Source organism: Zootoca vivipara, chromosome 1 (genome assembly GCF_963506605.1).
Source record: "Zootoca vivipara chromosome 1, rZooViv1.1, whole genome shotgun sequence".
NCBI classification, from domain to species: Eukaryota; Metazoa; Chordata; class Lepidosauria; order Squamata; family Lacertidae; genus Zootoca; species Zootoca vivipara.
Window position 1 is genome coordinate 108,559,506 of NC_083276.1, and position 133,446 is coordinate 108,692,951.

At 44.0% G+C, this 133,446-nt stretch overlaps 1 protein-coding gene across 11 annotated transcripts; it reads right to left on the reverse strand.

Annotated features, from left to right (window-relative positions):
* Nucleotides 1-6,862: 6,862 nt before the first annotated feature.
* Nucleotides 6,863-69,038, reverse strand: LOC118093501 (sodium channel protein type 3 subunit alpha). Of its 11 annotated transcripts, none has more exons than XM_060280258.1 (26): nt 68,697-69,038; nt 66,432-66,550; nt 64,659-64,748; nt 61,383-61,511; nt 60,523-60,614; nt 59,198-59,383; nt 58,099-58,189; nt 55,338-55,479; nt 54,899-55,108; nt 51,729-52,001; nt 45,718-46,068; nt 45,043-45,175; nt 42,704-42,942; nt 36,910-37,083; nt 35,784-36,140; nt 34,658-35,143; nt 21,312-21,432; nt 20,163-20,317; nt 19,670-19,843; nt 17,187-17,309; nt 13,139-13,420; nt 12,497-12,550; nt 11,999-12,136; nt 10,756-10,860; nt 9,404-9,674; nt 6,863-8,055 (listed from the first exon to the last, which is right to left on the reverse strand). In XM_060280258.1, the coding sequence occupies exons 1-26, from the start codon at nt 68,961-68,963 to the stop codon at nt 6,863-6,865; spliced, it is 5,955 nt and encodes a 1,984-aa protein (XP_060136241.1). In that variant the 5' UTR covers nt 68,964-69,038. The 11 variants fall into 11 exon arrangements, with proteins under 11 accessions (XP_060136241.1, XP_060136232.1, XP_034988704.2 ...); XM_060280249.1 differs by having other exon boundaries at nt 45,694-46,130; nt 51,767-52,001; nt 54,902-55,108; nt 58,099-58,162; nt 59,120-59,383; XM_035132813.2 differs by having other exon boundaries at nt 11,999-12,132; nt 12,493-12,550; nt 45,865-46,068; ... (1 more) ...; nt 58,099-58,162; nt 59,120-59,383.
* Nucleotides 69,039-133,446: the final 64,408 nt, after the last annotated feature.

Genomic DNA, 133,446 nt, shown 5'->3' on the forward strand with positions numbered 1-133,446 from the left:
TCTCTCCGTTTAATATTTCTTCCCCCTTCAGGTCACATGTTGGAGGCAAAATGTATCAGGATCAAAAAGCATGCTCTGAGGAACAGCAAAACAAAGGCATTCTATTCCAGCTTGCCGCCTCCATTGCAGGGACGTGCAGGTGGTGATGCCTCGTCACCATGACGACACGCATCCCACAGGGAGGGCTCTCCTAGGATCATACAGAGATCCCGAGGCTGGGATTGGGGTGGAGGGGAGAGCGAACGAGCAGTTGTGTACAGAAACCGGAGAGATTGCAGCCTGGGGGTTTAGATTCCTCCTTCCCCCTCTTTTATTGAAGCACCTTCTTCGCACATGAACAGAAGAAAGAAGACAAGCTGCAGTTCATTATTCTGGATTCAGGTATTGTTTCTGATAGTATATATACCAGCAATTATAATGGCTCCAACCAGAACAAATGGTCACTTGGAATTCTCAATGCTAATTGTAGACAGAGTAGCTGGAAAGGAAAGTTGGGGTGAAGATTAATTCCGCAACATTTCCTTTGGAGGGTCAGTCTTGCCATTATCAGTGGCAATCCATAGGAACATAGGAAGCTGCCTTATACTGACTCCGGCCATTAGTCTATCTAGCTCTGGGTGGTCTGCACCAGCAATGGGGAAACTTTGCCCTCCAGATGCTGTTGAACTCCAACTCCCATCAGCCTCAACTATTGGCCAGACTGGCTGGGGATGGTGGGAGACTAAGGAGGAGGAAGCTGACAGGCAGGGCCACTTCCTGGACTGGCAGTATGTAAAGCAAGCAGGCTGGGGGCAGACTGAGGTTTGGTGGGGCAGTTCCACATTTGCAGCCAGTGTGGTCCAACCTCTCCTGCTGTTCATCAACCACTTTCCTACAGTTTTTAGTGCATTTCATGTTACTTTCCTAGCTGCAAAAGGTTTTTTTATATAAAAAAGTGGATTTGTTGAGGCAGACCCCTTAATATGCTGTACTTGCACTGGGTGCCATTTCCAGTATGATCTCGAATCCCTCCTGCAAAGTTCTGACAGTCTCGAGGTGACCCATCATTTGTCAATCAGGTTCAAGAGTGAAATCTTTCCTCTGTTGCTGCTTGTTTCCATGGAGTTCCTTTCTGACTCTACCCAAGCAGACAGAGACATGTTCTGATTCCTGAGAGCGAGTAGCAAAGCCCAGCAAGCCGACAGCCACTATGTACAGGGATCCGCCCCAGAAAAAAAAGTCATCAAGCAGGAAGTTTTGGGTGGCTGCATTAGGGTCTCGATGCCACCTTTAGGATTTCTTTTTGGAAGAAAAGCTTCACACACAGCCCTTGGCATCATATCCTGGTGTATCTCTCTGCCTTTTGAGTCCAGGCAGGATCCTAGTTTTCTGTACACATATTATTCACTACATTGATGACCAAGCACCTATGACAACAGAGCCAGATGCAACTGTTTTTGTGAGGATCCAAGTCAAGCCAAGACTCCCCCCCCATCTTGTTTTAAGATGTGGGGGGAATGATTCAGATGTGGACCATGGCTGAGTTTAACCCCTGCTATGCTCCTGATGGAAATTCTCTGCCCTGCAAGCTATGTTTGCCATTCCAGGTATCCCAAAATGCATTTGCAGTCATACATCAGTTTAATTACGCTTCGGTTTGAGTACTTTCAGTTTTAAGTACTCCGTGGACCCGTCTGGAACGGATTAATCCACTTTCCATTACTTTTAATGGGAAAGTTCGCTTCAGGTTAAGTACGCTTCGGGTTAAGTACGGACTTCCAGAACCAATTACACTCATACTTCGGGTTAAGTACGCTTCAGGTTGAGTACTCCACGGACCTGTCTGGAACGGATTAATCCACTTTCCATTACTTTCAATGGGAAAGTTCGCTTCAGGTTAAGTACGCTTCAGTTTAAGTACTCCGCGGACCACCTGGAACGGATTAATCCACTTTCCATTACTTTCAATGGGAAAGTTCGCTTCAGGTTAAGTACGCTTCGGGTTAAGTACGGACTTCCAGAACCAATTACACTCATACTTCGGGTTAGGTACGCTTCAGGTTGAGTACTCCGTGGACCTGTCTGGAACAGATTAATCCGCTTTCCATTACTTTCAATGGGAAAGTTCGTTTCTGGTTAAGTACACTTCAGGTTAAGTACAGACTTCCGGAACTAATTGTGTACTTAAACCGAGGTACCACTGTACTTGCCTTCTGTGCAGAAAACCCAAAATCAATACCTCCCTAAGTTACTTGTAGTTGGACAACGAAATAACACACTGGATATACATTAAAGAAACACTCATTAACCTCGTCTCTGAAAACCATGCATAGCTAAACCAGCTATGAACCGAACCCTGTTCTCTGCAATCCACGACACTCCCCGACTGGGCCAACCACTGTTAGAAATGAAAAGCAGCTGGAACTCAGAACACTGATGTCATGGGGAAACACCATGTGATCTCAGAAGCATGTTTTACTTTTAAAGGTATATCCTACTTTCCCCACTGTGGCAACCTGCAAGGCACCTTGCAAGCATGAAATAAAAAACCACACCTACACACAGCATCTAATTCTGGCCGGCTCACTGTAGGTTAGTGGTATATGCCAATGCTAGAGCAAAAGGAAACGTGGGAAAGATAGAAGCAAGAGGCAGAGATGGAGTTTGCACTTCATAGTGTGGGTCCTACATGAGAGATTGATGACACTTTAATTATCAGCTTCTCTTGAGGTCCAATATCTGAAGAGGGCTAAGACCAATGCTGTTGCCTCTGATGTTCTCCTGTGCAAAATCCACATGACCCTTGTAGTCCTATGGGTTTTTCCTAATGAGGGCAGTTCATGTTGATGGTTCCTCCTTTTATCTGCGCAACATCCCAGTGTAGTACATGAAATTGAGAGAAAGTGACTGGCCTTTGTGGCCACACCAGGACTTCAAACTAATCTCAACACACTAACCCAGGAATGGGGAATCTCTGTCCCTCTAGATCAGGCATCCCCAAACTGCGGCCCTCCAGATGTTTTGGCCTAAAACTCCCATGATCCCTAGCTAGCAGGACCAGTGGTCGGGGAAGATGGGAATTGTAGTCCAAAACACCTGGAGGGCCGAAGTTTGGGGATGCCTGCTCTAGATGTTGCTGGACTACAACTCACACCATCCCTGATAACTGACCACACTGGCTGGGGCTAATGGGAGTTGTTGTCCAACAACATCTTGAGGTACACCCTTGCTCTAAATGCTGTACCATGACTCATTCCAGTTCAGTTCGTATTTCGGTTCTGTCCTTGCTATGGGTACAATACCAGGTCTAGCGAATGGGGTTGCTTCTTTTACATTACCTTCCAGAATGTATCTTATGCCCAGTATTTAACACTATATATTAATGACTGTGTGAGATATATCTATATATCTCACAGTCATTTATTTTTCCTAGCTTGTGCAAAAGCTATAAAACGTAAAGGTTAATAGAATCAGAATATAAATATTCAGCTTGCATGAATGACAACAAAATTTGCAAGCCCAGTTGTAGAATATTTGCTCAGTTTCTTTAAGGACCAAAGTAAGTAGGAGTAGAGTGGGATATGTCCTCTATGCATCTAAAGAAAAAATGGGAGCTGAGAAGCTGGGCTAATAAGTTGGCTCTGCTGAGACCAACCCTTTCAGAATTCGCCTCCTTCAACTGTCTCCTGATTGAGCTGCAGAAGACGGAGAGAATGGGAGCAGGGTCAACCAATCCTTAGTTCCTCCACCCTGTTTTTGGCAAATTCCCCTTCCCCTTTCACCACAGCTCATCCTATCCTTTAAGATAGATTTCTAAAGTGGTTTTTAAGGGAAGAAGGGGCAGGAAAGGTACCTTCCACCAGCCTCGTAGGGCTTCTCTGAATCAAATGTTGTTCAAATTAGAAATAGCAACTTTGGCTGACTCCTTTTTTTTCGTTCCTTACCCCTGTGCGGGTGCATAAGAAACTTAAAATGACATTTTTTAGACTAAGAAATTACTTAAGTGCTGAGTGTGTGGCATGCCCGCCTGCCTGCTATAAATTGTTCATGATATGTCTTCTCGAATATGCATCAACCCTAAGTCCTTCAGCCAAGATGCATGTGATTGCTTTCTCTCTGGAGAGATGCTAATAGCCTTCAGTTTGGCCTGCTTAGTTTACTGCAGTATAATATTACCTTTTTATTCTGCCCAGGATTCAGATTCCAGGGTATTTTTCCTTATCAGGAAGAAGGAACCATTTGATTTCATGCGATCAAGAGCACTAACACCGCATCTGAGCGGCATTATAGATTTTGGTTGCGAGGCGATTTTTGCAGGAATAGATCTGACGCGTCAGAATGTGCTCGCTCCATCCCCCACTCAAAAGTGACGTTAACTGGCAAACGTCAAAAATAATGATTTTCAATTGGATCCAGAATAAAAGGAGATAACGAGGAGCACTGGTTGAAGCTCTACTAAAAAACAACAACGAAAAAACAAAAATGTACTGGCTTATTGCCTGCTCCAGCAAGCAACTGGTGCCACTTAATAGTGCTGGGTGCCAGGATTGAAAGCAGGATTAGAAGCAGGAGCCTTGCAGTGGTGCAAGGTTCACACCTCAGTGCCTTGCTCTCTGAACCTCTTGGGCTTGCTGATCAGAAGGTCGGCAGTTCGATGGGGCTCTGTCCCAGCTCCTGCCAACCTAGTTTGAAAGCACACCAAGTGCAAGTAGATAAATAGGTACCACTGCAGAGGGAAAGTAAACGACATTTCCGATGAGAACCGCAACCTCATAGTTGACTGGACTTAACCATCCATGAGTCCTTTATCTTTACCTTTTTCTATCTGCACAAAGCAGGGACTCTGTATTAGAAAACATCTGCCTAGCTGGTATAACAGGGGAAGGACCCTAATTCAGAGGTACACGCTTTGCATACAAAGTGGACCCGATTCAATCACTTTTATCTCCAACAATCATCTGACTCAGTACAAAGCAGAATGAAGTGGGCTCTGCCCATCATTCCCTCAAGCACTGATGATTATGTAGCCAAAACAGCACCCAAATGCTTCACCGGAATGAGTTACAAAGCAGAGCAAACAACAAAGCCTCCATCATTTTATTTCATTTTTATTTTCGTATTGTGGAGGTCTCAACTGAAAGATACAATGAATGTAAAGTAAACAAAATGACTGTGGAAAAGAAAATTACACGAATCTGAACTTAATCTTATGTACATTATGCTGCCATTTTTTTATACATTATTTATATATGCTAACTGGATAAACAGCTTGCAGAATTCTCAATACTGTCTTGGCCTACACTTTATTGTAGCCTGTTGAAATGTTAGAAGGCTGAGAGGAAAAAAACGGAGAAAAGCTCATTGATAACTGCCAACTATTGCTCAGTGATAGGAAGAAATGAGGCGATTTCATTCACTTCACTACTTCCTCTAGAAAATGAAAGTGGATCATGGAAGGAGCAAGGTGCAGTCGTAACAAAGGCAATATTCACATGTACCAGTGCCCTCCCAGTTATCTGTAATGGTACAGAATATAAGATATCATCTGCCGAGAGCTTGCAAGCTAGACCTGCTGTGGCACATGTTTGCAGAAATACACTGTGGCCAAACCATTTGCTTGTATGCTCAAATATGTACAACTATAAAATGAGTATTTACATCACAGAGTTAAACTGGTGTTTGTTTTTTGTCTTTGTTTCTAGGATTTAGGCATGAACTATACTGAGAGCAGAGGACTATACAGTACTTTTAAGACAAAGTAATACTTTTAAGACCCTATCCTTTTTTCTTTTTTCTTTGCCCATTTCCGGGCCTATTTTTGCACTACTTTGTTCCCGAAACCATTTGACCAGTCAACAGGCACCTCTGGCATGGGACGCTTTTGTCGGTTCCCTATTCCTGCTGCACAGGTGCTCGGTACTGGGAATTAACCTGTGACGGAAATGATTGTTCCATGCAGAGGCGATCTCACCTTGGGCAAAGGGCTGGATTTAGAGAAATACCTAGGACTAAGATGGTGTGTATGTGTGTGGTGTGTGCTCGGAATGAGTGATCAGCATAAGAACAATCCATTTGGGGATTTCTTTTTTTTTTAATCAACTGCAGGCACAAGAGGATTTGCCTGATCGGTCAACAGAAGGTGTAAAATTGCTTTCTTAAAAAACATCAGAGCCAACCTTGAAATACAGAAGTGGTTAAAAACTCTGCCTGGTGACGTCACGTCGGTTCCATGCAGGATCTGTTAAGCGCAGCATGCCTCCATGCAGTTTGTTTCTCTGTCTGCATGTGACAGAGAATCAGAGAGACACATGGTCCTTTTAACCCCACCCCTTCCCTCCCTCCGCAACAGAAAACCCGTTTTACAAAAATAGTCACATATAATAGTAAACACCCTGTGAATGTTTTTTTGTTTTTAATGATAAACCCACCTACACTGTGTGTGTGTGTGTGTGTGTGTGTGTGTGTGTGTGTGTAAAAATATGGCAAATGTGGCAGTTGAAATACACACAGTGAAAACACTTACCGATCAAGTGTCTTGCAGTATATTAAACACATAGGCTATAGCGTTGTGCATCTCTTGCAGCAGCCATAATGTCTGTTTCTGTCTGTCTCTCTTCCACCCTGCCGGCTGTGAGTGAGTACAGCAGGCTCCTACCCTGTTTTTACAGAGTTAGTTTGGTGACGAGGGATCACTGTCTTGTTATAGGCACTGACCTTTAGAGAGATTTATATACATATATAGATATATCTATGCAATATATTTATAAAGTATAAACTGACAGGTTTGGCATAAATCTCCCAAGGGAGTCTCGCTGACAGGATACGTACCCTTTCAAAGGCTGTAAACAAATTTGCACACAAACAGGAACGTAAAAAGTTTGCTTCACTTTTTGCTAGCCCTGGCATCTTTACTTTTGTAGTCTCTGTCCGTTTTGCCCTTTTCATATTTCTGTTTGCCTGGCTTCGTAACACTATCGTAGGAAGGCGGGGATGTAGTGGAGGAGCTTTCCTCTGTTTTCTCCAGAATCGAGTTCCTGTTAAATTTATCAGGAATCATGTCTTTGATGGGAAGGGCAATGCCATCTTTGCACTTGTCTTTATTATACATAGAGGTCACTTTTTTCACTTTTTGTTTTAAGAGGAAATGCCTGAAAGCCCGCTGGATGATCGTAGCAGACACTTCCTCTTGCTTTCGTTTCAGGGTGGTTGTAATTGGCTCATAGGACACTTTCGAAGGGTTGGCTGCCATGAACCGATCTTCCATTTGCACTCTGAGCAAATCCATTTCTTCGCTTTCTCCCAAAACACGCTTTGTAAAGGCAAACAAGATGTCAAGGCAGTGAATTCGGTCACCGCTTACCATGGGTAGATCCATCGCGATAAGCTGAATGTGGTTTGGTTTTGCAATGAGAAGAGGTGGCTCCAGAGAAGCTGCAAAATCAAAGAGTTTGCAGTACTCTATAAACTGGGTTGCATCCGGATCGAACTTTTCCCAAACCTCATAGAACATCTCAAAGTCATCCTCGCTCAAAGGCTCAGCACTTTCTTCTGTAGCAACACTGAAGTTCTCCAAAATCACAGCAATATACATGTTCACTACAACTAAAAATGATATGATAATGTAACTAACAAAGAAGAAGATCCCAACGGAGGGATTGCCACAGTCTCCTTTGACTGAACTTCCTGGGTGGTCTATCTCAGGGTCACAGTCTGGTGGCCCACTGTTGAGAATGGGAGCTAGCAACCCATCCCAGCCAGCAGAGGTGGTGATTTGGAAAAGGCAGAGCATGCTGTTGCCAAAAGTTTCAAAGTTGAACATGTCATCAATGCCCACTTCTCTCTTCACGTAGGCAAAGTTGGACATTCCAAATATAGCATAGATGAACATGACCAGGAAAAGGAGGAGGCCGATGTTGAACAAGGCAGGGAGAGACATCATCAAGGCAAAAAGCAGAGTGCGGATCCCTTTAGCACCCTTGATGAGACGCAGGATGCGACCTATTCTGGCAAGTCGGATCACTCGGAACAAGGTGGGCGACACAAAGTATTTTTCAATGATTTCTGCTAGGAACATACCTGCAAAGAAAAATATTTAATGCAACACAAGTTTCATAACCAGATGTTTCATATTGTGTAGGGGCATGAATTGGACATTGTACTCAAGATTCATGCTATGAGCTGGTTTGCATGTTGTACTGAACCATAGTTTGTTTTAAACTATAGTTTATATCCTTCTCACTCCCTGCACATCTTCAGACACAAACCCATGTGGGTGCTCTGCACAACACAACACAAACCATAGTATGGCTTGTTGTGTCATGCAGACCGTGACTGTGGTAAGACAGAAATAAGCCAAGGTTTGTCCTTGACATTTTTAACTTACCAATCATGTTTTATTTATTTAAAAAACGAAACCACTCCGGGGGTTTGCATGACGTGACAAGCTATACTATGGTTTATTTCTGCTGTGTGTGACACCCATGGAGGGGGAGGTTATGTAAGGAGTGGGAGACATTTTCACAATTAAGCATGGTTTAAAACCAACTATGAAAGAAATCTAAAGCAAAGTGAGTTCTTTTCTAGGATGCCTTGAATGTGATCATATTAGTTAGGGAAAGAGAACACAGCATGGATGTCAACATGTGAATGTAATTTAATATGTCCCAGTTGTGCTCATACTGTAAATATTAATGTCTTGCTTAGTGCAGATACATAAGACAGAGGTATACGAAGAATAACCACAGGGAAGTAGGTTATCTTGTAAAACGTCTTGAAAACGTGTGTTGTTTTTAATTATAATGTGAGAATTGTGGGACAACTATGTGGATGTAATTTAATATACATGAAGCTTAATGAAAAAACACACAAATATTCTATTTTGTCATTTGTTAATCTTCAGTTATCATAAGCACATTTTACAACTGTTAATTTGATAGCATAACAAAACTAGTAAGAAATCTAACAGAAATTAATTAAGAAATTAGTTAAAAAACATTCCAAAATGGTTTTGCTAACTTTAGAGTGCTAGTCAGACTGTGGTTAGGACATATGATGAAGCAAAGTTGTGGGTTTTTTTAAAGGATCTACATACATGATAACTTTTGTCTACAAACATCACTTATACCTTCACAGATACCTTCATGAAATATTATACATGTGTAGGGGAAAGCGTTCATCATACGGTCATATGTAACCAGCATATATGTACAGGTTTATTTTCTGCTTGTAAGCACAACAGGATGCCACAGGCAATCATGCCTTCCCATTGCTTTTACATCGTGCAACAGACAGGTGTCCATTCATCATGCACAATTATGTGGGTGTGATATAAGCACTTCTCCAGTTTGAGAAAGGGGGGGGGGAGGGACCACATTCTGTGAAAAGCTCCTCAGGCTGCACCTCCATGGAAAGAAACGGTTCTTACCTACAATGGAGAGAATGACAACTACGAAATCAAAGATGTTCCATCCGATGGTGAAGTAATAATGACGGAGTGAAATCAGTTTGAGTACACATTCTCCAGTGAAAAGCACAATGAACACTAGATTAATCCTAGATAAAATGGTTTCCATTTCTTTACTTTGGTCATCTGTTTCCACCATCATGGTGACCATGTTAAGGCAGATAAGAATCATGATGCTGATGTCAAAGGCTTGTTTCGTTACAAAATCAAAGACCATGCCTTGGAATTTGTTCTGTTAAAAATAAAAACAGAAAATGTGAACAATGTGAAAATAACTCTCTTTACAAATACATCTATATCTATCTATCTATCTATCTATCTATCTATCTATCTATCTATCTATTTATCTATCTATCTTGCCCTCTTCCTTTGAAGGATCAGGCTATTAAATCTGCTTCCTAGCACCTTAGCTTTTTGAGAAGTAATTGCTAGAGCTCTTCCTTCTTTGAACATTGTTGGAAGGCAACCAGAAAAGCAATCAACAACCTAAATTTCATCTGAGCTGCCCTAAGAGTCAGGCATGTGGTGAACCAAAATATTAAGGGCACTGCTACCTAAAGTTCCGTATATTTAAACTGGCCAACATAAAATACAGTAATTTCACCCTATATTATTTGAAAACGTAAGGGGTGGGGGAAAATGATTAGGGTATAATTGAGAATGAAAGCAGAGAGCAGGTAGCAAATTGTTGCCACTGCATCTACATTGTGGAAGCTCTTTCATCTGCCATACAAGAAGCATCACCTTTTGGTTACTTCAGAGAGTTTGTGAAGACATATTTTTTGGCTCAGGCTTTCCCTGACCCATAAGATGGGATCTGGTTATTTCTGAATCCCTCTTTTCACCTGTGCCTATTGTTGTTGTTATTACTATTATTTCTTCCAATCTTTCATCATAAGGTCCTAGGGCAGGTTACAACAATTTACAATATTAATACCATTGCTCAGTTGGTGACAGACAGCATGGGGCTGATAACACCAAGGTTGCAAGTTTGACCCCCCCTATGGGACAGCTGCATAGTCCTGCATTGCAGAGGGTTGGACTAGATGATCCTTGGGCAGCCCTTCTAACTCTATAATTCTATGAGTCTAAATATTAAAACAGCCTAAAACAAACCAGTCAAAAAAAAAAGCTGTAAACAAACTTCTCAGGTATCAAAGCCCAGGGTAAAGAAGTTTAGTTTTATTTTTTCATGTTATTTTTGCGTACTGCTTAGATTTTTTTTATTTAAAAAAGTATATTAAATGGCTTAGATAGACTTTCTACAGACAATGCTGAATCTTCAAACATATGAAGTAGAAAGAAATCCTTACCCCTGGTCTAGGTATAGGTTTTTGTGGCTTTTTAGACCCTAATTTCTTCATGGCATTATAATATTTCTTCTGTTCTTCCGTCATAAAGATGTCCTGGCCTCCAAAGTAAAGAAATGAAACGAAAACAAATCATGTTACAAACCACATCTGCAGATTAACTTATGCTCTGATTAACTGAGCGCATTTTAAAACACCACGTAAGTTCCAGCCTATACTAGAGGACAATGAGAGCCTTCATGGGCCACTGCACACCATAGGGCTCATAGCACACCATATTTGATAGCCTACCAGGCTATTTCATGGGCCTAGTTCAAAGTGCTGGTTTCAGCCTTTATGGTCCTAATTGATCAGGAAATCATGAACGTCAACGCGACCCACAAGTACGCATCCACTTAAAAGAACAGCAGGCGTCATTCTCCCTAACACCTTGCTATCCGAGGTATCATGAGCAGGTAGTCAGTATGGGTCCTGGACCAGATTTGTGCAAGAAGCCTATTTGCTTCCATTGTTGCTGTCTTTTCGACACACTGTAAATTATGCTTTTTCTTAGCATAATCAAGGGGTGGGTAGGACTTTCAAGAAGATTAATTATGCATTCACTTTGACTCTTTTCTGGCTTTGCTGCTGTGTTGTAATGTTTTTAGCGTTTTCAATGTTTCATTTAGACTTGATTGCTGTCTAGGGGTCTTTATAAAGACAGAAAAGCGGAATATATATCCCCCCCCCCAAACCCCCAAAGTTATACATTACAGGTTAATACTCTCAGGGTCTTGAAGTGATTTCATACTTTTTTATTTGATATTTTTACTTCAAGTTCATCCGTGGTGGAGCAGAAATAAATGTCAGCTTCTAAAGCAAGCATTTTAAATAAATAAAAAACTGTCTACTCTTTTAACGTTCTAAGACGATTACTTCACACCAGGCAGGACTTAGGTTTGGTGATTTAAAAAAAACCACACCAAATATTCATAGCACAGTGGTACCTTGATTTTTGAACGTCTCAGAAGTTGAACGTTTTGGTTTTCGAATGCTGAAAACCCAGAAGTAAATGCTTCAGTTTTCGAACACGCCTTGGAAGTTGAACATGTCACGCAGCTTCCGCTGAGTGCAAGATCCGGAGGCCTAGCTGTTGGCTATTGAGTCCTCGGTTTTTGAACGTTTTCGGAATTCGAATGGCCTTCCACGGTATTACGTTCAAAAACCGAGGTTTCCGGAGCATAGAGAAAACCCCTTAAATACTTATCTTCTTTTTTTGTTGATTGAAGTTATCTATGATGACACCAATGAAAAGGTTTAAAGTAAAAAATGACCCAAAGATGATGAAGATAACAAAATAAAGATACATGTAGAGGTTGTCCTCATAATACGGCTGATCTTCTACCTACAATCCAACAAGAAATTGCAGGATCTCAACATAGACACACGAAGCAGAAAACAACCACCCATTTCCTTCAAAGCACAGCAATTCAATGAAAAGAAGAAGAAAAAACAGGCTAGCATGTATATCTATCTGTATTATAAACAATGAGCCCAAAATCTGAGTGTTGTTTTTTTTTAAAAAAAGTTCCTTAGTTCAGCAGACCTATGGGCTAGTCATCTGTACGTCACAGAAAAATCATCAGTATTTTGACTGCAGGGATTGCCAAGCGGATTCCCACGAATTACCAACTGAAGGTAACGTACAAGAATGTACTCAAGAATTAGTGCTTACATGTATGATGGAATGTATACTGATACTTACATCTCTTGAATCAACAGCTGCATACATAATATCCATCCATCCTTTAAAAGTAGCCTGCAGATAAAATGCAAACATTAAGCACAGTTGAAACAAAAAATTAAAAAAAATCCTTCCAGTAGCACCTTAGAGACCAACTAAGTTTGTCATTGGTATGAGCTTTCGTGTGCATGCACACTTCTTCATCTGAAGAAGTATCTGAAGAAGTGTGCATGCACATGAAAGCTCATACCAATGACAAACTTAGTTGGTCTCTAAGGTGCTACTGGAATGAATTTTTATTTTTATTTTTTATTTTGACTACGTCAGACCAACACGGCTACCTACCTGCAATTAAGCACAGTTGTAAACATACAAACATGTATGCAGGGAATATTGATGTCTAAATTTGGCAGAGGAGTTGTATCAACACCTCCTGTGGAGCAATGGGTCAGCGCGTCTGGCTGTTAACCAGAAGGTTATTGGTTCGAGCCCACCCAAGGATGGCTGTGGGCAGAATTCCTGCATTGCAGGGGGTTGGACTAGATGACCCTCGGGATCCCCTTTCCAAATCTAGAATTCTATGATTCTCAGAACCTCTGAACCTGATCCTATGCACTGGTATTTTACGCAGGGAGTATAGAGTAGGAAAACTAAACTACTTACAACTTGAAGCAGAGCGAGGTAACCAGCTCCAACATTGTCAAAATTTACTTTCACATTTTTCCACCGGGCAGGCTGATTGTTGTTGATGAGCTCCTCACACTGAGTTTTATTGTCAACCTCGCTAATATTAAACATTTCGCCTGTCGTGGTGTTAACACAGTGGTAGAACTTGCCAGCAAACAGGTTTACGCCCATGATGCTGAAGATCAGCCAGAATATGAGGCAAACCAAGAGCACATTCATGATGGAAGGGATCGCGCCAATCAGAGCATTGACAACCACCTATCATGAAAATTGGACAAAAAAGAAAAGAAAAAGAAATCCCGATTGATCTTTTACAGCTGAAGAATATAGCTTCCAAATTTCTATTCGCGTCTTTACAATTCCGACACTTAGGCTGTTTTAAATACATATACACATATATGTGGGAGGGGGTTGATGCACGTTAACAGAAAATCCCATTTTTAAATGGTACAGTGCCAAAAAAACCCACAACCCAAGACAAAGAAGCAGGAACTAAACTCTACAGGGAAAGCAAGTAAGTGCAAAAAGTAAAATAAAACCTGATAGTGGCAAGATGGAATCGTAACATTTGTGTGCACTAGGCGGGGAAAGAGAGAGAGAAAAAAGTTAAATACCAAGAATATAAATCAAAGACTGATAACTGTGCAACAAACTAGGCCTTCAAACAGAGAATGGCTGAGATGCTGAAGCAAACAAAAGCCATGAAGCAACTGCCTGGGTTTTAAGATGTCTTGTAAAGCAACAAGACTTTCTCCATTAAGCATTCAGTCTTCAACCCTAATTCTTTAATAAGCCTTTTTAAATTTGCAAGGCTTTGTGGAAGGAGAAATGCATATTCCTGTTAAATATAGCCAAATAAATCCAAGACTAATTTATGAAATAGCTACACTTCTCTTTAGGAAAACTATGTGCACTGATTTGACTTCGCTCTAAAATGAAGATATGACTTTTGAAGCAGCCTGAGTTTTTGTTGGCAAATGGTGCACATTTCACTGGATGTTAATATTAAGTGCGGAATCCAGTTCATGCCCTTGTGTTCACAGGAGGTATTTTGATTCAGCAGAGGTGTCTGCTAACAGAAGAGAAGAGGGGGCAATTTTTTATTTTTGCATATTCCCCCTCACCACTGCAGTCCCCAGTGCCCCTCCTCCAAATTAGCTCCAAATTATTTTATTATAATCAGATTAAAGGTAAAGGGGCCCCTGACCCTCAGGTCCAGTCGTGTCCGACTCTGGGGTTGCGGCGCTCATCTCGCTCTATAGGCCGAGGGAGCCGGCGTTTGTCCACAGACAGCTTCCGGGTCATGTGGCCAGCATGACAAAGCTGCTTCTGGCAAACCAGAGCAGCGCACGGAAACACTGTTTACCTTCCCGCTGGAGCGGTCCCTATTTATCTACTTGCACTTTGATGTGCTTCCGAACTGCTAGTTGGGCAGGAGCTGGGACCGAGCAACGGGAGCTCACCCCATTGCAGGGATTCAAACCGCCGACCTTCTAATCAGCAAGCCCTAATCAGATTACCGCCTGGTAAATATAATCTAATGCCCACCACTCTTCCTTCTTCACCCTGGAAAATCTTCTCTGTTCTAATATTCTCTCTAACGTATGTGGCTACCCCTCTTTTCTTTCTCTTATCTAGGGAGGTATACACCTCACCTAGTTTTTTTATTTCTTAGGACCCTTTCATGTTTTCTCCAGAGTTTGGGGGACACCCCCCCCCCGGTTGGAAAGTGCAGAGGGAATTTGCAAAAACCACCTTCTCTTCCTTTTCCATTAGTGGACGCTGAATCAAAAACCCTTCCGTGAACACAAACATGTTTTGCATTAAACTAGATATCAAGATGTTTTGCATAAAACCCGGGGGAATGTAACGGCTTATTGCAAGATAGGTAAACCCTACATGGCATGCATGGATTGTCTCAGGGACATGTCCACCTTGCAGATCCACAATTTTGTTTGGCCTCTTCACTTGCTGAGGTCTTTGCAACCCTTCTGCACCCTTCCATCATCTTGAAACCTACAGGCACTGAACAAACCTCCCTATCCCACCCCCAACCCCCAAATCAAAAACCTAAATTATTTACTGGAAGGCAGATATCAATGTGAGCATCAGAGAGGTCAAATAATTTGCTGGACCAAACCAGAAGCCTCATATAAACATCCTAAAAGATGGCTGGGGAACCTGTAGCTCTCTAGAGGTCATTGGACTCCAACTCCTCTCAGCCATGGCTGATATAGCCAATATCTGGATAACAATATCTGGAGGGTGGAGCTTCCAAATCCCTGCCCTATAGATAGCCGTCCTTATGACTTTAAAGTAAAAGACATCACACACACTTTTCCCCAGGTGATGCAAATACTTTCTGGTATACAGTACTGCTAATGAGGACTTCTTGCCCCTTAGCCTCACACTTGAGCTCTCTTTCACTGCCTTGTTTAGTATGCCTTTTTAGTACACCATGGTAGATTTTTATTCATTTATCTATTTCATACAATTTATACACTGCTTGATCATAAAAACAAACAAACCTCAAAGCGGTTGACAAAAAAGAGAAAGCGGTAAAATCAAGAAAAATTCACAACCATACTCTAAAACCATACAAAAGTTAAAATACTAAAACAGATTAAAATTGCCTCAACTTTCTAAGCATCTGGGTTGGCTTGTCTAAACAAGAATGTTTTTAGCAGGTACCCCAAAAGGGTATTATTATAGGGAGTTCCTACCACAAGTGCAGGCACTGACACACTAAACAATCTAACAAATGTGGAACAGGTATTATATGTCACCTGCAGTAGTGGCAATTCCGATCCATTTAATTTTGCCTTTGGAAAGAAATATTGGATTCTAGGGATTATGCCGCTCTTAAAAGATTTTCTTCTCCCCGTTTGGCCTACAAGTTTGTGTGGAAATTTTGTGGGAGCCTGAAGGCTGGAATCCAGAGCAGCATCTAATTATCTCTTGTGTCAAATTCCAATAAGCAGAATTCATTCCTGTTATTGGATTCCATGACAGAACAATCTGGAATTTTGAGACCCTGAAAACTAAATTTGTGCCCTTATCATTTATGTGATTTGCACTCCCTCCGTCTTCAGGTTTAGGTACTTGGTATGGTGACCTTTATACACTGGAATATTGTGTTGTTAAAAAAGGTTTTTTATTTGAGTATAGATTCCTGACCACAAATTCACTAGGTTAAACTATTAAACCACGAACACACTCACCTGTATTCTGCTGCTGAAGTGACAGCAGTTAAGCCGTCTTCTACCGTTTTCAAGTGATGCTCAGATTGAAAACATGCAACTTTTATTTAATGCTGTGTAGCTTTGTCAGGAATGCATACAGGGCTGTGTGTATGTGGGAGTGCAGGTTATTATGCCTGGTGGGAACATTTATAACTCTTCTGCCTGCAAAAGTATCATTGAAAGTATGTGGGCAATGTTTGTTGAAAGCGCAGAAGCCAGGCATGTGGCTAAACAAGCTTTTTTTTGGGGGGGGGGGGCAGGATTGCAGCTGCTTCAGTTCAATCCTTTCGCCCTCCCATGACTCATAAGACTATGCAACATGGTAAAAATTGCCAAACAGACTATGTAACAGAGAAATATAAATGCACAATTTCTCAGTCTTTGTAACCCAATGATGATCCAAAATCCAGATTTCCTTGCTGCAAACTTTGGACTGCCTGACCTCAATATTTTAGTCCAGGAGCTGCAAAGTACACATAGCCCTGTACACTCACACACAAATCTGAGCATTCTGGAGTGTCCTAACACAACCAATGCAATCCTGAAATAACTTTTAAGCAACATACATGCAAGGGACCGAGATGTAAATGCTTGGCTGAGAAGGAAACCTCCCCAAAGACTGTAGAACTGATAAACTTTTAGAAACGCTGGTGACTGTGGCATGCAAAAAAGAAATATATATATAGTGCAACATTTCAACATGGATTTGTCATTCTTTATTCTGCGTGGATAGTCACGTTTCATGCACATATTATTTCTGGGTCATTTCATGGCTATCTCACCCTCATTCCTTCAAATCGTGACAGGGCTCTTAAAGGCCTCAAAGCTCTTAGTGTTCGAAGTGATTTAATGGCACCCAGTTCAGAATAGCCCAGAGCATTGGCTACTAAACTAACCAATGAAACCTGCAGGTGAGGGGGGGGGAAAGGTAAAACACGTTAGTGCGTTTCCTTATAATACAGACATAGAGAACAAGGTAATAATAATAATAATAATAATAATAATAATAATAATAATAATAATAATAATTTATTTATACCCCGCCCATCTGACTGGGTTTCCCCAGCCACTCTGGGCGGCTTCCAGCAAAATATTAAAATACAACAATTCATCAAATATTAAAAGCATTCCTAAACAGGGCTGCATTCAGATGTCGTCTAAAACCACAGAACCAGGATTCACTTGACCTGAGGCCCATAACTTGTCCTCAAGCTGAGGCTCAGTGTTATCCACATGACTGGCAGCAGCTCGTTAGGATTTCAGACAGGAGCCCTACCTGGAGATGCTAGGAATTGAATCTGGGACCTTCTGCATGCCAGACATGTGCTCTGCCACTAACTACAGTCTTCCCCTATTGCAAAACAGCCGTAACATGAAGGTCAGGGCCAGGCCTAGGTGTCCTGACTGCTGCCTTCAGGGTCGCTAGTAGCTGCTGCTCCCTGTCAGTTCCAGTGTATCTCCTGAGCGGGGAAGAGAGTGCAAAGAGCTTGCAAAAGGAAGTGCAACCCTGTTGTATAGTTTCCATTTCGGAAATTCTTTTCCTCCTGAAAAAGTTGCCAGAGGAGTCTGAGAGGGACAGAGGCTGAGTTGTGTGCTAATTTGGGGGGCCTTGCCATGATCCTCTTTACCCATCTCATTTCATCTGTGAAACAAAGTCCTTGAGCTCCCGCTGTAAAAGGAGTTGACTGGGCAAAGTGGTGTTGTAAAAGCAAGACACATTTCCCCACATGGGCCTAACCCTATTGTGAAACGTCTTAAGATCAGATAAGAACATGGCGGCATGTTCAATGGAGAGAAAGCAAAGTATGAGGGAAAGAATTACTCCAAACCTTTCTAAATCATGCTGGGAGGAATCTGCCGATTTAATCATACACCCCTTCAAACTGTGGATGTGTTCTTGGCTATTGTAAATTACTTATTCTTTTGTTTTACACTTTCTTGCTTGCTTCCACCCCTCTCTCAAGCAATGAGATAAATCAGAATAAGAAAAGAAGGAAGGAATGCGGTTCGGGAGATATAAGGCACTGAAAGGTGAGATTAATATGTGTTATTTTAGCCTACTTTCATTAGGCACACTGACATAACAAGTGTCAGGAAGTTGAAAGTACAGCAAGAGAATAGGGGAGCTAACCTACTATTCTTTCCCTTTGCACAGAGGGGGAAAAGGAAGTGAGCATTAGTTTCCACTCTGCTCAGGATAAATCAGGATGAAAGTTAACTCCCCACTGCTCAATCCCTATGATTTCATTGCAGGTATCAAAGAGTAGCTCCAAGCGTAGTTTTCACAACTAAAAAATAAGACTTAATCATTCTACGTTGCTCAAGGAAGCAGCTGTCCGTCCATCTGTCCTCCCCCCAAATAATCAAATATTAACAGCACTGTACTGTTCTTTACCACATATATATTTTCATATATTAGATCTTGAGTCTATATTAGATCTTGAGCCTGCAGGCATGGTCTATTTCCTTTTTCACTTTTGTACAAATAATATTTTTTTTTAATGACTGTTACTGTGTTACAAGACATTTGCGTTCCATGGTGGGTGATTTTTCTTCATGTCAGCACAATTTCTTTTTTGAACATTCTGTGAGGTAAAAATCTTCCCACTTCACATGCCCAGAGCAGTTTTCCATCTTCTTAAACTGGTGGTTTGTTGTTTCTTTTATGGTGATGCAATTAAACTTTAGATGAATTGGTGACTATGTGGCACTTGAATTGGAAAAATCAGGCAAGGGCACCACTGATGGTTCACCTGTATTTGGTTTGCTAACATGGATACATATGGGCCACTCTTCACGTTATACTGAATAATCATGATTGGAACACAGATTCATGAAGGACCCAACTCTCAGGTCAACTTTCCGGTACAGTGGTACCTTGACTTACGAACGACTCAACAACCGAATTTTTCGACTTACAAATGGGGCAAATGGCTGCACGCTTACGAATTTCTCGACATCCGAACGGAAACCGCGGTGGTTTTAGATAGGGTTTTTTCGACTTACAAATTTTTAGATGGGGTTGCTTCGACTTACAATTTTTTCCGTTTCCAATGCATTCCTATGGGAAATCGCATTTCCAATGGAACTTTTCGACTTATGAATTTTTCGACCTACGAAGATGCCTTCGGAACGGATTAAATTCGTAAGTCGAGGCACCATTGTATTACTATTCTTGATGTTATGGTAATGTTTTTAAGCTTGGGATCTAAATAATGAGGAGACTGCACAGGAACAAAGCAAACCATGGGTTTCAAGTACTTACATCAACAATGAGGAAATCCAGCCAGCACCAGGCATTGGTGAAATACATCTGAAAGCCATAGGCCACCCACTTCAGAAGCATTTCCAGAATGAAGATGTATGTGAAGACCTTGTCAGCATACTCCAGCATGGTCTTGATAGTCTTGCGCTGTTCAATATATATGTCTTCAAAGGCCTGGGGCAGAAAGGAAGGTGGAATCATTGCTTTATCGTTCACAGAGGTAAGCCTTATTTTTTTAAAATACAGGTGTAAAATTTCATTTCTGCTTCATGTTCTACTGCTAACATATTACCAAACAATTAGCAAGAGAGCAGGAATTCTTGTTCTTTTTTTAAATCACCTATCCTACAATAAGCTATCTGTGCATCATGATTATTTACCAAACATTTCCAAACCTGAAAGTAACTGTACTAGCCACCATACATTCTATAATGTCCACTGTAAAATCTGAGAAAATAGCAGGTGTTTATTTTTTTAAAAATTTTTTGCTCACCAGAGCACCACTGCTGAGGAGAATCATAAAAACAATGAACGTCTCAAACCAGTTGTGTTCAACTATGCTGTAGCAGGTTTTCCTAAAATTCCACCAGATTTTTCCTCGGCCATCTTCTATACTCACTTTGCAACATGGGAACTTCTTGATGCAGCCTGTTTACAAGGATATTAAACTGTTAAATTTTGGAATAAATGTTTATGGTTATCTTTATTTCAGAATTTTAAAGAAACCAGCCTTTCCTCCACAGAGTCAAGGACTGTATATATGGAGTCCCCCCCCCATTTTATCCTTATAATAACCTTGTGAGGAAAGAGGATAGTTGCTGTTTTAACACCTTAATGTTAAAAGGCACATCCTAGGGGTGCCATTTTTCAGAAAGCAGACACCCTGAAAATTGCTAAGCTGCAATTGTTCAATTGACTTGTCTAAGATCCTTTGAAATCCTGGTAATGTCCGGGAAATTCGAGATGTACGGCAGCTATACCACATCCAAAATCCATTAACCACATCCAGAAGTACTGATGTGTACCGACAGTAATACTCTCCTTAGGATCCCTTTATAGGGATACCCAGTGTTTTTTTGGGGGGGGGGGATGCAAATATGTACAACCCCTCCCCACCGTTCAAGACTAGGGATTTTAGTCCAATGCCTTATCCACCCAAGTTGTGACACTTGCTATGAGGCAAACAAACCCCCCCCCTCAAGACCAACAAATTTGGCTGGAGGCAAAATTCCTTCCTGGCCCCAAATACCTATGCCAAGCAAAAACTTCTGTAGCAAGGAACCAACCAAACACTGTATGATGAATATGCTCTGAATAAAGGGAGGGAGGGAGGGAGGGAGGGAGATCTGAAATCAACAGCAGTGAAGGTCTAGAAGGTGGCCCTAAATTTATGCCCCGGATGTGGAACTGAATGAAGACCCTGCAGAGTCTATGCCCATTTCTGCCCCCACTATGTCAGCCTCCTGAGCCAACCCGTGATCGGTCAATTTCACTGGTGGGCTAAATTCAAAATCCCACCTTGTATTCCGCCAGCTGCTGGAAGCAGAGAAAGAGTTTTGGAAATGGCAGCAAACTGTGCCACAGCAAAACTGCAGTCCGCAGTTCAGGTGAGAAAAATTTGTCAAACACAACTCCCTGTTACCTTCTGTAAAACAGGCTTCAGGTTCAAGAGCCTCTTCAGGTTCAATCTCTGCCTGTTCGCCCTCTCCAGGCGGGGCAATATCAACTGTGCTGCCTTCTGATGAGCTGGTTGCATTTAACTTCTGAAAATAAAATCCCACAGAAAAAAAAGGTTTTTTTCCCTCCCTGCAACTTTATGCCACACTCAAAAGGAGATAGCGAAGTATGACAGCACTCTTCCGAATTTATATTGGCAGTGCATAGCAGATGAAGCAACAAATTCTTATCTATGTCAACTTGGAAGGAAGCCCCATTGAGTTCAATGGGTTTACTCCATTCTCGGTAACTTGGGTATAGGATTGCAGCCTAAGTTTGCTTGTTTTGTTTTTAATGCAAATAAAAGCATGCTATTCAAACTGTGTTTCCCTTTTCTCACAATAAGCCTGAGTATTTCCTTATGTTGTTGAAAAGCAACTGTGTATAGGAATTCCCAGCTCTACCTCTCTTTCAAATCAGAGCCAGTGAAGGCGGTGAAGGTCCTGTGTGAGTGCCTGGAGGCGGTTGGAGGATGGATGGCGGCTAACAGATTGAGGTTGAATCCTGACAAGACAGAAGTACTGTTTGTGGGGGACAGGAGGCGGGCAGGTGTGGAGGACTTCCTGGTCCTGAATGGGGTAACTGTGCCCCTGAAGGACCAGGTGTGCAGCCTGGGAGTCATTCTGGACTCACAGCTGTCCATGGAGGCGTAGGTTAATTCTGTGTCCAGGGCAACTGTCTATCAGCTCCATCTGGTACGCAGGCTGAGACCCTACCTGCCTGCAGACTGTCTCGTCAGAGTGGTGCATGCTCTGGTTATCTCCTGCTTGGACTACTGCAATGCGCTCTACGTGGGGCTACCTTTGAAGGTGACCCGGAAACTACAACTAATCCAGAATGCGGCAGCTAGACTGGTGACTGGGAGCGGCCGCCGAGACCACATAACACTGGTCTTGAAAGATCTACATTGGCTCTCAGTACATTTCCGAGCACAGTTCAAAGTGTTGGTGCTGACTTTTAAAGCCCTAAATGGCCTCGGTCCAGTATACCTGAAGGAGCGTCTCCACCCCCATCATTCTGCCTGGACACTGAGGTCCACTACCAAGGGCCTTCTGGCGGTTCCCTCGTTGCGAGAAGCCAAGTTGCAGGGAACCAGGCAGAGGGCCTTCTCGATGGTGGCGCCCACCCTGTAGAATGCCCTCCCATCAGATGTCAAAGAAAAAAACAGCTACCAGATTTTTAGAAGACATCTGAAGGAAGCCCTGTTTAGGGAGGCTTTTAATGTTTAATAGATTATTTTATTTCATTTTTCTGTTGTAAGCCGCCCAGAGTGGCTGGGAAAACCCAGCCAGATGGGCGGGGTATAAATTTATTATTATTATTATTATTATTATTATTATTATTATTATTATTATTATTCCAAAATAAGTGGGGCTGGATAACTATTTGCAAACTCCTTCATTGTATTATATTAAATTTAGGTGTGTTTGTTGTTAATTCCTCACCCACTCACTCAAGAAAAACTGGACCACTAAAGAGAGAAATGATAGAAAATAGCCTGTTGTCCAAAATGTCTTTACTAATTTCAGAAGAAGAGTAAACTAGCAAATTAATGTTAAAATAACCCTGCTATTTACTGTAGGACTCCATTTATTATTATTATTATTATTATTATTATTATTATTATTATTATTATTATTATTATCCAGCTATTTTTAAAATAGGCTGCTACTTTGCCATAATAATTTTGGAAACCCAGCCTGAATTGGATTCTCATGCCTGCTTGTCAGAATTCAATCCACACAAAAATCTAGCTGAGTTATGTCAGTGTGCTGGTGTGAGTTACCACAACATATGGATATTACTGGTATGTGCATCTATGTGTGTGTGTGAATTTGCATTTTAATGTAGATCCAGGTGCCCCACGCTGCCACATTGCCATCTGCCCAGAAACAGCGCCATTTAAGGATGAACACAAGGTTCCTGGCCACCACTAAACAGGTGAGGCAGCTACTACCAGCCGTCAAGCATGAGGAAAGCTTTCCCCCACTATTGAGTGTCTGCCTGGCTTTTTGTGGCATGCTGTCTCTCATTGAATGAGGAACCCAATGGAGGGACCCCTGTTCTAGGCAGCCAGACTGAACCAAAATGTATAAAATACCAAATTACATTTTACAACTTTGGATAGAAAATTATACTGCACATGGAGACTTCGCCCATATAAACTTTGTAAGTAGATGGGCACTTGACAGGTTTTGCAGTGCAGTGGCCGTGAGTTTAGCACATTATTTATATTATAATAAATCTTTATTGCGGTCCAAAGACCCATAGAACAATTCCAGAACAAAATACAGTTAAGACAGCCAACCACGAAAGAGAGAGAAACCTAGGGGGTCATTTTGTTTTGTCTTGAGCTTGATTATCTTTGTTTCTTTTGACTTCCAAAAGAGACTTTGCCACGGCCAGTGTAATATCATTAGACCTGTCATCCAAAAGATATTTAATATGGGAGGCTTCAGATTCTCCTGGGAGATTTGCCAGTAGGGCTTTGATCAGTTGGTCCCTTGCTTGCTTATTTATATTGTATCCAACAGGAAAGTTGTATTAGGCAGTTGTTTATAAATTCCCATGCTGCTGTTTCCCCCTTTGGGGAGAGGGGACTCTCTGTGCATGCTCAGAGGCATTCAGTTCAAAGCGCCATTAACTGAGTACAAAATTGGCAACTGTATGGTTACGCTATCCTGGCAAAGGAACATCTTTCACTAGATCAGCATCTGATGGAGAACTTGTGAATTTGTCCTATATTTACCGGTATGCATCCTCATGTGTTATATTTGGAATAGCTTTTTAAATGTTAACATTAGCATGTTCTGAAATAGTTTCATTAGAAATTCATGCATTATGAAATATTATATAAAAAGCAAAAATAATTACCAATAATAATAGCAAACTGTTCACACACAGTTTACACAGTTTGCACTAATGCTAGAAATCTTGACCTATATTTTTAGCAAATTAAATGAAGGTTGATCTAAGTTTGTTAAAGCAATTTGTTTGGCAATAGCACTGACATGTCAAAGGGAGGATTATGCATATATATTTCTGTTTCATATGAAAATACAAAAAGGAATTCTTTGAGCTGGAAACCTATGTGACCACATAAAGTAATTATTCATGCCCTCTTTGTAGTTGCTAATTACATGAATGGCATCATGTCTAACTTGGCCCTGATGGTGCAATTCCTTAAGTGGTGGTGAAGAGTGTGTAATTTTACTAATTTTGTGCTGTGTAGAAGCTGACTAAAACTGAGCTTTTACAGAATTACATCACTTGAGAATTTGAGCATGACATTTTTTTTATTAACCTGGTTGCATTTGCCGTTAGGCAAATTAAAAAACCAGGAAGAATTTTCCAATAGTTAGCTTGCCGAAACAAATTAAGTTTAAAATATGAGAATAAATATGAGAACCAAGATGATAGATTAAGTAGTAAAATCAACCATGCCTTTATACAAGTAAATAACCCACTCAGTCACTGGGTTTGAATGTTTAGGCTGCAGTCCTATTCAGACATTACACAAATGAGGAGGGGTGAGCAGAATTGCACATGGACAACTCATTCAGTATAAAGTCTGAACTAATGTGAGTAACAATATGTTTGTCAGAAAGTAAAATTCAGTGTTTGGTTACTTTCGTATTAGAACATTTCCAGCTACTTACTTTAACCGGGGGATGAAGAAACTGGGATTTGGGCTTTCACAACTGCCCATTGCAGAATTTTGCTTATGTCTGCAATCAAACTCAAATGCCATTGTTTTAAATTTGCAATGGCATATATGCCTAATGATATATATATTTGTATATCCCATAAACTGATTTCTCAGTTGGCATTACAGCAACACAATCTTTACCATGTGTCGTTTGTAAAATATATATAATGTGAATATACTTTACTTTATTCACTTTTTAAATTCAACATGATCATCCCCCAGCTGCTTGTGCTTCCTTCCTCTCCTTCCCCAGTTGGATAGGACTTAATAGCCAAACACAGCAGGAACAGCAGTTATTTCCTAACATATAAAACAAAACATACCTTGACTGTAAGAATGCTGATCCTACTTTAAGCAAGAAAGGAAGTTTTAAGAGCTCCTTTTGAATTAAGTCGCATTTCTTAACTAACACATATTTTTAAAGGCTCATTCCATCCTGTCAGTACAACTTCAAAGGCTACCTCAAAGAAAAATTAGGTCCAGTCGTGAATGACTCTGGGGTTGTGGTGCTCATTCGCTTTACAGGCCGAGGGAGCCGGTGTTTGTCCGCAGACAGCTTCCGGATCATGTGGTCAGCATGACTAAGCCGCTTCTGGCGAACCAGAGCAGCACACGGAAATGCCGTTTACCTTCCCGCCAGAGTGGTACCTATTTATCTACTAGCACTTTGATGTGCTTTCGAACTGCTAGGTGGGCAGGAGCTGGGACCGAACAATGGGAGCTCACCCCATCGCAGGGATTCGAATCGCCGACCTTCTGATCAGCAAGCCCTAGGCTCAGTGGTTTAGACCACAGCGCCACCTGCGTCCCTTCTTCAGCACATAGTGAAGAGGATTTGTGTTTCATTTAGTTGGGTAAATTGAAAGCAAAATGCCTCCCAACTTGAACAGCTATATATTAAACAAATCCATGTGTTATTTATCTGATATTACACAATTTAAATTAATCAAAATTGAAACCATTAACTTAGTGCAAAATCTGCAACCACCCAAACTGGTTTAGATGTAACACGATACCATGGTCACTGCTTCATGAATGAGCTATGGTGAATCTTGGGCTCATGCACTCCCCACTCCCTCCTCCTGTTCCTTTGCACCTGAAAGATCAGAAGCCTTTGCTTCTAGTTTTAAACAAACCACAGCTCCCTATGGCATCCATTAAAACTGTGGTGAGAACAAACCTTGATTTCAGTTTCTGTGTTGTTCTGAAAACACAGATGGAACAAACTATGGTTCCCTGAACTTGGATGTCACAGGGAACTGTGGTTAGTTCAACACTGAAAATTCCTGATAAGAAAGGTGAGAATTGTCAGATGGGAAGTTCACAAGCCTGAGGCATGCCACGACTCATCCGTAAAGTGGGGAATAATGATTCCTTGTTATCTATGAACCGGGTCAATGTGAGCATTATTTTTTTTACTGGCTACAGTGCATCCTTAAACGACAGAATCAGGCCCAAGTTTAAACATCTCTAATGATTCTAACAAATTATACCATTCATGCTACATTTAAAAGAATTAAAATCCTGACACCGTAATTTAAATTTAAAAGAACAAAATGAAATAGAAGTTGGCAGCAACAGGTATCTCTCCTCTGATGAGTATTCTTATTCAAACAAGCAAACTAGGAAAAACATCCTCATATAACTTATACCCGGGATGGGGATCCTGTGGCTTTCTAGATGTTGTTGAACTCCCAAAAGCTTCAGCCAGCATGTCCGATCATCAGGTGCATTGGGAGTTTGGGCAGCATTTGTTATGGGCACAGCTTCCCCATCCCTGACTTACACAAATACTTTTGCATATTTTTTAAAAAACGAACCATTCGACAAGATATTATCAGGCCATTTTCCATTAGAGACCTCTCAAAGCTCACCGCTGTGCACTACTAGGGAGGGAACATCATATTACCCGCAAGGAACACACTAGAAAGCATTTGTTGATGATGCAGCATTCCCAAGGCCTGAATCAGCAAAACAACATGCTTGACTAGAGCAGAAGCCTGTGCAATACTAGTGAAACTGCACCAAGAAAAGCAGAAACCCACCTTCTTCTTCTTTTAAAAAAACGATGTTATGGAAATAATAATAATAGGAATCATAAAACATTGGGTAGTACGCAGCAGTTATCATCTAAATAGGAGTACGGGGTAGGTAGCAATAGGACAACCAGTTTAGCAGCCTCTTTTGGATCTGAGCACAGCTCTTGATTTTTTTTTGCCCACAAAAGAATAATCAACACAAGCTTTGCCCAACAGCATGTTAGTGGGGCCCATTTCCATTGTTAAAAGCATTCACTTAAAACCTGGTCTTGCTCTCATTTGCTTTTTGCTGGACACTGTTTCAATGGGAGCAGGAGCAGGCCATCATACAAATGTTAAAAGCTTTACAAACCATTTCATGATTCAGGTGACAGTAAAATAAACAAAGGGATTCAGCCATTATAAATTATCAGGAATAAGTCAGCTTGAGATATGGTTTGAGCATTCTAAATTGCCCTGAGACTTGACAAACTCTCAGATAAATCATTATCAATTTCTTTTACAATTCAGTCACATTCTGGTTTTTTTTTGTTGTTTTTTTAAAAAAAGGTTTTAGTTGCGTTGAGAGTAAGACAAAAATAAAAATGTTTCTCACCCCTTCAACCAAAGCCTCTTCCTGAACTGAAGCCTGGCAATATTTGTGTTTTATATTCCAAGAAAGCAGTCCTCAACAATTTGCTTAAAATTATTTCTTAATGTCTTTCTTAAGTTTACCAATAGCGCACTGATCAGGGTGGCCAGTTGTTGCATTGCCAAAAGATAGGATTTGTATAACTAAAAAAAGGAAAGTAAATCAATTTGCAAAAAATAATAATAATGGGTCTGACTCCCCCAAGAAAGCTCAACAACTTTGGTTAATCCAAAGGGTAGATCACTGCCAGTGTTATTATAGTGGGAGTAGATCGCAGTCTCCTGGAAGTTGGACATCCCTGGTCTAGGACAGGCATCCCCAAACTTCGTCCCTCCAGATGTTTTGGACTACAATTCCCATCTTCCCCTACCACTGGTCCTGTTAGCTAGGGATCATGGGAGTTGTAGGCCAAAACATCTGGAGGGCCGCAGTTTGGGGATGCCTGGTCTAGGAGAACGCATTGCATGAACTGGACCATTATGTAATGTGTTTCTCTACCTCTGATCCACATTAATGGTGGGCAGGAGGGAATTCACTCCCACAGTAAAAGATATGGCCAGATAATGGGGAACGTTGCTGTGGGGGATGCAGATCCCTGTAGCAGATGTAGTCTGTTTTGGACAGCAAACCACACAGAAAGGCATTCTGTGTGGTACCGCCTCCTAGCCCAGGAGTCTCATCAATATTTTTTTGCTTTTATTTGACCTGCCTGTTAGTGAACAGCAAAATGTCAATAATAGAATTAGTCACTTTATTTTGACTTTAATTTTTTTAAAAAATTGGCTATTACCTACTTTTGAGGATCAGAGAAGATTAAAACCTGAACAAACCAAGTTGTTTTTAAGAGTTCTAACTCATTTGTGAATAAGTGTGAAAGCTCAGTGGCTAGTACAAACTCCGCAATATTATAAGATCTTGTGATTTCATTATTTCCACAGCTTTCAGCATCTTATTGTTAAAGGCTAGTATGCACCCAACCATCTCTTCACTTGCTGCTTGCCTGGCAGCTGCCACTGAAACCTTCTGAATTGGAACAGCAATCATCACTCAGACTGCAGAAGTATCACTCTTTTTTTTTTTTGCTAAAACATCAACAAATGTTTGCTTTAAAAAAATTAAAGCAAATGTTCTGGGAATTTTGAAAGCATAAAATTGACTATAGAGCATTTTCTGAAGAACGAATATGAATTATTGGTTTGAATTTGGCATTTATTCTGTTTTACCACTATTAATATCCATGTGTCAAAATCAAATAATTGATCAGAAAACATGTACCCCTTTGGGTTTGTTTCTTTGTTTTAAATGCATTGTTTGATGAAGAGATTTATTATTATTATTATTATTATTATTATTATTATTATTTAAAAAATAAACAACAATAAGGGTACAATCCTGTAATCCCCGGGAGGTATCCCAGCAACCGTAGGATACAGAAGACGTCCCTCTCCAATGGCAGAGAGGAAGCAGGTTTGCCCTGGAACCTTCCTTGTGGTATCCATGGAAACCTCCACAACCCCCCCCCTTCTGCTATTAATGCTCCAGCACAGATAGGGAGAGAAAATGGGTGGCTCAGGGCAGAGCCCAATACCACCTCTGACATGGGAGGGAAAATATGTCAGCCTGGGAGCTGGCATATTTATTTCCCTTCCAACCTCTCCACCTACTGCCTTGCTTGGTGCTAGATTGAGAGTGCTTTGGCTGTTCTTCCAACCATAGATTCTCCCTCCCCTATACAATTGCTCTGCCCATAACTACTTTTTTGCCTATAGTCTGTACCGAATCATAATATATATATATGAAAATCCTCAAACAAATTCTAGAGGAATTGTATTAGGTTTAGAGAACCTTGAAGGACAATACCTTGAAAGAACAGTTCAAGAAAGATGTGTATGTATATATATAGATAGAACAGAGAAACCCAGGAAGCAATTAAAATAGGAAATTATATTCATTTAACGTGTTGTCGTCCCCTTCTGAAGAAGACAGTATTAAATATGTGCCACATTTATAAGGGCTGAATCAAAAAGGGTTGTTTTTATTGTTTTTAAAAACTATGCATGCTCCCTTTTTCCCCCTTGGCCTTTGGAGAGTTCAACATTCTTGTCAGTTCATGATCCATCTTACAAAACCTATAGGTCATGCAGTAGCTATTGAACGGGCTTGATAATCAAATACATCTAGAAAAGTCATTAGCAGAATCAAAATGTATGTTGGGGTTGCCAATCTTGCCTGACCATGCTGTGATGTGTGAGTCACAGGACTCAGCAGAGAGCAGCTGTGCATGTCTAGACCGTCTTGCAATGGGCAGGGAAGGAAACATAGCTCGGTAGCATGCAGGCCAGTCAATATTCACCAGAAAGTGTGATTATGTATGTATAACTTGCTTAGGTAACCTGTGCAAGAGTGGCGGTACGTTGAATCTACCTGGTTAAAAAGGACCAGAGCTGCATTCTTGATTGCTCCTGCTTGGTTTTACCCCTGTGAGAAGTAAGAATGGCAGGCAATGAAGTTCATGATATAGTATCTCCAGTCTTTTGCTCTTTGGAGGCTAGCATTCAGACATGGCTTTAGTACATTTTCAGGAAGGAACAAAAAAGAGAGAAAGAGATCTAAAGATATAATTATCAAACTTGCAAAAAAAAGGTATATACAGATAACTGGCTGGTTGCAGAATTCAGTTTACATCCTTAAGAACCTTCTACATCAGGGCCAGGGAACCTGCAGCCTTCTAGATATTGTCAGGATCTAACTCCCATCATCGCCACCCAGCATGGCCAATGGTCAAGAATGGTGGGAGTTGTAGTCTAACAACAAGTGTCAGACCACAGATTCTCCACATGGTCTATCAGAGTAACAAGGATCACTATGAAGAAGGATTAGCAATAACAGCTACTTTATTTTGTTTCATGTGCTGGTGATGTAACGCCTACAGTTGTTAAACTATGTTAAGAGATCAGGAGAAGATCCTGGGATTATGTACCCCTCCTTCCTTCCTTCTGAAGCATGAGTCTGGACCCGCATTCAGCAGCTGGCATTGTAGGGATCAGTCGGAAGAACAGGACCACTGAACCAACTGCGGGCACTGGGCCTTCTTTCCCCCCACTTAAATTCACTCTTCCTCCCCAGGCAAGCCAGCTATGGCAAGGGAAAGTGCTGGTGTCAGGAGACTGAGTTTGAGAGCTCCTCCCCAAAGTTGACTGGAGCCAGCCCTTTGTGAACTTAAAGCTCAATATACACATGAGCGTTCAGAAGCAAGTCTCTCTGAGTTAAATTGGAATTTACTGCAAATAAGCACGCACAGGAACACAACTATTTAAGTGAAGTTCTTCATTCTAATGTGATAGGCAACTTGTTTTTTTGGGGGGGAGTGGGAGACATCCTAGATTTCTATTACTTTGTTAAAGCAAGAACCACGATGCCCTTGTTCTGGAACATTTTGATCTGGCAAAACACCTTCTTCTGCAATGTGATCTCCCCTTTGTTAGGATTCCTATTTTAATCCAGAAATATATTAAGTGTCACTTGTTAAAAAATGGTCTGTCCATCAAGTGGTCTCTTGCACTACAGCCTAAATTAATGTATTATTTAGCACAAAGAGAAAAGGCTTATTCTCTTCTCCTTTCTGGTTTCTTAACCATTCTGCATTTTACACTGTAGTCAATAGCTTGCAGAAGGATCTGATGAACCAAAGACAGAAAAAAGATAGAAATGGCAAGAAGTTTGTTGTAACTGAGACCTCTACTGTTCCTTTTTTGAGGGAAGGGCTGTTGTTTCAGAATTTTTCTGCAAGGATGTCCTGGAGCTTCTCAGTTCGACAGGCTTCCCTTTGATCTTAATTATGAAAATTCCAGGGGAGGGGCCCGAGGAGTGAACGTGTGAAACTAAATGTGTCTCTTTCTATTGTATGAATCTTGGAAGTTATGCTCCTCCACAACCCTCAAAGTCCTGAGCCACACAACTGAAAAGAATAAAGCTACAGTTGCTTCTATTAAGGAGAAACACTTCCATTAGTTTTGGACACAGTTACGCTCCAATTTAAGATAAATAAAATTGCAAATTGCTAATTAAACATCAGTTTGAAAATAAATAAAACAAGCTACACAGGTATTCTCAGCCAGGTATTAGGAAACAAATATCCTTTAAAAAAATCAAAATCAAAACTACTAATAACAGATGTGTCATTGGGTAAGAAAATGAACCCAACTCTCAACCAATCAGTGAATTCATTTAACTATAGTACTTCAAGACCAGAACACTGAAGACCTAATGATGAGAAAAAGAATGATGGAGAGAATAGCCTAGAGGAAGAAATTGGGGGTGCACCTCTTATAAATGTTACATAACTTGTTAAGAAACCGCTACAAGAAATTATTGAGAACAGGAGAGAGAGAGAGAGAGAGCGCTGTAAGAGTAAATTATACAGCATACAAATGCACAAAAAGCATTTTTGACTTTGAAACTTAAAGGATAATCTTATTTTTTAAAAAAATGTCCAGTGCTTTCAGAACACACGATATAGAATTGCTGGTGAAAGTTTTAGCAACATTTAGTTGCTATTTGCACAACTGGCCATAAGAATTCCCCATTTTGGTGAGATTTTGTTGATTTTTTATTTACGTTATTTGCAAGTTTGATGCAAACCAATGCCTTAAAAGGAGACTTGGACCACATAGGCATTCGAACAGAGGAGTGTCCTCTGACAACGTTTCAAATAGAGGGCTGCCCCCTATAAAGTAGGATGTAGGCTTCATTTGGTTAGGCTTCATTTATGTTTTCTATTTAGCAATACCACACACTGAGATTCTTATCCCATTAGATAGCACTTTATGATAATGTTAGCAGATCATTTCTTTAGCCATTCTGACTCATGTTGGAATCAAATAAAAATTTTGATGTCAAGATGACCCACTGAATACAGCCAGCTCTAAAAAAATACCTGTCAATAATTATGCGTGTCACCAAACCACCAAGAATTTAATCAGTCAGTAGAAAAAACTACAGGTCCTGCATATAATAAGAATCAAGTCTATGGAAGCAAGAGATTGGGACGAAAAGAGATACTGATGTCTAAAATAGGAAATGCCATACTTTAAAGCTTTTCCCAATGAAAACCATACATTTCCAAGGCAAGATCACCTCAGAACCAAAATAGATATCCAGACTTTGTTTTTCTTGAATTTATGCCATTTTATTCCCTTCCATAAAATGTTTTGTTTGATTATATATCTTTTCTGGAGTACTCATAAAGGTAAAGGTAAAGGGACCCCTGACCATTAGGTCTAGTCGTGACCGACTCTGGGGTTGCGGCACTCATCTTGTGTTATTGGCCGAGGGAGCCGGCGTACAGCTTCCAGGTCATGTGGCCAGCATGAGAAAGCCGCTTCTGGCGAACCAGAGCAGCACACAGAAACGCCGTTTACCTTCCCGCTGTAGCGGTACCTATTTATCTACTTGCACATTGAGGTGCTTTCGAACTGCAAGGTTGGCAGGAGCTGGAACCGAGCAACGGGAGCTCACCCCGTCGTGGGGATTCAAACTGCTGACCTTCTGATCAGCAAGTCCTAGGCTCTGTGGTTTAACCCACAGCGCCACCCACAGTGTCACTCATATCAGTGACTAAATAATACTCAAGAACTTGAATACTTGCTGTTTCAGTAACACTCTATCAAATAAAATACTTCAAGGATTATTCAGCACAGCTGCAATCCAAAGTGCTTAGATGTACTTCATGGGAAGCACCTTGAAACGCCCCCAAGGTTAAGGGCCCCCAGAATGGCACTTCATTAGGTGTGAAGGGCGGCTACTCAAAACTAGCTCTCTCTCTCACCCACACATATTCATATGTGTGGATCAGACACTTTCTGTTTGCACATGGAAGGGTTTGGATCCTGGCCAGCCCATTCCTGTAGGCCTCTGCCTAGTGCGGTTTTCACCTTTTTTCACCTAGTGCGGTTTTCACCTTTTCTTTTAGGCTTCAGTGATAGTCTAACCAGTCATTTCCCATTAGCACGGATATGAGGGGAAGCAGGGCAGAGCTGGGGGTTTTTTTACATCTAAGTTCACGGTCTCTCCCCCCCCTCCCACTTTCATTCAGCTATTTAAATACCAACTTCCAGGGGAATGCTCTAAGGAACTTGAGGTGTGTGGCAAGGGGGCACCATTGATTCCAACTCCTCTACACCCTTTTTCCATTGGATGCTGCTGCTTAGTAAAAGTTAGGGAGCACTCTTCATGCAAGAGCACTTCTACCATTCAACCTGATGTTCTGTTGCTACTGCATAGCAGAGCATGAAAGGTGAGTTGCAAGACTCTCATGTGCTAGAGAACATGGGAACATAGGAACTTGTCTTATGCTGGCTATATTTCCATCTAGCTCAGCACTGTTGACACCAGGAATAAGTCCGCCAGGATTAAGCCAGCTCATAGGTTTGATGCAACCTTTAGGGTCTCCCCATTCAGCCCCCAGCCTTGCCCTTTCCCCCGATAAAGCTGGGGGGGGGGGAATCACCTCCTATTGGCTCTAGTAGGAGTCTATCCCCCCCCCCAAGTTTTTAAATGATCTGTGAGGGAATTTTCAGGGTGGGCTCATAGCTGAGAAGGGACACTGACAGTCCCCTCCTCATGCACCACGACCCCCACACATTCAAAATTTCACAACATGGGAGAAATGTCACCATTATAAACCAAACACACACTTACAATAAGAAAGGAACTAATAAGCAGTAAGAAGGTTGCTATGAAGCAAAAACTGCCTAATCTTGCAGCACTGCTACATGTGCAGAGACATAAATATGACAATGCCAATAAAATACATTAAAATTATATTTTTCATCAGTTTTCAGCTTCATTTCACATGTGCTTTTGTATATATACGTGTGTATATAAAATCCTACCTCTTTGCCTTCTTCAATTTCAGATTCGCTGCTAAATTCCTCTGTATTTATATTTTCAAAATCCGACTCTCCAACTGCCATTGGTACAGTCACGGTAAGGCCTGGATTATTTATGAACGACATATAATCATTTTCATCAATAATGTATTTTTCCACACTGCTGCCCGTGCCCACACCACTTGTGGTTCCATTCCCATCTCTCAGGTAGTTAACATCTCTAGTTATTTCAACCATCATATGGTTGGAAATGTACATGTCTTTCTTGTTGCTTAGTTCTTCGAGCGCTTTGATATCCTCCATAGCTTTCTGCCTCCTAACAACGCCTTTTTCGACAACCTCTCGTAATTTTTTCTTTACATAATCTACTCCCTTCTGAATTCTTGCCACGGCAATCTGAAGATTGTTGATTTCGTTATCGTCATCAGTAGCAGCGAGGTTATCTGAACTAAAGGAGCTCAGAAGCAAGGCCAGAAAGAGGTTCAGTACCTAAAAGGTGGGGGAAAGAACAAAACCAAATAGGGTTTCTATTGTACAGAAAAAGAATATCAACAAAGGAGGAGGAGGAGGAGGAGGAGGAGGAGGAGGAGGAGGAGGAGGAGGAGGAGGAGGAGGAGGAGGAGGAGGAAGGAGACACACACAGTGGGCCAATCAATACACCGCTTTGTTTTAAAATGCAAGTTTCTCAGCCTATATCCTAGGTGCAGCTGCATTTTTTCTAAAACATAATGTGCACAGATAGAGAAGCACTTCTGTTCTGACACATAGTTTCTCCTCTGTTTTTCTCATGGCAAACTAGAATACCATATTTTCCTTCTGTGACCAACTTTTTCTTCTAAGAAAACTAGCCTTGTAAAACCATTCATGTTAATACCAGGCATCCCCAAACTTCGGCCCTCCAGATGTTTTGGACTACAATTCCCATCTTCCCCGACCACTGGTCCTGCTAGCTAGGGATCATGGGAGTTGTAGGCCAAAACATCTGGAGGGCCGCAGTTTGGGGATGCCTGTTAATACTATGCAAAGTTTAATAAGGACCCAGAGTCAAACTCTGGCCTAGTGATTTTTTTTCTACAAAACAGCAGTTATAGGGCATCCTAATACTTTTCAAAAAGCCTGATTTACATACCACGAGGTTTCCAATCACCATGACCAGCATGAACACAATGAGGCACATGGTTTGACCTGCAACTTCCATACAGTCCCACATGGTTTCTATCCATTCTCCACAAAGGACTCGGAACACGATCAAGAAAGAGTGGAAAAAGTCATTCATGTGCCAGCGCGGAAGCTCACAGTCTTCTGCAATCTTGCACACACATTCCTTGTAGCTTTTGCCAAACAGCTGCATGCCCACCACGGCAAAAATGAAGACAATGATGGCCAGAACCAAAGTCAGGTTTCCCAAAGCTCCCACAGAGTTGCCGATAATTTTGATCAGCATATTTAGCGTCGGCCAGGATTTTGCCAATTTGAATACCCGGAGCTGGAAAACAAGAACAATATGGCGTTATCGTTACTACTCAAAATTCTTCTCCATGTGTTTTGTATTTTAGCTTCAGAAATGAAAACATAATACATTTGGTCGAAATTTAGAGAGAGAAGGAGGAACAAACTGCTTACAGTGGTACCTCGACTTACGAACGACTCGACAACCAAATTTTTCGACTTACAAATGGGGGTAATGGGCAGTTTTAGATAGGGATTTTTCGACTTACGAATTTTTAGATAGGGTTGCTTCGACTTACGAATTTTTCCGTTTCCAATGCATTCCTATGGGAAATCGCGTTTCCAATGGCGTTTTTCGACTTACGAATTTTTTGACTTACAAAGGTGCCTTCGGAACGGATTGAATTCGTAAGTCGAGGCTTATATACATTTAGTGGAATTTAGGAAATGAATGTGAAACAGGCCACATACTGAGCACTTATAACATCATTCACATATTTTTTTTCCATTGCAATTAGCATTTCTACAGTAGCCATCAGTTCACATTTGGTATTACGTGTCAAATCCTTTTGGAATGACATTTGTTCTATAGACTAGATTAAAGCATAAATTCAAGGAACATGGTGGAGTTACTAATCAGTTAACAAATTTCACAAGCGATACTAATTAAATTCAAAGCAGTAAAAAAAGTTTGATCTCGATTTCTTTCAAATACGCCGAAGCCAATACAGTATGCAGTTGTTGCATTCTGCCTATAAATACTGGAAAGTATGTGGAAACGTGTGTTGTACTGTTTGCACATTTACCAGTCTGAAGGATCTCAGGACTGACAACCCTTCCACGTTTGCAAGACCCAGCTCCATCAAACTCAGGCTGACAATGATGCCATCAAAAATGTTCCAGCCTTCTTGGAAATAGTAATAAGGATCCATGGCTATTATCTTGAGGACCATTTCTGCTGTGAAGATGCCAGTGAAGACCTAAGCGCAAGTATAATGAATTAGTTTACACTTCATTTGAGTTCTTTTAAATTAAGCTTGCCCAATTGCATGCTAAGTTTACATACCAAAACAAATTATTTGAAACGAAGTATAATGGATTCCTAAGGGGCTCACCACTTTAAAATGGTTGAGTTTAGGGTGGTGTTTCATTGCGCCATCCTGTGGAATGAATGCTAGAACAGCATTAGGATAGCAATCTCTATATATTATTCACATCCTGCTGCATTTCATATTCTGGAATGCTGTGATAGTAAAAATAGGGTGGCAGGTATTTTCAGGTAACATAGCAGAAAAATGCTCTTATCTTCGATATCCCTAACATTTGGGTCATTTTTAATACTTTTGCTTGAACTTTTCATTTCTGCGGAGACATTCTCCTGTCACTTCTGAAGCCCATTCAATTAACGTTTTTCTGTTAAAAACGAAACACTTAATTTTAATACGATTAATTTTAAATTATGTAGAAATAATCAAGGAATTTCATCGTAATTTCCTTTGGCTGAAAAGGAGAAGAAGGAAAAGGCTCATAATCAATTGCCAAGCTACAAAGCAGGCCACCAAATACTAGTAAATTAACTTCCTTTGGATGGAAACCAACAAAATGAGGTTAAGAGATTAAGAGAGTAAAAGACTTGAGGTTTTTAAACGAGTACCAGCAGGGAGGACCTTATGAACCAGCACTCGTCCCTAATTAAAGTTAATACAGTATGAAGACTGCTTCGGATGGGAGTACCCTGCAGTGTGTACCTGTTTCCCACATATGTTTTAAAACAAGTGATCGGGAACACAAATATTTTATTGTTACCACAAACTCCAGCTTGCTAAGAGTGCTAAGAATTGTAGGTGTGTGAGAGTTCCCGGGGTTCTTGGAGGAAGCAATGTGTGGATGTGATCAGTGTTTCTGTGCAAGTGCCTCTGGAATATGAACCTAGCAATTCTGTGACACTCACACGAGGTCCACTGGCCTTTGGGAACCAGCCCTAAATTAACTGGAAAAATAGGTGGATTGCAAGGTTAAAGTCACACCTCACATGCTGAAGTAAATGGTCTGAGTACTGTAGTCTGTTTCGATTTTCTGCACCGCTCACTTGCGCCTGCACTCTAAGATATCCACAACGGGGATTTAAGAATACTTTTGATGGCCCCCCTGGAACACCTTATGTGTAAACTGACTTGAAACTGCCTTGAAGCTGATAAATCAATTGTAATAAAGATAACAGAAAAGGGTGGAACATAATACAGTATGCATAGATGGCATAGAATCATAGAGTTGGAAGAGACCACAAGGGCCATCCAGTCCAACCCCCTGCCAAGCAGGAAACACCATCAAAGCATTCTTGACATATGCCTGTCAAGCCTCTGATTAAAGACCTCCAAAGAAGGAGACTCCACCACACTTCTTGGTAGCAAATTCCACTGCCGAACAGCTCTTACTGTCCGGAAGTTCTTCCTAATGTTTAGGTGGAGTCTTCTTTCTCGTAGTTTGAATCCATTGCTCCGTGTCCGCTTCTCTAGAGCAGCAGAAAACAACCTTTCTCCCTCCTCTATATGACATCCTTTTATATATTTGAACATGGCTATCATATCACCCCTTAACCTTCTCTTCTCCAGGCTAAACATACCCAGCTCCCTAAGCCGTTTCTCATAAGGCATCATTTCCAGGCCTTTGACCATTTTTGTTGCCCTCTTCTGGACATGATCTAATTATATCTGGCACTTAGGGCACCAGCCAAATGTGCTGTTCTTATGCATTCAGCACCTCTAAATCAGTAGGTCATTCGCTGGAACTTGAACAGTGTTACGAATAGAATATTTCTTCTATTTGGATTCATATTTCATATTAAAAGCTGATATAGTTTCATGTTCTAGTAAAATGAAAGGCCCATAAAGGTATAATTTCTGTCTGGGGACGTGAGGACATCAATGGGGACTTTTAGGTCAGGCACTGATATATTAGAATTAATTTGGATTAGCAGAATGCTACTGTTAAATATTCCACCACCACCACCACCACACTACTAAAGTGGCAACATTATTATGATGGGGTTTTTCTTTTCTTTTTTTAAAGCACTTTTTGAAATATTAGGTTCCTAAGTAATTTGTTTTACTGAACAAAGGTAATGAGATGGCAATGTGATCTTAAAACTTTTCAGCGTTACAGACAATTCTGCGCTGGAACAATGGCGGCACGACTAAATCAGCTTGTGAAAAAATTATATAGGCTAAGCCTAAGTGTTGCTCCACAAATGATCTCTGCAAAGCAGCTTAGATTACATGGGCTAAGATTCTGTAATATTGTCAAATAACATGCGTAATCGCATTTTCATTAATGAGAGCCTAAAGAAGCGGAGGTAATAGGGGTGGGATGCAAAGAGTCATCTGTTTAAGAGCTTTGCATAGTCATTTCCCACTAGTCTTCCCATTGGTTTTCCTAAGGAGACCCACACCTGTGGAATTAGGATGGTGATTATTCTTTTTAACAAACACAGTGCAATCAAACTTTAAAAAGCACTTAACACTTTGGTTAACAGCAGTGAATTTTAGGGCATTAGCAACTAGTTTCCTTTATTGTGCATAGCTTCATTTTCAAGTGAAAGGCAGTGACAAGTTTGAAGTAGATATTTCTAGTTACCGACAAGCACGGCTTTTTTTTGCAGCCGAAACTCACCGGAACTCTCAGGTGGGCAGCATTATAGGAGAACAAGGGAGCTGTTCATGGTGAGTTTGGGCACCTCTTTTTTTCAGAAAAGTAGCACTGCCCACAAGCATTTCCTTTATCTGGTGGGACAGGAGTGGTGTGTCTAGTGGGGCGAAACCACGGCAATAGTGCCCCTCCCCCAGTACTTTGTTTCTAGGCAAAAAGGTGCCAGAACACACCTCCCTCAGAAGACCCAGCTCAAAGGCAATCTTTTTGAGCTGGGGGGATGCACCCTCTTGCCAGCCAGAAGCTTGTTGAGGCTGCTCAGCTGAGGCAAGGGGGAGCTCCTCCCTCAGCAGGGTGGGGCTTTGCTCAGCTGAGGCAAGGAGGGGCTTCCACGCTTCAGTTGAGCTGCTTAACGAGCTCCTCCCTCAGCAGCATGGGGCCTTGCTCAGCTGAGGCAGGGAGGGGCTTCTTAACGAGCTCCTCCCTCAGCAGCATGGGGCTTTGTTCAGCTGAGGCATGGAGGGGCTTCCACGCTTCAGTTGAGCTGCTTAACGAGCTCCTCCCTCAGCAGCATGGGGCCTTGCTCAGCTGAGGCAGGGAGGGGCTTCTTAACGAGCTCCTCCCACAGCAGCATGGGGCTTTGTTCAGCTGAGGCATGGAGGGGCTTCCACGCTTCAGTTGAGCTGCTTAACGAGCTCCTCCCTCAGCAGCGTGGGGCCTTGCTCATCAGAGGCAGGGAGGGGCTTCTTAACGAGCTCCTCCCTCAGCAGCGTGGGGCCTTGCTCAGCTGAGGCATGGAAGGGCTTCCACGCTTCAGTTGAGCTGCTTAACGAGCTCCTCCCTCAGCAGCGTGGGGCCTTGCTCATCAGAGGTAGGGAGGGGCTTCTTAACGAGCTCCTCCCTCAGCAGTGTGGAATCTTGCTCAGCTGAGGCATGGAAGGGCTTCCACGCTTCAGTTGAGCTGCCTAACGAGCTCCTCCATCAGCAGGGTGGGGCCTTGCTCAGCTGAGGCAGGGAGGGGCTTCTTAACAAGCTCCTCCCTCAGCAGCATGGGGCCTTGCTCAGCCGAGGCATGGAGGGGCTTCCACGCTTCAGTTGAGCTGCTTAACGAGCTCCTCCCTCAGCAGCGTGGGGCCTTGCTCATCAGAGGCAGGGAGGGGCTTCTTAACGAGCTCCTCCCTCAGCAGCGTGGGGCCTTGCTCAGCTGAGGCATGGAAGGGCTTCCACGCTTCAGTTGAGCTGCTTAACGAGCTCCTCCCTCAGCAGCATGGGGCCTTGCTCAGCTGAGGCAGGGAGGGGCTTCTTAACGAGCTCCTCCCTCAGCAGCATGGGGCTTTGTTCAGCTGAGGCATGGAGGGGCTTCCACGCTTCAGTTGAGCTGCTTAACGAGCTCCTCCCTCAGCAGCATGGGGCCTTGCTCAGCTGAGGCAGGGAGGGGCTTCTTAACGAGCTCCTCCCACAGCAGCATGGGGCTTTGTTCAGCTGAGGCATGGAGGGGCTTCCACGCTTCAGTTGAGCTGCTTAACGAGCTCCTCCCTCAGCAGCATGGGGCCTTGCTCAGCTGAGGCAGGGAGGGGCTTCTTAACGAGCTCCTCCCACAGCAGCATGGGGCTTTGTTCAGCTGAGGCATGGAGGGGCTTCCACGCTTCAGTTGAGCTGCTTAACGAGCTCCTCCCTCAGCAGCGTGGGGCCTTGCTCATCAGAGGCAGGGAGGGGCTTCTTAACGAGCTCCTCCCTCAGCAGCGTGGGGCCTTGCTCAGCTGAGGCATGGAAGGGCTTCCACGCTTCAGTGGAGCTGCTTAACGAGCTCCTCCCTCAGCAGCGTGGGGCCTTGCTCATCAGAGGTAGGGAGGGGCTTCTTAACGAGCTCCTCCCTCAGCAGTGTGGAATCTTGCTCAGCTGAGGCATGGAAGGGCTTCCACGCTTCAGTTGAGCTGCCTAACGAGCTCCTCCATCAGCAGGGTGGGGCCTTGCTCAGCTGAGGCAGGGAGGGGCTTCTTAACAAGCTCCTCCCTCAGCAGCATGGGGCCTTGCTCAGCCGAGGCATGGAGGGGCTTCCACGCTTCAGTTGAGCTGCTTAACGAGCTCCTCCCTCAGCAGCGTGGGGCCTTGCTCATCAGAGGCAGGGAGGGGCTTCTTAACGAGCTCCTCCCTCAGCAGCGTGGGGCCTTGCTCAGCTGAGGCATGGAAGGGCTTCCACGCTTCAGTTGAGCTGCTTAACGAGCTCCTCCCTCAGCAGCGTGGGGCCTTGCTCATCAGAGGTAGGGAGGGGCTTCTTAATGAGCTCCTCCCTCAGCAGTGTGGAATCTTGCTCAGCTGAGGCATGGAGGGGCTTCCACGCTTCAGTTGAGCTGCCTAACGAGCTGGAAGAGCATGGGGGCTTCCTCAGTTGAGGCGTGGCTTTCCCACATGCCAGCTGTTAGCTAGGAGGCTGAAGGGCCTCAGCAAAGCCCCGCTGCATCTCTGGCTCGTGAGGAGACCCTCTCTGGAGTACATAGAGAATGTCCTGTTTGGGCTCCGGAGTGGGTCTCCTCATGAGGTGCAGTGGGACTTTGCTGAGAGGGGCAAAGTCCCCACTTTCGGGGCCACCTGAGGGGTTCATCAAGAGAGCCTGAAAATCTAGCCCTTTCCTCCAGGGGATTAAACCTGATAGTCGTGGAGCAGGACTTTTTCAGCAGGTTTGCTAAATAACTTTCATCAGAGAAACCCAGTGTTCCTCATCATTGATCTTATTTTAGATGCCACTGAAAAATCTCCCCTGTTACTCAGAAAATTTCTTCAAGATGGTGCTGCATTTCTGGTTTCTGTGCATCTGGATGCTGGTACATTCTACTGCTTTTTACTCAGCTTCTCTTTTTAATTGAGTTACATTTCAAAAATTCTTGTATACCGCATTGTACATTGCCTTAAAGATTCCTATTATAAGATCATGTGAATAAATAATTGTTCACGTACCAGGTTTCCAACATAAAGGACATGGTTGAAATAGGGAGTCATGGGATAATGCTCCATAGCCATGAACAGCGTATTCAAAACAATGCAGATGGTGATAGCAAGGTCAACAAATGGATCCATCACTATCAAATTCATGATGTGCTTCACTTTTAGCCAAGGAGGCCAGCAATCCCAGATCAAGAATGTGTTTGCAAATCTATACCAGCATGGCGGACACTTCTGTCTGGATTCTTCAAGTTCTGGAGAAAGATTTTATAGGCAAGATATTGGTTAAAAACATAAAAAATAAATCACCTTTCTGCAATGAACAGCCAGAACTATACATTACATAGGTATATGTAAAATAAAAAAATTCCTTCAGTAGCACCTTAAAGACCAACTAAGTTTTTGTTTTGGTATGAGCTTTCGTGTGCATGCACACTTCTTCAGTGTATCTGAAGAAGTGTGCATGCACACGAAAGCTCATACCAATACAAAAACTTAGTTGGTCTTTAAGGTGCTACTGAAGGAATTTTTTTTATTTTACTTCGACCCAGACCAACACGGCTACCTACCTGTAACCATAGGTATATGTAGAGGAATAGGTATATGTAGAGGAATAAGTCTATGTAGATACTTTTAAAAAGTCAAAACTACATATATAAACATGAAGACTCTCTTCATAGTTGCATGTGTTTATTATGACTATCATTATTTATTCATTTATTAAATGCTTTGGTGCCATTTTCAAACATAAGTCACACCCACACCACACCATTTAAAGCATGTGGCTTTTTCCTAGGGCTTTTTTTCAGCTGCAACTCACCAAATCTCAGTTCCGGCACCTCTCAGGTGGGCGCCATTGCCATTCTAAGAGAATGAGGGAGGTGAGTTCCAGCACCTCTTTTTCTAGAAAAATAGCACTGCTCTCTTTTCGCCCTCCACCCCCCACCCTACCCCAAATCCTGGGAACGGTAGGTTAACCCATTGCAGAGTTATGATTTCCAGCACCTTAAACAAACTCCAGTTGCCAGGATTATTTGGCGTAAGCAATGTGTTTTAATGTATGGCACGGATGTGCTTCATGCAGAACGGCATACTGCAGTATTTGTTTTGACAGGTTTTATAAGTGAAGACAGTTGGGCTGGGCCAAATTTCACCTGGCCATTTGCTCCTTATGCCAGGTTAATTACAGTGTACTTTGCTTCCGATGTAAACAGGTAAAAAATCAACACGATCAAGATAGAAAGGCAAGATAGACAACATTGTGCACAAGGCTGGCCCAGCAAAACAGAAAATACTGCCTTGGCTGCCTGCTCCATGCCCACCCACCACTGCTGCAGCCGCCGCAGAGGAGGCAGTGGCAGCAGGCATGCATGAAGGAGGAGGAGGAGGAGGAGGAGAAGGGCAGCAGCAAAGGGGGAGGCCAAGTGCACAGGAGGAGGAGGAGGAGGCACCATAGCAAGCAGGATCTGCCGCCTGAGACAATTGGCTCACCTTGCCATATAGGTGAGCTGGCCCTGATTGTGCACTCTATTCTATATTCCCCTCTATACAATTCACCTAGGAATAGATTCCTCTTTTCATTTCAGAGTTTTCTAGAAGGTCAAGCCGATTAATACAAAATTAGATGGTTGCTGGCTGATGTTAGCAAGTTTGTTAGCTAAAAATGAAAATGTTGTTGTTGTCGTTTGGTCGTGTTCGACTCTTCATGACGCCGACTCTTCGTGAGAATGTTACAGGATACTTAATTTTTTAAAAAAAACAACTATCAATGATTTATCATTTTAAGTTTTGATTATTTATAATTCCAAAACTTGATGCTTTTACTTACCCTTGTATTGTGGTTGTTTTGTGAATTACATTGTAATGGGTGTTGCCCACAAACAATAAAGATCTGACTGGCATGTACACAAGGCTGCAATTGTCTTCCCTTGGTTTGCCCACCAATGCCATTTTGAGGCATTAGCACTTACAGGTAGATGAGGCACTAGTTTTGGTACAAACTAATTGCTTCTCATGCCACCAAGAACAGGAAGATTCCTTTCTTCTTTGGTGCATCAGAAATACCAGTTACCCAGGAAGGCCAGGCATGCCATCATTAGAGAGGATGCAAAAATCACCTGAAAACCATTTTAACAGCTGCCTGAGAGGGAGGTGGAAATAAAATTAGGGAATTTTACAAGGGCTGGACCAACTTGATTCACTCTAAGCAATGGAAATGCTCAATGAACACCTAAAGGTTCAGCATTTAACAATGCTTACTTTCCACTGTAATAGAAGTGGCCCTCTTTTAAGAGTGTGATTTCAGTAGAATACATGGCCAAACATATTCCTGCCCCCCCCCCCCAACCCAGTACCTTCCATGGTGTTTGTGAGTATACTGGCTATACTCATGGCTCTTTGTCTTGCTGCAGATTCTTCCATCAACTCCATTGAAATCTGGTAAGAGCTCAATCTTCTTTTTCTTATTTCTGTTTCGGTGGTGGTACCCTGAAAATACAATTGTGGTCAATATAATTCCAGGAACTCAAGCCATACGCTATATGCAGTAAATGTGACCCCCAACATATATGATCACACAAAGATCTGAGGTTTTTTGGTGGTGTCTGATCAATACGCATAACTTCGCATGTGCTTTAGTGGTGGTGGTAGCAATCTGGGAAAACCAGAGGCAGTGTACACAAACATCAAAGTGTAAGGCAGGGATGGGGAAACCTGGTTCACATTCCATTGTGGGCTACCACCTGACGGCACATGCAATGAATGCAATTTTTGCCTTTGCCCCAGTAGGCTACTTTCTAAATACACCCCTCTCTATCTCCAAACAAGCATGATTAAGAGTTCATGGGCACATTCAAGGCAGGAAAGAAACTCGGGGGGGGGGAATGAATCAGTGGTAGGTGTGGCCTGGAGAGAGTTCTGAGGGCCAGACAGAGTTGTTCATTCAGCCCCTGAGCTCAAGGTCTCCCACCGGGGGTCTAAGACATAAGAAACATGCCAGATGCGACAGAGTGGAATAGGAAGCTTCTCACCTCTAGCAGAAGCTGCCCAGTAGGTGAAATGAGCCCAGGAGGTCCTCCCACCAAGGAAACAACGCCATTGCAATCCACGGTGCTGTGCATCTTCCCGTTCGCCGGAATCGTTGGCACCATCTTTGATGACAGGCTCGTCTGGCTGGTATTGCTGTTGCGGCGTTCGCTGTTGTGTCTGTTTGGGACGAAGAGAGAGTCCCTTCTGCTCTCGTTGTCCTCAAGGGTGCTGTGCTCATCATCGGCAAAGTCGTTTTCCGATCCTATGTCCTTTGCTCGGCCTCTGAAGCTGAAAATGCTTGTTCTGCTGTTGCGCCTCGGAGAAAACAAGGAGCCGCGAAGGCTCAACAAAGACTGTAAGAGGGATTGGGGGAGGGGAAGAGGGGAACCAAGAACACAGTTTGTATTCGGAACCACTCGTGGGTTGTTGTTGTTTTAATTGCTGTTGACTAATAATAATAATAATAATAATAATAATATTTATTATCCTTATCACCTTATGTACTCAAGTAAATAGTGCTTTGGTCCAACCATGCAAGTTTAATCAATTAAAACTATGAGATGTGATACCAGAATTGTGGCTACAAGTCTCAGGATACTCAACTTGACTTATTTTTCCATAGACCCATATCTCCCCTGGTCTTGGGGAGGATGCTAGCTCAGGCAGGTAGGAGAGCTTTGCCTGCAGAAGTTTTAATCCCTGGAACCTTAATAGTGGGGTAGGAGAGCTGGGGGGGGGAATCACACCTGGCAACCAATGTACCCTCTTTGGTTTCAGAAATTTCATGGGTAAAGGTAAAGATAAAGGGACCCCTGACCATTAGGTCCAGTCGTGACCGACTGGGGTTGCGGCGCTCATCTTGCTTTATTGGCTGAGGGAGCCGGAGTACAGCTTCCAGGTCATGTGGCCAGCATGACAAAGCCGCTTCTGGCGAACCAGAGCAGCACACAGAAAAGCTGTTTACCCTCCCGCTGTAGCGGTACCTATTTATCTACTTGCACTTTGAGGTGCTTTCGAACTGCTAGGTGGGCAGGAGCTGGGACCGAGCAACGGGAGCTCACCCCATCGTGGGGATTCGAACCGCCGACCTTCTGATCGGCAAGCCCTAGGCTCTGTGGTTTAACCCACACTGCCACCCGTGTCCAAAATGAGTCCAAAAAGCCTGGCACACGAATTTTCACTGCCCTCTGGCAGCTATGACGAGGCTTAGTTTGTTCAGAATTGAGTATACACTTTCAGAGTTCACACTAAATATATTAGTGTTCATAGATGGGCCATAGATGGACCAATGACTCAGTATAAGGGGACTTCTGTGTTCCTATTTAAGTTTTAGCACCCATTTACACAGCCCAGGCTTACTTGTTCTTCTCTAACCCATTATGCAAGGCAACATTGTTAGGCAAAATCCCCTCAACCATTTAATTAAACATAGCCATGACCCACCCTGCATTTTCCTCAAGGGGGATCTTTCACACACTAGTAGATGCTTCCGAAGGCAAAAGGAAGCATATTAAGTAGGCGGCTGTTGCTTACTGCTTTGGGGGAAGCCCAATGGCTAAATCCATTTAACTAGAGATCTATTAATCCACCATTTATTAATCATACTGTCTCATCAATTAATGCTTTCAAGCAACATCCAGGAGCCACAAGAGACCTGAAGATGGTAACTTTGCCACTGAGAGAAGGGGGGGGGATCCATTTTTGCTGGCCACGCTTTTATTTAATTGCACAACAAGAAACTCCTTAATGGAATCTTTTACTCCCTCTCTGCATATTTCATTAGCAGTACTCATGAATAAATAAAGTCATCACTAGTACTGGGATGGGGGGGGGAGAGACAATCCTTCTGTTAATATTTATTACTCCTGCTTCTGAATATGCTTTCTGATCTGTTGTTGTTGTTGTTGTTGTTTAGTCGTTTAGTCGTGTCCGACTCTTCGTGACCCCATGGACCATAGCACGCCAGGCACTCCTGTCTTGCACTGCCTCCCGCAGTTTCGTCAAACTCATGTTTGTAGCTTCGAGAACACTGTCCAACCATCTTGTCCTCTGTCGTCCCCTTCTCCTAGTGCCCTCAATCTTTCCCAACATCAGGGTCTTTTCCAAGGATTCTTCTCTTCTCATGAGGTGGCCAAAGTATTGGAGCCTCAGCTTCACGATCTGTCCTTCCAGGGAGCACTCAGGGCTGATTTCCTTAAGAATGGATAGGTTTGATCTTCTTGCAGTCCATGGGACTCTCAAGAGTCTCCTCCAGCACCATAATTCAAAAGCATCAATTCTTCGGCGATCAGCCTTCTTTATGGTCCAGCTCTCACTTCCATACATCACTACTGGGAAAACCATAGCTTGAACTATACGGACCTTTGTCGGAAAGGTGATGTCTCTGCTTTTTAAGATGCTGTCTAGGTTTGTCATTGCTTTTCTCCCAAGAAGCAGGCGTCTTTTAATTTCGTGACTGCTGTCACCATCTGCAGTGATCAAGGAGCCCAAGAAAGTAAAATCTCTCACTGCCTCCATTTCTTCCCCTTCTATTTGCCAGGAGGTGATGGGACCAGTGGCCATGATCTTGGTTTTTTTGATGTTGAGCTTCAGACCATATTTTGCGCTCTCCTCTTTCACCCTCATTAAAAGGTTCTTTAATTCCTCCTCGCTTTCTGCCATCAAGGTTGTGTCATCTGCATATCTGAGGTTGTTGATATTTCTTCCGGCAATCTTAATTCCGGCTTGGGATTCATCTAGTCCAGCCTTTCGCATGATGAATTCTGCATATAAGTTAAATAAGCAGGGAGACAATATACAACCTTGTCGTACTCCTTTCCCAATTTTGAACCAATCAGTTGTTCCATATCCAGTTCTAACTGTAGCTTCTTGTCCCACATAGAGATTTCTCAGGAGACAGATGAGGTGATCAGGCACTCCCATTTCTTTAAGAACTTGCCATAGTTTGCTGTGGTCGACACAGTCAAAGGCTTTTGCATAGTCAATGAAGCAGAAGTAGACGTTTTTCTGGAACTCTCTAGCTTTCTCCATAATCCAGCGCATGTTTGCTATTTGGTCTCTGGTTCCTCTGCCCTTTCGAAATCCAGCTTGCACTTCTGGGAGTTCTCGATCCACATACTGCCTAAGCCTGCCTTGTAGAATTTTAAGCATAACCTTGCTAGCGTGTGAAATGAGCGCAATTGTGCGGTAGTTGGAGCATTCTTTGGCACTGCCCTTCTTTGGAATTGGGATGTAGACTGATCTTCTCCAATCCTCTGGCCATTGCTGAGTTTTCCAAACTTGCTGGCATATTGGGTGTAGCACCTTAACAGCATCATCTTTTAAAATTTTAAATAGTTCAGCTGGAATATCATCACTTCCACTGGCCTTGTTATTAGCAGTGCTTTCTAAGGCCCATTTGACTTCACTCTCCAAGATGTCTGGCTCAAGGTCAGCAACCACACTACCTGGGGTGTACGAGACCTCCATATCTTTCTGGTATAATTCCTCTGTGTATTCTTGCCACCTCTTCTTGATGTCTTCTGCTTCTGTTAGGTCCTTACCACTTTTGTCCTTGATTATGGTAATCTTTGTACGAAATGTTCCTTTCATATCTCCAATTTTCTTGAACAGATCTCTGGTTTTCCCCATTCTATTGTTTTCCTCTATTTCTTTGCATTGCTCATTTAAGAAGACCCTCGTCTCTCCTTGCTGTTTTTTGGAAATCTGCATTCAGTTTCCTGTATCTTTCCCTATCTCCCTTGCATTTTGCTTGCCTCCTCTCCTCCGCTATTTGTAAGGCCTCGTTGGACAGCCATTTTGCTTTCTTGCATTTCCTTTTCCTTGGGATGGTTTTCGTTGCTGCCTCCTGTATAATGTTACGAGCCTCCATCCATAGTTCTTCAGGCACTCTGTCCACCAAATCTAAATCCTTAAACCTGTTCCTCACTTCCAATGTGTATTCATAAGGGATTTGATTCAGATTGTATCTTACTGGCCCTGTGGTTTTTCCTACTTTCTTCAGTTTAAGCTGGAATTTTGCTATAAGAAGCTGATGATCTGAGTTACAGTCAGCTCCAGGTCTTGTTTTTGCTGACTGTATAGAGCTTCTCCATCTTTGGCTGCAGAGAATATAATCAATCTGATTTCGATGCTGCCCATTTGGTGATATCCATGTGTAGAGTCGTCTCTTGTGTTGTTGAAAGAGAGTGTTTGTGATGACCAGCTTGTTCTCTTGACAGAACTCTATTAGCCTTTGCCCTGCTTCATTTTGAACTCCAAGGCCAAACTTGCCAGTTGTTCCTTTTATCTCTTGATTCCCTACTTTAGCATTCCAATCCCCTGTAATGAGAAGAACATCCTTCTTTGGTGTCATTTCTAGAAGTTGTTGTAGGTCTTCATAGAATTGGTCAATTTCACTTTCTTCAGCACCGGTAGTTGGTGCATAAACTTGGATTACTGTGATGTTAAAAGGTCTGCCTTGGATTTGTATCGAGATCATTCTGTCATTTTTGAGATTGCATCCCATTACAGCTTTTGCCACTCTTTTGTTGACTATGAGGGCCACTCCATTTCTTCTACAGGATTCTTGCCCACAGTAGTAGATATGATAGTCACCCGAACTGAATTCGCCCATTCCCTTCCATTTTAGTTCACTGATGCCCAGGATGTCGATATTTATTCTTGTCATCTCATTTTTGACCACATCCAGCTTACCTCCACTCATGGTTCTTACATTCCAGGTTCCTATGCAATATTTTTCTTTGCAGCATCGGACTTTCCTTTCGCTTCCAGGCATATCCGCAACTGAGCGTCCTTTCGGCTTTGGCCCAGCCGCTTCATCAGCTCTGAATCTACTTGTACTTGTCCTCCGCTCTTCCTCAGTAGCATGTTGGACGCCTTCCGACCTGAGGGGCTCATCTTCCAGCGTCATAACTTTTATATGCCTGTTGTCTTTGTCCATGGAGTTTTCTTGGCAGGGATACTGGAGTGGCTTGCCAGTTCCTTCTCCAGGTGGATCACGTTTAGTCAAAACTCTCCACTATGACCTGTCCATCTTGGGTGGCCCTGCATGGCATAGCTCATAGCTTCTCTGAGTTATTCAAGCCCCTTCGCCACGACAAGGCATTGATCCATGAAGGGGCTTTCTGATCTAGTTACTTTAAACTTCCAGTAATCCCTGGACTAGTCTGATTGATTTTCCTATTGGTTCTAAAGATACTCTGAAATACATGGTTTGAAATTCCTGGCTTAGCAACTTTTATTTTAAACCACCATTATCTGCGTTACAACATTTCACATGTAAATTTCACATGGTGGTTAAGATGGAGATAAACCCTTTTATGGTATTTTGTTCTGCATATGTTTTTAACATGTTTTATTTTATTTTTGCTATTTGATCTTTTTTTTTTTACTGTAAATTGCTTCAGGACTTCGGTAGTGGCAAGTTTTAGAAATAAATGTATAACACCTACACCTAAGTCTTAGGATCATGTAGCCCCCCACTCCCTGTTCCCCCAACAATACATTCAGTACTGGAATGAAAGGTAGGACTCCCACAATGGGGTCACTTTGGTGGGGAGGGGGCAGCCTTTTGCCTCCACCTGCTATTTGTCCTCAAATGTAAATATTCACTTATATGGGAGAAAGTAAAAGGATGCACTCAGGGACACTGTCGAGGTGAGGATGAAATATCCTCCTCTGCCCTTGTTGATCCCCAGTACCTGCAGGCTTTGCCCTCTTCTCAACTATGACCCAGATTGCATGCTTTTCAGCTTGTTCCATAGAATTCAGTGGGAGACATCACAAAACAAAGCCAGTCTTTATTTGCATGCCTTGACTTGGACACAAAAAAATAAAGAAATAGTCCTAATGGATTTTCTATAAGACCCTAATTATGGAGCATAGCAGGCTTCTTGTGGAAGAGAGTTGCGCAGTTGTGGGGCCACCATGAAAAGGGCTCTGTCCTATTCCTTATGACATGGGATATAAATGAAAGAATTTGCTTCAGAATTACATAGCCTGCATACTTTACCTGGTGAGTTGAAGTCCTTTTTTCATAGGACAGGCGACCTCCCCTTCGGATACTGTCTTCCGATTCAGATTTAGGAAACTGTTCGGCTTCTGCCCTATCTTCTTCTTCCGAAAGTTCCTTCTGCCTTTTTTTCCTGCGCCTGTTCCTTCTTTCTTTAGCACTCTTGGAGCTTAATTTAGATGCCTCTGAAGAACTTTCCAAGAGCTCCCCCAATCCACCCACGCCACTGAAATCTCTTGATGCCATTGATGCTGCTGCCACAGCTGCTGTTGTCTGTTGTGTTACAGTGTCAGGTAATTAGCATTAGTTGGATTACCACATTAAATCATAACCTTAGAGAGATTCATTATTGCTTCCAAGGGTACACAGTCACAAAGCAATTACGTGCAAATGTCAATAATTAGTGCCTCTCTATTTGGAATAAAATAATGCTTGCTTTCTTCTTTTAAGGTAATGAAGTTCTCTGAAAATACAGCACAGTTGTCCCTGTAGTTTTTTAATAAGTTAGCCACCAATGGTATGTTGCCTCTGCTTAGAACCTGTCCCAATCTTCTCTCCTTCACAGCTACTTCCATCAACCCATGTTTCTGTAACACACCAGCCAATTCCATCCTACTATTTAAGAGTTGGTAGTGAAATATCTTAAAGGCCAGTGGATCATTAGTTATTTGCTTCTCTGGAGTTTTTCACTTCTAGGCGTCCTATCCCATTGACGAGTCACATTCATTGGTAAGGAGAGTTTCCACCCCCATCGTTCAGCCTGGGCACGGAGGTCCAGCTCCGAGGGCCTTCTGGCGGTTCCCTCCCTATGAGATGTGGGGTTACAGGGAACCAGGCAGAGGCGCCTGCCCTGTGGAACGCTCTCCCATCAGGTGTCAAGGAAATAAACGACTATCTGAATTTTAGAAGACATCTGTTTAACGAAGTTTTTAATAAAAAAATTTCCTTCAGTAGCACCTTAAAGACCAACTAAGTTTTTATTTTGGTATGAGCTTTCGTGTGCATGCACACTTCTTCAGATACACTTGAAACAGAAGAGCCAGACCCTTATGTATATACAGAGGGTGGTGGGGGTGGGTGGGAATGGGTGATGGGCTGATAGGAGTGGTAAACCTGTTGATGGCTGTTAACGACTGCTGATGACTGCAATTGGTCTTGCGGGGGAAAAGCAAGGGCTGAGGCGCTAAAGGAAGCTTGATCATGCATAATGAGATAAGAATCCTATGTCTTTGTTCATCCCAGGTGGCTCCATGGTTTTAAGCGCCCCTGCCTGTCCTCTCCAGCTGCCCTGCTTCTAGGGGGCAGCTGCCCCCCCTGCCCCATGCTGGGTACGCCCATGATTCCCACCCACCCCCGAAAGCTCATACCAAAATAAAAACTTAGTTGGTCTTTAAGGTGCTACTGAAGGAATTTTTTTATTTTGCTTCGACTCAGACCAACACAGCTACCTACCTGTAACTGGAAGTTTTTAATGTTTGATATTTTATTGTGTTTTTAATATTCAATTGCGAGCCACCCAGAGTGGCTGGAGAGGCCCGGCCAGATGGGCAGGGTATAAGTAATAATTAATTAATTAATATGTGAAGTGGTTTCAGGAGTTACACTGCAGGCTACCAAGACCCTCCTGTGCACTGTTCACACTAGCTCATGCCTGCAGGCCCTGTCTTCAGCTGCTGCACGTACAGCAGTCCCATACTGCCCTTCACAAAAGTGCAGGAACATGAGAAAAGTCCCTGAATGGCTGACTGGGAACTGAGACCACACCAGGGTTCCCTATCACACATAAAGCTGTGCCCACATAAAGCCCCATTCATGGCTTCGGTCAACCACACAGAGGTTAGGGGCGGGACTAGCATATGTGCAGAAGTCAGGGGTGGGCCTACTTAAGTACTGTCCCACTCTCCTTCCTTGTGCTTAGCGACCACATGGATATGCAATAAAAATACACCTCAGCTGAAAATGGAGGGAAGGCAAGGGGTGGATAAGCTCCAGCCACACTATGCAGGCTTCCTCATTCTAGGGCAATCATCCCCTGGAATGATGGAATACCTTTGTTTAACGCAACACAAGTTGAGTCTAAATCTAAGTACATAAACACCCGCTAAACATTTATTTATTTATTTATTTAGCATCAAGTGTTTAACGGTAGCAGATTCGCTGTTTTGTGATACAGTGGTACCTCGGGTTACAGACGCTTCAGGTTACAGACTCCACTAACCCAGAAATAGTACCTCAGGTTAAGAACTTTGCTTCAGGATGAGAACAGAAATCGTGCAGCGGTGGCGGGGCGGCAGTGGGAGGCCCCATTAGCTAAAGTGGTACCTTTAAGAACAGTTTCAGGTTAAGAAGAGACCTCCAGAACGAATTAAGTTCTTAACCCGAGGTACCACTGTATTTAGGTAAAGGTAAAGGGACCCCTGACCATCAGGTCCAGTCGTGTCCGACTCTGGGGTTGTGGCGCTCATCTCGCTCTATAGGCCGAGGGAGCCGGCGTTTGTCCGCAGACAGCTTCCGGGTCATGTGGCCAGCATGACAAAGCTGCTTCTGGGAAACCAGAGAAGCACACGGAAACGCCGTTTACCTTCCCGCCGGAGCAGTCCCTATTTATCTACTTGCACTTTGATGTGCTTTCAAACTGCTAGGTGGGCAGGAGCTGGGACTGAGCGACGGGAGCTCACCCCGTTGCAGGGATTCGAACCACCGACCTTCTGGCCAGCAAGCCCTAGACTCTGTGGTTTAACCCACAGCGCCACCTGGGTCAAATGCCAGCTGCAGATTTGGAGGAACATTGCCCCAATTCCCCAACCCCAACCATTCTGCCTGGCTTCTGCAGTCACCCACTTCTTCTCTGTTGGCTATCCAGAGGGAAATGGCTGGGAAGTCAACTAGCTTCTCTGGCTCCTCAGTCCTATCACTCACACTTGGCGAAGAGAGAGAGAGAGAGAGAGAGAGAGAGAGAGAGAGAGAGAGAGAGAGAGAGAGAGAGAGAGAGACCAAGCATACAGGCTAGTAAGTGGCAACAAGAAGGAGGACATCAGAAGGTCCAGAGAGCTCTGGGTGTCAGTGAGGGCCTTGGCAGGTGCTGCCCAAGAAAAATCCGATAAGATACAAGTTTATGTCAGTGCATTATAGCAAGTGCATTATAAGCAGTGCATTTTCCAGAAGAAAGCTACCTGGGCTTCTTCCTGTTGCTTTTTCAGCTGCTCCAGCATCTGCTGGAACTCGGCCTCCTTCTGCTCGGCTTCTTCCATGGTAGCTTGGTTCTGCTCTTCGTAGGCCATGGCAACAACAGCCAGGATCAGGTTGATCAGGTAGAAAGAGCCGAGGAAAATCACCAGGACAAAAAAGATCATGTATGTTTTGCCAGCAGCTCTTAAGGTCTAGTGTGGGGAGAAACAACAAGGTCTCACCGGTTAGGTTTTCTGCCGATGATACTGCCTTGCCTATTCATCAACCGCAAATTGTAATGACACCCCGAATATGCATAAATTATAACTAATTGCTTCAGGTTTTGTGTCAGGTTTTTTGAAAAGTCACACACAGTCAGCAAGAAAGAAAGCCTCCGCTTTATTATCATACATACTAAGCTTGCCTCGTGATGGTTCTCACCAGTTGGTAAAGGTTTTCCCAGTAGTCCTGAGTCATCAGCCGAAAGAGCGACAAGAAGGCCCAGCTGAAGGTATCAAAACTTGTGTAGCCATAGTTGGGGTTTCGACCAGCTTTTACACACATATATCCTTCTGGACATTGGCTATGAAAAAAAGAAAACATAGTGAAACACAACACAATATTTCTTTTGCTTCCATTGTGTGGTATTTTTGAGGCCACATTTCCCCCCCTAAATTGAATGGTTTCTTTTCCTAGTTGTTCTTCAGAATTAAGAGGTTGGATCCAGACCAAGTTAGGTGCACTTATAGATACAATAAAAATGAATGAAACAAACCTAGTCTTTGCTAACTTAAGTCCATAGATTTCATTTAGGAGCAATGTGTGCCTGGGATTGCAATCCTATTCCTACTTACCTCAGAGTAAGCCCCACCAAACTCACTGGCACTTACTTCTGAGTAGACATGTACAGGGCTGCACTGTAGATCTGCTTATTTCTGAAATGAGGCTTTGCATCTACATATGCCTTGAAAGTATGTTTTATAAGGCAATTTTGGTTGCAAGCCTTAGTTTGCTGTGAATTGCCCCAGGAGTAGCTGAACCACTGACCAAAGTGTCTAATCTTTCAGTTCCAAAGTTATATTGTAGAGTCTACAAGATTCCATTGGGAGCATAGCTGCCAAGTCCGGATCGTAAAGATCCGGTATCGGCAGCGCGCGCATGGCCAGAAGTTGCGTGACGCAACTTCCGGTGGCGCTTCACCCTTCTATGGGCACCAGAAAATGGCGGCGCCAGCGCCGGAAGTCGCTTCCGCGCATGACCGGAAACACATAAAAGCGACTTCCGGCGCCGCCATTTTCTGATGCCCATAGAAGGGCAAACCGCAACCGGAAGTCGCGTCACGCAACTTCCGGTCATGCGCGGAAGCGACTTCCGGCGCCGGCGCCGCCATTTTCTGGTGCCCATAGAAGGGCAAAGTGGCACCAGAAAAATGGCCGCCGGGAAGAAGCAAATTAAAGGGACAATGCCGGGATTTTCCGCCAAACGGGAGACCGCCGGGAAACGGTAAGAAAAAAGGGGTTTTCCTGGCGGATACGGGATACTTGGCAGCTATGATTGGGAGTCTACAAGATTTCATTCAGAAAAAATACATATACAATTGTATTTTTAAAGATAAATCTAACATTAACCTTCAGCCAGACTGGCTCACACATGAGACGAAGGAGTGTACGTCTCAGACTCATCATGCCATTCAATCTGTTAGACTTTTAAGTTGCCACAGGGCACTTGGTCAATTTTTATGCAACAGAAAAAAACACAGATAAGCTTCTGGACTAATAATGAAACATTTATGATTAATTCCAAAGCCAAATGCCCATGGAATAATTTAAATGCAACTCAAATATTTTATCACCTCATTTTATTATTTCTAATTGGCTCAGGCAAACATTTTGCTACAGCAATGACTCAGCACAAAGCTAAAAGGGCTAATTTTTTAGGATTGAAGTTTGGTAGAGGCATGCTTTGCTCCAGAGTCGCTTTTAAGCCTTTCATTTATCTTTACTATCCATATCCTTAATTCTGATTTATAGTCTTAATTCCATGTTACTTATTCATTTGTTACATAAGCGTCTTCACTATGACCATGAGGTATGAACAAATAGCAGTTTTGTTGGGTCATCCAACGACCACTAGACACGGACAAAATTTTGGGAGAGCTTTTTCAAATGGCGAGAGTCTGTAACAGCCGCACATCTGATCTTCTTTAGTGGTTTCAGGGGCGGGGAACAAACAAGGCCTCTCTGTCGAGACTCTCATCTGGGGTCTCTTAAGGCCACACAGCCTCCCTAGAACTCCCTGAATGCTTTTGCCAGGCCCTGAAATCCAATCATGCACCTTGTTTGCCTGAATGGAGGGTAGAGCGAAGAAACTAGCCTTCCGAACAAAGGCAAAATTCACAATCAGTGTTGTGCCCTCTTTTGCCTCTGGCCTCACCCACTACTGGCTCCATAAAGGTTCTGCATAAAGGAAGGTGGCCTCAAAGAGCTTCCCTACCCCCAAGTGAATTAATCAAGGGAGTTAGGTACAAAACCAACCATCTTATGACATTAAAAAGGCAGATCCACGTGCCACGTTGCTTGCTGTACCCAGCGGTTCCCCAAACCAGCTTTTTAGAAGGCAAAGAGGTTGCAAAAGAGAGAAGGCTTAGGCTTAGGCTGGGAAATCCCTATGTCATGCGTAGGGTTGTCAGCTCTAACCCACTGGCTAAATATAGGATCATAAATAGCGACACAGACACACACACTGCCCCAGCCAATGCAGTTTTGCAGAAGGTGACCTCTGGAATCAGAAAGCTGCTCTAGCAATTAAGCCCAGATCGTTTCAAATGAGATAATTGCTGGCATATGCATACTCTTCTCTCTCCCCTAGGAGAAACCAGTGCACCTAATTGCCAAACTGCTTTATTATCTCACTTAAATATTTTTTTTATGGAGATTAAGCCAGTAAATGTATTTCCAATAACCTACCTTGATCCTATATCCTAAACTAGACGCCTTATTTACATTAGGTTATATTCTAGCCTGGTATGGGCACATTCTGGATTCCTAGGACTGCTTGCAAAAGGGTATGTGTGTGAGAGAGATTGCTCACTCATACCAAAGTTCCTAATAGATGCCGGAGTGTTCAGGGACCTCTCAGTCAAGAGGGTTGGTGCTCCCTAGTTTTACTGTAGAGAACTCAACAGATTATTAAAAATTCTTACCCAGCATCAGAGCTGTTGCCACAAAGCAGGGCATCTCTTTGTCCTTCCAAAACATAAAAATGACCTGATTTGGGGAGGAAAGAATAAAGAACTTTATTTTTCAGCCGTTGCTGTTATGAAATACAGATTCATGTAGAATTATAACCAAGTGATTTGGTCCCCATCCTGTCCTTCCATTCGCAGAACAGCTCAAGATCCAGTAGAGGCTCCCGCTGGAGGAAAGGGAGTGGGAGAGGCAATTTTTAGCAACTCCCCTTCCTCCTGGCAGCTCTCAGTGCCACCTCCCCTGCTTTTCTGATGGGTCCCATTGGTGGTCCCCTACAGCAGCCTTTTGGGGAGAGGCAGAGTGGGCTGCAAGGCGAAGGGTTATCGGGGGGGGGAATACCTCTCCCATTCCTACCCATGGGTAGTCTGGATCCCATCAAAGGAAAGAATACACTTCTTAAAAAAAATAATTACACAAAGTTATGCAAATATTTGTTTTGGTGTTTTTTTTTATTAAAAAAAATACCTAAGACTCTCTCTCCAAATCAATAGGGGGCTAAAGGCACCCTATTGATTGAGAGTAAGGATAAGAATTAAATTAAAGAAATATTAGTTGATTACTCACTCCAGAGTTCACTGATTTGAACTGCATAAATTTGTGCATGAATAACAAGAAAAGTTCTGAAGAATAATACTTTTTTAAAATCTTTAGGTGATGGCACATCTTAAAAGATGCATTCCCTCCTGTGCAAGAGAGAATGAGAAATGCCTCCAGTGGTGACATTTGTTGCTTGTGCTTTTTGTAAGTGCATATTAAAACATGACTTGCTGATTTTTTTTAAAAAAAGAAATTTGCTTCCTGTTTAATCGGAGGAGACCATTTTGTCAGCAGATCAAAAGGCTTTTAGCCAGGTGAAATAGCCAGCTGCTTGGACCAAATGTTGCATCCCTAATTTTAATCTTTCAGCTTTTTTTTTAATAACTTGCATAACACACGTCCTATGTAGGTGTATATATTCGTATCAATCATGCTTACTTTCTTCCTCAATGTACTCCTCCCAGTCAAAGGTGCTCTCTGTAGTGTTAACAAATGTACCGTTTTCTCCCACTGTGCTATTATTGAAGTTGATTTCAAAAGTAAAATTTTCCGGTGGCCAAATCAGGCATTTATGCCTCAAGTTCCCCATGAAAAGCTGCAGCCCTATTAAAGCAAATACACTCAGACAAAACACGGTCAGGATCATCACATCCGAGAGCTTCTTCACGGACTGAATTAGGGCCCCCACAATGGTCTTCAGGCCTGCAAATGGGATCGAAAGACGTATTAATATGTATCAAGCATTCTTCTGTCCTATTTAAAATGCCATGCAGAAACAGCGAACAACATCTTGTTTGCGACATGGTAAAGCTTAATGAACAGCACCAGAACTTGTGAAAATGCATGAAGAGCAAAAACTGTTCATGAATGCACTGTGCACATTGCATTAAATGTACACTTATTTTTCCCTTTGCAAAACAAGAAGCTTTCTCATTCATGGAATGCCAACATATAATAATAGCATTCAGTAAAAAACAAAAAAGCAGCAGCAACAACAGCAACAAAGTAAAACCCTATTTTTCCTTCTCTTTAAAAGCATTTTCACCAATCACAATCCATTCTTCGCCCCACCCACTCCCCAAAGGAAAAAAAAGGAGAAGAAAAATAGGTAGGTAATAAGATCCCAGGCTATGTTTACATTGACATTCATTAATATGTTCCCAAGCAAAGTTTATTGAAACAGATAAGTTTTAAAATAAAATAAAATAAAATACCGTAATAAAAGCTTTCAGAGCTTAGTTCAAATTTTGGCCATGCAGCACAATCTTATGCATGTTTACTTGGAAATAAGTTCCACTGATTCGGTGGGGCTGATTCTCTAAGAAGTGTGTTTAAACAGAGTCATAGCTAAGGGATGGAGTCTAGTTAGGTTTTTTGCCCAGGGTGAATTCCCTAGAGGGGTGCCATTGATGCTCTCGGCCTCTGTGTGTGTGTGTACGCAAATGCACATTGGGGGTGTGACCCAGGTGAAATAAAGCCTATTTTTGCTCCTGGTTTAAGACTGCAGTCTTCAGACAATATGTGCTAAGATATATGGCAATACAAGTGCCAGTGTGTTAAAGCTGTTTAGTGTGTAAGAAAAAAAAATTGTCACCTTGCAGCAACAATGGTAAAAAGCAAACCCCAAAACAAAATGTAACGGATAGGCTGTGCATTCTGTAGATGCCTCATGCAATTGTTCGCTAAACTCGAAGGCTGATTTTGCAAATTAAAATAAATGGTAGATCTGAAAAGACAAGGGATCTTCCGATTCCTCACTTTTAGCAACATGGGCAGTGATTGATGAGACTAGTGCTACAAAATAGTGAAAAATCAGCCTCCGTGTTTAACCTAGGTCTCACCTGGTATGACTGATATTGTTTTCAATGCCCGGAGAACTCTGAATGTTCTCAACGCTGAGACATTGCCCAGGTCCACAAACTCTGTCAAATATCTGCAATAGGGGAGTTCACACACAAACACAATGACAGCACACAAAAAACAGTTGGAGATACAAGGGGCCTGATACTTCATCATTCCACTCACTTCTTACCTGGGATTACAGAAATAGTTTTCAAAGCTCTCAATACTCTGAAAGTTCGAAGAGCTGAAACATTGCCTAGGTTTACAAATTCTGTTACATACCTGTAGAATTAAATCACAGTTACTCAGAATTGCAGAGCTCAAGCTAATGACTTGGGGTCTTTCATCAAGACCAACCTGGTGATTTCACCTTTTGCAATATTATACTAAGCATAAGGTTCACATTTACAAACTGACATCTGCAGTTAAGTTTTGACAAAGTAAAACACCTATTTTGGACCTGAAAGGTTGAACCAAAAACTAATTTAATATACTAGCATGTTGTCAAATGATGGTTCCTGGAATGCAGGACATGAAATTAGCATTCCTAAAATTTAAATAAACAAGTAAATAAATATCACTTTTGCTGTTTTGTATACAGTATTGTGAATTGAAAACTTTACTGATAGCAGAATTTGTGCTTACTTCAATACATGCTTCTTGGTATGGTATACATCGGGATGGGCAAATCTGCTGCCCATTGGATGTTCTTGGACTACAACTCCCATTACCCATTGCACATTGGCTACATTGGAGTTGGAGTCCAGCATCAGGAGGCTAACAATTTCCCCAACGCTGGTACAGATTGACACTAATTTCATGCCCTTATAAGCTTTTAACAAATGGCTAAAGCACTTACGCCATCAAAATTACGCTGAAGTCGAGCCAATTCCATGGATCTCGAAGAAAAGTGAAACCTTCTAGACAAAAGCCCCTTGCGAGAATTTTTATAAGTGATTCAAAGGTATAAATTCCAGTGAATGTGTACCTAAAGGCATACAAATAAAGAATTATTGTTGACTTCGTTTTATCCTATGTAATGAGCATCTGATAAAAGCAATAGTTTTAGACACCTTGGATGTACCTGAATAAAAAAGGAAGGGGGCAACCCTAACTGATCTGGTTCAGCAGCTATGGTGCTATATTTGCATCATATTTAAGAAATACAGAAGTCCTTTCAACCACTGAAACAATCAGGGCAACAGCCAAAATTGTGCTACATAGTGTATTCTACCAAACAACTGCTTAATTGTACCCACTAAATAAGGATAATGTCAAATCACCCATTCTAACATGTATGCTGGTAGAGAAATAGATATATGAGTTCTTCCGTTTCCCCTTCCACTCCTAGATTCCTCTGATAAATTTATCTCTGTGTGGGAATAACGATACACTGAAACAACTATGAGTTAATCAAAACAAAATATTTTTCACGCATTGCGAAATCAGTATTCCTGGATGTCCATCCCTATATACTAATAGTGACCTCGTTCTCCAAAGCTCGGATGCTGATGAAGCCAAAACAACACCATCTACCCCAGATACCCCCAACCTGTTGCTCAGGAGTCAGATATAGTTGGTTAGATCCAATGCCTGAGCCAATACCGCTTATCACCTGTAACCAATAAAGTTGTGGCCTGTTTTTTTAGCCCATTAACCTTAATTAATTGTGTCATGTGTCATTATTTCTGCCTGGGGGGGGGGGGGGTCGGGAACTAGCCAGGCAACATGGAATGTTTACTGGGTGCTTTCTTTTTCTTTTTTCTTTTTTTTGAGGGTGGAAGATGAGAAATTAAGGGGAAGTGAAATTGAATGAAGCATCCCACGGGGGAAGCCTGGCTTGCTGGCACTTAAAGAGAAGCCCTCCACTCTGCAGCTTGTTCTTACTTTTTCCACTCGTCAGGTTTCTTATTTAATCCCACTGCTTCTTGGGGAAAGGTTGTTGCTTGGTGGTAAAGTACATGCTTTGCATGCCAAGAGTCCCAAGTTCAATCAAGGTACGGCTGGAATGGACTCCTGCCTGAAACCCTGGAGACTTGCTGTCTGTCACTGTGAACAAATACTGAATTATGCAGATCAATTGGTCCGGCTGAGTATAAGCACCTTCCTACATCCCCATGCGCTGTCATGTTTTCTGCCATCTAGCCTTTGCTCTTCAAGCGGCTTCCATATTCTGCACTGCATTTCCTTCAGCCCCGTTGGAACAATAAGTCTTACATGAGTCAGACTTCCATCTCCATCACCTGACTCCTCCTTACCTATTTCCACTGTTTACTTATCAAACCTCCGTCTTATTCAACTGATGTGGAAAATAAGGCTTCTCTGGGAACCTAGTAAATTGCATTTCTGTACAGGATCAGAGTTCAGCTTGCTAAGAAATAACTGATGGCACGTATGTTCTGCCTTCCTTACATATACAATACTAAGTGGTTTTCATGGTATTCCAGTCAATCTGCTACCCAAAGCATTGACTGATGAGACCCAGAGTTGCTTAGGTTCCGTAAGATGGCTGCCATCGGGTGCCTTCCTGCTGCATCTAACACTTAGTACTGTGTTTTTTAAAATATGATTGGCTAGAAAGATGCAGATAAGCTAATGGATTATAGCTCTGCTAACAGGAAGACTGTGTCATCTCTGAGACAGAGGGCCAATTCAGGTGATACCTTAAAGACCTCTCTGTCCTGCCACATGGAAGGCCGAGTTGAGTGTGCTTCTACTTCCACCATCCCTGCATTGTCATAGGGGGATGGAACTCCGTTATGTCATACACAGGTAAAACCCTATTCAGCCATACCTTAGAAGTCGAACAGAATCTGTTCTGGAAGTCCAATCGACTTCCAAAGCATTCGACTTCCAAAGCGCAGCTTCTGATTGGCTGCAGGAAGCTCCTGCAGCCAATCGGAAGCCGCGGAAGCCCCGTCGGATGTTCGGCTTCCAAAAGAACGTTCGAAAACCAGAACAGTCACTTCTGGGTTTCAATTGTTCGGGAGCCAAAACGTCCGAGTTCCAGGGCATTTACAATTGTAGATGCCGACCACAATCTTGCTGTCATCCCCCACCCCACCCCCCCGCAAAAAAAAAGAGAGAATTTACTGTAGGGTTCTGGCCTGTGCACATAGGTTTTAACAAGCGTACAGCATGATGTTTGTGTCCCATCTCCATGTGAATATGCCAGGGACAAAAGGGATAGCCAGCATGCATACAGCATGCACACAATGTGGCCCAGAGTAGCCCTTAGGGTAAGTGTGGTGACAATTTAAACACACTCCATTTATAGTGCAAGACAATCCCAGGACATGGTTTGAAGGCAAGTGACATAGCATGTGAAGGCATGAGGGTGCGCGGGAAGCAAGTTAGATGCTGTTCAGACCATTAGCAATTGCATGAGCAGCTTTTTAAAGTAAATGGCAGGCATGGTAAGACCTTGGCATGGAGTTGGGGGTTAACCCTGGGGCTTCATCCTGTAGTCCTGACCCAGATCAGGGCCCCTATACTTGCTATTTGCATTTCAGGGGGGGGGAGTTCTCATTCATTCCAAAGTTCTCATTCATTCCCTGTCCACTGCAAGCAGCAGGTGCAGGAGGCCCAGTTAGAAGCACAGCATGGGAAGGGAAGGATTACAGTCCCCTGGGCTCCATGGACGTACCCAGGATCTAAACTAGGGGGCAGGGGCAGGCAAGCCACGGGGCCCGGCCACGCCCCCAGTCACCCAATTAGCTGGCTGGCGATGATGTGGCCGGGATCCCCCCAGGAGGCGTGGTCAACATGCTGGGCTCTCTGCACACATTCCAATGGGCCCCGGACACTCCTGCAGTTTATGTTTAAGAAGCCATTCACAAGATTGCTAATTGTGTGAATCATGCCTTGTCTATTCATCACCTAGATAGAAGACTACTGGGAACACCCTATGTATGCTGTCTTGAGTTCCATGGAAGAAAAACAGGAAATTAATTACAAACAAAAATCACAAAATATGTTTTCATTTAGGATCCTCTTTAAAGCTCTGAAGAAAAAAGGAAATGCACAAACCATCATAGGAATATTATTGGAGACAGCTGGTCAAAATTCACATCTGAATTGACAAAGAATCAAAACATATTAAACATTTATTTATTTTTAAAAGGTATTTACTTACTCTACATTCTTGGTCCATTCTGGAGGGTTGCTCATAGTCATAAATACACAGTTGGTCAAAATAGTGCACATAATTAGCATGCTGAATAATGTAAGATGTGGTCAAGGAATGATGGCCATTAAATCAGAGATCAGGTTATAAAACCACGTTAATGACAGTACCCACTCTAAATAACCTCTTTTTAATAAAAGCAGTGGACACACACAACTTTTCAAGAGTTCCAACGTTTTGCCTGCAGCAGCAAAACAAAGAAAAAGAAAAGGCAGAGATTCGTGTCACTCTTTTAATAAAATAGATTCATGGTAGCATGAGTTTTTTAAGGGAAGAACCTACTTTACCAGATTAATCTTCAGAAATTGCAGAAGTTGCTGCCGGGTCACTGTGGGTGTGTCACTATCAAGAGGTTATGCTCTCCATTTGCTAGCAGGGTATAGGGATGTGTTTGACCCAAGACAGCACAGTATCTATCTGTGACTATATGAACCAGCCATACAACTGTCGCATAAATTACTAAAAACCAGTTAGGTATTTATTTTCTCTTTCTATTTTCCAAATTTGGACATTTTTGTGGACTTTCTACAAGTTTCTGAAGACAGTCAATAACTTTGAAATAACTCTTCCTTCCCTGTTAATGCTTCACTTAGTGGTTTAGCTATCCAGATAAAAGATTTATCACAGATAAAAGATTACTCAAAAAGATATTCAAAGGAAAATGTTGACATTAACACGGGCAAGGATAATGATTTTTCTCTGCTCTGTTCGCTCCAATTGCTTTCTTCGCCTCAAACCTCCAAGTCGCTTCTCATGTGCCACAAAGTGCACGAAGGGGATCCAGTTACTTCTGATATGCTTCTTTTAAAACAGGGGTTGCTAACATCTGGCCCTCCACGTGTCAAGTCCTGGTGGTACAAGCAGTGCTTGTGCCATTTTGGTAACCTGCACATGTAAATCTGGCGAGCGGCATGTTCCCCACCCCTGGTTTAGAACATCAACATTAAGAAGCACTCCCTGAATAAACTGTGAGCAAAGATCTTGGTTCTTGCCGAATCTCCAATATTGTCAAATGGTCATTCTTGACAGGTACTGCTATACAGTGGTGCCTCACTTAACGAATGCCCTGCTTAACGAAATTTCCGCTTAACGAAAGGATTTTTCAAGCGGAGGTTGCCTCGCTAGACGAATTCGTTTTATGAAAAATTCATCTAGCGAATCGCGGTTTCCCATAGGAATGCACTGAAATGCATTCAATTGAAATGCATTCAAATGAAATTCAATTAATGCGTTCCTATGGGCAAATTTTTTTATAAAAAAAATTCAATGCATTCCTATGGGATTCGCTAGACAAATTTTTCGTTATAAGAAAAGACCCGTGGAACGAATTAAATTCGTCTAGCGAGGCACCACTGTAGTTCTAGATACATGCTGAAGTCCATTAACTACAAATGGTATTTTCTGGTCAATAAAGTTTTGAACCTGATCATTCATACTTTTAAAGCTAGTCTGGCAAAACTGTGCCCCTCCAGATATTGATGGACTCCAAATCCCACAATCCCTCCCCTTTGGCAATGTTATGTGGGACTGATAGGAGTCTCAGACCAATGACCTCAGGAGCATAACAGGTACCCCACCCTTGTTCTCAACATGCATGTGCTTTCAACTACCGACAAGGGGCACTGGTTTACAATGTATCTGTAAACAGGACAGCCGTTGTTGTTGTTTTCAAAATAACATTGAAAATACTTCAAATTTAATTCCAAACATTGAAAAGGATATGAATGTACCAGAATTTTAATAGCAATTTTTCTGAGAGGATTGAAAGGGGTTAAAATGTACAAGGCAGATGTGGCACTGAATCGGAAAATTGCCTTCCCTCTATTCAATACTATGAAGGTCTGGAAAACAAACAAAAAAAGAACGTAGGATTAAAAATATATATCATGTATTGTTCACAGATTATTTACTTCCTACAATTTGTTGCTTCGCTGATTTCAATGGAAGATGGAGCTACTTGCTGACTCACCCCTCTGTGCTTTTACAACTGGATTCAAGCCAATGGCCCCTCAAGTTAATAGAATTATTATTATCAACAGCAAGACCGCTTAGAGTCACTATTATTTTTTTGTCAAGGTGACCTAAGTAATCATCCTAAAGGCAGCATCAAATACCAATGATACATATTGTAAGGGGGAGGGCTTATAGAGAACCCCCCCTGTCATCTGAAGCAGTCCGTCTCCCAGCAGTCATGAGAGCGAAGGGTCTGATGGAGGGAGTCAGGGAACGGAGAGGGAGGGCCAGGGCTCTGGCAGCATCCAATAGCCCTGACTCCATAGGCAGGAAGAGAGGGAGGCGGACAGAGAGGACAGGAATGAGTCAGACAGAAGACCCCCCCCCCGACGCCGGAATTGAGGAGGAGGAAAGGGAGGTGCTTCTCAGTTCCGAGGCTTTTATGTTGGTCCAGAACGCGGAGGGGGGCAGTGCAGGAATCTGACTCGAGCGGGTAGATATGGAATCAGTAGTTCGTTACACTGTAAATAATGTGCACCAATAAAAACGTCTGAAAGACAAGCATGTGGAAGGTTGTTACTCAAGAGTAGTCACCTCATCCCTGACACATATGCACACAAAACTACTCTCCTATGAATTGATCATCTTCCTCCCAACCATTTCCCTAAAGTGGACTGAGCAAAGACACAAGAACACATATTCTGGAGTGCGGTGAGGCAATCAACAAACACAAAAATTCAGTATTGACTTGGTGAACTGACTCATAGTTGATCTCTACAAGTGACACAGGCCACAATAATTCAACAGCATCCGTTCAAAACCTTTGCAGGAGGAGGATGAATCACTGGGGCCTTGCACAGTCCCTGCAATCTCAGCTGAGAAAGATTCCATGGCAGGTCCCAGTACCTGCAGACACCAGATGGAGTTGACACCCTGTGCTGTGAAATCTTGGGTGCCAACCCGGAAGTACACCTGTCAGAGGCTGGCTGCTGTTGGGGCTTCAAGGGCTTGAAGCAGTGGAACCTTGTCTCCACAGCTGTAAGAGAGGCACTTTTCCTCCTTGGCATACTACAAAGAGGGAGAGGAACTGGCGAGGAACAACATATATTTGAAAGGGAGATTTACTTACAACACATACTGCCTTGGCATTGGAGATGCAGCAGGAAGCAACGGAGAACTCTTTATGGGAGAAAATTCAGTGGCGAGCCAGGAGAGTACATTCCTTCTAAGAACAGGCAGAGCCGGCCCACTCATGGCATGCGATCAAGCAGCTGCCTCAGGTGGTGGAAATGGAAGAGGCAGCACTCCCGCAAGCGCCCTGCCATACCACCACTGCAGAAGCAATCCAGGTAAGAGAAAAGGAGGCAGCAGTGGAGCGCCACAGCATTCCGCCACCAGCTTTGCTGCTCATATACCCTGCCCCTAGGGGCAGAGAGGGCCCAGCAGCAAAGCACTCTAGAAGGTGCTCTTTCTCGCCGAGTTGGCAAGATGGGATTCCACTGCCCTGCCTTGTTGCTGGGTGGGAAGGGAGCATCGGAAAGTGCTTCTCCTTGAAAAGAAGCAGTTTCTGAAGCTACACACACACACACAATGGGCTGGTGGGGCTTGGTGAGGGCTTCTCCTTTAAGAGGAGCCCTCGCCACCAGGCAGGAAGGGAGTTTTGGAAAGGGCACCTCCTTAGGCTTTCCCCTTCCACAGCTCTGGAACGTCCCTGGGAACAGGTACTGAAGGAAGATGGAAGGGTGACCCAAGGACCCCAGGAAGAACTCAAAGGTGGAAAGAGGGCCAGGGAACTCTTGGTGGTGGGCAGAGGAGCTTGGGCTTCCATATGAACAGGCAACAGAAAGAGCATGCATGTTGTCATTAAATAAAAAAATGATTATGCAAACAGAGCAACATTTTGTGCAAGGCCAAATGTTTTCCAGCTGAAATCAAGTACTGTAGAAAGAGAGGGATTTCTAGTGAAATAAGTACACAGTGAAAAGGCATTAATGCAGTGGCCAAAATCCAGCGAGTCTTAACAAAATAACTCACTTTTTTATTGCTATAATAAGGGTCAAGGTCCTCCAAAGGTTCGGACACCATTCCTGGAGGAATGTCTCCATATATAAATGGAAGTGTTTTCCCTGCTTCCAAGTCACTATTTGGTTTTGGTCCATTTTCGTCATCAGCATCTGAATGATCTTGTTTGGGCTTTTTAGCTTTTTCCTCTGCACAGCGTTTTTCAATAGCTGCAAGAGATTCTCTAGTAAAATAGCGGAAGCTGTCAGGTCCTGGTGGTACCAGCAGTGCCTGTGCCATTTTTTCATCCTGCACATTTAAATTACTTTTAGCCTATTGCATAAGAATGACCTGAAAAAGAAAGAAGAATGCAAAGAGAAAGAGAGAGAAGGAGTGTTAGGGAAACATTCAGCATTAATGCACCCACTGCCAATTTCTACAAGCCTAAAATAGAACCTGTTTGAAATATATGCAAAACTTAGGCAGTCTTTGATATGTAGGTTGTGCTTTGTTATGTTTAAGATGATTGGCTATTCCCAGACTTCTATTCCTACAAAGGAAAATTATACATATGAAGCAGGGGAAATGGATGCCTATGGTACACTGTCTCAATGGCCAAGGTCAATTCCCCATTTCAGAGGTTCAGCAGGTCATGTGCAGAGCAGCGTCAGACATCCATGCGAATAAGCTCCACAGAGAGCCCTGGAAACCAAGCGGATTCCTAAGTCTCTGAGGGTGTGCCTGATTAAGAGCAGTTGCCCAGCACTGGAAAAAAGGACCTCAGGAGTCATCTAGTCTAACCCCCTGCATGCAGGAATCTCATTTAAAGCACCCCTGACAAATGGCCATCTAACCGCTGTTTAAAAACCTCCAAGGAAGGAGAGCTCACCACCACCTCATGGAAGTCTGTTCCACTGTCAAATAGCTCTTACTGTCAGCAAGTTCTTCCTTTTCAGTTGGATTATCCTTTCTTGTACAGTAACTTGAAGCCACTGGTCCGAGTCCTAGCCTTCAGAGCAAGAGAAAACAAGCTTGCTCCATCCTCCATCTGATATCCCGTTAGATATTTGAAGATGGCTATCCCATCTTCTCTCAGGCTCCTCTTTTTCAGGCTAAACATACCCAACTCCCTCAACCATTCCTCATAAGGCTTGGTTTCCAGACCCTTGATCATCTTGGTTGCCCTCATCTGCACACATTCCAGCTTGTCAATATCCTTCTTAAATTGTGGTGCCCAGGACTGGACACAGTACTTCCGGTGTGATCTGACCAAAGCACAACAATACGATTACTTCTATCGATCCGGACACCATATTTCTGTTGTTGCGGCCTTGAATAGCATTTGCTTTTTTATTGCTGCATTGCACTGTTGACTCATGTTAAGCACACCAGGTGTCCCCCATTTCTGCAGCTGGCTCTTCCTGCCTAAGTGCGGAAACTTACATTTGTCTCTGTTGAAATTCATTTTGTTAGTTTTGGCCCTGTTGTGCCATCCTTCCCGAGGCAATCCTCTCTAACCATGTAGTCAAAATTCAGGCATGGGCAGCCCTGACTATATCACTAGATGCCCGGCCCTTAATACAGAAGGGGATAGAGGGTCTTCCTTTCTCAAACCACCTTGGTGCAAGTGCTTTCATTGCTCAGGAGACACACAGGAAGAAGGAAAGGCAGAATCTGTACCGAGGGTAGAAAAGACAAAGGGCCAGAGACTGTAAGAGAGAAAAGATATCTAAAAGGAAGCAGGAGAGGTATGTGAAGAGTTTAGGCCAGGCTTGAGATTAAATAGGCTCAAGATACAGGACCTTTAAGTGTGCAGGGAAGGGCAAGGAATCCACATGGTGAGTGGATGTGAGTGGGAGTAAGCTCCCTATGAAATGTAATTGAATACCTGAGTGTGAAAATGTGTCCTACCTTTTTATCTCTGGGCAGTGTCAGTTCTTGAAATGGAGCCCCTGGAACTGCGTGTGTATCCCTTTGGGTGGGCTATGCAATGAATGACTGACTGTGTGCTACGAAATCTTCTTTTCCTCAAGAGACAAAACGAAGTCAAGACAGCCCATCCTTAAAAGTGGTAGAAATCAAATGCTTCTCCTGTCAGCAGATCCTTGCCACTTTGGGGTATGCAAGCTAGAAAAGGTTTCTAGCTTCCAGTCACATCACCACCCGAATGACCTTGGGGAAACTAGGATTAAAAAAAGGGAAGTTAACTTCACATATGGTGCCAGATGCCCTTAACACAGATTTCTGGAAGTTCTCATTAACGTCTGTGTTAATTGGTTTATAAAAAGCCTTTATTGCAGGGTCAGGGAAGCTTTTCCAGTCAGAGGGCCGCATTTCGCTATGGCAAACTTTCTGGGGGCCGCATGACGCTGGCAGGTGGAGTAAGAGGCAAAAGTGGCCAGAGCAAAGGGTGTGACTTATCCATGTAGAGTAGGCTACATTCGAACCATGTTAAAGTCAGAGCTCCACACTAAAACACACACAATTCTCTGAATTCTTCATCTGGGCAAGCAAGAATTGAAGGGCAAGCAAAAGTATGTGAGGAAAGTATGGAGCAATCTGGTGAGAAGTGCTGCCTGTTAGAGTCAATGCATAATGGCCAGAGCACGTACAAAACGTAGTTAAGATGGTGCCTGTTGAAGATTGCATATATCGACCAGGAAAAGTGCACAATTATCTTTTCATGGTTAGATTATGTGTACAGTCTCCAAGGGACGTGGTGAATGTGCACACTGAGCAGTTATTATACACATTAACCACAAAACTTTCCTTACCCTCAACATGCAGTAAACATCTCATACAGGAGGTATTCTTTTCAGTAATTGGGGACAATGGTCAGTAAACCATTCTCACCCACTGCACACCAGCAAATGGAAAATGTTTCATTCTTCCTGGTTGTTTTAATTAGAATTGGGGGGCACACGAAAAACCTTAATGTGTATAGGCACTGGTTTGCCAAGAGAGTTCAATAACACCTAAATGATGTCGTGCAGAGGCTACAGCAGGCTTCCTAAAACAGATGTCCTCTAGCTGTTATCTGACTACCATTCCAAACAGCCCTAGCCAGCACAGGCATGCCATTTTTTCTCACTTCATACAGAACGCAACAAAATAGAGTGGTAGAGAATCTATTGTGCTTTTGAATAGCCTGTGCAACAGCTTCTCACCCTCACATCTAAGAAAGACAAAAATAAGTTCCTGCTTTGGATTTATTTTGTCCAGCTCTAATCTTTAGCTGTCTGCTTCTGTTACGTCTTCCTTGCCAAGTTGCAGTGCCTTTCGATGTAGTGGTTTTATTTAATATACTGTCACCAGCGAATTGGTACTGACAATGTCCATTTCTTCCAATGAGCTTTTACTTTGCCAGTGAGATGTCCACATGTAACCCTATGCCAAGATGTGCTTCGCCCATGGTTTGCTGAACCATCAGTCTCACAATGAACCAAACCACAGCCAGTTTTGCCCAGCAACTCTCCTGTATCAGCACAACCGCACCACAGCACCAGCTTGCTAAATTGGCAGACTGGAACAGGGAGTGCGACTTTCCTCAGAGATTTTCTGGTACTCTCTGCATGTCAGTGGAGCTAAACCATTTCCCCTCCTCTCACACACTCCAAATGCTGTCTTGTAACAAGAAGTTCCTAACCCTTCCTTGGAATCCAAGTGGAACAAAATATTATCAGTTCTCTGCAGATTCCTGCCAGGTTTTTCCTCCGAAGTCCTTTGCCACTGAAAATTATGACTATGGGACTAAAAGGACATGATGACAGTCAAATACTCTGCTCAATGCCTCTGATGGAAATTTACCCCAAAATAATTAGTGGCTAATACTTCCAAATCTCTAGTAAATCATAATAGGGATAGGGAAGAGTAGCATACACATTTTCTAAATAAATTATTTGGGGCGTATGGATTAGGAATCTCACTTAGAAGTATGCCATGGGTCAAATTTTAAAGCCATTGTTCCCAACAGAACCTGACTGGAAAATTGGCTTTCTCTGCAGCGTTTGCTATCTAGTGCAACAAACCTTCACTACTATGCAGGTTTAAGGAGGACTGTCATCTTACCAACTCTTTAGCCATGAAACAGGTTTGCATTCAGCTTTCAAAGCAGAATGAGACAAAACCAAAAATATGGGAGACATAACTCCCACAGGTCTAAACATTGTAAGATAGGAATTCAGAAGCCTGCCAACAAATAATAATATTTAGCATTTCCACAACACTTTTAGCATTTGAACAGAATGTAAACATAACCCAAGTTATTGCAAATGCCAGTGAACACACAAAAGAAGCAGAAGGCTCTCCCTTGAACTCTAAAAGGGGTCGTGGTATGTTAATGTTCTAATTCGGGACGGAAATCTGGTTATCTATTGTTAAGTAAAAATTGCCTTCAGATGACCAGGCAAGTCTCCACTGCTGTGAGGGTAAAGCCTTGCGGTCGGCGCTACCAGGTGGCGCACTATGGTGACCACATTTGCTGCTCTCTTGCCATGTCTTTTGGCCTTGAAGAGCTACTGGACTGTGAGGCAGACAGGTCCTTGATGTAGATATGCACTGAGAATGTGGAAGGGGAGCACGAGAAAGCTGCAGGTACAGTTTTTTCTTCGGTAAATAAGGCTACACTATGGAGGTTGCATATGATGCTCCCACATGCCAGCACATCCTATGCGCAGCACAGTAGGACTCTGCAGCAATGCTCTTGGATGGAGTAGCAGGTGGTCCACCATCCCCATAATTCTTTATTTCCAAGTCTGCTTTTGAATTACTTACAACTCCCAACGTACTTTTAAGGCGCCCTTCCACCAAAGAAATCTGTGTTGTTCCGAGACCTCGCTATCCTGCCCTCAACTTTCCCCATATGTGGGGAAAGGATCCCCATCCCTTGTACCCTAGCTGACCATGAGGCAGATGTGACTGTTATTTAGCTGCTAGGGAAGTTCTTCTGAAGAAAGTGAATGAAATGTATACTACTGTATTAGAAAACTCTTAGTCACATCCAACAATATGCCCCCCAACTCATAAAAATGTCATAGAATCATAGAATCATAGAGTTGGAAGAGACCACAAGGGCCATCCAGTCCAACCCCCTGCCAAGCAGGAAACACCATCAAAGCATTCTTGACATATGCCTGTCAAGCCTCTGCTTAAAGACCTCCAAAGAAGGAGACTCCACCACACTCCTTGGTAGCAAATTCCACTGCCGAACAGCTCTTACTGTCAGGAAGTTCTTCCTAATGTTTAGGTGGAATCTTCTTTCTTGAAGTTTGAATCCATTGCTCCGTGTCCGCTTCTCTGGAGCAGCAGAAAACAACCTTTCACCCTCCTCTATATGACATCCTTTTATATATTTGAACATGGCTATCATATCACCCCTTAACCTTCTCTTCTCCAGGCTAAACATACCCAGCTCCCTAAGCCGTTCCTCGTAAGGCATCGTTTCCAGGCCTTTGACCATTTTGGTTGCCCTCTTCTGGATACGTTCCAGCTTGTCAGTATCTTTCTTGAACTGTGGTGCCCAGAACTGGACACAGTACTCCAGGTGAGGTCTGACCAATGTCAAATATTTTACCTATTTCCAACTTAGACTTAACTCTCTTTATATTGAAAACTATACACTACTCAATTCCTCTTTTAAAAAAAGAAAAGAAAAAGAACACCATACTCTATGCTAGTATAATAATGTGATAGTGCAAGGTTGGGAAGGAAGGCTGTTGGTTTATGGATTGCCCTTTTGAAAACCCCTAAACTAGGGTTGCCATATTCCCAAAAGTGAAAATTTGGACAAAGTTGTTGAGTTCCCCTCCCCGCCCCAATTATGTTTTTGAGCTTTTTTGGATTATTTAAGCATTTTAAAAGAAAATTCACCCTGCTTGCCATACGTCCAGGTTTTCATGGACATTTTGCCGATTCAGCAATAAATAAATAAATGCCTGGGCGCCATTTTGACAGCCCGATTCCTGGATGTGTCAGGGAAAACCCGGACATATGACAGCCCTACCTAAACACAACAGTGTACAGTATACAAATGAACAATGGCAATTAATGTGTCACTGCTGTTTCAGTCCAAAATTCTCTACAAAGTTCTTCATAGGAACATTTCAACAACAGGCATAGTGTGATCTTCTTTAACGCCTTAAAAAAAATACCCCATAAAATTAACTAGAATTGTAGCCTTATCAGCTACTAAGGGTCCTTAAGTTGCGCCCAGGCAGGACAGAGATAGTCAAAACGACACCGGGGTTGAGTTCCAGAGAAATAATTTAATTCTTAAATTTAAGAGACTCCTGGTGGTCAAGCTCACGACAGGAGTAAAGAAACATAAATTTGCAAACATTCTTATACACTTCTTGGGCTGCTTTCCCTCTCCTCTGTAATGTGCGCGCGCAAGGTTGCAAATCCATATAAGGATCTTCCTGTGTCCGGTTGTTCTCATAAACAACTGACTCAGCAATGCTATCCCGGTGCCTGCCTCAAGCAGCCTTGAGTGTGCCTGATATTTGCGTCATCTCCTGGCGTAGACCTTGAGCATCTCCTGATGCTCCTTGTGCTTTCTGGCAAGGCCATCCTGTCTAGCTGTTGAATGTTTTCATTACACTTTGACACAGTGGCACTGAAATGCACAGAGGCAAAGGAAAGCACCCAGGAATATGGGGCTAAGCCACACAGTCAGAATTATACAATGCAGGCAATGCAAACTTATAGGATCCGATTTGGCTCAATAATACAATTAGCAAATCACTCTCTACAGAATTTACCTCAGAGTTTGCTAAAACTGGGATTCAGATTACACCTCTTAGTTGTCATCCATCTAAATCAGGGCTTCTTTTCAGCCGGAACTCACCAGAACTCAGTTCTGGCACCTCTCAGCTGGATGCCATTGCTGTTATAAGAGAACAAGGGAGGTGTTCATGGTGAGTTCTGGCACCTCTTTTTCCATAAAAATAGCACTGATCTAAATAATCCTCAGATTCACTAAGGTTTTTGTGTATTCAACACACACCCTGCCTGAATGAATCGGGTGAAGTTTTTTGTTACCTCACTTCAACAACTTGTGATATCTGTTGTTTATGATTTTTTAATCTTTTTGTGCCAAACAATCTCTATTCTTACAGTTTTACTCTCTCACACGGAATTGTCTCCTGTAATCTCAACAAATCCCATGATAATTTGTGTGTTTGTGTGCCAAGGTCAAACAAGTATGCACAAAAATGACTCATTATTTGTGTGAATTTATGTGTGTAAATCTAACATACTTCTTTCAATACTTCTTTCAAAGTTTCATCAAACTCAATGAGACTTACTTTTGAGTAAACATTTTTAGCATCAGGATGCCTGAGTACCAATCCCAAGATGCCATGTGGCATTATATTAAATATGCTTGTGTGAAAACGACTAAGGTTTTATGCAGTTTTAATGCTACATTCCATTAAAATAGGTTACCTCGAAGAAATAGACAAACTACAGAAACCCATATAGAATTGGTCAACTTTTGATTCTACAATGGGATTTCAATGCAAATTTGTTACTCAAAGCTTAGGGGTGGGTAGTGACAGAATTTCTGCTATCAGGTTTCACATCTGATATCTGGAAGCCAATGTTTCATCAGCTGGGTCATTTTGAGGCACACACACACACAACTGGCAACATCACCAATTATAAGAATGAAAATAATCACATCAATTCTAACTCCCACAATCACCTCAGATGTTAAGCAATGTGCAATTCCCTTTTCCTGTCTTAACTGAAAAAAAGCAGCAATAATTAGTGCATGTGATTAGTGCGGTGCAGAAGATGAAATCACTTTATTTACATTTAAGACAGTCATCTTGAGAATTAGGAGGTGGTGAGAAGAGAAAAAATCACGAAGACGTGTTGAACAGGCCCGTGGAAAATACTTGCTTAAATGTGGAGCCACCATTTGGTACGAGTAATTATGAATAGCCGATTTTTTTTTTAAAAAAACCATTGCTTTATACTCATAACACACTCCGTTCTATTGGCATGCTATGAGCCAGTTTGGATGTTACAACATATGACAGTGATATCCAAACATTGCAGTAGACACAGGCAGTAGAAGTGTGAGTTGCTCATATTTCTTTAAGTGCCCCCTTCTCTCAGGCTCTGAGATTTAAGGAGGAACAAAAGAAAGCTCTCGTTTCTCAGTTCCCATCTTGTACTACTTCATTTCCAGACATAGTCCTCAAGAATAACATGGTTGGCAAGGGATGCATATTTAGAGAAATGAAATGTCTTCTGCAGAGAATACAGAGCTCAGGCAAAGTTTAACCAAGACTAGGGATCAAATTTATCAGGATGCTTTGTGCAAATGGTCCATGAGTAAACCTAGGAGAGCAGTTCCAGAGACGGGCATCATATGAGACTGGAAATCCTATACAGTGGTACCTCGGTTTGTGAATGCAATCCGTTCTGCGGAGGCATTCGCTCACGGAGGCATTCGCTTGCCGAAGGCACGCTTCTGCGCGTGTGCGAAGCGCCGATAGAGCACTTCTGCGCACACATGCACTGCGCAGATCGCATCTGCGCATCCGACGTCGCGGAACCCGGATGTAAATGGAGGTTTTTGTAAACGTAGGTAGGCGTAAACCGAGGTTCCACTGTACTTGAACTCAAGCCAGACTTATTTCCACTAGGGTTTATTCACGTACAACCAAGCACAAGATTTCAGTCCTTTGCAGCCTCACACCCTCCCTGAGAAAGGGAAAGTCAGATGTCTTTGTGACCTGCCTCTCTCTCCCCCTATGATCTACTTTGAGGGCAGCTGCCCCCAGAAGAAATTATAAACTGACTTTTCGTTGTTGTTGCAAAGATAGCCACAACTACTAAGGGATGGGTGGGTGGGAAGGCGGAGCGGAAAAGAGCAGGGTCCAGTGGCCTCAAGGGTAGGGATGGTACCAGTTCTACAGAGCTAAATGAAAATAGGCCTCATTGATCAGAATGGGATGTGAATTAAAGGATCAAGCTTTAGATTACTACGGTATTTCACCACACAAGCAAGAGACGGAGGCAGGAAGATTTGTCAGTCAAAGCACTGACTGAGGGCCTCTCATCTTTTCCTAGCAACAATATATCATATCCCGAGACTCTGTCCATTTGCCGATTTGTGTAAGTATCTTTATTAATAATAATTTAATTTTTATATCGCCCTTCATCAGCAGATCTCAGGGCGGTTCACAACGTAAAGATACAATATAAAAAGCACAAAATTTAGATAGCAATGAGCAATAAATATTCTCTGGGTAGCTTATAAACAAGAATATTTTTTTAAAAAAAATAACAGAGTATGTAGCATTTAAAATAAATGACAAGCATTTTTAAAAATTGCCAATTTCCCCCTCTTTACTAGCATAAATGGTTAAAAGATTAAACTATGCTAGGCCGTAGACACCCAAGGTTAACTTAAAGTGCAATTAAAAAGCCCGGGTGAATACAAGGGTGATCTCCACCCTTGTAATCTCTTCACTGGAAATTGTTTCTTGTTTTGCTACCACTCCTATGAAGTTTTGCTGATTGGTGTTTTACTTTTGTACAGTGCCGTCTATGTAAGTCCATCCACAAACCACACTGGAAACACAGGCTAAGCTAAATAAATAAATAAAAGTATTGCCTCAATTTATGTGAAAACTGTTAGGCTGACCCAGTGCCCTTGAGCCTCATGTTATGATGCTACCCTACAACAAGCTGTGATGGGAACGCCAGCACTCTCCTGCACTCCCAATCAGGTTTCTGATTGGATGAGGATGCGTGGCAAAATTGTCCTTGCCACGTTGCAGGATATGATAAACTACTAGTTTATCACATAGTTGTTGCGTGCATGCTATCACAACTCGGTGTATGGTTGTCTGTACTCACTCACTCTCTGGGCCTTGGGACCATGCAATTTTATGTGCGAATACTGTCTTTCCAGGCTGGTTGGTCGCCCTTCTTATAGTCTGCAGCCCACAGCAAGGCTTGCCTCCCCACCATCGATTAATATATGTGTCAAATGTCACGCCACTACCTTTGAACGAAGACATAAAGAGCTATCCTGAAAATATGGTAGGCCCATGCCCTGAGCTGATCATCTGGATATCTTAAGTATCCTAGCAGTAATAATTCACACTCAGGATAAGAATGTGACAGAGAGCAGACATAACTAATTAGCAATGGGCTCCCATCACTGATCCATGCTGCATATGACATATTATGTTACTCTTGCCCTTGGCTAAAAAATAAACCAAGTCATTTTGTAGATGAAAGGCTGCTCGTAGACACAGACGTCAATACAGACATGTAGGACACAGTTTCCAAGCCTGTACTCCAGAGTAGGGACACCTCAAAAAGCCAACTACAGAGATGTCTGGAATTAAGCAGCTTGACAAAATGAAACCGTAAACTTTGGTACAAAAGGATAAAGAACCACAAAGCGCAATCAACTTCATAATACAGGCAGGCTAAAAAGGCAAAAAGCTCAAGAGAAACTGACATTCCCTGGGCTTCTTTTTTTCCATGCTTCACAAGATATGAAGATCCATGAAAAGCAAACTGTGTAAGGTGTCAGTACAAGCAAAACCAGAAATATTTAAATCCATACAGTATTGGCAACAACATCAAGTATAAAACTGTCTGTTGCCTCCCACTATTTAGTGCAATCAGAAAATATCTGTAGGTGATCCCTACTCGAAGCTGCCAGATGCTGTACAAAAATGAAGTCAATTAATCTTCACCGCCTTACGTTATTTAATAATTAACCATAAAGGCTACTCTTCAAGTAATCTCAGTCTAGGCCATCATTTGGGAAACTCCTGTTGCTTGGCCAGGACGGCTCCCTTTTCCGGCAACACCCTGTAATACACCTTTTATTCCAAAGCTAATGTGAAGAAAACAATCATTTCTATATCACAGCCTTCCAGGAGAACTAAACAAACAAACAAACAAAAAAATAAGACACAATTCTATTTAATTTACAAGCCCACAATTTCAACACCCACAGGTAAAATTGATCTGATTTTGTCAGCTACGTGGCCCACTGGCCCAGCCTATGCTTTTGGATTCAAAGATGTGTTACTTAGTTACAACAAATAATTATTAATATTGTCAAAGGAAGTACATCAATGGATATCAACTTAAGAGGGCATAACTGTTAAAATATTTGTGATGGCTTGCTTTTTAATGGGACTTGCCAGGCAATTGGGGTGGGGGAAGAGTTCATATTATGGCCTGAAATGGGGCCTTGTCTCTTCATCTGAATACCCTATTCCTCCCCTCAAAAAAAGATATATCTAACCATGTTAAATATATAGATACGATGCATATTATTGCAACATCCAGAAATATTAGGACATGGGATTCGTCTTCTGAAAGCTACATGTCTGAAAATAGTATACAAGAGATAAATTATACACACACACACACACACACACACACACACACACACACACACTTCCTCCCTGTGACACATGGATGTAAGAGCTCCATAGCCATACTAAAACTGATCAGAATGAAATGAAATAAAATACAGTACTAACTCCCAGTAGTTCATTTTCTTCCCCCTTAGGAGCAACATGACCTCTACCATAGATCTAATGCACTCCCTGGGTTTATTTATTGAATTAAATCCACATTTTACCAGTTGATCCCATTCACAGGGATGGGGGGGGGATGTAATATTTACAGTACAGGCCACTGTAAGGTTTCACAGCACAGTTGTATGCATGTCTACTCAGGCGTAAGCCCTTGGGAAGTCAATTGGGCTTACTCTCAAGTAAGCATGTATCACATTGCAGCCTTAAGAAGGTAGAAGGGGGAAAGGGGACACACACAAGCACACGATCACAACCACCACGTAACAGCTCAGCACCACAACTGGGCAATTCAAAATGGCTTTAAATTCTCCCCGGTTCCCCTTTTGATTTATCTGTAAAACAACCGGAGGCTAAAATCGGATCCAGTGTTTTCTGTGAAGATGTCAGGTTGCTAGGAGCCCAGCGCCTAGCCTGAGCAAACGGCTTGCCAGCTTACCTGATGAAAAGGGAGTGACACAAATCACAGCCAGCGGGACCGTGCAAAAGGCTTCTTTATTGTAATGATCCAGGTCTCTGACCATAACGCTTTGGACGTATGGATGCATAGATGTGTTCACTGTGATTTCTGCATGCTCAGTGGAGAAAGGAGAAAAAAAAAGGAAAACACAGAGACCTTTCCAGAATCCTCTTTGCTTCTGCCTCCGCTTCCTGTTCTCAGCCTCACTCTATGGTACCCAACATATATCAGAAAACAGCTCATTAGGAGGTGGGGAGGAGGAAAGGGGGGGGAGAGGAGGAGAGAGAGAGAAAAGAGAAGGGGGGGGAGGCAGCACCTAACGTGGCAGCTCCACCTACTGGCACAGAGAATGAATAAATGAGAAGTACCAGTTTTTAAAAGCTAGCCTTGAATCAACAGCTTTGTAGCCGTGTTCCTCCCGGCAATGCACACACACACACACACACACACACACACACAGCCTGATTGACTGAAAAGACAAGACGGCAACAGATACTGCCGGATATATTTCATTTGAAATACTCTGGCTGCCAAAGCTCTCAGCACAATCCTTTTTTCTTTCTTTTTTGCCATGCACACATGACATGGCCTTTGCTATAGGAACATGCAGGAAAGTAGGCCAAATATTTCAGAGCTTCCTCACCAGGTGTGGTACAGTACTCCCGTTTGAGGTTGCCTTTCCATCACCCACGTATTATGGACTACTCTACTGCCTATTTATTTTCTTTAAAAATAATATTAATGCCACAAAGAGGTGACTTGTTCGTTATTTGCTTATTCTGATAACATGCTCCTTTCCCACTTGCTCTGTTGGTATTACCCCCTTCTCTCTCTCTCTCATCCTCCCCCGTCCATTATTTACTTTCCCCTGTATTGCACAGTATGTTATCATTCCCTTCCTGTCCTGGGCAATTCTTCTCTTAGTGTGTGTTTAAGTTCTTCATCCTGACATCTTGCTTCCCTCACTCAAGTCTCCCTCTTGTCATATTTGTGGAAGTGCCATAGCAGTACAGATCATGCCTTGATGCAGAAAGTCCCAGATTTGGTCCCTGGTCAACTTCGTGTAGCTGTTTCAAGACTTTTGGAGAGTAGCTACTGGTCCTTGCCAATAACACCGGTCCAGATGGACCAAATACCTTGACTTAATATAAGGCAGCTTTCCATGCTCTGACCACCTCTTCCTCACTTTGCCATTTTCAACTGCTCAGCACTTTTGTGTGTGAGAGATTTTACATATCCTTCTTCAATCCAAGCCACCTGCTTGGCCTCTCTTCCCCTCTCTTTTCTAATCAGTATTTCCTTTCCAGGTTTCCTCCCTCTGCTTTTTGGTCTTCCCTTTCCCTCTCATTTCTCCAATGGCCCAAGCCAGAACCAGGACTAATTCTAAGCCTGCCTTTCAAAGGCACAGCTAAATGAACTTATTTCAGCGCCAGCGCTTAGCTCTGGGAGGAATAGATGTGAGCATACAGAGTTCATTTCTCTCACCACTGGGTATTCACAACCAGAGGAAACCATTGAGAGGCTTCCTAGGGAGGGGTAATTGGCTCCGTTGTCAATATTGTTGTATAATGTAAGATGATTGTGACTGTGAAAGCACTGTGCTCATTGTTGTTTTATTTTTATTTTATTTTTTAAATCTATGGCTGGTTACTGTTTGTATAGATTAAAAAAAACAATTTAAAGAGAAGGAAAGGAGCCAAGTCAGAGGCTGTGATCTCCAGTTAGCTTTGAGCCCCGACAAGTTTTAATTAAGATGAAGGGAAGGAAGATGACAGGTGAGACACAGTGTACCAGTGGAGAATAGGATCTTCTCCCCACTTCTCCATCTTTCCTCTAGGTATAGCAATCAAAACAAATGAAAGGCTGTGCATACATGGTGCCCTTCTGGTGACTTTCCCTTTCCCCAAGACTCATGCATTTCACGAATGCATCCCAAGGCATTCTAGGACCATTAAGATCCTTCAACTACTGAAGAACGGAACATGGCACCAAGGACACCTAGTCTTTAGAGTCAAAGAGCTAAAGTGATCTCAAAGGTAATAAAGTCCAACTCCCTAAAAATGCAGACAATCCAATGCTATAGCACCCCTGGTAGACGTCCCTCCTGCCTCTGGCTCCGCTTAAAAACCATTGGCAAAAGAGAATTCATCCCTTTCCCAGGCAGCCTGCTCCACACTCAAACATCTCTAGGCACCCCCAAACTTCGGCCCTCCAGATGTTTTGGACTACAATTCCCATCTTCCCCGACCACTGGTCCTGTTAGCTAGGGATAATGGGAGTTGTAGGCCAAAACATCTGGAGGGCCACAGTTTGGGGATGCCTGGCTTACACCATCAGGTAGTTTATTCCTAACGTTCCGTCAAAATTCAGCATCTTGAATTACTTGAGAAACCCTGAAGCAAAAGTAGATGCTAACTAACATATTGGCAAATGTTGGTTGCTTACCTATCGCACAGAGAGCATGCTAACTGACCATCTGATCTGGGCACAACTAGAATGCCGTATGACGGTGACATGCGGCAACAATTGCTGTACGTGCTGCTGTTGCTGCTACCACCACTGAGTGAAACTCCCACAAAGTGCCCACAAATCCTAACAGTTTGGGTCTGCAGCAGGAGTGGAGACACATGACTGGGACAACACTGCAGAGCTGGAATCCCAGTAGTTATGTTGCTGCCATTAGCAATATAGACCAGGGCAGAGTGGTGGAGAGACTGAGGCAGTGCAGGGCAATCCAGAATTTCTGCTGGTGCACTCATTCCATCCTAACCTTGCGACTCACCATTATTATTATTAGTAGTAGTAGTAGTAGTAGTAGTAGTAGTATTTATACTGCCCTATACCCACAGGTCTTTGGGTGGTTCACAATATAAAAACACAAAATACATAATAAAAACAACAACCCAAAATCCCCACCCCTCCCCAACACATTTTAAAAGGGCATTGGATGTCAATCAGCCAAAGGCCTGGTTAAAGAGGAATGTTTTCGCCTGGCACCTAGAGGTGTATAATGAAAGTGCCAGCTGAACCTCCCCGGGGAGAGCATTGCACAAACGCGAAGTCACTGTGGAAAAGGCCCATTCTCATGTTGCCACCCTCCGGACATCCCTTGCTGGAAGCCCAGATCCATGGTGCTGTCTTGCCCAGGCAGCCACTTGGGTATTCTGCAGTTGCGTCAGAAGAAGGTATGAAGATCACTGGTGGGCCTAACGTGTAAGTCAGTCCAGCTGGTTTGTTGGAGATGTCACAAATGGCCTGACTGAAGACTCCACTTAATTGATCTAACTCCAGCAGATTTATTTCTACATATTAATTACTGTTGTCTCTGGGCAACTCCTTATCTCTACCATATCAGCATGGTTTCAGGAGCAAGCATTCACTAATAAGGAGTAGCTATCCAACATGTACTTGCTGTGTACAAATGGCTTGTTAGAGTCATATCAGATTGTAACCGAATTGCAGCAGAATTTGGAAGCAGCTTAGGTGACCACTTTGGGCATCTGGTGAAGTGGGTTTTGGCTCACCAAAAAATGATGATGCAATAAAAGCAAGGAGGTGAGAAACTTTTTGTTGTTGTTGTTGTTGTTGGATGAGGGCCAAATTCTACCTCAGGTAGAAAGCTGAGGTAAAACTCAGTAATCCCAGCAGAAGAATGCAAAGAAGGTTAATGCATAGCTAATCCAAAAGCCTTGATTTACAAGTAGTCAAATACTCAAACTTCATAATGCAATAATGTCCCCATCTTCTTGCAAAGGAAGGTGCTACAATGACACACTTTGTACAACATCAAACACTCTTTCCCACTCAGATGAACAGGGAACAGACCCAGGGATCTGGCTGCATGTGTGCTTGGGTACCCACTTCTGCTTCAAAGACTCTTCTTTGTTTTCGTTAAAACAGACCAACATAACTATCCTGAAATTAAGTGTGCCTTCTATGTGAGTAAATAAATTATTAAGCCACAACTGTAGTGTGCAAATAAACACATTGAACGCAGATGCCTGCATTTACAATAATTTCAGTCTTCCATCTATGACTCATGGGAATAATGATAAAATACATCAAATTCTTTTTCTCCATATTTCTTGACTTTCATTATTGTTTGAAAGCTTTCACGCAATGATTCGTTCCTTCATTAAAAATATGGCATTGTTCACTAGTAAAACTCTTTCTAATTTTCCCTACTAGAGCAAAGAACAGAATTCGACTGAGGAAGAGGAAAGCCAAATATGAGCACCCTCAAGACCTTGAGCAGTTCTGAGTAATGGGGCTCTATATTTATCCAATGCTGCATAGAGGCTACTTATAAAACATATTGGTCACAAGAGGTAATCCCTCTCAAACATGAGGTAATGCTTGTTCCATATAATGAAATTAATTAACCTATTTGGCTTATTGCTAGCTGTAAATTAATTCATGGGCTTAGTAAATCTTTGATTATAGTATTAGTAACGCACATGAGTACTAGAATAGACAGTTGTAGTTCAGGGTTAGGGCTGAGACTCAGTAAACCTTGTTCCATTTCCAAGCATCTTTCTGGGGTCCCAGTTCTGTAAATCCAGGACTGTCCCTGGAAAATAGGGGCACTTGGAGGGTCTGGACGTTTACAATGGTTGGTGTCTGAGATATGGTAGCCCCATCCTTGCTGTGGAAGGAGAAATCCCAAAATGATTGAATAGTTCTGACTGCAAAGCTTCTTCTCTTCAGTAGCTGCCCACAGGCCACCCCGAGGATAACAGAGAATCAGCGCTGCGATTTCAAATTCTGCCATGGGCTGAGAGTGGTGCATAATTGCAATGTTTATGGTTTTTAGAATATTAAGTTATCTCAGCATTGTGGCCAATGAAAGGGCAATTGTAGGCAAAAATTCCCCTGACTGCAGAAATTTGCACTACCAGCTTCATGTATTATATTGACAGTAAAAGCAAAGCCTGGCCTTCTGCTCCAGCTCTTGGATAAATGTCTGCATGTGATTTAATAGAAAGGTTTATTTGCTATGCAGATGACTCTCAGCCATGCTCTGAGATGAGATGCAAAGAGAGATTTATAGCAGAAACTAGCATGCTTGAATAAGCTAAGGAATTATTCCAGCTATCTCAGACTTAAGACACTTAGGCTGCAATCCTAGGTGGCATATCTACTCAGAAATAAGCTCTACCGAGTGGAGTGTGTGTGGAGAATCACAGCCATAAGCAATAAGAAAACTGAAAAAGTATATTTCTCTGACCTTTATATTCATCCCAATAGTGATAATTAATAAAATCAGAAATGAAACCCAGTTGCTGTCGGTGTTGCAGGAAACCTTTATTAGTCTAGATTATTAGATCGATTAGGTTATGTGTCTTGCAGGAGACTGGCTATACTTTTTAAGCTCCCCAATCATTTCCACATATACAGCAAGTTGAGAGTATTGGAAATTGACACTTTGACCCCTTTCAACCTGGCTGCCAAATTCTGCACTAGCTGAACTTTGCAAACCATCTTCAGAGGCAGCCCCACATATAACACATTGCAATGATCTAACCTAGAGGTTATCAGAGCATAGACAACATAAGTTAGGCTATCCCTGTCCCAATAGGTGTGCAGCTAGGCCAGGCATCCCCAAACTGCGACCCTCCAGATGTTTTGGCCTACAACTTCCATGATCCCTAGCTAACAGGACCAGAGGTTAGGGATGATGGGGATTGTAGTCCAAAACATCTGGAGGGCTGAAGTCTGGGGATGCCTGAGCTAGGCCACCCGTCAAAGCTGATGGAAGGCACTCCGGGCCACGAAGGCCAGAACAGCAATGGCTCCAGAAGTACCGCCAACTGCATACCTGCTCCTTCAAAGGGAGTGTATTCGACAGTGCATGCAATGCCTATAAAGAAAAAACCTTGGAGTATTGTGGGTTACCTTGGTTCCAAATTTTGTGTAACGTTGTGCTGATTATCTCTGTGCTGAGGTCCTGAACCATGCTGCATTTGTTTTGATTCCTGATCAGGATTCTCCTCATATCAGACATAGGGTTGGGTCCAGATGTACTCTTCCACAAGCAATGGAGACTCTAATCCAGCAGAGTCCCATTGGAGGAGGTTTCACCAGTCTTCCCCACCCCCACCCCCGTAGATCCTTGAGCAAACTCTCATGTTGTTCTGCTCCTCCAGAGCAGATTTTCAGGGGAACACAGGGGACAACCAAAGGGAGAAATAATAACCAAAACTTGCTTCTCTCCTTTCCTCCAGCAGCAGTGTGCAGGTGTAGCCAACACAGTGGCCTTCAGGCCCTCTGGACTACAATTCCCATCACCCCTGACTATTGGCCATGCTGACTGGGGTTTATGGGATTTGGAGTCCACAACATCTGGAGCAAGCCTATAATTAATTCCTATCACATTACATGGCAGTGGTTTATAGCACAGTTTATTACACTATAAATAGTGCTGTGGATTTCTTTTAGCCATGCTTCGCTCCATTCCTATCCCTGACAAAAAACAACACGTAATAGCTTTCACACATAAGGTTATTTTTGTAACACAAAGGCATTGCCCCCCCCCAAAAAAATGTGGTGTGCAGATCACCTGCACCACTTGCAAAAAAAAGATGTATGAAATAAAAAAGAAGGGTGAAGCATATCAAAGCATGCAGCTTGAGATTCTTGTCTGTAAATTGCCGTTTTAGCAGCGCTGTCCTTGGTGCTGATTTCTGGTCTCTTTATACCGTAACACAGCTTTCCAAACTGTGTGTCGGCTACAGTGTGTAGGTATGTTGCGGGAATGGTCCCCATGCTCCACCTGGGGCTGAAATGGGGTCAATTTAACCTCCGATTTGCAAATAAAACTAATTTACTGTGTCACAAAATGATGCGTGTCTAAAAATGTGTCACCAACATGAAAAGTTTGGAAAGCTCTGCTTTATAAGGATAGCACAATGTTCGAATCGAAAACTAGCTTCAATGCATTAGCCTCAAAAACAAAAAACTCAGTAAAGTTTAAATGATGATCCCTAAAACAGGTTTAGTCTCACTGTTGGCTAAGAGTTTTCCTTTGTAACTGGTCTATGAATCATTGCATTAGCCTCTTTTCTGTATTAGCTAGAACCTAACTTTCTTGATGAGGTGGAGCAAACTTTCAGGAGAATCATTCCAAGTGACCTGCGCTTTTAACTACACTTTTACTAAGGTAGTGGCAGCGAAATTAGATTACAAAATATTAAGAGCCCAGAACTAACCCTAAAAGAACACACTTCTTGCAAGGGCAGTATGCTTAACAGCAAAATCACTGCAGGCAATTAATGCACAAGCTTGCACCATTTAACTGCACACCAATTCATCTAGAATAACCATGACAAGAATATCTTGTTATGAATATACGTTCACAAATACAGATTTGAATCTCCACTTTATCTGCATTCATTTATTGAAAGAGTGAATATTTCCATCTGTTTCTTTTTCAACAACAACATTTTTTTCATTTATACCCCACTCATCTGGCTGGGTTGCCCCAGTCCCATTCTGGGCGGCTTACAGCACATATAAAAACATAATAAAACATCAAATATTAAACATTTCCCGATACGGGGCTGCCTTCAGATGTCTTCTAAAAGTTGTGTCGTTCTTGATCTCCTTGACATCTGATGGGAGGGCGTCACCGCCGAGAAGGCCCTTGCCTGGCTCACTGTAACTTCACTTCTTGCAGTGAGGGAACTGCCAAAAAGCCCTTGGAGCTGGACTTCAGTGTCCCCAGATGAATAAGGTAAACAAAGGGAATCAGAGTATATAGAACAAAGGGAATGAGGAGTATATAGAAGACAGCATATAATGTTCACCCCATTGCTTTTAATGTATGAAGCCTGAATAATAGTTTCACAGTGAGGGATGTTCTCAGCTTCTCTTTTGCAATTGTAGAACCCACCTATCTGGCAACTCCTCAATAGCCAAAATGATTTTTGAAGTGATGTAGACTCTTCCAAGTTCTGATGGTTTATTATAGCAAGGAACATCCCAATAGCACTGACCATGCAAACCTAGACATGGCTACTCAGAAGTGAGTTGTATTTAGTAACCCTGAGTTTCTATTCTCGATATTCTGCAATGACTTATACTATCCTCCCATGCTTGGCTTGATTTGGCTTCCTTGCAAAAGATTGTGTAGAAAGGGCACACAGAGTGACATTCACACTAGTTGCCGTTGGGCTGTGGAACTCCCCTGCACTGGAGACTCCCCAGTCTGACTGAACACCATCCTGAAAGTTATGTAAATATATTCTGATCTGGAGAGGATTGTAGCAAGTTTTCTCTCTATACAGTGGTACCTCAGGTTAAGAACCTAATTCGTTCTGGAGGTCCGTTCTTAACCTGAAACTGTTCTTAACCTGAGGTACCACTTTAGCTAATAGGGCCTCCCGCTGCCACCGCCGCCGCACGATTTCTGTTCTCACCCTGAAGCAAAGTTCTTAACCCGAGGTACTATTTCAGGGTTAGCGGAGTCTGTAACCTGAAGCGTCTGTAACCCGAGGTACCACTGTACAGTGAATATCAGGAAAGAGTTTTTGGTAAAAGGAGGCAAGGCAAACTCCTTTCTTTGTCTTCCAGACCTGACTGTTCCACACAGCAGGTTAAAAACTTTAAAATACCATCAATCCTACATGTGGCTGTATGTGGCATCATCCCAGCTTCTCCAAATGGGGTCAAATCACTTTTATAGCTCATCTCCCATTTGAAATGCTGTAATCAGATGAAATGTTTGCCGTTTCCTTCTTTTAAGGCCAGCATATTTTTAGCCCATAGAATGATTATATGTGACTAAACAATGCAGCTCCTGCCATAGGGGTGTAAAAACAAGGCGGCAGAAAAGCATCCGTTCTTTTTTTGCCAGTAGATGGGGCTATCCCTTAATTTGCTGCCTCATTTTATTTCATTATTTATATATAAATCTCTCTCCCTCTCTCCCCCCACTTGCCTCTTTCTTTTTTTTCTTTTTTTATCCCTCACCAGCATTTTTTTCCCCCTTACGGATGTTGGGGAACACAGAGTGATTCTCAAAGGAAGACGCCAGGGCAGAAGATTACTGCAAAAAAGGGTTTCCTTTTTTGTTTTAGGGTTGGATTGGTTCGTCAATGAGACAAGTGTAAAAATGGGAGACTTTGGAAAGCTACTATCTTGAGGAACCTGAACAGCTGAGGCAGGAAAACCCATATATGAAGATCTATGGATAATGGCATTGCTCGTCCTGTAATTCATCATTCTTCTTCTTCTTTCCAGGTAAGACGATGGACTTAAAAGAGAATATTTCCTCTGCTGGCTTTGTAGCAGTCGCACCGTCAGGCCAGCTTATTGATTGTTCCTCTCTCCTGCTGGCACACCTAGCTGGCAATTAATTTTAGATGCATGCAGAACACAAACGGCATCATTTTGGCAGGGTTTTTTTTTTTTTTTGAACAGAAAGCCATTTAACATCTTGCCCATCGTGTTTCTGCTTTCCTCATTAAAATCTGCATTTTCTGGAAAGCACGGGAGAGATTTCCCCCTTGCAAACCTGTGGTCATAAGCTGTGGTTGCTGGTCCTCCTGTCAGCTACAAGTGTTAACGTTGCTTTTGTCCGTCTCCCCCACTGATGCTTTGGTGGATTTATTTGATGCACACAGACAAAAAAGAAAAAAATGGTGAGAAAACAATGGGGCAGATCAAGAAAACGAGGGGAGAGGGGGGCTCATCAGAGTGTGGCAGGGACGTGCTGTTCTTCTGGAACATCTTCAGCGCGGCAGAATGCTGCTTTTGTAATATTAATTTGTTCTCTTGCCTCGGCGTGGCATATTGTATTGGCTGTACCGTTCCATCCCAGGGAAACAGTCGTCTTCACATAGGAGACATTGTGAAAAAGAAGAGCAGCAGGAGGAGGGAGGACACACATCAAGTATCTGAACAGTGTAGCAGGTTCTGCAAGACACACCTAATGGCTAAACCTTTCAACATGCTTGCAATTCACCTTCCTTGAAACAGGCTGAACTCCATCTTTTGACAGGTACTGATATCTCACCTGCCCCACCCTGCATTATGTGTATTATTCAGATTGTTTGGACCTGTGGGCTTCTCAGAAGGCAAATGCCACTCCCTGACTTGTCTATTCTCCCCCATTTTCCCCCATTTTGATTTGAAAGCAATACATCGGGGGCTTTGTGGGTGGGGAATCACAGGTAAAGCTTGATTTTGCCCAGTAATGATTCACAGAGAGAGAGAGACCAGCAATGTTATGTGCAATCTGCCCACGGAGAAAAAACCCTCGCTCTGTATCCTTCAGCAGTAAGCAACCGAGTCAGTATTCCGGTGTCTGTGTCAGAGGCTGTCACAGCAACCGTGGTTTGCCAGTTTAATTACATGGGAAGCAGGATCAGCCTTGGCCTCCGAGAGATCCTTTGGCGCATATGCATTTTAATGAGATTTCCACCGTAGCTTCTTTTTCTTCTTCTTCTTCTTCTTCTTTTCCCTTGGGCGGGGGCAGGAAGAGAGGTGGGCTCTTTGCATGTTGATGCGCTTGGTTGATTCCAGAGCCGAGCACTGATTTGGAGGGTGCTGTGTGCAGCACTGTCATGGCTAGAGGGGAAATGCAGCTGTCTTCATGAGATGGTAAAGGATCCGCCCTTGTTGGGCAGGAAGTAGGGAGGAGGAACAAGTGTTGTTCCTGGCTGATGTGCCTGGGATGGGTTTTGTATACGAGAGGTGTTGAATGCCAAGCTGAACATGATGCGTCACCATCACCTTTGACCTTTTGTGCTTTCAGCCATGCATTTATTTATTAAGTGCAGGTACGAATCTAAGACTCCAATTTCCAGTCAATGGAGTCGTTCATAAATAGGGTATGCGTGCATCTAAAGCTGCACAGCAGAATCTGAGGGAACACAAGATGGGGACATAGATAGAGGAAGATCAATGTGTTAGTGGGAAAAGCAGGGGCTGTGTTTTTTTCGGCTGGACAGAGATCTAACTAGCAATTAATTCCATGACAGGCAGCCATGTCTGTCTTTGGCGTTAAAACGGCAACAGCAATCTTGAGGCACCTCAGAAATGAACAGATTTATTGGGGCTTTTGCGGGAAAGAAACCATTTCAAATCACACAACAAACACCTGTGATTCTACTTCTTCAGATGTTTCAGTCACAGGGCCCAACTAACTACACTTGCTACACCTCTTCTGGCATCACTCTTCATTAGAGTTGCCAACTGACAGCAAAGCAGACCTTGCTTGCGCCTGTGTCTTTAACAAACAAGACTTGCATAAATCATGAGGTAAATATCTTACTTTTCCATGTATAAGACTAGGTTTTTTCCTTTAAAAAATATGCTTAAAAGTGTGGGTCGCCTTATACATGGAGCCATCTCTTTGCTGCAGATCAAAGGGAGGTTAGATGCATAGGAGAAGGGGCCACCACAAAAGCAGGTAAAATGAGGGGGTTTTTTGAGCCAGAACTCACTGGAACTCCATTCTGGCACCTCTCAGGTGGGTGCCATTGCCATTCTAAGAGGTGTTCATGGTGAGTTCCAGCACCTCTCTTTTTCTAGAAAATAGCACTGGGTAAAACTACCCTTTATTTAGATTTGCTATGTCCCAAATGAATATGTTTGGCAGAGTATTTTCTCTAGTTACTTGGTAGTACCGCCATGGTTCTCTGCAGCTGAAGTACTAGGCCTCATTTTACCCACTGGAATTAATATAATTTAGATGCAACTGACTTTCTTATAATCAAGGATTGTGAATACAAGTAGGAGCTGTTGGCACCATCTATCGTGGGCACGTTGTCCCTCTTTGTGGAGCCCATTTGGCTCTCTGGTATAGCCCTGTGCTTAGGGCAAGGAAACAAGCTGGAGAGACAATTCAAATGTGGGTGAAGGAAAACTCCAGCCAAATGCAACTGAACACTGGTGAGGCTTATCAGAGAGCCTACCCAGTTGGCAGTAAAGGCAGCAAAGGGGACATACTTTGCTGCCTCCCCTGCCTCTGCATTGTGCTGACCAGAAGAGTTTCCCCAGGTACTGCAAGTCCTTTTACAGCCTGGCTCAAAGGAGGTGACAGAATTGATGGTAGCTTACTGTGACTTGCTTAGGATAAGTGAGGATAAAATCACTTATAGAATCATAGAATCATAGAGTTGGAAGAGACCACAAGGGCCATCCAGTCCAACCCCCCTGCCAAGCAGGAAACACCATCAAAGCATTCTTGACATATGGCTGTCAAGCCTCTGCTTAAAGACCTCCAAAGAAGGAGACTCCACCACACTCCTTGGTAGCAAATTCCACTGCCGAACAGCTCTTACTGTCAGGAAGTTCTTCCTAATGTTTAGGTGGAATCTTCTTTCTTGTAGTTTGAATCCATTGCTCCGTGTCCGCTTCTCTGGAGCAGTAGAAAACAACCTTTCACCCTCCTCTATATGACATCCTTTTATATATTTGAACATGGCTATCATATCACCCCTTAACCTTCTCTTCTCCAGGCTAAACATACCCAGCTCCCTAAGCTGTTCTTCATAAGGCATCATTTCCAGGCCTTTGACCATTTTGGTTGCCCTTCTCTGGACACGTTCCAGCTTGTCAGTATCCTTCTTGCATCCGCTGAGACCTTGACTCCACTGTTACAGCTGATGAAGCTCAAGGCTGTGGACTGGAACCTCCACCCATTTTTGTGCTTCCTTCACAGCCCTCAGTTTATGGGTATATCATGGAGTTTCACAGGCTCTGCTCAACCACCTGAATCCTCCCTGTATTACAGCGAGCAACCACAGCTTCAAAAGGAATGCCCTCTACACCAGCTGGAAAATTTGCCAGAACCCTCAGTAATCCACCAGTTTCTGTACACGGATCATTTCAATAGGTTTCCCACTCCTTCAAAGGAGTAAAGCCACTGACAGCCTAAACCTCAACAGGAAGTGATCATGAGCATATTCCTGCACAACTTCAACTCAGCTCAGGCACCAGTTAATTCTTGGCTGAATTGGAACTGCATATTAAAGACGTTTGTTCTTCCAGAGGATCCACTCCGCTGTTCTGGCTTTTCCTAGTGTCCTGCCCATCACCCCTATTTCAAAACATTAGAAGTGCCGCTTTGTAAATTGGCAGGGTACTCATATGCAGGTTTATCCAGAGGTAGGTAGGTTCCCCATTGTGTTCAGTAGGGGTTTGCTCCCAGGTAAACTATTCACAGAACGGCAGCCCCAGCCTGGTGTTTGGCAAAAGATGCCTTAACATGGTTCCAATTAAAATATCTAAAATCCAATGCTCCCATTTTAAATGCCAATTTAATATCACACAGGGGGAAAATAGAATGTCTCGGAAGTGAGAGGGTGCTAAGCCAGCTGCAGACATGAAGCTAGCCTGGTAGGCTGTAGGAAGGTTTAGTTGCAGGAGGTGATCGTGCTGCCATATGCACACAAGTATTCCCTGGGGAGGAATAATCCAGCTGGCATGTGCTATTGAGCAGCACAATATGCGCTAGCAGGCTTGAATCGTGTTGGCCGCAACATTTTCCCCAGGCTAAAGAGCAAGGTCCACTGCAAGCTGCATTTCTCTTATTGCAAACATGTTCCATAACGCGTTGTTATTTCTCTTATGATCAGAGCTTTTAAAGTTATTGGAATCTTTCGCGGTGGAACTCAAAGCTGATCTGATGTATGCTGGATCCATTTCATAGCCCAGTTCTACTTAGATAGGCAGGATGCGGAAGGCATGCCGCCACACACATGAAACCCAACAGAGAGCAAGATAGGAGGACCAGGCAGACCAAATCAGTAGTTACACCAGAGTTCACCCCAGTGTAGCTAACTGCTTTCCTGTGCTCCTTCAGCAGGAATATCAACACCACAGTAGCCATGAAAGGTACTCCCAAGTGAATGTGCACAAGGGATTGATTTGTGTGTGTGTGTGTGTGTGTGTGTGTGTGTGTGCAACACACACAGGTGCTTGAAGCACTTGCTGCCATCTCCACTACCCACCTCCCCTGCCCTTCTAAAGAACCTCAAACATTACCAGAGAAAGGAGGAGGAGAGGAGGCTGCAGCAAGAGTGATGCAGATGCTTGAAGCCTCCAGTTCCTGCACAGGGAAGGGATGGTTTGTACATGTCCCAGCATCCTCCACACAGCAGAAATTGACTAAAGAGTACCCTTTGTGGGAGATGCCGTCCCAGAGTCTCTTCACTCTGTACAGAAAGGATGCTTCAAACACCCATGCCACCAGCCCCTCCATTTCTTCTCTCCCAAGTGTGGTTTGTGAGCCCTTGTTTATCTTCTGGAAGGGCACTGATAATTACACGCAGGTTCCCACTCCCAGCACATGCATTTGCAATGCAACAAATGCATTTGTGACTTGTGACAACCTGCATGCACATTTCACCATTCTTCACCCACATACTCCTTCTTAGGTAGCAGGGGAAAGCATCACATTTGAATTTTCTTAAGTAGGACCTTCCAGTCCAATGGTCTGGTTTGAACTTGTGAAAGAAACATACGCTCTTGCAGAAAGGCAGCTGCTCTGACTTAATGTAGTGTGATTAATATAAGGACAGAAGAAGACTGTCTTTAACCCCCCCCCCCAAACTTTGTCAATTCCATTGATTTTCAGCTGACCTATGGTTGCAATTGCTTTCACTTTTTGTAATTTTTTTCTTGCTCTTTTTCCACGTGCCTCTTGGCTACTTTGAATTTATATGCTGGCTGGGTGGGGAATGCTCCCATTTCCGCACTTTTCTTATTGCAGTTGGTGAAATAAGATAATTCTGAGCTTGGCAGTGAAGTGCTTATCATGAGACAAAAGACTGTTTACAGACAGCCAAAGTTTGCTTGGGGTTGGCCTGATGTGCTGCTGTCCAGCCCCATGCTGAGTGTATTCAGAAAACATGCACTAAAACAGGGCTGTTTGACAACAGGGTTGTGAATGTGTGATAGTGATGGCTTCAAGTTTCTGCAGACCCATCACTCACACCCATTTACTGCTATCTTCCTGCATGATTGCCTCATTAAACTGGCATTTTGTCACACATTGCCCAGTAATCAAAGTATCCAGAATGTTTGCTGGTTTCAGACAAGCTGCCCAAGTGCTATTTGACACAATCCAATGGGTGTTTACTCAGATGGCAATCCTGTCAATGTTCAGTGGGGCTTAGTCCCAGAAAGTGTGTATAGCAGAACTGGGGAACCTATGGCCCTCCAGATATTGCTGGATGACAGATCCCATCACCCATATGGAGCTGATCAGATTTCAAATCCAACAACATTTGAATCCAACCTCAGCTTCCTCACTCCTGATGTACTGGAATGCAACCTTAACCATAGCTGCCAAGTTTTCCCTTTTCTCGCGAGGAAGCCTATTCAGCATAAGGGAATTTCCCTTTAAAAAAAGGGAGAACTTGGCAGCTATGACCTTAACCATCATTAATTTAGCCAAGTAGCATTTTCCAGTTATCTTAAGCACATGTTTAAAATCACACCCTTTTGTTCTGAAATGGGTAAGAAATGTACTGGACTGGACCAGATTTGGCCAAGGTGCAACAAAACAAAACAAAAAACACCTGGAGAAAAATAAAAAAATCTTGTCCCAAAGAATTCCTGGTGGAAGAACAGCAACAGCCAGTTAAGTAGATATTAGTCAGCAGGACTGTCACCTGGCTATTTTATTATGGCCTGGATGAGTGCTCTTGATGCAATGAAGGCTTCTGGTGGCAGGGCAGAAAGAGGCAAAGGGAGAAGGAGTTTTTGCAAATTCCTCCTTCAATCCCCACTGTTCTGGAGGGCACGCCAATGTCTCCAAGCAGATGATTAAGAGGATGGAGTGGAATCAGCAGAAATCTCTTCTCTCCCTCACCCAACTTTCATCAGCATTCCTGCTTACATGAACTCAGGACAGAAGTCAATTATTATCCTTTTCTGATCAAAAATGTGTTTCCACCATTTTACTAGCATGTTCTATCTATCTATCTATCTATCTATCTATCTATCTATCTATCTATCTATCTATCTATCTATCATCTATCTATCTATCTGAGAAGCAGTAAACAGGCCCTCGAGGGGAGGGGAAGGAAGGGGAGGGGAGGAGGAGAGAGAAGGGGAGGGGAGGAGAAAGGTAGCAGAGGGAGATCAATATGATCAACTACTGGAACAGAGAGTTCTTAGCAGGGCTTTATATTTGGTTGCTGGATGTCCAGACTGATCGTCCCTTGATGGTGTTCTTGCTGGGATGGAGGTGACGATCAGAAGGTGTTCTTGCCCTTAATGAAACCACAACATATACTTAGGATGAAATTACTTTTAAAAAAAGGACCCAGACTGACTAAAAGGAAGAAAAGTAACAGGATAGCAATACCAGCTGCTCCCAAGACAATTGATAGTCGGCGTATTCTCCTTTTGGTCTATGCCAAAAGGTTTTATTGACCAGAGTTGTTCGCATCCTACCCCTTGCACATAGGCATGCCAGTTCTGAGCTTAATGGGCAAATGTAGCATTTCTCAGCACTAATAGGGTGCCCCCAGACTCTCAATATTTTGCAGGAGGGATTCAAGTGCATGCTGAAGTAGATTTAAGTGCCTGTAGCGCAGGAAATACACTTAAAAAGAAAAAAGTGTGGAATGAACAAATGATTAATGGGAAGACATCTAAACACCCTGAAAGCAAATCAGGATGAATGCAGGATGTGGGTTCATAGATATATAATCAGAGCAAAAAGACAGAGCCCCTCCAGGCTGGTGTATTTTTGCAGGTGTGTTCTGCAACGTGTCATTGACACAATAACGGTGTATTACAGCTGGATTTATATTGTGCTGTCCACACACCGTTCTGCTTTATTAGCTATTCTGTGATGCATCCCTACTACTATCTCCCTGTTGTAGCCCAACAGCGAACTCTTGTGCTATAGCATAACAAAAGTGGGACAACACCCCTTCTCAGAACATTCGTGGTATAAAAAGTTACAGGATTTCAGCAGGGACGTGCATTAATTGGAAACAAAGCAGTGGGCAGGGTTCAACTAAGGAGTTCTATCATCGGAAGCACTGCACAAGGACGTCCACTTGCTCAATGGAGCTTTCCCCTCTCTACTCTCTGTAATTGGCTAAAAGAGGCTGAGCAAACCCATGGAATAGGATGCAGGGGGTTGGGAAGGGGGAATCATTCCATCTTGAAAGCCAAAAGCCAAAACAATCGCTTTAGCACTGGACTGAATTCCTTCCAGTATGCCCACACCCCATTTTTTTTTTGCAGGTGCCAACCGTACTGAAAAGTGGTATCGTGTATCACTGCCCCAATGCTTTCATGAGCATATGTCATCATGGATGCATGGTAAAAAGGTCACCTGGATGGGAGCCAGAGTCCAACCCCCCCTCCTTTTAGCTTTGCTCAAGTGAATCAGGATGAATGCTGAATAAACAGGCCACAGGCCTTCCAGAGGAGCCCTAAATTATTCTCCTCTAGCTGCAATGGAGATTGATTTTTTTCTGTGCTGCAAAATAAGATGCTATGGGAGCATTCCTACAAGTATGGAATTACTTTTACCAACATAGCATTCCTGTTACAAGAATAATTGCATACAGTGCACTCTAGGATGGAAGCTGGCAGTCAGGGAAAGGACATTCGTCTATGACCCCTATGCTTCAAGGAATCCTTGACAGCAGAAGCCAGTTTTGTGGGGGATTTGAAACGAGAAGAAATGCTGACTGTGCAATATTCGGGCAGGAGCAATCCATTTATCTTTGTTTCACAGTCAAGGAAACACATAATGGCTGATCTTGCATACTTGTAAATACTAAAGCCAGCTGTTACTCAGTTCTGCCTCCATCTTTAGGGAAAAGACACAGGTTCTTTTGGTAGACAGAGAAGAGGAATGAATACAAACTAGGCAGTCCTTATATAAACAGAGATTGCTTTTAGGTCGAGTAAACAGAAGCCAAAATGAGGAAAGTAGGTTGGAGGGGATGATCACCAAGAAAAAGAATAAATTCCCATCTTCAGGTAGTATCCCCCAAGTCACAAAGTAAAAGGTAGCCATTTTGGCCCATCAGAAAAATCCCAAAAGTTTTATTAGGACAATAGCTATGCAAGGCAATCGAAAACGTTGCAAAATTGTGTGCAAGGTTTCAAGTTGCCCAGAATTCATCAACCGTCACCAACCTGGTGTCTTCCAGCTATTGTGGGCTATAATTCCCATCAGCCAAAACAGCAGCAGGGCACCAGGCTGGCAAAGTCTGGGATACATGGGATATCTGGGGGGGGGGGGAGGAGAGAGAAAGACTGCTGAAAATGAGGACTTCCATAGCTCAATTGGTATAGCATGAGACTCTTATTTTCAGGGTTGTGGGTTTGAGCCCCACATTGAACAAAAAAAAAAACTCCTGCAGCAACAGAGCTACCAATCTGATGGGTGTTTAGGTCTAGTGAGTAAAAGTTACACAAATTAACATATAGTTCCTTCCCCTTCAAAAAATACCCATAGAGGCAAGTGGAAGGAGGCACATACAGTTCCACTAACAGGCACATATCACCTTTGCAGCTTTGGGTTCTTTGTTTGTTTGTTTTTAGTCTTCCAGGTATCAGATCAATTTATTCTGGCCCTCCTCAACCTGGACAACTCGTAACTCACATTGCTGAGTTCCAACTCTCATCCACCTTAGTCAGTGTGGCAAACTGTCAAGGGCAATGGGAGCTGTTGTCCAAACCATCTGGAAGGCACTGAGTTGGGGAAGGCCGATTCAAACCATTGTTTGAATATACCTGCAATTTTGTAGCCCAAGACTGCTGGGGGGGGGGGGTTTACAGGCGAGACGATGCAATGATTGCATACACAAATATATGCATGATTAAGGGTGCCATCCTATGCAGCTACTTGGCAGGAAGCCCCATTGTACTTTGTGGGGCTTGCCTCCAAGGAAACACAGGTGGAATTGGTCTGCATGCTACTCTGGCTGGCATAAATATGAATGATATATCACAATATATCACAGTTGCAGAGTAACTGCAGTCTTTAATGCTCTTAATAAACTCCCCCTTCCCACGAGTGTTTTCCAACTATTTATTATTAATAAAAAGCAATCTGAAGGCAGCCCTGTTTAGGGAAGCTTTTAATATTTAACAGACCATTGTATTTTAATATTTTGCTGGAAGCCGCCCAGAGTGGCTGGGGAAACCCAGCCAGATGGGCGGGGTATAAATAATATTATTATTATTATTATTATTATTATTATTATTATTATTATTATTTCCAAGGGCATCACAACTTTTGTGATTGTAATATGTACAGTGATGCCTCGCAAGATGTAATTAATTAGTTCCGCGAGTCATTTCGTACTGCGAAGATTTCGCCTTGTGAAGCGCGGTTTCCCATAGGAATGCATTGAAATTTAATTAATGCGTTCCTATTCGTCTTGCGAGTCACGGCCATAGAAAAATCCGTCTTGCGAGTCACCAAAAAAATCACGAATCCCTTTCGTCTTGCGAGTTTTTCGTTGCGAGACGTATTCGTCTTGCGAGATACCACTGTACTTGTACAGTACTTCTACCAATTGTCCTTTATGTTAATTAGCTGGTCCCCAATGACCTGAGACAATGTGTTGGCTCTGTAATGGAGCCAAGGGCAGACCAGTACCATTACAGTGTGGCGGCTGTGTGTGTGTATATATATATATATATATATATATATATATATATATATGCTAATATGCTACGTGATATAAAGATATTGATCTTCAGCATCATGCCAGGGAAGTGGGCCACAAAATATCTTTCCACTCATAAGTAGACCAGAACTCCCTTGGCAGTGGGCCTGAGTTTGTGTTTCTAATCTTTGATATCTGCAGTAATTAAGAAGTATAGCAAATTTTAGAAGTAGATGATCATACGTTCCTACCCATTTGGAGTTAGAAAGGAAGAGGACAGAATCTATGCAATATAAAAACACAAGGGCCCTGCTGGATCAAACCCAAGGCCTGTCTAGTCAAGCATCCTGTTCTCGCAGCAGCCAGCCAGCCAGATGCCTACGGGAATCCCAAAAGCAAGACATGGGCACGACAGCACTCTTCCCACTTGTGATTCCCAGCAACTGACATTCAGGGACATACTGCCACCAACAGCTGAAGTAAAACTCATAGATAGCCTTATCTTCCACAAAATGCAAAAAAAAAAAAAATCAATCAATGGTGGGAGTGGATTTGAGGAATTAAAACTGAGAATTCTAGGGTCTGGAATCATGTGAGAAGGTTGGTATTTAGATGCTAAAGATTGACGCTGGCTTCTGGAGTGCCAATAGGTATCACTAGAGCTTCTTTTTTTCCAGCCGGAACCTTCCAGAACTCAGTTCCGGCACCTCTCAGGTGGGCCCCAGAGGTCCCAACAGTGCAGACAATGGCAAGTTGTTCAGGATGTAGTGTACCTTAATGCTGAAGGAGTAAAGAACCCCAGTCTGAGCATTGCTGAAAGCAGAACCATTCTTAAATGCAGTCCTCCTGCCACCATGTCAAGTCTGCAATAATGCAAACATTTACCTTAAGATTAAAGGGACCCAGGTGGCGCTGTGGTTAAACCACTGAGCCTAGGGCTTGCTGACCAGAAGGTCGGCGGTTCGAATCCCTGCGACGGGGTGAGCTCCCGTTGCTCGGTCCCAGCTCCTGCCAACCTAGCAGTTCGAAAGCACGTCAAAATGCAAGTAGATAAATAGGAAGGGAAGGTAAACGGCGGGAAGGTAAACGGTGTTTCCATGTGCTGTTCTGGTTTGCCAGAAGCGGCTTTGTCCTGCTGGCCACATGACCTGGAAGCTATACGCCGGCTCCCTCGGCCAATAATGCGAGATGAGCGCGCAACCCCAGAGTCGGTCACGACTGGACCTAATGCTCAGGGGTGCCTTTACCTTTACCTTTACCTTTACCTTAAGATTAAACCCCATCCAACATAATGGAACTTACTTTTGAGTTTTGGGCAAGGCTGCAAGATGTATTAATATATTTAAACTTCATTTGGCTTTTTGGGGGGGGGAGGGGAGGAGTGCTAAATCTGAAGTTGTCAGCAATTTGTTCCCTTGGCTTGTATCACCACCCTTTTTGACTCTGAACACCTGTCTACATTTTTTTAAGGTCTCAATGTTCCACTGAATAACAGAGTTTCACCTTCCAGGGGCCATCTCATCTTCCTAAGAGAATCAGAATGCCTTACCAGATAGCTTAGTTCAGGCATCCCCTCCAGATGTTTTGGACTACAATTCCCATCTTCCCCAACCACTGGTCCTGTTAGCTAGGGATCATGGGAGTTGTAGGCCAAAACATCTGGAGGGCCGCAGTTTGGGGATGCCTGGCTTAGTTGGTTAGAGCTTGGTGCTGATAACACCAAGGTTGCAGGTTCAATCCCTGAATGGGATGGCTGCATATTCCCACATTGCGGGGGATTGAACTAGATGATCCTCAGGGTCCCTTCCAACTCTACAATTCTATGATTCTCCCCTCCACCACCCCTCACTTTTGTCATATTAAATTGCCCTGTGACCTGTCCCAAAGGACAGCTTAGGTCTTCAGGGTTTTCATCTTCATGAATTCCTGATTAATCCATTTATCTTAGGAAATTCAAATCATTCAAAGCAACGGGGATGATACGAGGAAGCCCAGCCAGCTGTTTCAAACATTTTAAAAGCAGCGTTTTTTAAAATTGAATTGTGGGCCAATTAGCCAGTCAATTTTCCTTTAGATAAAAGATGACAAACACAATAAAGACCCGCTTAATGTTCCCTAATAGTGTTTTGTATTGCCTGAGCTTTTCATTTAGCAGTCCAACAAATTTCCCAGGCAGGACTGTAGGGATGGTAAAGGAAATGCTCCTTCCCGCAGAAAACTCAAAAGGCCTGATAGTTTTTAGAAGTTACTTCTGCTGAAAGAATATGAGAAGGGCTGTTTGGAAACTCAAGCACCCCTCTCAAATTCCTGTCAGCAGAATTGAGGCAGGCAGAGGTTGCTCCTTCAGCTACATACCTGGTCCTCAAAGAAGCATAACATATACTTTGGGGGCTAGAGATGGCGGTCCTCTCCTTCTCTCAAATATCTGTAAAGTGAAGATGTTCTAGTGGGATGATGGGCAACGAATTACATGATCCCTGGTGGAAGATGTAAGTGACCATTTTAACGTGGAGAGGCTTTCCATCCTGTCTTCTAAGGTAACTTATTTGCTGATCAGAAGTAGGAACTAAATCCACAGAAAACTAGCCTGAAGAGGATCAAAAGGTATCAGAGGAATATGCCCCAAATAGCTGGTCGCCAATACCACTGTGGCAGATGAATTTTGCATCAGTGGTAGTTTCCAAACATTGTCAGCTGCAACAGTCTACTTTCTTTTGGAAGTGGGTGAGGGTTCAGGGATTTCACCTGCATGTCCCACTTACACTGTTGAAGTGGAAGCTATTAAAGAAGAAGCCTATGTGATTCAGGTTTGTTCTCTCCTTGCCTTTGTGGCTGACTTAGCACAGTTTGTTACCTGCCAGACTGCATGAAGCCAACCAGGCATGTATTTTGGCCTGCCAATTACTCAACATCCAACTGTGTTTGCAGTAGGTGGGCTATCATATATGGATGTTAGGCTGTGTTTGGTTTGGCAGAGCATAGTCATGGTTTCCCAAGTTTAGGTCTCCAGCTACAGTTCCCATCATCCCTTGTCACTGGGTCCTGCTAGCTAGGGATGATGGAAGTTATAGTCCAAAAAGAGCTAGAGACCCAAGTTTGGAAGACCTTGGCATAGATTGTGCAGATCTGTTCTGTGCTGATGTATGAACTGGTTCTGAAACCCTAGTATTTCTCTCTCTTCCCCCCTCTTCTGCCTTATTGGACACTCACGTGCTCTCGTCTTGCCCATCCACATAGCAAACTGAAGGCAACAATGGAATGAATGTGGGCCATGCAGTGCACATGAGAGGAGTAGGTCACACTATCCAAACTGCAAAGCTGTCGCCCAATGTCTTTCTTTTAGTGGACAGACGTCGTTTTGCAAGACGAGAGGCTAGAACAGGCACCCCCAAACTGCGGCCCTCCAGATGTTTTGGCCTACAACTCCCATGATCCCTAGCTAACAGGACTAGTGGTCAGGGATGATGGGAATTGTAGTCCAAAACATCTGGAGGGCCGAAGTTTGGGGGTGCCTGGGCTAGAACATCATATATCCATAGAACACAAGCTACTTCAGAAAACAAATTTCAGCTGTACAGAACAGACATCTCAGCTCCATGGTGTTTGTTTGTTTTTTAAAGAAAATATTGATCAACCTAGTTGCTCCTGAGACTGGAAAGAGGTGCAAGAACAAGGCATAATGAATTAGGCAGCCAACAGGGAGCCATTTTTACAGAGATGACACCAAAAAAACCAAACAAAATAACCATGGTAAGGCTGAACAGAGCTTCTCACAGACCCTCCAAATGTCCCTATTTTCCAGGGACGTCCCTGATTTGGGGAAGCCATCCCGGTTTCTGATTTGATCCCGGAATGTCCCGCTTTTCTTTAGGATGTCCCTATTTTCATTGGGGAAATGTCGGAGGGCATAGATTTATCCAACCCCTGTGCTGTCTGAAGGCAATCCTGTGTAGTCAAGGTTTCTTATGTTTGTTTAATATTTAATTATGTTTTTATATACGTTGGAAGCTGCCCAAAGTCCTGGGGCAACCCAATGAGATGTGGGGGGGGGGTATAAATAGTAAAATTATCATTATGAAATGGGATGTCCCTATTTTCATTGGAGAAGTGTTGGAGGGTTGCAAATAGTGTATCACTGGCCAAGTTGTATAAATGACAAGTGAGTTTCTGTTCAATTTTTTTTATTTAAAAAACACCTTTAAATGTGGCCGTGATTATATCTATTTCCATATACAGTATTTCAAAAAGCTGTTGCTGGAGTTGGGATATGATTATTCAAAACGCACTTTCTTGTGAGTAAGACCAGCCGAGAGTGCCAAGTGAGTCAACCATACTAGGTTGGGCACATTTTAAAGGGTACACTGGATTAATGCCGATTGATTCCTGGGAACTGTAGTAGGTTAAGGGTGCTTGGAATTGTAGCTCTGTGAGGGGGAAACTACTGTTCCCAGAATTCTCGGGGAAAGTCATGTGCTTTAAATGTATGGTGTGGATATGGCATCTGTTTGCTACAGATATCATGATCTCTCCTGCCCAGTAATCATTACCAGGAAAAATATTTGAGAACCTCTGGGTAAAAAGATGACACTGGAGTGAGAATCTTTGCTGCAAGCAAGGATTCCGGAACCAGAACATAAGACAGAGTAGCGGGGAAAGAGAGAGGCCAGGCATTATGTTCTCATAACTTAAAGCCTAGGAAACCAGTTCATAGCTGCCAAGTTATCCCTTTTTTTAAGGGATTTTCCATTATGCTGAATAGGCTTCCTCGCGAGAAAAGGGAAAACTTGGCAGCTATGAACCAGTTGCTGATTTGGATCAGTGGCTGTATGTGTTTTCTTCCCACTGCCCTGCAGTCTGTGGACACAAGTGGATCAAACAGTTATTGGTGCATCCAGGGCAGGTGAATAAAGCCAGGAAACATGCCTTCTAAAGCCTCCATGAAGGAGCTGAATTAATTCTATAGGCAGAATTTACTCCACAGCAGATGGGACTGTGGAGCTGTAGGGAACTGTCACTAGCAGCTTGCTTCCCGGGGGAGAATTTTCATATAGTATCCATGAAAGTGTCCTTTGCCCCTGAGTAGGATAATTGTGCTCTCTATATGTTTGTGGAGTTCCTAACTTTCAAGCAAGTACCTCACAGAAGATGTGAAGGCCTCTGGTCTGAATTCTTTTTGGATTTTCGCCCCTCCACCCCTGACTTCAAAAGAATTGGTATTAAATATTCATTTCTCTTTTTTTCTCCCTCCGTGGCAAAATTTCCAAGTTAGAATAGGCTTCATTTTGTTCCACACAAAGTATCTGACTGAAAGGGTGTGTGTGTGTGTGTGTGTGTGTGTGTGTGTGTGTGTGTGTAATTTTCTGTCATTCGGAATTAGAAGCACCAGCTTCACAAAAGAGCATTTTCATTATTATTTTTTAAAATGAAGTCAAACTATGTTAACTTCCCCAGGCTCTTATATCTGTTTTCATGTTCAGATATGCTCCATTCTGAAATCTGGCACTGAAGACTCTGGAAAAAGGAACATACATTATCTGAACTAAAAAATAAAATAAAACCAGTCCTTTAACTCAAGATATGGGGACGCTGTGGCCCTCCAGATGTTGTTGACTATAACTTCCATCGGCCCTAACCATGGGTCTTTTGTTTGTAGCTGCCCAGAGTGGCTGGGGTACAAGTAATAAATTACCATCATCACCATCATCAGATATGGAGTGCCACTGGTCCCCCATTTCTGCCCTGACTCCTCTCCCTCTGTTCTCCACTTCCTTCCCCAATGTACCATAACCTTTAAAATGGTTCTTACTGGCTTCGCAGCATGTTCACAACATGACGAATTCTAAATATGACAACTTCCTGTGAGGAAGGGATTCCACAGATGCCAGATTGCCACTAGAACATTACCATCCCATCTAAATAATTATCAGTCGTGCATGCCTCTTTTCCAAAGTGCTTGCTCTCCCTGTAGTGAACTGCCTAGCTGCAGCAGTGTACCCAATGGCCTGGTTCATGCAGCATGCTAAGCCAAACCATTGCTTTGTTCTCAGTTTACAGCTCATGGTTAGTCACCAATTTGGGTTCAGGCAACACACTGCAATCAAGCAATGGCTTAGCTCAATGCAGTGCAGCAGCAAAATGGCTGTGGAGAAGCAAAGCCACCACAATCTGTTGTCCAGGAGCTCACATTTGCTAAACCATGGCTTGGTTTAAAGTGATATGAGAACCAGGCCAGTGACTTCTATTAACACAATTGCAAGCTAAGCCAAACAAGGCAAAGCCACTCAAATTCTGGCTTGTCAGGACTGTTGGACAGTTACATAGCAACACACCTGGCTTTGCTAGTGTAAGTGCATTTAACAGAGAGCTGTAGGAAGTCACTTCTGGTCCTAACAAATGTACCTGCATGGCACACATATTTTCAAATACCTGTTTGTTCTACTCACACATTTACATTTTTAGGCATAAGCCTAAAACTGTAATGTGTTGATCTGTGCTCATGATGCTAATTATAGCTCTGATTTCTCTCCCTCTCTCCACTTTTAAATTATAGCTCTGATTTAATGCTTTTTATTGTATTTATCTATATATATATATAAATGTAAAAATCGTGAAACTGTGTGTTCCACTTTTCTCCGTAACCGCTTGACCGATCGTCCTGAAATTTTGACACAATAATCCAGGCCACTCCCCGAGCGTTGTTGGGGACAAAAATCCCTCAAATCACACACCTGAGCAGGTATAGACCTGGTTTTCCACCAAGTCAAACAGCGCCCTCAAGTGGCGTTATACCCTCCTCCACCCCCTCCCTTCCTGTGAAATCAAAGCCACACCCACAAACCAAATGACGTCATCAACCAAGCAACTGAAACCACCAAGGCGGCCATTATCAGACCCCTAGACCTCTGCCAGGCTCCTAGGCCCCCACTAGGCCCGGGGGGGGGGGACTCGACTCAGGGGGACTCTGAGGCTCAGGGGGATCTGAAGGGGGCTATTACCCTCCATTTCACAGACTAACGCACAGCAACGCGTGCAGGGCCAGCTAGTGTACATATATAAATATAATTGTAAGCCACCTGGAAGCCCCATCAAGGGCCAAAAGGCAGAGCATAAATGATTTTATAAAGAAGAAACTTTCAGATAAGTTACTGCTGCATATCAAGTTGAAAGGGGTGCACCGAGTGAACTGGTTTTGTGGTGGCTGGAAAGTCTTTTAGACTGGTGAGTGATCTCCATTCCTGCCCACGTCTATCACCATTTTTAGCTTATTTGACCTTTTGTGTACCACCATGAACACCAGATCTGGTGATGGTAGCAGCTGTTGGCACCCACCCACACTCTCTCTGGCTCACATCCTGGGTTGTTGTTTAGCATTGCAAACAAAACTGATGGCTACGTAGAAACTCTGAAATCAGGCAGCACATCACTGAATACCAGCTGATGGGGAACCTCAGTGGGAGAGGGCTGTTGCCCTCATGCCCTCTTTGTTGGCTTCTCAGAGGCATCTGCCTGGCAACCATGAAAAGCAGGATGCTGAATTATGTATGCCTAAGGTCTGATCCAGGAGGGCTATCCTTGTGCTTTTAAAGTGTCTCAGGTATTTACATTTTACACAGAGAGAGAGAGAGAGGGGGGGGAGTATATCTGAATCTTTTATATACAGTATTTGATGGCATGCACAGAAGACAAAGATAACTTGCCAACCTTACAAGAATTTTACTTAGATGTTTACATTTTCCTATTACAGTGGTCCTCACAGCACACCTCATCCATGTTCCTACCTTGTACACGATGTGCACACATTTAAGTACTGCACTCCCAAACACAATAAACAAGGAAACAGGGACCAAATCCTTTCCCAGGGACCACATGCACATGCACATTTATTGCAAGGAAATGCAACCCTTGTGTATACACCGCTATTCATTCATTCATTTAATTTATATCCTGCCTCTCCTCCCTGACCGTTCGTCATATTTGTCTGGGGCTGATGGGAGTTGGGAGTCCAACCACTGAAAGTCTTGCTGGAAGCAAGGACACTGTGAGGGAAAATGTGGAAGGAATTGCTATCTGAGTGATATCAATGTTTTTGTCCCTCTCCTCAGTTAGTCATCTCTCCTAAGTGTTGCAGCTACAACACGCGAGAGAGCTGGATTTGACAACGGCAGTGCAATTTCTTTGTTGGCGATGCTGACTTTGAAGCTAACTCCTTTCACGTCATTGATCTCCAGAGGTTGCTAGATTCCCAGCCAGCATGCCCAATGGTCAGGGTGGGTGGGAGTGAGAAATATAGCAAGCAGTGGCTTCCTCATACCAAGTCAGACTGTTATTCTGCCTAGCTCAGTATTGTCTACATTGACCAGCAATGGCTCTCCAGGATTTCAGACAAGGTGTGCCCTGGAGATCCCTGTGATCAAATCATAAACCTTCTGAATGGAAAGCAGATGCTAGACCAATGAGCTATGGCTGTAGTCAGGGCTTTTTTCAGCCGGAACTCACTGGAACTCCATTCTGGCACCTCTCCGGTGAGCGCCATTGCCATTTTAAGGAAACAAGGGAGGTGTTTGTGATGAGTTCCAGAACCGCTTTTTCTAGAAAAATAGCATTGGAAAGTGGTTGATCTCTAAGAAGTTTCCTTGATTTGCCAAGGCCTACTCTCTCCTTCTCAAACATTGGAAGACTGGAAAAGGAAGCTGCCACCCCCTCCCCAGTTTTTGGTCACTTCTTTAATGCCTGTAGCCAGTGCAAAGGCGCCCACCTGAGAGGGGACGGAACTGAGTTCTGGCTGGGAAAAGAAACCTTGCCTGTAGTACTTGTTACAGGTAGGTAGCCGTGTTGGTCTGACGTAGTCGAAACAAAAAAAATAAAAAAAATCATTCCAGTAGCACCTTAGAGACCAACTAAGTTTGTCATAGGTATGAGCTTTCGTGTGCATGCACACTTCTTCAGATACACTGAAACAGAAGCGGAAACAGACTGGAAAGAGAAGTTGCTGAATTGCAACTCATTACCAAGCTTAAAACCATGGAGAGACCTGGTCTGAATAAAGACATTGGATTCTTATCTCATTATACATGATAAAGCTTTCTTTAGCCATCTCACCCCTTGCCTTTTCCTGCAAGACCAATTGCAGTCCTTAACAGTCGTCAACAGGTTTACCACTCCTATCAGCCAATCACCCATTCCCACCCCCCTTCTGAGTAATACCCCTCCCCACCCTCTGACTACACATAAGGGTCTGGTGACTTCTGTTTCAGTGCATCTGAAGAAGTGTGCATGCACACGAAAGCTCATACCTATGACAAACTTAGTTGGTCTCTAAGGTGCTACTGGAAGGAATTTTTTTATTATTATTTTTTTGTCTTGCCTGTAGTAGTTTCCACAACAGAACAACTGCATTAGCTGCTGCCATGATTGCCACAAGAGGAAAATGGATATTTATGCTACCCAAGATGCTCTGATGCCACTTGCCCCCCCCCCAAAAAATTGGCTCTTCATGCACAAGACAGACTTCATTCCTACCTCCCATCAGGCCACACTTCTCCCCACCCCCACGGCATTGCTGTGCGTTACCCAGCCAAGGCAATTGTCATACCCACAACGCTACAGGCAAAAAAAATTTCCACACACCTTCCTTCTTTTTTAGCATTGAATTCCACCTCCCCTCCTCTGCCGTTCGGATTCTCTGTCTCTGAATTGCTTGCAGCTTCTATTATAGGATGTAGGCGCTTCGTTGGGGGTGCGGGTGGGGTATGGCTAAAAACAACAGTAATAATGTTGCGTGTGACAAAACATTTTTTCTTAATGCTAAATTGCCTCAAATCCTATAGCAGGGGGGATTTTTTTTAAAAAAACCTTGCTTGCAAACCCCCCCCCCCACTGTTCATCTAGCTGCCAGGTCACAATTCCCTTCTGCAGCTTCCAGGCCTGGTTGCTAGGCAACGCTTCCCCACTCCCTTCGCTGTGCAGCATGTTGACTGCTACGGGGTCCCCCCCCACAGCAGGCAGATCTGCTAAGGCAAAGATGTTCTCTTTACCCTGTACACCCCCAAAATGAAGGGATGGCTTTCCTTACCCCTTCTACCTCATGACCTTCACATTTATGCTTTTTTTGTAACTGGCCTATTCACCTCAGTCAGTTATCTAAGCATGGGGTTTATTCTACAACACAAGAGATTGCCATAGGGGTAGAATAGGTGGCCTTCGTCCCTGCAAAATGTTTTGTCCTGCTCGGGTTATTTATATGCAACTTCTTCTCCATTATCTCCATTAGCTTGGGCTGGATACCTCAGCTGGTTATAGAGTGTGGTGCTGATGAAGCCAAGGTTGCAGGTTCAATCCCTGTATGGGACAACTGCATATTCCTGCACCGCAGGGGGTTGGACTAGATGATCCACAGGGTCCCTTCCAACTCTACAATTTGATGGCTTTTTGTGGATGCTGTAGTACTTTGGGGTGTGTGTGTTACCCCTCTCCCTTTTATCATAAATGGTACACATTTTTCAGGTGTGTTGCGTTCTGCCATTTTCTTCACACTGGTGTTAAATTTCCCAAAACAAGATGTCACAGGGCATTGTGTTTAGATCCTATCCTATCCTGTCCTCCCCCCACATTTTATCCTTACAAGAGCCCAGTGAAATAACTCTGATTGAGAGATAGTGAGCAGCCAAAAGTTGCTCAATGAGCTTCACGGCTGAGTGGAGATTTGAACCCGGGGTCTCCCTAGTCTTAGCCTGACACACTAACTTGCTATGCCACATTGGCATAGTGACAAAAAATCCTGGCATCTTCTCTGGAAGCCGGAACCACAAACCCACATTTGCCGGGGGGCGGGGGGGGGCGCGGAGAAGCAGTTGTGAACTGTGATCTGTAATAAGGCACTCTGCACATGCTTAAATTCACGCCAGTGCCCTAAAGATCCAAGACTCAAATGACACCTTGCCTCTTGCATTTGTTAACAGTAGATGAAAATCTCTGGTTTAAAATAAGTAGGAGATTAGTAACTAACAGCAGTTTCATTTTCGTGGCCGTACATCATGGCTATCAAATTAACTTACCTCACATTGACATGGGGCCACTTCATAAAATTGTGGTGAAAGCATATCATGTTCCTTGTGGGAGGCAAATGTATGTTTCAAGAGACAGGCACGTGCAATAGGGAGCCATGATTTACTGGCATTTCTCACTTAATGTCCATGCCTTTTTTTTAAAAAACCACACATTTGCCCTTAGTTTGAGCGCGTCTTGAGACGGCTACATGGGTAGGTTCTCCAAAGGGTTAGAGGGCCCCTGCCAAGGGCTGAAATCAGCAGTGGCTATTGTGTCCATTTGGACGGGCAAAACGGGAAGGCAGGGAATCTAAGTCAATGGTGCCAGAGTGGGTGACAGATGGCAAGCAGAGCCAGCTAATTCTAGTTTTGTACCCATCTTCCTCCCTGCTGAGTTCTCCAAAGGCAACATGGTGGTTAAGGAGGAGAGAGCTGACTGGTTGTAAGAATGCATGCTCGAACAGCTCAGTTGGTTAGAACATGGTGCTGATAATGCCGAGGTTGCAGGTTCGATCCCTGTATGGGACAACTTTATATTCTATGTCTTAGTCTATGAATAAGGCAGGCAGGTAGGGGTGGCTGAGGGCAGGCTGAAGTTGGTGGGCCAGTGGTGTCCCATGTACCCTAATGGATTTGCCCTCTGCTGGCCGAAATTAAGATCCGGCCTTGCTAGAAAAGTGGGCCAGTTCCTCCAAAAGGGTACGGATTAGAGCTTCCACTTAAAATCTAAGGACCAAGCCTGAGGTGATGGAAGCAGGCCTGTTTACTTGAGCTGACATAAGCAGAGGGTGGAAGGGGAAGCTGACAAAACAAGGTGCTTCTTCACACATAATTTGATACCGCTATCACAGCTAATAATCCCAATCCATTTGCCGTCCGATGTTGCGATTGTTGTGACGTGGGGTTTGTGATTTCAGCTCTCTTGACAAAACATGCTGGAGACAGTTCTCTAGTAACAGCTCTTTATTAAAGTGAACAAGACTGAAGACTGAGGAGAGGAAAGCTACATTTATAGGGACAGGGGACTAGCTAGGAAGGGATACATTCTGGAGGGAACAATATCACGCAATCACAGTGCTGCCTTTTGGAGGAAACCAATAAGACAGAGGATCCAAATACAGCAGCTTAAATGAACCAATAGTAGCTGTACCCTCTGGGACCAAAAGGCAGTTACTTTATCCTAATGCAAATACAGACAATAATAATACAGATATAAAATCCTTTGACTCAATACACAACACCCCTCCCCCCCTAGTGAGCACAGCAGACGTAATCCCTCAGGTACTGTGGGGTCCTACAACTTCTACCTGATCTCCTGACAACAGGTGTTGCAGGTTCTGGATTGGGTGTTACCTGTGGTGGAGGGGCTGCTATAGGGGTTTCATCAGGAACAGAGGGAGTCCCAGACATCTCAGGGTCCCCGACCTGTACCTCGTCATCATGAGGACTAGCAGACCCTGGTTCATTTGCTGAAGCCCCTGGTGACTGCACCTCTGGACCATTTTCACTCTGGTCTCGCAGCTGTGCGTCATTAGCCAGGGATGAATTATCTGACTCCTCCCTGCTGAGCGCCCGGCGCCTCAGCTGATCTATATGTCTCTTCCAAACTTGCCCATTTTCCAAGGTCACATAATAGGACACAGGTCCACTAGCCCGGGTGATCACACCAGCCACCCACCGCGGACCTCGTGAATAGTTCCTCACCCAGACCAGATCTTCAGGGGCGAGATACCTTGTTGTGTCAGTCTCAGCCTGGGGGGTTGCTCTTGAATTACGGTTTGGCATTTTATCTGGGTGGACATAATCCAGCACCGTTACCAGTCTTCTACCTAAGAGCAGCTCGGCTGGCGACTTGCCCGTCGCAGTACACGGCGTCGCATGCTGCAAAAATAACATTCGCGCAATGCGAGCCGACCAGTTACCCTCCATTAAGCGCGCAATGGATTCTTTGGCTGTTCTTACCATGCGCTCAGCCTGCCCATTGGAGGATGGGTGAAAGGGCGCGGATGTGACCCCTCTTATGAAGTTATCAGCCAAGAATGCCCTGAATTCTTGGGATACAAAAGCTGCCCCATTATCTGATACAATGGTCTCAGGTAACCCGTGGGTAGCAAACAGCTGCCTCAACACCTTGATTACGGCAGCTGATGCCATGCTAGGGACCATCGCCACTTCTAACCATTTGGAATATGCATCAACGATAACCAAAAAGACCTTCCCTTGGAATGGCCCCGCAAAATCTATGTGCAGCCGGCTCCAGGGAGTCCTGGACTGCTCCCACCAGTGGACTGGTGCTCTGGCCACTTCTGGCCGCACCTCTTGGCATGCCTTGCATGTTCGTACCCATTGTTCTATGTTCTGGTCCATTCCAGGCCACCACACATAACATCGGGCTAGCGACTTCATCCTGACCATTCCCGGGTGTCCCATGTGAAGCGTCTCAAGAACCCTGTTTCTCAGTGGTGCTGGGATGATCACCCTATCTCCCCATAGGAGACAACCCTTATGCATGGACAATTCGTGCTGCCTTGTCGCATAAGGCCTGAATTTTTCTTCATGCGGACCACCTGGCCACCCCCTCCCCACCCAAGTGAGCACACGGGAGAGAACAGCATCTTTCCTCGTTTTCTCAGCTATATCCGTAGCTGTTACAGGAGCCCCCGGAAGTGTTTCTAGCATCATAATGTGCTCCGCCAGAGCAGGATCCTCATTGCTCCCGCCAGGAAGGGGCAAGCGACTCAGCGCATCAGCATGGCACAATTGTTTCCCCGGCACATGGGTCAAGGTGTACTGGAACCCATTCAGGAATACCGTGTTTCTCATATTATAAGTCATGTCTTATATTTATTTTTCCCTCAAAAAAACACACTATGGCTTATTTTCAAGGGATGTCTTATTTTTTTCCTCCTCCTCCTGCCGCGGCCAGCATTGCTGCTGCGCCTATCACTATGTCTTATTTTCGGGGTATGGCTTATATTCCTTGAATGCTTAAAAATCCTGCTATGGCTTATTTTATGGGTATGTCTTAAAATATGAGAAACAGGGTATTGACCAACGCAACATTCTGGGGGAGAGAATTTGTGGCGTTTGTTTGTTTGGGTTGAACAACCCTAACAGTGGTTTGTGGTCCGTTTCAATGGAGAATTGGCGACCGTACAAATAATCATAGAACCTTTTGATTCCGGACACAATAGCCAGTGCCTCTTTATCAATTTGAGCATAGTTGCGCTCCGTGGGCGACAACGTACGGGAATAGAAAGAGATGGGCTTTTCCGACCCATCCGGTTCCCTATGACTCAGCACAGCCCCCAGACCGTATTGAGAGGCATCACATGCCAGGACCAGCGGCTTTGACTCATCATAATGAGCAAGGACGCTCCTGCTACTCAGCATTCCTCGCAAGGAGTCAAAAGCCTTCTGCTGCTCCCGCCCCCATCGCCACACATTCTTTTTCTGCAATAGTCTATGTAATGGTTCAGCTACCGAAGCTTTCTGGGGTAAGAACGAATGATAAAAGTTAATAAGTCCCAGGAATGACTGCAACTCCGTCTTGTTCTGTGGTCGTGGTGCCTCGATGATGGCCTTAATCTTAGCATCTGTGGGGTGGATGCCTGATGCATCAATTTTAAACCCCAAGAAATCCACCGTTGGCACCCCAAAACTGCATTTTTCCTTTTTCAGTTGCAACCCCACCTCCTTGAACTTGAGCAACACTGCACGGACACGCGCAACCAGTTCCTGTGGGTCTTTTCCAGCAATCAAAACGTCATCAAAAAATGGCAAGACCCCCGGCAGACCTCTTAACAGGCGTTCCATGAGCCCTTGAAAAATCCCTGGGGCCACACAAACTCCGAACTGTAATCTGTTAACTCTGAACGCCCCTTTATGTGTGACAATAGTCTGTGCTTCCGCTGATTGTGGGGTTACTGGCAGCTGTTGGTAAGCTTGTGCCAGGTCAATTTTGGCGAACACCTTGCCCCCAGCCAGTTTAGCCAACAGATGTGATACAACTGGAATGGGGTATGAGTTTCCCCTGAGTGCCTTATTGATAGTACATTTGTAATCTGCACATATCCTGACTTCCCCATTTGCTTTAAGGGGCGTGACGATTGGAGTCTCCCACTTAGCAGAGTCCACGGGTGAGAGAACTCCCTGCTTGACCAATTTATCCAGCTCTGCCTCGATCTTGGGTTGCAGTGCAAATGGCACTCGCCTTGGTTTGAGTCGGATTGGAGCCACCCCGGGGTCCAACTCGAAGTCAACTGGGGGCCCTTTATAACAACCCAGTTTTCCATTAAAGAGACCAGCAAATTCCTTGCATAATACCTCGCTCATCTCAGGGCAGGTTTGGATTGAATTAAGCCCTGAGATACTCAGTCCCAGGGCAGGGAACCAGTCAGTGCCCAGGAGACTGGGGCGACTGCCCTTCGCAATCACCAGTTTGAGTACAGCCTGTTTGTCCCGGAACTGTACTCTCACGGCACACATTCCCATAACATGGATGCGGCCTGCTGAGTACGACTGCAAGGTTGCCGGAAAGGGCTCCAGAGGGGGCAACTTACCCCTGGGGAAGAATGTCTTCGCGGTCTGGTCTGACACGATGGTGAATGCAGATCCGGAGTCCACCTCCATGTCGCACTGCTGACCCTCAATCTTCACCTTGACGTGTGCCTTGCCTTGCGCTGGAAACTGCACAGCCCTCCCATTGATCTCCGTTACGTAGTGGCAGTCCTTTAGAAAACGAGTTGCTGTGGGCGGTCTGCGATGCTCCAGTCTAGGTGCTCTTGTCGCTCCCGACGCCGCCGATCTACAGACCCTGGCGATGTGACCCGTCTTTCCGCACGTCCGGCAGATAGCATCCCTGAAACGACAACTCTTCCTTTCATGGTTTCCGCCACAACCTGGGCAACTGCCTCGGCGATCTCTGTGCACTGTGCAGGCCTGACGCACTGACTCAACCCCACGGACTGGGCTCTGGCTTGGAGTAGCCTCTAGCTCGTCCATGGCATGCGCAACTTCTATCTGTGGCTTAGTGGCCTTGCGACTGGCATCAAGCTCCTCTCTTTCATAATTCTCCGTGGCGGTGGCCTCCTTCAAGGCTGAAACAAGGGTAACCTCTTCTTTAGCCACGATGCGTCTTCTGGCTTTCTTGCTGCTCAGACCACCAATAAACCGATCCAGGAGAGTCTCTTCCAGATTTTGGAAGCCGCAGTGCTGAGCGAGCTTCCGGAGTTCAGCCAGAAATGCGGATACAGACTCCCCAGCATGCTGCTGCCTCTTATGGAACTCCATCCGCCGGGCCATCTTGGTCTCAGTAGGCGCCAAGTGGCTTGTTAGGCAGGCAAGAATATCTTGGAGAGATGTCTCACTCAGCTTCGCTGGAGCAAGTAATGCCTTGGCTAGCTTGAAGGTCTCGGGCCCACAGTAGCTCAGGAATGTGGCCCTTCTTTTGCTGGCATCGGTGATCCCTTGAGCCACTGCGAAGAACTCGAAGCGTTCGACGTAGTCTTCCCAGGTGTGGGGCTCTGATGGCTGGAAGGGCTCCAATACCCTTGGACTCTCCATTGTCCTAGCGGGCAGGGTCGTCTTCTCAGCTGGCCAGTGAGTCTTGTTCTCAGCTGCAATCCGGACTCTGAGGCAGGGTTGTGTTTAACCGCTCCTCAGCATTCCGGATCCCACCTTCGTCGCCAGTTGTTGTGACGTGGGGTTTGTGATTTCAGCTCTCTTGACAAAACATGCTGGAGACAGTTCTCTAGTAACAGCTCTTTATTAAAGTGAACAAGACTGAAGACTGAGGAGAGGAAAGCTACATTTATAGGGACAGGGGACTAGCTAGGAAGGGATACATTTTGGAGGGAACAATATCACGCAATCACAGTGCTGCCTTTTGGAGGAAACCAATAAGACAGAGGATCCAAATACAGCAGCTTAAATGAACCAATAGTAGCTGTACCCTCTGGGACCAAAAGGCAGTTACTTTATCCTAATGCAAATACAGACAATAATAATACAGATATAAAATCCTTTGACTCAATACACAACAGCGATGGCCCAAAGGTTAGAGTGCTTTGCGCAGGGGTAGGGGGAAGATTAGACCTGCTCACGGAGCCGAGGTCTAGGGACAGTGGTCTCAGGATATGAGCTGAAGGCACCTTGCAGATCTGGGTCAGGTCAGTGCTGAGCTGGGTGGCCAACCAGGAACCATGCGTGCATCACTTTGTGTTCCATTGTAGAAGAACGGTGGGGTATCTGTGCAGGAAAGATGGAACGTTTTTTTTAAGTTGTCAGCTGCAAGACCCAAATCCACCTTCAGAGGCAGCACCAGACGAAGGCTGGTCATAAGAACTGCCAGTCGGAACAATTGTTCCATCTAGATCGGTATTATCTACGCACCAACTGGCAGCGGCTCTCTGAGTCTCAGCCAAGGATCTTCCTGCTCTATTGGAGACGGCAGGTTTTGGGAACATAGGAAGCGGCCTTGTACTGAGTCAGATGACTGATTCATCTGGCTCTCCAGAGTTTCAGATGGGGCATTCCCAGCCCAACCTGTAGACAAACAGAACTGGGGACTTTCTGCCTGAGCCACACCTATTTTGCCTTGTTTGGTTTGTTTTTTTGGCATGGTAGTGCCTGAACATCCTAAGCTATGATCAAGATTCAGTGATGTGCTAAAGGGTAGGACAATCTCCCTGTAGAATATCTTTTGTACGTTAAACACAGAGGAAAAGTGAGGAAGCCATGCCCATACTCCCCCTCTCCAGTTCTCTGTTGACACCTGGAATTCCAACACCATCCATTCTCTGCATTCGTTCATCAACATTTTTAGCAGTGCAGGATGACTAATCCCATCTGTAGCTGTGCTTGGCATTCTCAGGTGACACAGCAAAAGGACCACGAAATCGCATTCAGCAAATGCCTCTCTTAAGCAGGAGCTCTTAAATGAGATGCCTGCCGGCCAATCCAGGAAAGGCTTTGTCCCTGTTTGCAAACTTTTAACGTCTCTCTTGCAGCTTGCTACACACACTTGGCTCATTCCCCACCCTCAACTGCAATATCAAAGTGGACTCTTTAATTCATTCTGCACGGGGCTGGTTTTGCACATCAAAGGTATATTTGCTGTGCAGCCTGCACATTTTCTTCACAAGAGCAAAGTACTGTATTATGTGTCTTAAAAATGGCAGTGCTTCCCCTTCCCCCAGCATTCATTGCAATTGCGCTTGCAATATACACCTACAGTTTTGTGGCATCATTAGTTACTTAGCAGCAGTCCATCGTTTCTTCTTCAAATCACTTTCATGTCATGCTATTTTTTTATTTTTATTTTTTAGTATTCTTTTAAGGTGGGTGGTTTTTTTCTTAGGTAGTTTTTAGTTGTTTGGGATACGAATGCACACTTCGCAGTATTGTGATTTGTGGTGGGCTGTTTGTTTGCTTTTTTGCGTTTTCAGTGGAAAAGGGTCTTCTCTGCGGTGCCTCCCCCCCCCCCCCGGTTATTTTTCAACATCAGCTGAAAACATATTTTCACACAGGCATTTGGTGCGAGCCTAGACGGAGATATTTTTATGCATGCCGCTGAACTGTTTCAATGGTTGGATGTTGTGTTTTTTAATCTTGTTTGAAGTCATGCTTCATATTGTTTTGGAGCCTTTGTTGAATCCAAGGAGATGGAGACCAGTAGCCTTCAATGTATGACTGCATGCAAGAGCAATCTAAACAGAATGACTATTTATCATGTTTGAAAATGACAAGTCTGAATCTTGCCAAGTGCCCCAATAAAATGGGGGGGGGGGGTCCTGTTTACTGAAACACATGGAAGGGAAGGATGACTTGCATATTTAGCCACAGCTTTTGCATTTGTTTAATCCTTCCTGGTTAGCTGGTTGTGCCAAATAAATGTTATAGAATTACCAATCATAGAATTGTAGAATTGGAAGGGATCCCAAGGGTCATCTAGTCCAACCCCCACAATATAGGAATATTAGCTAAAGCATCCATGGCAGATGACCATCCAACCTCTGCTTAAAAACATCCAAGGAAGAAGAGTCCACCACCTCCGGAGGGAGTCTCTCCCACTGTCTAACAATTCTTACTGCGTTAAACCCAGGGAGGTGGGCTGAAAAATTTCCCTTGACTTCATTTTTCTGCAGAAAATGTCCCAGTTTTAGAAAGTCATTGGCCTCATTTGCACATCAGTTTAAGGTTTAAATATGAACATGCAGTGTGCTAGTACAAGTACACTCTGGTGAAATCATGGAGGCGTTTGCTCCTGCTGGAATTGAAGCATAGTTTAGCTTAGCATTCCTTCTGAACCCTGGGCTTGTGGTTTGTTTTGCACAAAGAAACCATGAGTGGTAAACAAGAAGAAATCTTGTGGCCGGTCCAGAGAGAAACAAACACCAAGCACAGGTTCACTCGTAACACTAAGCTAGACCATGACTTACTCTCGGGCAAGGCAACAGCAGCAGGAGAGGAGCAAAGCATTGCAATTTCCACAGTCTGCATCAGCCCTACTGCCTATTCACATTTAAACCATAGTTTTCTTTAACTACAGATTAAGGTGATGTGGAAATGAGGTCAACCTTTTCATAAAATTAACTAGCAGCGCAACAAACGAACAAAACAGCATGTCAGGTTGGGCAACCAAGATAGATACAATACCATCCAAATCTAAAATAAGAGTCACAATTAACTTTTTCCCAGGTTGCTATACCTAGGGAGCCCATCTATTTATGCACACGGCTCTTCATGGTCATGTTACAATTAATATGACGACTGTTTTCAGTGCCTTCATTTGGGTGTAAAGGTGGCGTGCAACGCTGTTGTTCTGCCAGCGCTGCAGACTTCCGCTCATGCCCTGCAACCTTCTGTTTCTCTTCCCTGTGCACCCTCAAAATCTGCTACAGTGTTGGCATACAGTGCTGGATACAACCCTAAAAAATCTAATGTGAAGGAAATGCATGCTGCGGAGTTGTCGTATTTTTAAAATATTTACAAGCATACCAATTGTTATGTACTGAGCTGAATCCTAGAACAATAGGATTCAGAATCAGCGGGAGCTACCCAATCCAACTCCAGGTGGAAGTGAATCCGCAACCTGATTGGCCTGCTGGAGCAGCCAATCAGGCGGCTGGCAGAAGTGAATCTGCTACCTGATTGGCCTGTAGGAGCAGCCAATCAGGCTGCAGGCAGAAGTCAATCCACAATATAATTGGCCCACAGGTGTAGCCCTGAAGTAGCCAATCACGCAAGGCCCATTGTGTAAATAATGTATATAAGCAGATGGTTTTGGGAAAAGAGCCACTCGTCTTCTCTTCTCCTCCTTGATGACTATGAGCTGAATAAAGAGCATGAAATTCACTCTCGACTCCGAGTATATTTCACTGGCGACGAAGGTGGGATCCTGCTGAGCTGACCGCCACCACGCACTGCACCGCAGCACCGCCACCTGCTGCACCGCTGCATCGCACCGTGCATCCAGGCTTCAGCTCCAGGACCCAAGGAACCCAGAATGGCAACCGACAGCAGCTTCTCGCCATTCAAACCAGCATCAGGAGACTGGGAAGGGTACGCCGCCCGTTTCAACTTCCTCCTGCAAGCGAAAGAAGTCACCAACGATGCCATGAAGAGGGCGACATTCTTCAGCGTCTGTGGAGAGGAGACGTTTGAAATCGCCCGGGCTCTCCTTGCACCTAGAGATGTCGCTACCGTCTCTTACAAAACAATAATGGAACGGCTGAAGGAGCACTTCTCACCACAGCCCTCGGTGGTAGCTTGCCGAAATGCCTTCTACGCAAAGCGGCAAGCCCCGGGGGAAACCATAACTGGGTTTGTGACCTCCCTCCGCCAAGCCGCCCGGTTATGCAACTTCTCAGAATTGGAGAACATGCTTCGTGACCGCCTCGTCGGTGGCCTGAGGGACGAGATGTTGCAACGACGCCTCTACGCCAAAAAAGACCTCACGTTCCAGATTGCTCTGGAGGAAGCCCTGGCAACCGAAGCCGCCGAGAGGTCAACGCAAGAGGCACGACCGGCCCCGCCATCCCAACCGAGGGTCTACCACGAAGACCTCACCGACGAATCCGAATCTGACAGGGAGGAAGTACACAGAGTACAGCGGCGCACTCAAGCAGCACACACACCACAGCAGCCTCGACGAGAAGGAGGGAACTGTGCAAGCTGCGGGGAGAACCACGAGAGGAGGACCTGTCGTTTCCGCAACGCAGAGTGCAGGCAGTGCAGAAAATTAGGACACATCGCCCGGGTGTGTCGGGCTCGACTCACACGTCGACAAGCATCAGATGACCGACCCAGGAGCCCCAGGTCACACGGCACCATGCACCAAGGCAACTCGACGGAGATCACAGACTATCAGGTATTCCAGTTGCCCCATCCCAGCACAGAGAAAATTTATATAGAGGTACAGATAGAGGGAGCCCCATGCCGCATGGAGCTGGACACGGGTTCAACTCTATCCATAATCTCGGCCCGAACATTAAGGGAACTGTGCCCTAATGGGGGTCCCAAACTAAGGCCGGCCCCATTCACCCTCCGGGACTTCCAGAAACGTAAGGTCCCTACTATGGGGGTGGGAACCTTCAGGGTGCAATATCGAGGGCGAAAGCAACAATTGGACTTGCTGGTAGTTAAGGGCCCCTACGTTAGCTTACTGGGACTGGCATGGTTTGGACCTCTGGGGCTAGCCATTACCGGGGTGAACCGCACTAGCTTACAAGTGGACGTGGACGCCATATGCAAAGAGTTTCCAGGGGTTTTCGATGGGGCATTGGGACGATATACAGGACCCCCCATTGCCCTACAGCTAGACCCCGCTGTACGACCCATCAGGCACAAGGCCCGCCGGGTCCCGTTCGCCCTGAAACCCCGCATAGACGAGGAATTGGACCGGCTCGTGGAGCAAGGAGTGCTGGAGCCGGTGCCCAACGCCCCCTGGGAAACTCCAATTGTCACACCCGTCAAGCCTAACGGTTCGGTCCGCATCTGTGCAGACTACAAATGCACCATAAACAAGGCTCTCACAGCCCATGCATACCCAGTGCCAGTGGTCAGCCATGTCCTCGCCACCCTGGCTGGGTCAAAAATCTTTGGCAAACTGGACTTGGCCCAAGCGTATCAACAGTTGCCTGTGGACGAAGCCACAGCAGAGGCCCAGACGATTGTGACGCACAGAGGGGCATTCAGAGTAAAGCGGCTGCAATTTGGCGTTAGCGTGGCACCAGGCATATTCCAGAATCTAATGGACTCTCTCCTTAAAGGGATTCCTGGCGTCACCCCCTTCTTCGATGATGTACTGATCGCCGGGCCCACACCAGAGGAATTTGAGGACCGCCTCCGCTCCGTCCTGCACCGTTTCCAGACGGCGGGCCTCAAGGTGAAGCGGGAAAAGTGTTTACTGGGAGTGCCGCAGGTGGACTTTCTGGGATTTAAGGTGGACGCAGAAGGGGTCCATCCAACCGGTGACAAGGTACGGGCCATTTGTGAGGCCCCAGCGCCCAAGAGCAAGCCCGAACTTCAGTCATTCTTGGGACTATTGAACTTGTACCATGCCTTCCTTCCCCATAAGGCAGCGGTAGCGGAGCCCCTACACAGACTCCTAGATAAAAGGGCCCCTTGGGTGTGGGGCCAGCGACAAAGGGCCGCATTCCAGGCAGTCAAGGACTTGCTCGTCTCGAACTCGGTCTTAGCACACTTCGACGAGAGGCTGCCAGTGGTGCTGGCATGCGACGCCTCTCCCTATGGCATCGGCGCTGTCCTGGGACACCAACTCCCGGATGGAAGAGAGGTGCCGGTGGCATACTTCTCCCAGACGCACGCTGCAGCCGAACGAAACTACTCACAGATTGACAAGGAGGGTCTGGCAATCGTGAAGGGCGTAAAAAAATTCCATGATTTCTTGTACGGGCGGCCCTTTACCATAGTGACTGACCACAAGCCGTTGCTTGGCCTGTTTGCCCCTGAGAAGCAGACCCCCCAAGTGTTGTCTCCACGTGTCCTCAGGTGGTCAATTTTCCTTGCCGGCTACCAGTATGCACTAATCCACCGCCCTGGGAAGGCGATGGGGCACGCAGACGCCCTCAGCAGGCTACCACTACCAGAAACAGGCCCCGACCCAGCGCCTGCGCAAGAGGTTATGACCCTGGAGCTGCTTCCCGACCGACCCATTCAGGCACAAGAAGTTGCGCACCATTCCACAAAAGATAGGGTCATCTCCCGGGTCCTGGACTGGGTGTGGCGAGGATGGCCCAGCAGCAGCCCCGGGCCAGAATTCGCTGGCTACACAAACCGCAAACATGAACTGTCGGCCCACAAGGGGTGCCTGTTATGGGGAAGCAGGGTTGTTGTTCCCCAGCCCCTCCGCAAAAGGGTCCTCACAGCCCTACACGAGACACACCCAGGGGTAGTGAGGATGAAGGCCCTTGCCAGGAGTTATGTGTGGTGGCCGGGGATTGACAGAGAGATAGAGGCCTGGGTCCAACACTGCCAGACCTGCCAAGAATCCCGCCCGGATCCCCCTAGGGCCCCAGTCCAGCCCTGGGAGTCCGCCCGACATCCATGGTCACGCTTGCACGTGGACTTCGCTGGCCCCTTCCAGGGAAAAACATTCTTCATAGTGGTGGATTCCTACACCAAATGGCTGGAGGTCGCACTGGTACCATCCACTTCTACGGCGGCAGCCATCCGGGTACTACGTAAGCTGTTTGCGACCCACGGGCTCCCTGACACCCTCGTCTCGGACAATGGAACCACATTCACGTCAGAGGAGTTCCAGACCTTCACAGCGCAGAACGCCATCCGCCACATCCGCTCAGCACCATTCCACCCTGCCACCAATGGCCAAGCGGAGCGAATGGTGCGGACCACCAAGGACAGCCTCCGCCGCATGACACAAGGGGACTGGGAATACCGCCTTGCCGCATTGCTTCTAGCACAGCACAGCACCCCAAGCACAACGACGGGCCGGAGCCCAGCTGAATTACTAATGGGCCGGCGCCTTGCAACTAGACTGGACCGACTTCACCCCGACAGAGCTCAGGATGAGGTAGTGGTGGGGAAAGGCAGGAACCCCCGGACATTTGTGGCCCAGGACCCAGTGTATGCAAAGAATTTTGGGGCAGGCCCAGCATGGGTACCCGCCACAGTCACCAAGGTGACCGGTCCCGTGTCGTACGAGGTACTAACGGAAGGGGGGCAATGTTGGCGCCGCCACTGCGACCAGCTACGGCGACGATTCCCAGGAGGAACCCGGGAGGAGAGCGGGACAGAGGGGTCCCAAGGGGACAGCAGGGCAGTGAGGCCTGTAGAGCGAGAGGGGTGGGCAGGGGAAGCAGAAGCAGTAGGCACAGAGGGGCGCCCCGAGGCTGGAAGGACACCGGAACCAGAGCTACAACCTAGTGGTTCAGTGGCGCCAGACCAGACAGCACCGGCACAGCCAGCAGCCTCGGAACACGAGCCAGAACCAGAACCCCTGACCAAGGAACACCCCAGGCCACAACGCACACGGAGGCGGCCAGCAGACCTTGGGGACTACGAATGCAACTTCCCGGGCAGGACTGGAACTTAGAGGGGAGGGGTGTTATGTACTGAGCTGAATCCTAGAACAATAGGATTCAGAATCAGCGGGAGCTACCCAATCCAACTCCAGGTGGAAGTGAATCCGCAACCTGATTGGCCTGCTGGAGCAGCCAATCAGGCGGCTGGCAGAAGTGAATCTGCTACCTGATTGGCCTGTAGGAGCAGCCAATCAGGCTGCAGGCAGAAGTCAATCCACAATATAATTGGCCCACAGGTGTAGCCCTGAAGTAGCCAATCACGCAAGGCCCATTGTGTAAATAATGTATATAAGCAGATGGTTTTGGGAAAAGAGCCACTCGTCTTCTCTTCTCCTCCTTGATGACTATGAGCTGAATAAAGAGCATGAAATTCACTCTCGACTCCGAGTATATTTCACCAATAAAAAACAAGTTTCCAAGGCAAAGCTTTGGATTCCTTCAGCCATAATGCTTCAGCCACATTAACAGTGCGGTTTAAATCCTATGCATGTTTGCTCTCACTGTGCTCAAGAAGGTGTTTAGGATTGTAGCCTGTGCATTTTATGGGTTCCACCCCTGCCCCACATAGTTCAGTTCAACAACTTTTGACTGTTGGGGCAGGGGGACTTTTCCACATGTCTCACTGTATTACAGCTTGTAAAATTTGCATCTTTTTAAAGTTTTGCTTTCTAAATGCCAGGACATCTGTCAGGAATGCTTTGGTGGTGTTTCCTGCTTGGCAGGGGGTTGGACTGGATGGCCCTTGTGGTCTCTTCCGATTCTATGACTCTATGAAAGCACTTTTCCAGGCATTTCCAATCTTGCACAGTGCCCCAAAACATACATTTTTGGAGCCGTACTCTCTTCCAAAAAAGTGTGTCTTTTGGGTTCCGTGATCTCATGCACATCACAGGACTCCTGCAGAAACATTGCTGGGAAGTTTTGGGACTCAACATATTTGCTTGTTTAGCCTAGCAAGACCTACTCTGTCAGTATCTCTCTAAGGTCTCTAAAACTGGGGATGCTCAACATTGAACGTGTACAACACGTGGTTTGTTCCTGTGTAGATTATGCATAGGTAACCTGTGACCCTCCAAATGTCGTTGAGACCACAACTCCCATCATCCTTGAACATACAGTAGGCTAGGAGTTGGAGCCCAACAACGTCTGAAGAGGTACGAGTTCTTCATCCCTGCTGCAGATGGCTGGTGTATATGCCTCAGCTGGTAGCTATTCTCAAGGAACAGGAAAGCCGTGAGATGCACAACACAAACCTTCCAACAAGTCCCTGAGCACAGCACAACTTGCATCCCACATGCTCCACACTGCAAACATGGTTGCTTCATTTCCATTTCTCCCAGTGAGTGTATAATAGACGCCATTGTACATATCTGTGCTCAAGATGCAGGTATGCAGATGTATCAGCCACCCTTCATTTGTTTGCTTGTACCCACAGCATTGTACAGCACACGGCAATTCATGTTCATTTCATAGAGCCATCCTAACTTTCACCCTGAACATACAGGGGCGATGAACAGGAAAGTTACATTTTAAAGACCTTTTGCGAAAGAAAGAAAGAAAGAAAGAAAGAAAGAAAGAAAGAAAGAAAGAAAGAGAGAGAGAGAGAGAGAGAGAGAGAGAGAGAGAGAGAGAGAGAGAGAGAGAGAGAGACGTTGATAGCAGCACGTGGTCCAAATTAGGTATGGCTATCTAGAGTGTTTCTCTGGGCTGATTTCTGAGTTACACAAACACACCTGCTCCTTGATAAATGTCAATTGTCTGCATGATTGGCTTTAGGCTCCTGCTCTATACTTGTTAGCGATATATCCTGGAACAGAGGAAATAAAAGGGGTCCCCTCCCATGGATGTGAATGCCCGTTCTGATAACAAGCAGGTGTAATATTATCCGCTAGCACACATGTGGCTGTAGATATTTTTGAACAATTTCCCCATTCACATTGTACTCTTAAATATATCATAGGTCTGCAGTTTTGTTCCAGCCCTAGCTAATATTGATTGCTATGGCCTAAAAAAAAAAGCTACGGTGAAATGGCTTTTACCATCTTCGGATTTCTGAAGAATCTGCTCACTCTTTCCATACACAAGCTGCTACCCTCACCAATTGCTTGCTACAGAATACAAAGTTCTGCCAGCACATAGAAGACAAAAGGAGCTTCCTCTGTTTTGCTGCTCAAAGCGAAAGGCCTCTGCGCTCACAGACGTTTGGATGTTGCAGCGCAGCAGTGTGCATGGATTGTGGATGATGTACGGAAGAAGCAGGCCGAAAATCCAGATAATCTGAAGACGTCAACATCTCCTTCACTGTAGGCTGCTGGATTGTTTTAAAATGGATTTTAAAACGTATTGCAGGACTTGCCCACCCAAATGATATAATCGCCACATTCTACCTAGGCTATACAAATGTTTCGATTCTTGTATTCTATATCCACTGTTCTCTCACACTCCAGAGTGCACTTCCTGCCATCTGAGTTTAAATTGCCACCACCTGTCTTATTCATTTTGCTCAAAAATTAAGACCAGAGTTTACTCTCACAAAGGGTCATGTGGCTTTCCCTGTTTTTTGGGTGGCGGTGGGAGAAACAGAGAGTTCCAAGTTACCTATGTGCAAAAGCACAGTTGATAGGACTCTTTTAAGATTATCCATGCAGAAATTAACACACACGAAGAGATTCGGTTTTAACTCCCACAGAAATGCAGGCCCATACATTAATAATCACTCAGCTTTCCTTATGTAACTCTTGAAAATTAACTACCTCGGGGATAAGCAGTTCTGTATTTCATCATGCCTATTGGACAGCTCTAAAAGTGCTTTCTGCAGAGAGACAGTGGTTTCTGCAAAAAGACTATCCTCTCTCTCTCTCTCTCTCTCTCTCTCTTTTCCTATTTAAAAACGTGATCCCGGTTTAGTTCCTGTTCTCTTTTCTTTTAGCTGTACACCAGTCCTCTTCCCACTACTCTCTATCCATCTTGCTTTGTTGTCAAAGCAACAGGACACAGAGCTATGGAGACAGACAAAATTGCTAGTTTAAGTCCCTTAACCAACCAGAAGCTGAAGTGAGGGCAGGCAAAAATCAATAAGAAAACCTGCCTTGTCATTGGCATACCCAGAAAGCATATAATAGCTCTCCTGTCTACTTTCTGCCTTTAACTGTGAAGTGCAATTAAGACTGAACTTTAAACAAGTTTGATTTTATTCTTCTAACCTGACTAACCAAGTCTCAGTGACATATCAGGAGATAGGCTATTAAATATCTAAAGAGCACCCACATACTGATGGATTTCTCATTTTGTATGAAGGAACAGGCAAGTAGGCTCCTTCAGGAGAGATGGCTCCATTCATTCTTACACACTACTCTCAGTGTATATCCCACCCTATCCTGAAGATCTGGGACAGCCAGTATACTAGGAGAAATGTACAAATACCCTTTTGTATTCCTAGTTACAGGTAGGTAGCCGTGTTGGTCTGCCGTAGTTGAAACGAAAGGGGAAAAAATCCTTCAGATACCAAGAAGTGTGCATGCACACGAAAGCTCATACCAATAACAAACTTAGTTTGTCTCTAAGGTGCTACTGGAAGGAATTTTTCCCTTTTGTATTCCATTGTTGTTGTTAATAATAAAGATAAAACTTGTATACAGCCCTTCATCCAAAAATCACAACAAAAAATGCAAAATAAGAACACAAAATACATAACAAACAAAAAAACCAACAAAAATCAATACCCCCCCCCAAAAAACCCCACATTTAAAAGGCCATAGAATGTAATCAGCCAAAGGCCTGGTTAAAGAGAAACGTTTCTGCCTGCACCTAAAGACATGTAATGAATTAATCTGAACTGAGCTTCAGTTTGTTGGCTCTCGTCCAGTCCATTACCAGGGCAAAACATTCCATAGCTAGAAATGCAAGAAGCATTTAAAACCCACATATTTCCTCTGTATCCTTTTAAATTGAGGTTTATTGCAAATTTATTAGAGAAGAAAGAAAGAAAACCACAAAGCCAGAACAAAAAATACAATACAATAAGCATCTACATATCTTTTAACCATAGTTCCCAAAGCCAGCCCAGAAAGAAACACAAGACATTGCTTGTAAACACTCCTTGGGGCCACACACAGGTTGTTGGAGCTCCCTGGAGAGGAAATTCCATAGTTTTACACATTTTCTTGATGTCAAGAGACTGAGAGAGAGCGAGAGAGCAGCAGAACATTGTGCATGGGAGATACAGTATTGCTAAGACGTCTCTGATTTCTGCCAGACATGGGTGCCTGTCCCATGCCATTTAAAGCTGTTGCATACACTGACTGGAGCAGTTGTTCCATCAGAAAGTAGACTGTCACAATCTGCAGTTGATGAAACTTCTAGGCCAGCGGTGGGGAACTTGTGGCCTTGCAGATGTCACTGGACTCTTAACCTGCATCGGCTCCAGCCAGCAGAGCCAATGGTCAATATCTAGGCACCTGCGAGTTTTCCACTGTGTCAATCAAGGGCTCCGCTATGTAAAGTGTATCGCAGCGGCACCCTTACAAAGTCCTGTCCAACGTCGCCACTCTCTCCAGACATATCAAAAAGGCTATGCAGTGCCATATTGAGCATCATCAAAATGTCACCACTCAGCATGAATTGGAAGGAACAGCCAATAGGTGGGCAAGCCTGGCTTCTCTCACCCTAGTGCAGCAACAGTCCAGGCACCCACACCCTCCACCACCTATTGTGATGTGGAGCCAGGGACCCGCACACAAAAGCACAAAGAGCCAGCTGCACACTACTATTATTCCTGGTCTCTGGAGCCTGATGATGAGTACGCAGTTCAGTCAGACAGGCTCTATAAAGTCACTACTCCATCATTTATGGCAAGGGATGCTTTTTAGATTCCCTGTTAAGAGGAGTTTGTTTTTCTCCTCATGCGATGAAATCCATGCAGTGCACAAGAGGCTTCCGATAGGGGAAAGCTTTCATTCATTTTTATTTTATTTTATTTTTCCCCAAGAAAATGAAGAAGCACAACTTATGTCTCCACAAAAACAGGTGCTGCTGTGTGCAATTGCACCGTGCGAAAGGAAGGATGGCTTACAGCGAGTATTCCAATCTATATGTAAAAGCACAAGTGCAACGGGAGGATAAAGATTAGGCATAAGTTTCAGCGCTACTACAAATTTCAGTGAGTTTTCCTGCAGGCACCAGGAGGAGAGGCCACCACCACAGCTTGTGGCAGCGAATCCCATACTTTATTATACATAGCATTAAAGAAGTAAAGAGTTTTTTTCTCCCCTGTGTGATGTGGGTGGCAACACGTTGGAGCATCTTAATATGAATCATAGAACCACAGAATTGTAGAGTAGGAAGGGACCACGAAGGTCATCTAGTCCACCCCCTAAAAACCTGGAATCTTTTTTTTCCCAACGTGGGGCTCGAACCTACGACCATGAGACTGAGTCTCATTTCTCTTTCTTCCCGATGCACCATTTGAACTGGAAAGCCTTCCAAATACCGCGCACACGTGCCATATTCCACATTAATCCCGATTGGTCCTAAAACTGCTTCTGTACGCAAACTACCCGCTCCGTTCACCCGCGTCTGCTAATCAGCTTCACTTACATCTTTCTTTCTTGTTTGTTTCTGGTGAACCACGGTGCATCGTTTAGGAGATTTTTTTGGGGGAGCGTAAGAAAACGCCCCCCCCCCTTAAAATCCTTACTTTGAAACCCAAAAGCCTTAGGGCTTGAAAAACAGCTCAGATCTGAGAGGCTTCTTCCAGCGTCCCCCGCAAAGAGATCTCTCGCCCAACGCATTGCGATCGCGTGCGCGCGCCACCTTGTGGCGTTTCTAGCGCCGAGTGGCCCTTCTTTGCACAGGAAATGCTAGTTTTTACTTCAGTAACCAAGATCCTTTAAGCAGGAAGTTAGGTGTGGTCTGTTGAAGGAGAATCACATTAAAAAAATTAAAAGCAACATCACTACTCGCCCCACCCCACCCTCACCCCCACCCCCGCGCGCAAAATAAAGAAGGGAAAAGGATGGTGGCGTTTTTGCTGCATCTTCACGAGGATCGTGTGCCAAACCCCCATAAGTGAACGATCCTAATAATAAGGGTAATAATGCATGACTTATGCGTCTGCAGTCTTGACAAAAGGACCGTGTGTGTGTGTGTGCACGCGCGCGCGCGCTATTTCCTAGACATGGTTTTCTACCCACTTTTCCATTTTTATTCCTAACGCTCCGGTCGCCGCCTTTTTGGATCGCGCGTGTTTTGCCTGTGACAGGGAAGCTTTGCACATCGGAGGCGTCGCAGGTGCGCTTCGTCTGCGGCACCAAAACCTGTTTTCCTGGTGCACACCTGCAGGAGTGTGGTGTGTTTGTCTGTGTTACTGGAGACGGAGAGGGAGGAGAGATAGGCTGCAGCTATTCCCCAAAGAGGAGGACTCCGAGGCGCGAAGCCGGTGGACACTTGTTATGTATATACCCTAGGGGCGGGAGATAATTTTTTAGGCTGCAGACTCCCTTGCCGCGTGCCATATTCATCTTATCATTGCTATTCCAATAGATCATCTGGCACTCAAGCTGTTAATCTTCTGTTGCTGTTACTATTTAATTGCTTGGATAATGTGTTTTGTTTGTTCAGGGTGGTTGGTTTGGTTTATATATGTATATAATGTATCTATGTATATATATATGTATATAAAAACAAAAATAGGATGTGGCACAGATTACGCTTCGGATTTAAGCTTTAAGCATCTTTTTCATCGGATTATTTTTATTTTTCAGTGACATATGCGTTGAAAAGATTTCCATTCTCAGTTCTGGGAGAGAGAGAAATAAAATAATTCTTACAATTGAAAGTAATAGGCTTAATTTTTAAGAATAGGGTTTGACTGTTGTTATTAGAGGAAGCCCATAATTCAATTAAGGATTCCTCCCATCCCTAAATCTTATGTACTGTAAAGTTTTTTGGCGGGACGGTGCTGTATTCAAGTGTCCAAGCCCGATTCCTTGCTCTTTGTGTATATATATATATCACATTCCTATGGGTGCAGCTGGAGTGCCATACCACTGAATCTTTTAGGTGACAGTAATGGCCTCTCTGTGGTGGCAACAGCAGTAAACAGGAAGTGAAGCAAATCCCACCCCTCCAGCCTTAGACTGTACCATAATACTGTAATATGGAAATGCTTCTTTTTAAAACACTCCCTGACTTAGCTGACTCAGCATACCAGCAAAGGTAGCTGCCAGACTATATGCCAGATTTATTGGGGTGACCTTTTGTCACCATAGGCAGCTATTGCCCCCATCGCCACACGTTGAAAATCCCCTTGCCTCATGGCATTTATGTCTTGACAGGACAGCTATTTTCCTAGGACAAAAACTGCTTGACCTGGTGGCTGAAGGGGTATTGCTTACAGCCCCTCCAAGTGTCCCTATTTTCCAGGGACAGTCCCAGATTCACAGAAGCCGTCCTGGTTTCTGCTTTGACCCCAGAATGTCTCACTTTTCCTTAGGACATCCCTAAGGGTATGGAGTTAAGCGACCTCTAAGCCAAGGAGAAAAGTAACTATGCAACCTTTAGAAGACATCTGAAGGCAGCCCTGTATAGGGAAGTTTTTATTGTTTAATGTTTTATTATGTTTTTATATGTGTTGGAAGCTGGCCAGAGTGGCTGGGGCAACCCAGTCAGATGGGCGGGGTATTAATAAGATGATGATGATATTAATAATAATAATAGAATAAAAAGGTAAAGGACCCCTGACAGTTAAGTCCAGTCGCGAACGACTCTGCGGCACTCATCTCGCTTTACTGGCCAAGGGAGCCAACGTTTGTCTGCATACAGTTTTATAAAGGTCATGTGGCCAGCATGACTAAGCCGCTTCTGGCGAAACCAGAGCAGCGCACAGAAACGCTGTTTACCTTCCCGCCGGAGTGGTACCTATTTATCTACTTGCACTTTGACGTGCTTTTGGACTGCGAGGTTGGCAGGAGCTGGGACCGAGCAACGGGAGCTCACCCCATCGCGGGGATTCGAACCGCCAACCTTCGATTGGCAAGCCCTAGGCTCAGTGGTTTAGACCACAGAGCCACCCGCGTCCCATAATAATATAGGCATGCCCAATAGGTAGATCACTAGATGTCTGCGGTAGATCACTGGTAGATCATTGGCTCCCTCAAAGGAAGCTGAACAACTGTGGCTCCCCTAAAAAAAGTAGTTCAACATTTTACCTCCTCCCTGAAAAAACTCAACAACTTTGACCTGAACCCCGCAAAATGGGGTAGATCACTGCCAGTTTTTAACTCTGTGGGAAGATCGCAGTCTCTTGGGAGTTGGCCACCACTGGATAGGACATCCCTATTTTCATCAGAGAAATGTTGGAGGGTATGTGCATATGTGCTATGCACTTCTGTAGTAGGCAGAAAGATTGCTTCAATATGAGAAGATACTTAATTATTATTTTGCTGATTCCAGAATTCAGCCTTTTACTCAGTAGTGGACCTTGGGGTCTCAAATGCCAGTGGAGACCCGTGCAGAGCCCAAACTCGAT

Excerpts from the sequence above, each read along its gene's own strand:
- LOC118093501 (XM_060280249.1), bottom strand. The coding sequence starts at position 68,963 with ATGGCACAGGCACTGCTGGTACCACCAGGACCTGACAGCTTCCGCTAT. Across the intron at positions 52,002-54,901 it reads AGCAACAGGAAGAAGCCCAG|ACAACAGCAGCTGTGGCAGC; the intron begins GTAGCTTTCTTC and ends GTAACACAACAG. Across the intron at positions 13,421-17,186 it reads CACGATTTGAAGGAATGAGG|GTGGTTGTCAATGCTCTGAT; the intron begins GTGAGATAGCCA and ends TTTTCATGATAG.